We start from the raw sequence: 144,179 nt of genomic DNA on the forward strand, positions 1-144,179 counted from the left end.
TCAACTTTTTCTTTTCCTCACCCCATTTCCCTCTTTCTTGTGAAAAACCTGTTTCTTTCTATATCTATATTTGCTTCTCAGTGTTGTTATGTCCATTTGTTTTAAATTCTAATTATAAGTAAAATCATTCAAGAATTGTCATTCAATTTCTGAGATATTTCACTTAGCCTATTACCTTCTTGGTCTACCCATTTGCTGCAAATGACAAGAACTTATTCTTTTTAGAGCTGAGTAATAACCCATTGTATTTTATGTGTGTGTGTGCATATATATATATTTATAAAATGCCTATATATAGTGTGTGTGTATATATATACATAAATATAGATAAATCTGTAATTAAGCTGTGTAGATATATATAGTATAAACACACATCTTCTTTATTCATCATCTATTGATGTGCAATTAATTTGCTTCTATATCCTGTCTATTGTGAATAATGCTGCAATGAATATATGGTTGAATATATCTTTTCTAATTAGTGTTTTTATTTTCTTGGAATAAGTATCCAGTTATGGAAATGTTGGATAATATTTCATTTTTAATTTTTAGATAAAGCTCCATGTTGTCTTCCACAGTGGCAGCACATATATACATTCACTCCAGCAGTGCATCAGGGTCGTTTTTCTTACATCCTCACCAATAGTTAAGTTTGTTTTCTTTTTGATAATAGTCGTTCTGACAGGAGTGACATAAAATCTCACTGTGTTATGGACTTGCATTTTTCTGATGTTTAGTGATGTTGATGGGGTTCATATGCTTGTTGGTTACATTTACCCCACTGTAAATTCATGTTTTGTAATGGGCTAAGTGACCATAACTGTCTGATTTCATTTTCAGGCTTTCTATGTTTTTCATTATTCTGTTTGTTCTGTGCCACTACCATATTCTTTTCATTACTGTTTCTTGTATTATAGTTTAAAATCAGGGACAGTGATACATCCTCTTTGTTCTTTGTCAAAGTTGTTAGTGTTTTTAGTTTGTTTTCCTTTCTTTCTTATTTTTTTAGTGATTTCAACTCTTTTGTGTTTACATGTAAATCTTAGAATTATTTTTCGTAAGTGTCTGAAAATGCCCTTGCTAGTTTGATAGGCACTGATTTTAACTGATGTATTTTCTTGGCTTGTTCTGTCATTTAAACAATATTTTTTCCTAATCTATGAACACAGTATATCCTTTCATGTGTTTGCATTATCTTCAATTTCTTTTGTAAATACATTATAGTTTCCTGAGTACAGGTATTTTACCTCCTTGGTTGGATACATTTCTTGATTTTTTTTTGTAATGCAACTGTAAATGAGACAGTTCCCCCAATTTCTCTATCTGTTAGCTTCTTGTTAGTGTGTAGAAATGCAAGATTTCTGTATGTTAATTTTACATTCTGAAATTTTACCAAATGCATTGATAAACCCCAGTAGTTTTGTGGTGTCTTCTTTAGGATTTCTGTTTAAAGTATTTCATCTAAAAACAGATTCTTTTACTGCTTTTCTGAAATAGCTATATTGTATTTACTTTTATTTTGGAAAGCTATGTGTAGAATTTCCAATACTATACTGAATAACAGTGGTAAGAGTGAGCATTCTTGTCTTCTTCCTGCTCTTATTGGAGATGCTTTCAGTTTTTAATCAGTGAGTGTCATATTAACTGAGTTCTTGTCATATATGACCTTGACTGTGTTGAGGTATGTTTCCTCATGCCCACTTTGAGGAGAAATATAAGCATAAATAGATGCTGAATTTGTCAATATATTTTATGACTCTTTTGAGGTGACCATATAGTATTTATTTTTCAATTTGTTAGTTGGGTGTATCATATTGATTAATTTGTGGGTAATGTATCACTTTTGCATCCCTGGAATAAAAGAGACTTAAACATACTGTATAATCCTCTTAATCTATTGTTTGCTTTGCTAACATTTTAGTGATGATTTTTGCATCTATACTTATCAGTAGTATTTAACCTGTACTTTTATTAGGTATTTGTTCCAGTTTTAGTAGTAGTGTGATACAGTAATTTGGGGTAGGAAGCCTTCCTTCCTCTGCAAATTTTTGGAATTCTCTGAGAAGAATAGGTGATAGCTCTTCTCTAAATGTTTGGAAGAAGTCACCTGAGAAGCTGTCTAGTCTTGGAATTTTGTTTCTTTGGAGATTCTGTATAATTACTTATTCAATTTCATTAGTGAAAATCTGTTAATATTTTCTATTTCTCATTCCATCCTGGAATTTTGGTCTTTCTAATAAATTGTCCATTTCTTCAAGGGATTCCATTTTTATGTCATATAATTTGTTGTATCATCTTATGATGCTTTGTGTTACTTTGATATAAGCTGTAACTTCTCATTTATTTTGGATCTTTTTTATCTGTACTCTCTTTTTTGCTCATGAGTCTTGTTAAATTTTATCAGTTATATTTATCTTTCAAAAGCCATTATGTAGTTTGTTTAGATGTTTCTATTTTTAATCTTTATTTTATTTATTTATGTTTCTACCTTTCTGCTGTCTTTCCTTCTACTAACAAGTTCATTTATTATTTTGCTACATCGTTGTTTGTAAGATTATGTTATAAGAGAGAGATGTTTCTTATTTGTATAAGTGGGATTATTTTGCTATAAGCATCCCTATTAATACTGCTTTTGCTATACCCCATGGACTTTGTTTTTGTTGTCATATTTCTTTATGTATTTTATCTTTGATTTATGCAGCAATCCATTTGTTGTTTTATATTGTATGATTTATCCTCCACATTTTACAATTTTTCTCAGGTTTTTCCTTTTAGTAAACTTCAGTTCTCATAGAAGCCGTATGTTTCTTCACAAAGCAAGGAGAAAAATAATAAAATTTATACAAAATTCTGAATGACCAAAATTTTCTAGTTATCTTTGAAAAATGAACAAAATTGTGTGTATTATCCTCCCTGACTTTAGAACTTACTACAAAGCTACAGTAATCAAAACATCAAAATATATCACTAAAGAGTCACATAGATCAATGGAACAAAATAAATAGTCCTAAAATAAACCCACACACATATGATCAATTATTCTACAATGAAGGATGCAAGAGTATACAATAGAAAAAGGCAGTCTCTTCAACAATTAGTTCTGGGAAAAATGGACAGTACATGTAAAATGAAGATATAAGAGCACTTTCTTCCATAGTATACAAAATAAGAGAGAAATTGATTAATTTCCTAAAGGTAAAACCTGAAAGTTTAAAATTTCTGACCAAGAACAGGAGCAGAACTGCCTTTGAGATAAATCATAGCAATATTTATTTTTGATCTATTTCCTAAGTAAAAAAAAAAGAGGAAAACTAACCTTAACAGTTTTTAATTTTACTGAGGAAATAATAGGTGTATTATGTGATACAGGGATTCCACTTCTTGTATAAGTGTGAAGTGCAAAATCTTTTGCAGAGCAAAGGAAACCTTCAGCAAGACTTATGACAATACACAGAATTGAAGGAAGAATTTCAGACAATGAAACCAACAAGGTGTTAATATCCATCTTGTATATATAGCACATTAGAGTAAATATTTAAAAACAAAGACCTCACTTAAAAACAGTTGAAGGATCTTCATGGAAACTTTTCAAAAACAGACATGTGTATGATTTTCATGCACATAAAAAGAAACATAACGTTGCTATTCATTAGGAAAACATAAATAAAAACCAGAATGAAATATAATCTCACAGCAACCAAAATTGCTATTAAAAAAAGTCTTCAAATGACAAACATTAATAAGAATGTTGATAAAAGGGAACCCAGGTACACTGTTGGTGGAAATATAAATTGATGCATCCACTATTATAAAAGAGTGGACTGTGTGAAGAAAACTAGAAATAGAAGCGTTATATTTTACAGCAATTCCATTTTTTGATATAATTCCGAATAAAATGAAAATATAAACATTAAAGGATATATTACCCCCAAATGTTCTTAACATTATCATTTATAATAGCCAAGGAGAGAAGCACAACTCAACTGCCCATCAACAGATGATTGGCTGAAGTAGATGTGAGATATAGATAACATAATAAATACTTAGCAATTGTCATATCAAAAAATAAAATTCTGCTATTTGAAACAATGTGACTGGACCCAGAATGTGTTGCACATAGGAAAATAAGTCATACAGAGAAAAACTCTCTACATTACCACTTACATGAGGAAACTAAAGATATAAGAGAAATAATCATAAAAAAACCAGAAACAGAATCACATATATATGTGTAGTGTACCAAGTAGTGGTTTCCATTGGGGACAGGGAAGAAGGATCAGGAAGACAGAAATATGCAAGCTACTAGTTATTTATTAGTGAAGCAACAGGGCTATATTTACCACACAGAGAAATATTTTAATAATTTAAAAGATTTTAAAGAGACTATAGGCATATATTATACTAAAATGTGCATGCATGTGGGAAAAACATTGAAGAAAAGAACCCAGGAAAAACAAAATATTTTGTAGTACTCTGATATAAAGGGAAGTGATTTATTCACTTTCTTTACTGTTTTATAATGTCCTTATTAGAATTTAAGCTTTTAAATGAAAAATTACAGACTTTGAATAAAGTGACATAAGTTTAAACTATTTCTGTCTCTCTCTTTAAATCTACAGTCAGTGAAATGATCACATCTCAACAAAAATTACTACAACACAAAACAATACTCCAGAACATATATGTACATCTGAAGTTTGGTGGGCTAAAACACATAAATTAGGCTGAAATGAGGGAAGAGCAGAGTTGGTGACTGCCACCAAGGTCCACTTACTAGGGTATCTGAGCCCACAGTTTCAGAGTAACATGTAGAAACAGGGTCTCAGTGGTTCACACAGATTCAGCCTCCAACTGCACCAGTATTCATGGTCAAAGTTAACTTGGAGGGAGCCGCAATGCAGACAGAATTTCCATCCTTTAGACACTCAGACATTCATGATACTCTCCTTAATCCCCATTCACAGTGGTAGAGACAATGTACCTTGCAACATTGGACATGGCAAAGGCAATTGCCTGATTCCAACTACCCACCTGTTTTATACCATTCCTCAATGTGTGCACTGAATCTTAAGGGATATAAGATAAAAGGAAGGGTTCACAGGCCCAGTGACAACAGTGGCATTAACTACCAGAGTTTTCTAAGAAGTGACAATGTAAGCAATCTTTTATCCAGACAATTGCGACTTGAATGTGCCATTTTGAAATATTATCAGAGGTAGCTCAGGTAAGTAAAACCAAAAATTGTGTAATATTACAAACTACCAAAAACAAAAGCAAGGACTCCAAATTCCAATCTGATTTTGCTGTCAGCAGAGCAATAATTCACCAGGATCATGACCAATCACAGTAACATTATAGGGCATGCACACACACAGATACAAACACACAGACACCGACACAGACACAGACACACTCGCACAGGCACATACACACACACACGCTCACGCACACACCGAATGTCAACCCTGCAGGGAACAAACTTAAAGTCATGGAATATTGACATGTAACTAATACAGAATCCAAAGAGCTGTCATAAAGAAACTCAATATAAAAAACAAAACTCAGAAAGCAGTTTAGTGAGATCAGGAATAAAATAAATCTTGATAAGGTATACATTACCTAAGAGACTGAATCTATAAAACAAATAAACATTATTGGAAGACCAGATGAACTTAATAAATGAGATGAACAATGCAACAGAAAGCACTGTAAGAAGACTGTCTTTGTGGAAGAGAGATTAGCAAACTCACCAATACAATATCAGGAATGATAGGAGAGGGCAAAGATACAAGATAGTAAAAAGTGAGGAAATTCTACAATAGCCATCAGACTTCTTCAGAAACTGCACATTAGAGTGAAATTCTGGAGGGAGAAGAAAGTTAGAAGGCAGCTGATGGTTTATTTAAAGAAGTAATAGTTGATTACTTCCCGAACCTGGGTAAGGAACTGATATACAAGTCCGTGAGCCAACAAAACACCAACAACTTTAAGACAAAGACACCTCCTTCAAGATACGTCATATGACAATTGGCAAGTCAATGACAGAGTAAAATTTAAAAGGCAGCCAAAGAAAGTTATGATAATCTACAAAGAAGCCCCCATTAGGCTATCAGCATATTGCTGAGAAGAAAACAGATGCCAAGGGTAATTAAAATGACATTTTCAAACTACTGAAATAAGAAATCTCTCACCCAAGAATACTCTACTTTACACAGTTATCACTTAGATATAAAGTGAAAATAAAGACTTTACCAGAAAAACTAACCTGAGTGAGATGTAAAAAACAAAACCGAGGCACCTTAAAAGAGGTGCAGAAAAGAGGTATTCTAAGAAAAATAAAATGGCAAATATACGCAAAACATTGAGCAAAATACTAAGCAGAGACCACCAGGAATTTGAAACTGTTTATTTGGGTATGTTTTTAAATGCTACTCTTCTATATGAATTAAAGAGAGAAATATAGGAAATCAGTTGCAATAAATATAGATACATCTATCTGATAACATGTTCACAAAAGAAATAGAAAAAATTTGAGTCAGTAATAATAAAAGGAAAAGAGTAAAAAAAAAATTAAAGGAAGTTGCTATCAGCAGAGAAAGGTCTAAATTATACAAGCGATGTTTTATTTTTAATTAAAGTAGATTTGATGAACTATAATATGTAGATTCAGATGTACAACATAGTGATTCCAACCACTTTGTTGATTGTATTTCATTATAATTTATTACAATAATTGTAACATACAATGATTATAAGTTATTGTGTGTAATTCCCTGATCTATACAGATCATCTTTGTTGATTATCTCCTTTACGTATACTAATTTTTGTCTGTCAGTGTCCTACCATTTAATTGTCTATCCCTTCCACTTTGGTAAACACAAATGTTTTCCCGTATTTTTCAGTCTGCTTCAGTCTTGCCTATCTAAACTTTATATCTCTCTACCATGTCTCTATCAATCAATCAATCTATCTATCTATCAATCTATCTATCTATCTATCTATCTATCTATCTATCTATCTATCATCTATCTATGTATCTATATATCTATCTATTTGTCTGTCTGTCTACCTATCTATCTATCATGTATCTATGTATCTTTCCTTCTATGTATCTATTTATCACTCATCTATCAATAGATAGCTATAGATAGATGTACACAGATATTTGTTATTCTTTAGATTCCACTTATAGATAATATTATATATTTTTGTATTTGTCTAAGTTACTTCACTAAGAACAATATTTACTAGGTCCATTCATGATGCTGAAATAGCAATGTGTTATACTTTTTCATGGCTGAGAAATATTCCATTGCATATTTATAGAAACATCATATCTTCGTAAGTCCATAGTCTACTGTGGACTCTTGGAATGCTTCCCTGTCTTTCATATTATAAACAATGCTGTTGTGAACATTGGTTCTTCTCAATTTAGGGTTTTTTCCCCAGATTTTTCCTAGGAGAGTTATTACTGCTTCATTTGGTAATTCTGTTTTAGGATTTAAACAAATCTGAATACTCTTTTCCATAGAAGTTGTACCAATTTACATTCCTACCAAGAGTATACAAGAGATTTGTTTCCTCAACATCATCTCCAATACTTTCTATTTGTAGAACTTTTGATAATAGCCATGTGGCCAGTGTGAAGTGATACCTCATTGTGGTTTTGAACTGAAATTAACTAAAAATTAGTAATGATCATTTTTATCACTTGCATGTTACTCATCTGCATATTTCCATTGGAAAAATATTAACTCAGATACTCTGCTCATTTTTTGATTGGGTTTTTGTTTTTCATGTTGAGTTGTGTAACCTAAATCCATGTTACATATATTAACCTACATCTATTAACCCCTGGTCACTTGCATTGTTTGCAAATATGTTTTTCAATTACACAGGCAGTGTTTTCATTTCATTCAAAGTGTTGTTAGCTGTGCAGAAGTTTTCAAGTTTATTTAGGTCCCACTTGCTTATTTTTGCTTTTATTTCTTTTGCCTTAGGAGACTGATATAATAAAATATTCCTATGATATATATCCAATAGGGTATCACTATATCCCTTTCTAGCAGTGTTATAGTATCATGTCTTACATTTAGGTCCTTAATACACTTGGAGTTTATTTTTGTATATGATGTCAGGGAATGCTCTCATTTCACTGTTTTACATGTAGATATCCAGCTTTCTCAACAACATCCATTGACGACACTGTCTTTTCTCCATTGTGTACTCTTGCCTTTTTTATCATTGATTCATTGTTCATAGGTGTGTGGAATTATTTCTAGGCTGTCTATCTGATTTTATTGATTATATCTCTGTGCAAATGCCATGCTGTATTTATCACTGTAGCTTTGTTGTATAGTAAGGAATCTGGGAATTTTATACCTCCAGATTTGTTGTTTTTTCTCAAGATCATTTGGACAATTTTTAATGGTTTCATGTAAAACTTAGAGTTATTTATTTTCTGGTACTGTGGGAAATACTACATCTTTGTAACAGGAATTTCACTAAATATGTAGTTTTCTATGTGTAGTACGGCAATGTTAACAATGTTAACGCCTTCAATCCAAGAGCACAAGACATCTTTCTAATTTTTTGAATCATTTTTAATTTCTTTGTCAATGTTTTTTAATTTTCAGTGTGTAGATCTTTCATATATATGGTTACATTTATTCCAAGGTATTCGGGGGGAAGGGATTTTAAATAATATTGTTTTCAACGTCCATTTTAGGGTATCTCATGATTAATGTGTAGAAATGCAAGAGACTACTTTACATTAATCTTGCACCCTGCTCCGTTGTTGAAATTATTTATTGTTCATATTAATCTGTGTGGAGCCCTTAGGACTCTATGTAGATTGTTATGTCGTCAGTACTGGTGACAATTTTGCCTCTTTCTCTCCATTTTGCATTTCTTTTACTTCTTTTTCTTTCCTTTTCCTTTCTTCTTTTACTATGGAACAGAAGTTCTGAGAGTAGGAATCCTTGTCATGTTCCCGAATTTACCCAGAAGTCTTTCTGCTTTTCCCCAAAGTATTATAAATTTTTATAAATGGCCTTTAGTATGTTGAGAGATGTTCCCATTGTATTCTGTTTCATGAGAGTTCTGATCATTAATGTATGTTGAATTTTGTGTAATGCTTTTTCTGTGTGTATTGATATGGTCCTGTTAATTTAGTCCTTCCATTATTAAAAATGTGTCTTGCTGATTGACTTGTGTATGTTGAGCCATCCCTGTGACTCTGGAAGGAATCAAATTGATCATCGTGTATAATCCTTTCTATGAATTGCTGGATTAATTTGTTGATGTATTTTGGATTTTTAATGTATATTCATCAAGGATATTGGCTTTACATTTTCTTTTTCTTTTTTTGGTAGTGTCTTTGACAGGTTATGTTATCATGGTATTGGTGGCCTCATAGAATAACTTTGGGAATGTTCCTTCTTCCTACATTTTTTGAAATAGATGAGAGGAAAGAGTTTTTAGTGAAGACATCCAGGCATTTTGTTCAAGTGGTGTTTTTAACATTATAGATTATATTAAACTTATACTGATTGCTCATTTCAAGTTTTCAGTTTGCTCTTTATTCAGTGTTGACAGGCTGTACATTTCAAGAAATTTGTCCATTTATTTAAGGTCGTTCAGTTTTTGTCACATAACTGCTCTGAGTGCTTTCAATATCTTTGTTTGCATTTCTGTGCTATCAGATATTATTTCTTCTGTTTCATTTCTTATTTTGCATGGTTCCACTCTGTATTTCTTGATAAGCCTGGCTAAATGATTATCAATTTGTTAATATTTTTAAGAAACAAAAGCTGTTGATTTTATGAATTTTAATTTATATGTTAATTTTTATTTTATTTATTTTCAACCTAATCATTAAAGATTTCTCATTCTACTCACTTTGGGTTTTGTTTGTTCATATGTCTAGTTATTTTTGGTGGCATGTTTGTCCTTTGTGTGAGGGTTTCCTTTTTCCTAGTAGAAGGCCAGAATTGTTCTAAACTTCCCTCTTAGATTTGCGTTTGCTGCATCCCATACATTTTTTGAAGCTGTGTTTTCATTGTAATTTGTCTCCAGGTATGATTTTATTACTTCTTTGATTTAATCATTGACCTTATTTTATGTTATATTTTAAAGGATGTGGTTTAATCTCATGTTTGTGCTTTTCCTGTTCTTCTTTCTACAGTTGATGCATAGTTTCATAATATTGTGTATGGAAAAATACATGCTGTAATATATATTTGCTTAAAATTCCTAAGGCTCATTTCATGACATAATATGTGGTTAATTCCTAAGATAACATCCTGTGCACACTTGAGAAATTATGTGTTCCCCTTTTCTGATGCAGTGTACAATATCTCAGGTTCAAATGATATAATTTGCCAATAAGACCTCTGTTTCCTTACAGATACTCTTTCTGGATGATATGTCTATCAGAATAGTGAGGTGTTAAACTCATCTACTATTATTATTTTATAATGAATTAATTCCTTCATGTCTACTAATATATCTTTTTATACTTAGGATCTACATTGTTGGGTTCATATATAATTCAATGAGTGTAAAGCTCTATTTTTATATTGATCTCTTCTTCTGTATATAATCTCATATTTATCTTTCATTGTGGCCCTTATTTTAAAACGTATTTTGTATGAGTTGAGCATTGCAATCTGCACTTTCTTGTCATTTCCATGGAATATCTTTTCCATCTTTTTACTGGTTGCTTTTATTTTCCACCATAAAGTGAGACTTTTTGTGGGGGAATGCAAGATGGTGGAGCCAAAGGATCCTCGTAGCTAACCCTTTCCCACAAATGCACCAAGACTCATCCAGAGACCCACTCGGCTAACCAGAGAACCTGCAAGACTCTGATACAACATTGTCCTCTTCAAAAGATAAAGATGCAAAAAATATGGTAGGAGAAAATGAAGAAAGAAAGAAGAAAAGGCAAAACAGATTGGGACAAGTCCCACAGTGAGGGAGCAGCAAAGAAGGACTGGCGCTCATTCACTGGGTCTCCCCTCTCCAACAGATAGGTCGGTATGATGGAGGGGGAGCCTCCAAGGATTAGACCTCTACAGACTATAAGTTGACTGACAGTACTAAGTTAAACAGGCACAGAGAATCCTTGTGACACCCACCCCAATATGAATCTAGGCAGCTGGTGGCAGGGCCATGCTGCCCGAGCTGGGTGGAAAATGGGGATGGCTGTTCTGGGGCACCCTGGGTGAATGGACGGGACTGTGTGCCATTCCTTTGGGTGCACAGGGCAGGACATCTTGGGCCCTCCATTTAGCAACAGGGCAGACGTTCCCTGGGAGGGGAAGGGTACATTCCCCATCTCTGAAAATCCACAAAAGTTTCTAGGGCAAGAGAGCTTGGGCTCAGACAAAGCCACCATGCTCTCTGGTGTTTTGTACCCAGGCAGCAGTGAGAGCAAAACCTGCATTCACTCCTAAGGACTTAGACTCAAGTGCCAGATGGGGACTTGTCTACAGCCTGAGGCAGATAAGATCATTCCGTCCTATTTCCTCAGAGAACTTGCTCCACCAGGACAAACAAGGAGATGGGTTTTGGCCCAGATCAGTGACTGGGCATAGTGCGGTATAGAGACCGGCACCCTCAGGGTGCTATTGGCCCCCCACCTTTTGGGATGGAATGCAGCCCCTGACCATGTGGCTGGGAGATGGTGTGGTGTCCAATCCTGCCTTGTCATTCTGAAACATCTGACTGAGGCATTAGTCAGGTCAGTGACAAGCCAGTACTTAATAAAGAGAGCTTCACTGGAACAAGTGTTGGGAGAAGGAGTGATCTGCTTGCCGACAGGCCCTGGGAGCAGCACAGATAAGGGCTCCAATGGAGGGCCTCTGGAAAAAGCAAGCTGAGCTTCCAAAACAGGATGAATTCAGAAATACTTCACTTTAAAATTACACAGTCTCCAGGAGGACACTGACCACCCCCTAGTTTTAATCTGATTTTATCTTTTCCATTTTCTATTACTCTCTTAATTTTTACTTCTTAAGCAAATATTTATACCCCCATTTAAATCCCATTTCAATTTTTAAAAATATTTTTATTATTATTATTTTTCTAAATTCTGCTTCAACTTGCTCTTCTATTATGTATTATAGAATGTCTTCAAACATTTATTTCCCCTTCTTTAAAATTCTTTGTCTCCTTCACTCTTTTTTCTCTTTTTTAGTTGTATTAATAATTAGGCATTAGGTAGATAAACTCATTTAGTACCACAGTAGGTAACTGATACTCCATAAATCACAGTCCCAGAGAGGTAGGAACAAGATGAAAAAGCAGAGAAACCATTCCCAATAAAAAGAACAGGAGAAATCCCCTGAAAGAATGATCAGAGAAATAGATATCGATAGCCTTCTAGATCAAGATTTCAAAAGAGGATTGATCAAATTACTGAAGGAAATAAAAGATAGTGTTTAGAGATATAAAATGTGATAAAAATGAAATGGAAGCTATAAAGAAGATCCGAGTAGAATAGGTAAAACCGTTGAATGAGATGAGAAATGATCTAAAGGTGTCCCAAACCTGGCTACGTAACGCAGAGGAATGAATTAGTGACCTAGAAGACAGGACAATAGAAAGCACCCAATCAGAAGAGTTACAAGAGAAACAACGAGAGACAAAAGAAAAAAGCATAAGAGACATATGAGATAACAGAAAGCATTCCAAATTTTGCAGGATAGAATTCCCAGAAGGGGAGGAATGATCAAAGGCGATTGCAAAGGTTTTTGTAGAAATCATGACTGAGAACTTCCCAAACTTAAAGAAGGAATCAGATATCCAAGTACAGGAAGCTCAGAGTGTCCCAAACAGGAAGAACTCAAATAAACCCACACCTAGACATAATTAAGACGACCAGAGTCAAGGATAAAGAAATGATCCTAAAGGCAGCAAGAGATTAGCAAAGAGTGAGTTACAAGGGAATTACAATAGGCTCACAGCTGATTTCACAACACAAATACTAAAGGCCAGAAGGGAGTGGAAAGATATATTCAAAGTCCTGAATGAAAAAATGATATAAACTAGGATACTTTAACCAGCTAGGCTATCCTGTATGGTAGAAGGGTACATAAAGAATTTCACAGACAAAAAAATCTACAAGAGTCTAGCAAAACTAGACCCATGCTAAAAGTAATATTGAAAGATCTACTCTAAAAAGTAAAGCAGCAGGATGCTACAAATATGTGAAACTCATAGCTGGAAAGGTGAAAACTCATGAACTACAAGTAAAATAAATACAAAATTTTAAACAACACATACAAATCATTGAGAGTGAGAAAGGTAGGCAGGAAAATAGAGAAAAAATTTTTTTGGTCTTTCCTTTTAAAATATTTTGTTCTCAGTAGGATGGTTTTGAGATCATATTATTATCAGTTTAATAAAATCAGTTATAGTAATGGTCTAATAGACTTATATAAAAGGGTAAAAACAAGGCAAAAATTTATCCCTGGAGTCACTGAAACTAAATAAATTTCATGATAATACAAAGGAAAATGACCAAACCAAAATAGGAAGATGAAATGAACAAAGTGGAAATACAAAATCAGCAGCAAAGATAAGGTCAAAATGACAATAAACACAAACATATCATCGATTATTTTAAATTTTAATGGACTAAATGCTCCTGTCAAAGTCATTGAGTGATAGGCTGGATAATAAAACAAGAATCTTCAATATGCTGAATACAAGAGACCCACTTCAGAGAGAAGGAAACACATAGATTGAGAGTGACAGGATGGAAATGGTTATTCCATACAAATGGAAAAGCCAGAAAAGCAGGTGTTGCAGTACTGACTTCAGAGAAAACAGTCTTTAAAGCAAAGGCCATAAAGAATGATAAAGAAGGACATTTTATAATGATTGAAGGAGTGATACAAGATGAGGATAGCACACTCATTAATACATATGCACCAAATAGAGGACTACCAAAGTACATAAAATAATTACTAACAGATATAAGGAGGATAGTGATGGGAAACTAATAATTGTTGGAGATTTCAACACTGCATTTAAATCACTGGACTTATCATCGATACAGAAAATAAATTAGGCAATAGAGAATTTAAATAATACAATAGAAATATTACACTTGGTGGATATATTCACAGCATTGCACCCCCCACAAAATAGTATATATATTCCTTTCAAGTGCACATGGGACATTTTCCAGGATTCATGATATACTTGGGTATAAAAGAAACCTCAGCAATTTTAAGAAGACAGAAATTACCTCAAGCATATTTACTGACCACAATGCCATGAAGCTAGAAATCAACAACAGAGAAACAAAGGAGAACAAAATGAAAACATGGAGATTAAACAAAATGTTATAAAAAAACAAATGGGTCAAAGAAGAAATCAAACCTGAAATGAAAAAGTACTTTGAGACAAAAGAATATTAAAGAAAAACCACACTAAACTTATGGGACACAGCAAAAGCAGTATTGAGAAGGGAGTTAATAGTGATACAGGCCTTCCTTAAATAAGAAGAAAAATCACAAATAAACAATTTAACCCATCAGGAGAATGAACTAGAAAAAGAAGGACAAAAAACCCCAAAAGGCGTCAGAAGGAAGGAAATCATAAATATTGGGGAGGAAATGGATAAAATAGAGTTTAAAAAGACCATAGGAAACATTCAACCAATCCAAAGGCTGGTTTTTCAAAAAAGCAAGTAAAATCGACAAACCTCTGGCCAAACTCAAAAAGAAGAATACAGAGACAGCACAAATTAGCAAAATAATGTAGGAGAATTGAGAAATTACAACTAATAAAATAGAAATACAGAATATCATATGAGAATATTATGAAATTTATGTGGAAACAAACTGGATAACCTAGAGTAGATGGACAAGTTTCTGGAAACATACTGTCCACCAAGACTGAATTAAGAAGAAACTGACCCCTTGAACAAACAGATCATGAGAAATGAAATCAAAATAGCAATATAAAACCTCCCTACAAATAACAGTCTAGGACCGGACGGCTTCACTGTGGATTTCTACCAAACATGCAGAGAAGAACTCATACCAGTCCTTCTCAAACTCTTCCAGAAGATTGAAAAGGGAGGAATACTCCCAAAGTCATTCTTTGGATCCACAATCACCCTGATACCACAACCAGGAAAAGACACTACCAAACAAGAGAATTAGAAGCCAATATCACTGATGAACACAGATGCCATAATTCTCACCTAAATATTAGCAAATAGAATCCAACAACATAGAAAAAAGATTATACATCATGACCAAGTGGGGATCATGCCAGGGACAAAGGGGTAGTTCAACATATGCAAATCAATCAATGTAATGCAGCACATCAACAAGAGAAAGGAACAAAACCCCATGATCATCTCAATAGATGCAGGAAAAGCATTTGATAAAATTCAACACACACTTACAATAGATAGTCTCACCAAAGTGGGAATAGAGGCAACATATCTCAGCATCATGAATGCTATAGATTACAAACCTACAGCCAGCATAGTACTCAATGGTGAGAAAGTTAAAATCTTCCCAATAAAATCTGGGACAAGGCAAGGATGCACACTATCACCACTCCTACTCAACATAGACTTGGAAGTCCTAGCCACAGCAATCAAACAAGAGAAAGAAGTAAAAGGAATGCAAATTGGAAAGGAAGAGGTAAAAATCTCATGACATGCAGATAATGTTACTATATATAGAAAACCCTACAAGATCCAGACAAACACACCCACAGCTGAACAAAGAATTCATCAATGCAGCAGGTTACAAGATTAAGGTTCAAAAATCAGTGGCATTTTTTACACTAAAGATTCAGATAATACTATAGAGCTAAAGTCAACATGACAGCACTGTATTGGTAGGAAAAGATACATATATTCCAATGGAACAGAATAGAGAGCCCAGAAATGAACCCACAAACTTTTGGACAATTAATCTTCAACAAAGGAGGCAAGGAAATACAATGGAATAGAGACAGGCCCTTCAGGATCTGGTGTTGGGAAAACTGTACAGCAGCATGTAAATCAAAGAAGCTAGAACACTCCTAATGAAGCTAGAACACCATACACAAAAATAAACTCAGAATGGATCAAAGACTTATACATAAGAGAAGATACAATAAACCTCTTAGAGGAAAATATAGGCAAAACAGTATCTGACATATGTCTCGTAAATTTTCTCGTAGAAAAAATAAAAGCAAGAATAAACAAATGAGACCTAATGAAACTTAAAGCTTCTGCACAGTAAAGAAACCGGAACTAAAACAAAAAGACAACCTACGGAATGGGAAAAAAATTTGAATATCAAACCGACGAAGGCTTGATCTCCAGAGTATATAAGCAGCTCATCCAACTGAATAAGAAAAAATAAGCTACACAATGCAAAAATGGGCAGAAGACCTAAACAAGCAATTCTCCAAGGAAGACATACAAATGATCAAAAGGCACATCAGAAAGTACTCAATATCACTGATTATCAGAGAAATGCAAATCAAAACTGCAATGAGGTATCAACTCACACCAGACAGAAAGGCCATCATCCAAAAATCCACAAATGACAAATGCTAGAGAGGCTGTGGAGAAAAGGGAACCGTCCTTCACTGCTGGGGGCAATGCAGTTTGGTGCAGCCACTGTGGAAAACAGGATGGAGATTCCTCAAAAGTCTTGGAATAGACGTACCATATGACCGAGGAATCCCGCTCCTGACCATAAATCATGAAGGAACCCTACTTTAGGATGACACCTGCACCCCAATTTTCATAGCCAGCACTATTTACAATAGCCAAGACATGGAAACACCCTAAATGGCCATCGAAAGTTAACTGGATAAAGAAGAGTTCATATATTTTTACAATGGAGTACTGGTCAGCCATATAAACCAACAACATAATGCCATTTTCAGCAACATGGATGCTCCTGGAGAAAATCAGTCTAAGTGAAGTAAGCCAGAAAGAGAAAGAAAAATACCATATGAGATTGCTCATACATTGAATCCAAAACAAAACAAAACAAAACAAGAAAACTCAAATACAAAACAGAAATAGACACACAGACATAGAATAAAAAGTTTTGGTGGCCAAGGTGGCGGGGGGTGGGAATAGATAGACTGGGAGTTCTATGTTGTAGAATAGATAAACAGGATTGAATTATATAGCACAGGGAAATATATAAAAGATCTTACGGCCACCCACAGAGGAAAAAAAATGGGACAATAAATGTATATATGTTCATTGCAACTGCAAAATTTTGCTGTATGCTGGAATTGGAGACAACTTTGTAAAATGACTGTAAATCAATAAAAAAAACTTAAAAACAGAAAAAAACATGATCCTAAATACTACAGGTGTAAATATAAAATAGAGAGAAAATAAAACTATGCAAAAGAGCAGTAAAATCAAAGATTTTTTATTTTTTTTTAAGACAAGCAAAATCAAAAAACCTCTAGCCAGGTGCATCATAAAGAAAAGAGAGATGCTCCAAAGAAATAAAGGAATAAATAAAAGAAAAGAAATAACAACTATTCCCACAGGTATACAAAAAAGGGATAATTTGTCAACACTTACATGCCAATAAACTGGACAACTTAGAAGAAATAGACAAGTGTCTAGAAAGAGACAGAGATAAGGAGAAACAAGTAATTTGAACAAACTGTTTACTAGAAGAAAGATAGAATCTGCATTTTAAAAAATCGTTAAATAGAAGTGCAGATTTAAGAAACTCCCATGGAGAACTGTACAAAAATACAAAGCAGAACTTATACTCTTCAAACTATTCAAAAATATTGAAGATGTGGGAAACTACAAAATTCTATGTAACTTTCATCACCCTGATAGCAAAGTCAGCAAACAAAGTAGAGGCAAAGGGAACTTCAAGCCAGTAAATTTGATAGATTTAGAAGCAAAAATTCTACAAAATATTATTAGCAAACTATATTCAGCAATACCTAAAATGAATCATACACCATGGTCAACTTGGATTCATTGCAGGGTCACAAGAGATTTTCAACATACACAAATCAATCTGTTTGATACATCACATTAACAAAAGGAAAAGAGAAAATGACGTGGTCATCCCAATAAATCCATAAAAAGTATTTCACAAAATTCAACATTTGTTCATTAAAACAGTAATAACAGCAACAACAACAAAAACAGCAACAACAGAAACCTCTTACATGAGTAGGATTCAGGAAATATATCTCAACATAACTAAAGTCATTAATTACAATCCCACAGACAACATAATATGCCAGAATGAAAAACTGAAAGCCAAATTGAGGAATAAGACAAGGTTGCCCAATCTCACCAATTCTATTAAACACAGTATGGGAAGTCCTAGCAACAGCAGTCGGACCAGAAAAAAATTTATTCAAGTTGGAATGAATGAAGTAAAACTGTTATTATTTTAGATGACATGATAATCTATATAGAGATCCCTAAAGATTCTCCAAACCAAAACAACTAAATCTAATAAAGAGATTTAGCAAAGTTGCATGATTCATGATTAATATACAAAAACTGTCACATTTCTTTACACTAACAATGAAATATTCCAATTTTAAAAAATCCATATGAAATCAGATCATAAAATGAAAACTCTATGGAAAATCCAAGATAATAAAATCTATAGGGCACTGATAAAAAATTTGAAGATGATGCAAAGAAATTGAAAGAAATCTCAAAGTCTTAGATTAGAGGAATTAATAATGTTAACATATACACACTACAGTATGTCTACAGATATAATGTAATTCAGATCGAACTACATGATATTTTCCACAGAAATAAAAACAGTCCTATGATTTGTATGGAACTGCAAAAGAAACAGAACTGCCAAGGAAAGAATGAGGAAAAAGAACAAATTTGGAGGCATAACCCATAACCCTCCCAGATCTCAGACTATATTACAAAAATACAGTAATCAAAACAGCACAATACTGGATAACAAACAAACATCTATATCAATGGAACAGAACACAGAGGCAGAAATATAACATCACACCTATGGTCAACTAAACTATGACAAAGGAAACAAAAATAAACAATGCCTTAAAGACAGTCTTCAGCAAGTGATGTTGGGAAAGCTAGACAGCTACATGTAAATCAAAGAAATAAGAACACTCCATCACACTGTATAAAGATAAACTCAAAATGTTTTAAATATATGAATCTAATATATAACAGAATAAAACTCCTGGAAACTAACATAGGCAAAACAAGACAAAAATCGTAGCAAAATTTTCTCATGTCACAATCCCAAGCTGAAAACAATAAAGGCAAACTAAACAAATAGGTCCTAATTAAACTTAAAAGCTTCTACACAGCAAAATAAATAGAATGAAAGTTGAAGTTCCAAATGGCAGAAAACATTAGGAAACAATGCAATCAAAAATTGGCTAATTTCTAAAATACTCAAATCGTTCATTCAACTCCATTTCAAAAATCTACAAACATCTCAGCCAGAAATTGAGCAGAAGACAATTCCCTAAAAAAGACACACAGATGACAAACAGGAACATAAAAATGTGCACACATTGCTAATCATTATACAAAGGCAAGACAAAAATAAAATAATGTTATACATCACTCTAGTGAGAAGGGCTGTCATTCAAATATCTACAAATAATAAAGACTGGGGAGGTTGTGGAGAAAAGGAACTCTCCAATGCTGCTGGTGGGAATGAAAATTTGTGCAACCACTTTGGAAACAGTATGGAAGTTCCTTTAAATAATAAAAATAGACCTATCCTATGACCTAGCAATCTCACTCCTGGACATATAAAATATAAACCTGAAAACAAAGAATCCTAGGGTAAAACATAAGAAGTACGCTTGACTTAATTTGATTCTTTATATGTCTCCTCTGGCAAGGGAAGCAGAAGCAAAACTAACAAAATATGATTAGATCACTCTAAACAGATTTACACTGAAGAAGAAATGATCAATGAAGTGAAAAGTCAACCAACACAATGGGAGAATATATTTTCAAGTGATATTTTCCAATCAAGTGTTAATATCCAAAATATATGGCAAACTCTTACCCCAAACAAAAACGAACAGACCAAAGAATCCAAATAAAAGAAAATGTCCATAAGGAACTGAATAGATAGATCTGAATCAATTATCTGTAGAAAACATACAGTTGGCTAAATGACACATGAAAATATGTTCAGAGTTATAAATTATTAGGAAAGTCATAAACCAAAAATGAGACAAGACCTCACAATTGTCAGAAAGCTCTCAACAAAAAGAAAATATATATATGTTGGTGAGATTGTGGAGAAAAAGGAACACCATGCACACTGTTGATAGGAATGCAAAATATTGATTCCATTGCATATATACATCAAATTTTCATCATCCATTTTTCTGTCAAGGGATGTCGAGTTTGTAGGCCCCTGTCTGAATGCTCTAGGGAATAAGCCCATGGGCTGAACTGATAAATAAGCTGTGAGGAATTCACATATCCAGGCTGGATAAGAAATGGCCTACTCAATGTATCCAGTATGGATGACTGGATAGCCAATGCTGGGTAAGATCCTCAGAGGAGGACAACCTAAGTCAGCCAAAGCCGGCTGGATAAGAGGTGGCCTACTTAATGAAGTTCCATGATGAACTTTAAAACAATCCTTGATCATTTAACATCCTGCGCTTACTGCAGGAGCATGGGGACATAAATAGCTTAAGATTATTATCATTGTTATAACTTAGATGATATGTGAGTCATTGTGCAAGTCCTATATAAACCCTTCTTCTAAGAATCAATAAACAGAGAACTGCTTCGCTTCTCTCCACACAGTGTTTGTGTGTAAATGATATCGTGCCAGTGACAGGATTAATTTAATTTGTTGGGAGTATCATAAAAGGATGTTGCATTGTATACAATACACTTTCTGCACCTTTTGAGACGATTGTGAGTTTTATTTCTCATTCTATTAGTGTGGCATGTCACCTTTATTGATTTGAATATTTTGAAGTATTGTTAAACCAAGGGATAAATCCCTTTACTTATGTATGTGTATGATACATTAAATGTGTTGTTGAATTCATTTTGCTTGTTTTTTGTTGAGAATTTTGGCACATATATTCATCAGGGATAATATTGTATATATTACATCTAATGTCCTTTCTAGCATTTTAGTGCAAATAAACCTCACATCATAAAACATGTTTGGAATCTTTCACACCCTTCAAATTCTGGGATGATTTGGGGAAGAATTGGTGAAAATTTGATTTCAAATATATGACAGAATTCACCAGTAAATTAGTCTTGTAAATTTTTTCTGGTTTGGGAAGTTGGGATTAATGATTTACTCAAACACTCTTTTGCTCTATTTTACTTTCTAATTTCTTCTTGATTCAGGATTGGAAGACATATGTTTCTGGGAATTTGTCTTTTGTTCTAAGTCATTCAAATCGTTGACTAGTGGTAATTTCTTTTGATGCTTTGCATCTCTACAACATCAGTGGTAATATCTTCTCTTTAATTTCTAATTTTATTTGAGTCTTTATTTTCTTAGCCAACCTAAAATTTGTCCAGTTTATGTTGAAAAGAAACAGACTTAGGTATTTTCTTTTTTATCTTTTCAATTGTTTCTGTTGTTATTTGTCTTACTTCCATTCATTCAATTTTCTTCTTTATTCTTTCTGTTGTTTCCTAGATTCTTGAGTTGTGAAGTTAAGTATTGTGTATCTTTGTATATCATTTATTATTATATATTTTTATTTATTTATTATTTATTTATTTATTTACATATTTTTTCATTTATTTATCATTGAATTACTGCCATTTACAATGTGTCAATCTGTGGTGTATAACACAGTGTCCCATACATGCATATAATTGAGTGCCTATTAAACATTACCTCACGATATTTAAATTATTGCCCTGTGTCTTACAGGAGAAATTTTGAAAAAAATCTATTTTTATATATAGTGGATAACATTTTTAAATCTACAGCTCCCAAATATATCCTCTCACAGCCCCTTTCCACAGTAATCATAAAATTGTTTAGTAGATCTGCGAGTGTGTTTCAGTTTTGTAGATGAAATCATAGTGTTCTCACCCAAATATTTTCTAAGGTTCCACATATGTCATGTCTTGTATTATTTTTCTTTCTCTTTCTGTCTAACTTCAATTAGGATGACACTTTTTGGGAACATCCATTTTGCTGGAAAAGTCATTGTTTTATCATTTTTCATTGCAGAATATTATTCCATTGTATAAATATGACATAATTTCTGAATACTGTCATCTGTTTTTGGGAATTATGTTGCTTCCATGTCGTGGCTGTTGTTTATAGCACTGTGAAGAACATTGCGGTGCACGTATCTTTTTGAATTAGGGTTCCCTTTGATATATACCCAGAAGTGGAATTGCTGGATCGTATCTTAAGTCTATTTTCATTCTTTTGAGGAATCCCCATCCTGGTTTCCACAATGACTGCACCAAACTACATTCCTTCCAAAAGTCTAGGAGGGTTCACTTTCTCCACAGCTACCCCAGCATTTAAAGTTTGTGGACTTTTGAATGATGGCCATTGTGACTATTGTGAGGTGATACTTCATTATAGTTTTGAATAACCCTTCTCTGATTATGATAGTGAGCAATTTTCTTTTTCATATTTGTATGTGGCGTTTGTGTGTCTCTATTGGAGAATGGCTTGTTTAGGGCTTCTGCCCATTTTCAGATTGGGTTTCTTGTTTTTATTTTTTTATTACTATTAGGATGTATGAAGTCTTTATATTTTAGAAATTAAGACTTTGTCAGTTGCATCAATTCTAAATATTTTCTTTAATCCTGTTGTTTGTCATTTTGCATTTTTTATGGTTCCCTTTGCTGTGCAAAAGCTTATAAGTTTAATTAGGTCCCATTTATTAATTTTGCTCTTACATCAATTACATAGGTAGGTTCTTCTAGGAGATCATTGCTGAGATTTATCTCAGAGTGTATTGCCTATGTTTTCTTCTAGGAGTTTAACTGTGTCTTGCCTTTCATTTAAGTCTTCAAGCCATTTTGATTTTATTCTTGTGTATGGAGTGGTGGAGTGTTCTAACTCCATTGCTCTGCATGCTGCTATCCAGTTTTCCCAACACCAGTTGGTGAAGGGATCGTCATTCTTTGTCATTTTCCTTTCTACTCTGTCAAAGATTAATTGAACATTGGCCTGTAGATTTCTTCCTAGGCCCTCTATTCTGTTCCATTGGTCCATATGCCTATTTCTGTACCAATGTCATGTCATTTTGATTATTATAACTCTGCAATACTCTATGGAGACCTGGTGGTTAATTCTTCCAGCCTCTTTCTTTTTCTTTAATATTGCTTTGGAAATTATGGATCTTTTATGACTCTATGTAAATCTTAGCATCATTTGTTTCAGTCCTTAAAAGAAATGTTTTGCATAATTTGATAGGAAATCACATTAAGTCTGTGGACTGCCTTGGGCATTGTGACCATTTTAACCATAATGTTTATTCCATTACAAGACCATTGGGTATCTTTTCAATACTTCAAATGTTTTTTGATTTCTTCAATCAGTCTTTTCTAGTTCTCCATGTATAATTCATTCACCTCTCTGGTCATATTTATTCTTAAGCATTTTATTATTTTCAGTGCAGTTATTAAAGCGGTTGTTTCTACACTTTGTTTTCCTGTTGATTCAATGGTAGTGTAAAGAAATCAAATTGGTATTTGACCTTATTCTGGGTACATTGCCCTGTTCCTTTTTTAGCCTTAGTAATTTTTTGTGAAGCTTTTATATTTTTCTATATATAGTGTCGTGTGTGCATATTGTGAAAATTTACCTCTTCTTTTCCAGTCTGAACATTTAATTTCTTTTTCTTGCCTGATCGTTGTGGCTAGGAATTCCAAGACTATATTGAATTGAAATTGTGAGAATGGGCAACCTTGTCTTGTCTCAGGATTTTGTGGGAAGGTTTCAGTTTTTCACAATTGAGTATTTTGCTGGCTATATATTTGTCATAATTAGCTTTTATTATGTTGAGATATGGTCCCTCTATTCCCACTGTGATAAGAACTTTTATTGCAAATAGGTGTTAAATTTTATCAAATGCTTTCTCTGCATCTACTGAGATGCTCATGTGGTTTTTTGTCCTCTCTGTTGTTGATATGGTGTATCACAATTGATTGATTGATTTACGTATGATAAACCATCATTTTTTTACTGGGATGAACCTAAGTTGACTACGGTGTATAATCTTTTTTTACATGCTGTTGGATTCAGTATGTAATAATTTCTTAAGGACATTTACATTTATGTTTATCAATGATATTTGCCTATAGATTTCTCTTGGGGCAGTCTCTTTGTCTGGTTTGGGTATCAGATTGAAGTTGGCCTTACAGTGTGAGTTTGGGAATACTCTCTCTATATCAATCTTTTGGAAGAGTTTGAGGAGGACTGATATGTATTATTCTTTGTATGTTTGTTCCAATTCCGAAGTGAAGCTATTTGGGTCTGAAATTGTTTGCAGAGATTTTTTATTTTATTGATAATTTTTTTTGATTTCTGGTGATCGGACTGTTCAAATGGTTAATTTCTTCTTGATGCAATATAGGTGGGCTGAATATTTCCAAAAACTTCTCCATTATTTGCTGGTTATCCAGTTTGTTTCCATACATTTGCTCATGGTATTCACTTATGATATTATGCAAATTTGTTGTACATGTTTTAGTTTCTCCATTTTCATTTATTATGTTAATTGCGTTCTCTCTCTTTTTTTGTTGGTGGGTCTGTCCAGAGTTTTGTCAATTTTGTTTGCTATTTCAAAAAAGAGTTTGATTGATTTTTTCTATTTTCTAATCTGTATTTCAATTTTTCTTCCTTGATCTTTCTTATTTCCCACTTTGTGCTGACCTTTGGCTTTGTTTAATCTTCTTTTCATGATTAGTTTACATAGAACGTAAGATTATTTATTTGTAATTGCTGTTCTACATTGAAGAGGGCATTGTCACTTTCAACTTCCATCTTAAGCCAGCTTTAACTGTATTCCATAGACTTTGTGTAGTGTTTTGTCATAATTGTCAAGATATTTTTTAATTACTTCTTTTACTTCATCACCTCCCCCCCTTGGAAAAGAATCACATTTTTTAATGTACATGTTTTCATATTTTCTCACAATTTTTCGGTGATAGAATTCTAGTTTCATGGTATTATACTCAGAAAAGTTGCCTAAAATAATTTTTTTCTTCTTAAATTTGTTGAGGCTTCTTCTTTGCCTGAGTCAATCCTAGAAAATGTACCATCTGCACTGGAAAAGAATGTATATACTGTTTTGGGAAGTACTACTTCTACATTCATAACCTGGGCTGGGATGGTTTGGTTTGAGGCACAGGATGCACAACAGCTCTGTGGTTGTCTTCGTGCATCCGGGCCATAAGGATGAGAGGACAAGGAAGAGTGGTCAAAGTCCACAGCATGAGAAGTTGAAGCATTCCTCTCAGCATTATCTCCCAAAAGCAGATGCTACATTTTGGATGGCACAGAAATGGTACGTCACCAAGGACACCAAGGTCGGTCTGCGGGATCATTCCAGCAGGCACTGATGTATGACATCCATAGGTATGTTTCCACTGGTGTTTCTGTAGACAGACAAGTTCTGGGAAGAACTAGTTTCATTGGGACATTCCCATGAAACTAGAGAGCACAAGCAAACTCTCAGTTTGCTGTTTTGGTAACACTCCAAAATGAAATAGAGCTGAATGCAGAGCTGAGAACCTTTAGAAGCTTTATTTCCACAAGAGGAAGAGTCCTGTGCACTTTCAGAATTGAGAGATCAGCATAATAATTGTGCGGTTATGCTAATCGAAATAGTATGGGGGGTTAATCACAAACAAAGGAAACAACAGCAATTGGAAATATGCCAGACAACACACACAGGAACAGGACATTGCATCAATGTCTAGGAGAAATTGTCCTCACAGAAATAGCATGGAATTGCATAGAGCCAAGAGTCTAAAATTTTCACTTAACAAAACCCTAGAAGTCTGCATTAGATACCTGAAATTACCTGACCAGCAGAGATGAAGAAGTACAGTAAAAGAAACAGGAAGTACCATTTTCAGTTCCAAAGAGACTGAAGGCCCAAAAGATAAGCTTTCAAACAACTAGACTGCAAAACGCTACCAGAGCAAGTATTGAAAACGGAGGTGAGGGAAACACTGAAGAACAACAGGGTCTCAGAATCACAAAAGGCAGAACACCAGAAAAGGGGAAGAGAAAGTCTCAAGACGAGCCAAACACTATCAGAAAACTCAGTGGATGAGATAATATCAGGGCAAAAATTCAGTCCTAAGCAGACTAGATAATGCAGAGGGATGCGTGAATGACTGTGAAGACAGGGGAACAGAAATCCCTCGGTCACAAGCACACATAGAAAAGCAAGTGCAAACCAATGAACACATTGCTGTCGAATCCTGGGTAAGAAAAGGCATGAAAGACAAGGAGTCATAAGAGTCCCAGAAGGAAAAGCAAGAGATAAAGAGAAAAAAATATCTGAAAAGATATCTGAAAAAAAAATTTGACTGAAAATTGCTTAAAGCCAAGAAAGAATCATCTATTCAAATTCAGGAAGTACACAGCGTCCAAAGGTGGTGGAATACCAATAGAACTACCAGCGGCGGTATGATTCAAATCAACAGAGTTCACGAGAACCGCAGTGATTAAAATTGCACCTGGAGGAAAACAACATAGTCACCAGAGTACATCCAGAGGGGTTTCAGCTGATATATCGGCAGCAATATTGTAGGACAGGGATGAGTGACAGGACATAGACCATATCCTGAATGGCAAAATTTTGCCATCTCTGGTAGCCTATGCCACATGACCCCCATTTCTAATAATGGCAGAGATAGAGAATTCCACAGACCGGCAAATCTTAAAAGAATTCAGCAGTTCAAAACTTTTCCTAAAAGAAAGGTTGAGAATATTCCCCTGAATAGAAAAGCAGCAAGATGAAATGGAAAAGAAGCAAACCATTATTGGAAATGCAAGAAGAGCTTGAGTGGCAAAGAAGAAACAAGAAGGCAAGGAGGACATCAAAACCCGAATGATGGGAGAGGGAAGTAGGAAATCGTAGGTGAGTGGAAGCACTTTCTTATGTGAATCAGCTTATATGACTCTCTCTTTGAAGTGAACGGAGAGATGAATGGCATGACATTTTTGCTAAACAAACGAGAAGCAGGCCAACAAAGAATCAAACAGACAAACAAGTAACAAAAGGGTATGGTTGACTGACATATAACAAGGGAACCAGGATTATTCACAAGAAAATACTGAAGGTGATGTGAAGGATCATTTAGCAAGCATCAACCCAGTATCGTGGCTTGCATATATTCAACACACTTGTTTTGTAAATCATAGGGGTGCATTTCTATTCATAAATATTGATTCATAAGAGCATATTGTGACCTAAACCAAATGCCGATTTGGTATCAGATGGATTCCTAGTCCGTGATATAGACTTGCAAGTCTTCCAACAGGATGAATGAATGCCATATTCTACCCTACATAGAGAAGAAATGGCATAAGCCTATAACAAAGACAAGTAGCTCTGCAAAAGTGTACCAAGAGCAAAAGGGATAGACATTAAATGCACATTGTTGTTGGCTTCATTTCTTGGAGTTTCAGCCCCAATGAAACCAATGGATACATATACTGAGATTGCGGGGGTTTCAGCAGAAATCAACCAACGTATATGTATCCCGGATGTACGGGAATTACAGGAACATAAGATTCTTTATTGGGTCTCTGTGTACTGTGAAGTGTAAGAGAGTTAAAACACGTGTGGAACCATCAACTGAAAATGGACACACTTCCCTCCTTTGGTACTGTGCATACAAATCTGAACAAAAGGATACAGGGGAGAACAAAGTCCCATGGGACGCTAGTGGGTAGAATCACATTTGCCTTAGGAACCTCTCGTCGGGTGCAGCCCCTCCCCCAACACTGACAAGATGCAGCAGCCATTGGGGATGGCAGTTAGCGGTTGGATTCCAGGTGGAATGTTGGTGTGTACCGCGAGGCTTGTTGTGGCTGGTGGATCCTAGGTAACCGGGCAGAGTTCTGTGGGTGGATCAGTGTGATGGAGGGGCTGCCGCCCTCTGTGGAGCTTGGCTTAGGTCTTTGGTCCGGGAAGCTGTGTCAGTTCGAGATACTGCTGCTGCCCAAAGACCTGAGTTCACGGGTCAGATTCCAGAACCTGAAAGGGCAGACAGTGGAAGATATGCCTGTCATCAGCTTACTGGTGAGGCTCCGAGGTACTGTCAGACTTGCCCAGTCCTGGTGAAGTCGACTTTATGGGAGACACGAAGAGAAGCTGGCCGAAAAGCTGGCTGCACGGATTGAGGAGAGATGCGAACACACTGATGAGAGATGTGCTACAGTGGAGAATACTGGCCTGCAGACAGCTGTAGAGGATACCAGGCTCGAAAGACATTCATGAGACATATTGAACCTCGCTGATCCTGGCAGAAACCTATGGAGTGCCAACGTGGACTTGAGGAAGTTCCTCGATTCTCTGCTCGAAGAACGGGTCCAAGATCCCTGACGTCTAAAAGAGAAGAGATGGCCGAGATGATCAAAACGCTCCTGTTCTTGGAAGAGGTCGTGAGAATCCACACGTCCCAAGGGGCATTTCCAAGCCCTTCAGACCAAAATGCACCAAGCCCAGGTAAGCCTTTTCCCAGGTTGGGGCCTAGCTATCAAGCACTTGCTCTTCCCTCCCCTCTACTCAGGCATCCATTTGAAGGATCAGTACCTGAGCTGCAATGAAGCTAGTACGAGAATGGCAAGCCCCTCCTAGAACCAGAGTTCCTCCAGCTTCACACTCTGTGAACAACAGTGATCTCCTTAAAGGTCAAATAGTCTCGACTGAAATATATAGGGATTGAATACTTACCTCCAACAAAGAAACGATGGCCTTCCACTAGATTCCGCAAATGCTGGGTTTATGTCTTCTCTGGGGTGAATGGAGTGTGGTAAGTGAGGGGAATCTTTGACTGAACTTGAATATGTATTAGGCCTCCGTTTTTCAAGACAGTCTAGGTAAATATTAGAATCAGATAGTGAACTGAACTGTAAAACTCGCCAATGACATTAAAGACACAGCTATGTGGACAGTCTTTCACTTGAGTCAAGCCCCCGGGGGCACTATATCATGGGGTGCAGACTTGGTTGCGTTCAATTGCTTTACCCAACATGATCGGATGATTAAGGTTTCTCATCACTGATAGGAGAACACCTGGTTCTCAATAGCCTAGCATAGCTGCAGCAGGGTTCGCTGAGCTATAATGCCTCTAGGTGCTTTTGGATTCAAACCTAAATGTATTTATTTGGTTTGTTTTCTCTTGTATTTTCCTAGAGAGGGATGTTACCCCTTGAAATGCCAACACTGGCCAGTAGGTGTCATTGGGAGTAAAGGGCACCACATGCACTAGTGAATCCAAGGTTGGGGGTTATTTCATGTTTCCAATAGGTATTTCATGGTTCCTGTTGGTTTCGGAGGCTTCAACAAGAAAGAGTTGACATGACCCCTTTAACAGTTTGGACCGCTAGTTTGCATTCTATCTGTCTAGGTTTTCCTTAGTGCTGACAAAATGTTACCCAAATTGACAAGTCTGGCTTCTAGGTCGATTTAGTATGTTTCAAAAGCTAACTTCATTTTCGTATAACTCCCTAAACATGTAAACCGATTCTATTAAACTTGTTAAAGCCTGCAAATGAGATGTCAACACAATGTCAAAACTGGAGCCTTCGGACAATCCCTCCCACCATGGCTGTATAGAAACAAAGAGCAAAACAAAAATCACATTTCTGTGAAATGAATCTGGAAAGTGTTGATTCATCGATGCCCAGTTGGCAGAGAAGCAGTGCGACCTGCGCTCACTCGCTCCCATGTACACAGCAATGGAAATATCCACTCAACCAGCCCTTGGCACAGGACACTTGCCGAAGAGAGGTCTGTTACTTCCAAAGACAGGATGAGGCCTCAGAACACCTGGAAGCAGGAGAAGGCAAAGCAGGGAATGGAAACCAGTGCAGGGTCTGACCCCTGGTGATGGAGCAGCAAAGGTGAATCTCTCTTAAACTTGGACGCACACTCTCAAGCGGACAGGAGACATGAGATTGAAGGTGATGTGCTGAGTGTTAGAAGAGTGCACAGCAGACGCTTGGCTGGCAGAACTCAAAGAAACCAGCACAAAATATCCCCAAAGTTCATTCTGAGACCAAGATCCGAGCTGCCAAATTTGAGGTAGCAGAGGCAGCGGTCAGTGAGGAATAGGGCTATGGATGATGGCACACGATGGTTCTCAGGGATCTAGAGTGGGTTGTGGGATGTGGTGGGTCTATCAAGAGAGCAAACCCACCAGTGACACCAATGAGAAAGCAACTACACTGGCGTGCGCGGTTGAGATTATCTATATGTCCCATGGCTACACACAGTGAATCTGCAGGACCAGGGACCAATTGGGCATTTTGCCAATAGAGCACGTGTGGGGCTGAATCATAGATATCATGCATCGGGTCTGAGGGATCCAGGGGGCCTTCACTTTGAAATCAGAATGAAAAGCCTTAGGATCTGCTACATTCATAACCTGCTCTAGGATTATGGTTTGATTCGAGGCACAGGGTGCGCAACAGCTCTCTGGTTGCCTTCGTGCACCCGTGCCACAAGGACGAGAGGACAAGAAAGAGAGGTCCAAGTCCACAGCGTGAGAAGTGGAAGCATTTCCTTCAGCATTATCTCCCAAAAGCCGATGCTACATTTTGGATGGCACCGGCACGGTACGGCACCAAGGACACCAAGGTCAGTCTGCGGGATCTTTCCAGCAGGCCCTGATGTGTGACATCCATAGATCTGCTTCCACTGGTGTTTCTGTAGACAGAGAAGCTCTGGGAAGGACTGGTTTCACTGGGACATTCCCGTGGCACTACAAAGCACAAACGCACTCTCAGTTGGATGTTTTGGAAACACTCCAAAATGACACAGAGCAGAATGCAGAGCTGAGAACTATAGAAGCTTCATTTCCACAAGAGGAAGTGTCCTGTGCACTTTCAGAATTGTGAGATAAGCGTAATCAAAAGGAGTTTATGCTAATCGAAATAGTATGGGGTGTTCATCAAAACAAAGGCAACACCAGCAATTGGAGGGGTACCAGGCAACACACACAGGAACAGGACTTGGCATCAATGTCTAGGAGAAATTGTCCTCACAGTAATCCCATGGAATTACGCAGAGCCAAGAGTCTAAAGTTTTCACTTAACAAAGCCCTACAAGTCTACATTAGATACCTGATATTACCTGACCAGTGGAGATGAAGAAGTACAGTAAAAGAAGCAGGAAGTTCCATTTTCAGTTCCAAAGAGATTGAATGCCCAAAAGATAAGCTTTCAAACAACAAGACTGCAAAAGTCTATCCAGAGCAATTATTGAAAATGGAGGTGAGGGAATCCCTGAAAAACAACAGTGTCTCAGAATCACAAAAGGCAGAATACCAGAAAAGGGGAAGAGAAAGCCTTAAGACGAGCCAAATAATATCAGAAAACTCAATGGATGGGATAATATCAAGGCTAAAATTCAGTCCTAAGCAGACTACATAATGCAGAGGGACGCGTGAATGACTGTGAAGACAGGGGGACAGAAATCCCTCGTCAGAAACAGACATAGGAAAGCAAGTGCAAACCAATGAACACATTGCTGTTGAATCCTGGGGTAAGACAAGGCATGAAAGACTAGGATTCGTAAGAGTCCCAGATGGAAAAGCAAGAGAGAAAGAAACACAAAATTTCTGAAAAGTGATCTGTCGAAAAATCAGACTGAAACTTGCTGAAAGCCAAGAGAGAATCATCTATGCGAATTCAGGAAGTACACAGCATCCAAAGGAGGTGGAATCCCAATAGACCTACCAGCAGCTGAAGGAGTCAAATCAACAAAGTTCATGAGCATCCCAGTGATTTAAAATGCGCCTGGAGGAAAACAACATAGTCCCAAGAGAACCTCCAGAGGGGTTTCAGCTATCTCGGCAGCCATATTGCAGGAGAGGGAGGAGTGCCAGGACATAGACCATATCCTGAATGGCCAAATGCTGCCATCTAGGGTAGCCTAGGCCACATGACCGCCATTACTAATAACGGCAGAGCTAGAGAATTCCACAGACCGGCCAATCTTAAAAGAATTCAGCAGTTCGAAACTTATCCTAAAAGAAAGGTTGAGAATCCTCCCCTGAATTGAAAGGCAGCAAGATGAAATGGAAAGAAGAAAACCAGTATTGGATATGCAAGAAGAGCATGAGTGGCAAAAAGAAACACGAAGAAGGCAAGGAGGACATCAAAACCCTAAAGATGGGAGAGGGAAGCAGGAAGTCCAAGGTGATTGGAAGCACTATCTTAAGTGAATCAGCTTATATGACTCTCTGTTGGAAGCGAACGGAGAGATGCATGGCCTGACGTGATTGAAAACAAACGAGAAGCAGACCAACAAAGAATCAAACCAACAAACAAGCACCCAAAGGGTACGGTTGGCTGACAGATACCAAGGGAACCCATGATTAATCGAAAGAAAATACTCAAGGTGATGTCAAGGATCATTCAGCCCGCATCGGCCCAGTATCGCGGCTTGCATGTACTCAGCACACTTGTATTCGGAAATCAGAGGCGTGCATTTATTCGTAAATATTGATTCGTAAGAGCATATCGTGACCTACCCAAATGCCGATTTGGAGCCAAATGGATTCCTAGTCCTTGATATAGAATTCCAAGTTTTCCAACAGGATGAATGAATGCCATATAGTACCCTACGTCGAGAAGAAATGGCATAAGCCTATCACAAAGACAAGTGGCTCTGCAAAAGTGTACTAAGTGCAAAAGAGACAGACAGTAAAGTGCACATTGGGGTTGGTTTCATTTCTAGGAATTTCAGCCCCCATGAAACCAATGGATCCATGTCCTGAGAGTGCGGGGGTTTCAGCAGAAATCAAACGACGGATATGTATTCCGGGTGTCCGGATATTACAGGAACATAAGTTTGCTTTAGTGGGTCTCTGTGTACTGTGAAGGGTTAGAAAGTTTAAAGACGTGTGAAATAAATCAACTGAAAATGGACACACTTCCCTCCATTGGTACTGTGCATAGAGATCTGAACAAAAGGGAAGAGGGAAGAACAAAGGCCCATGGGACGCTAGTGGGTAGAATCACATTTACCTTAGGAACCTCTCGTCGGGTGCAGACCCTCCCCCAAGACTGACAAGATGCAGCAGCCATTGGGGATGGCAGTTAGCGGTTGGATTCCAGGTGGAATGTTGGTGTGTTCCGCGAGGCTTGTTGTGGCTGGTGGATCCTAGGTAACCGGACAGAGTTCTGTGGGTGGATCAGTTTGATGGAGGGGCTGCCGCCCTCTGTGGAGCTTGGCTTAGGTCTTTGGTCCGGGAAGCTGTGTCAGTTCGAGATACTGCTGCTGCCCAAAGACCTGAGTTCACGGGTCAGTTTCCAGAACCTGAAAGGGCAGACAGTGGAAGATATGCCTGTCATCAGCATACTGGTGTGGCTCCGAGGTACTTTCTGGCTTGCCCAGTCTTGGTGAAGTCGATTTTAGGGGAGACACGAAGAGAAGCTGGCCGAAAAGCTGGCTGCACGGATTGAGGAGAGATGCGAACACACTGATGAGAGATGCTGTGCTACAGTGGAGAATACTGCCCTGGAGACAGCTGTAGAGGATACCAGGCTCCAAAGGCTTTCATGAGACATATTGAAGCTCGCTGATACTGGCAGAAACATACGGAGTGCCAACGTGGACTTGAGGAAGTTCCTCAATTCTCTGCTCCAAGAACGGGTCCAAGATCCCTGACGTCTAAAAGAGAAGAGATGGCAGAGGTGATCGAAACGCTGAAGTTCTTGGGAGAGGCCTTGAGAATCCACACATCCCAAGGGGCATTTCCAAGCCATTCATACCAAAGTGCAGCAAGCCCAGGTAAGCCTTTTCCCAGGTTTGGGCCTAGCTATCAAGCACTTGCTCTTCCCTCCCCTCCACTCAGGCATCCATTTTGAAGGATCACTACCTGAGCTGCTATGAAGCCAGCAAGAGAAGAGCAAGCCCCTCCTACAATAAGAGTTCCTCCAGCTTCACACGCTGTGAACATCAGTGAACACCTAATAGGTCAAATAGTCTCGACTGCAATAGATAGGAATTGAATACTTTGCTCACACAAAGAAACGATAGCCTTCTGCTACATTCAGCAAATGCTGGGTTTATGCCTTCTCTGGGGTGAATGGAGTGTGGTAAGGGAGGGGAATCTTTGACTGAACTTGAATATGTATTAGGCCTCCATTTTTCAAGATATTATAGGTAAATATAAAAAGTCAGATAGGGAACTGAACTGTAAAAGTCGCCAATGACATTAAAGATACAGATTATGAGGACCGTCTTTCAGTTGACTCAAGCCCCCGGGAGCTCTATAGCATGGGAGTTGCAGACTTGGTTGCGTTAAATTGCTTTACCCAACATGATTGGATGATTAAGCGTTCTCATCACTGATAGAAGAACACCTGGCTCTCAGTAGACAAGCATGGCTGCAGCAGGGTTCTCATAGCTACAATGCTTCTAGGTGATTTTGCATTCAAACCTAAATGTATATATTTGGTTTGTTTTCTCTTGTATTTTCCAAGAGAGGGATGTTACCCCTTGAAATGCCATCATTGGCCAGTAGGTGTCATTGGGAGTAAAGGGCACCACATGCACAAGTGAATCCAAGGTTGGGGGTTATTTCAAGTTTCCAATAGATATTTCATGGTTCCTGTTGGTTTCGGAGGCTTCAAAAGGAAAGAGTTGACATGAACCCTTTAGCAGTTTGGACTGCTACTTTGCATTCTATCTGTCTATGTTTTCCTTACAGCTGACAAAATGTTATCGAAATTGACAATTCTGGTTTCTAGGTCCATTTAGTACGTTTCAAAACTAACCTCATTTACGTATAACTCCCAAAACATGTAAATCAATTCTATTAAACTTTTTAAAGACTGCAAATGAGATATCAACACAATGTCAAAACTGTAGTGTTCGGACAATCCCTCCCACCACGGCTGTATAGAAACAAAGAGCTAAGCAAAAATCACATTTCTGTGAAGTGTATCTGGAAAGTGTTGATTCATCGATGCCCAGTTGGCAGAGAAGCAGTGCAACCTGCGCTCACACGCTCCCATGTACAAAGCAATGGAAACATCCACTCACACAGCCCTTGGCACAGGACACTTGCCGAAGAGAGGTCTGCTACTTCCAAGGACAGGATGAGGCCTCAGAACCCCTGGAAACAGGAGAAGGCAAAGCAGGGAATGGAAACCAGTGCAGGGTCTGACCCCTGGTGATGGAGCAGCAAAGGTGAAACTCTATTTAACTTGGACGCACACTCTCAAGCGGACAGGAGACATGGGATTGAAGGTGATGCGCTGAGTGTTAGAAGAGTGCACAGAAGATGCTTGGCTGACAGAACTCCAAGAAACCAGCACAAAATATCCCCACAGTTGATTCTGAGACCAAGATCTGAGCTGCCAAATTTGAGGTAGCAGAGGCAGCGGTCAGTGAGGGATAGGGCTACGGATGATGGCACACGCTGAGTCTCAGGGATCTGGAGTGCGTTGTGGGATGTGGTGAGTCCTATCAAGAGAGCAAACCGACCCGTGACCCCAATGAGAAAGCAACCACACTGGCGCGCGCGGTTGAGATTACCGATATGTCCCATGGCCACACCCAGTGCATCTGCAGGACCAGAGACCAATTGGACATTTTGCCAATAGAGCACGTGTGGGGCTGAATCAGAGATATCGTGCATCGGGTCTCAGGGATCCAGGGGGCCTTGGGTTTGAAATCAGAATGAAAAGTCTTAGGAACTTCTTCATTCATAACCTGGGCTAGGATTATGGATTTGTTTCAGGCACAGGATGCACAACAACTCTGTGGTTGCCTCCGTGCACCCATGCCACAAGGATGAGAGGACAAGGAAGAGTGGTCCAAGTCCACCGCGTGAGAAGATGAAGTATTTCCTCCAGCATTATCTCCCAAAAGCAGATGCTACGTTTTGAATGGCACAGGCACGGTACTGCACCGAGGACACCAAGATCAGTCTGCGGGATCTTTCCAGCAGGCCCTGAAGTGTGACATCCATACATATGATTCCACAGGTGTTTCTGTAGACAGCGAAGTTCTGGGAAGAACTGGTTTCATTGGGACATTCCCGTGGCATAATAAAGCACAAGCGCACTCTCAGTTTGCTGTTTTGGAAACACTCCAAAATGACATAGAGCAGAATGCAGAGCTGAGAGCCTTTAGAAGCTTCATTTCCACCAGAGGATGTGTCCTGTGAACATTCAGATTTGTGAGATAAGCGTAATGAAAATGAGGTTATGCTAATCGAAAGAGTATGGGGTGTTCATCACAACAAAGGCAACACAAGCAATTGGAGAAATACCAGACAACACACTCAGGAAAAGGACATGGCATCAATGTCTAGCAGAAATTGTCCTCGCAGAAATCCCATGGAATTGCGTAGAGCCAAGAGTCTAAAATTTCTCTTAACAAAACCCAAGAAGTCTACATTAGATACCTGAAATTACCTGACCAGTAGAGATGAAGAAGTACAGTAAAAGAAAAAGGAAGTACCATTTTCAATTCCAATGAGGTTGAAGGCCCAAAAGATAAGCTTTCAAACAACTAGACTGCAAAACGATATACAGAGATTGTACTGAAAATGGAGGTGAGGGAAACACTGAAGAACAACAGTGTCTCAGAATCACAAAAGGCAGAATACCAGAAAAGGGGAAGAGAAAGCCTTAAGACGAGCCAAATAATATCAGAAAACTCAGTGAATGAGATAATATCAGGGCTATAATTCAGTCCTAAGCAGACTAGATAATGCGGAGGGACGCGTGAATGACTGTGAAGACAGGGGAACAGAAATGCCTCGGTCAGAAGCAGACATAGGAAAGCAAGTGCAAACCAATGAAAACATTGCTGTTGAATCCTGGGTAAGACAAGGCATGAAAGACAAGGAGTCATAAGAGTCCCAGAAGGAAAAGCAAGAGATAAAGAAACAAAAAATGTCTGAAAAGTTATCTGTAGAAAAATCAGACTGAAGCAAGCTGAAAGCTAAGAAAGAATCATCTATGCGAACTCAGCAAGTACACAGCGTCCAAAGGAGGTGGAATCCCAATAGACCTACCAGCAGCTGTAGGATTCAAATCAACAAAGTTCATGAGCAACTCAGTGATTTAAAACGCGCCTGGAAAAAATCACCATAGTCACAAGAGAACCTCCAGAGGGGTTTCAGCTGATATCTCGGGCAGCAATATTGCAGGACAGGGAGGAGTGCCAGGACATAGACCATAACCTGAATGGCAAAATGCTGCCATCTCGGGTAGCCTAGGCCACATGACCGCCATTTCTAATAACGGCAGAGCAAGAGATTTCCACAGACCGGCAAATCTTCAAAGAATTCAGCAGTTCGAAACTTATCCTGCAAGAAAGGATGAGAATTCTCCCCTGAATAGAAATGCAGCAAGATGAAATGGAAAGAAGAAAACCAGTATTGGAAATGCAAGAAGAGCATGAGTGGCAAAGAAGAAACTAGAAGAAGGCAAGGAGGACATCCAAACCCTAAAGATGGGAGAGGGAAGCAGGAAATCCTAGGTGATTGGAAGCACTCTCTTAAGTGAATCAGCTTATGTGACTCTCTGTTGGAAGCGAACGGAGAGATGCATGGCCTGACGTGTTTGCCAAACAAACGAGAAGCAGACCAACAAAGAATCAAACAAACAAAAAAGCACCAAAAGGGTACGTTTGGCTGACATATAACAAGGGAACCATGATTATTCAAAAGAAAATACCCAAGGTGATGTCAAGGATGTTTCAGCACACATTGAGCCAGTTTCGCGGCTTCAATGTACTCAGCACACTTGTATTCGGAAATCAGAGGCGTGCATTTATATTCGTAAATATTGATTGATATGAGCAAATCGTGACCTACCCCAAATGCCGATTTGGAGCCAAATGGATTCCTAGTCCGTGATATAGACTTGCAAGTCTTCCAACAGGATGAATGAATGCCATATTCTACCCTACGTCGAGAAGAAATGGCATAAGCCTATCACAAAGACAAGTAGCTCTGCAAAAGTGTACTAAGAGCAAAAGAGACAGACAGTAAAGTGCACATTGGGGTTGGATTCATTCCTAGGAATTTCAGCCCCCATGAAACCAATGGATCCATGTCCTGAGAGTGCGGGGTCTTCAGCAGAAATCGACCGACGGATATGTATTCCGGGTGTCCGGATATTACAGGAACATAAGTTTCCTTTAGTGGGTCTCTGTGTACTGTGAACGGTTAGAAAGTTTAAAGACGTGTGAAATAAATCAACTGAAAATGGACACACTTCCCTCCTTTGGTACTGTGCATACAGATCTGAAGAGAAGGAGAGAGGGAAGAACAAAGGCCCATGGGACGCTAGTGGGTAGAATCACATTTACCTTAGGAACCGCTCGTCGGATGCAGCCCCTCCCCCAACACTGACAAGATGCAGCAGCCATTGGGGATGGCAGTTAGCGGTTGGATTCCAGGTGGAATGTTGGTGTGTACCGCGAGGCTTGTTGTGGCTGGTGGATCCTAGGTAACCGGGCAGAGTTCTGTGGGTGGATCAGTGTGATGGAGGGGCTGCCGCCCTCTGTGGAGCTTGGCTTAGCTCTTTGTTCCGGGAAGCTGTGTCAGTTCGAGATACTGCTGCTGCCCAAAGACCTGAGTTCACGGGTCAGTTTCCAGAACCTGAAAGGGCAGACAGTGGAAGATCTGCCTGTCATCAGCTTACTGGTGAGGCTCCGAGGTCCTTTCAGGCTTGCCCAGTCCTGTTGAAGTCGACTTTATGGGAGACACGAAGAGAAGCTGGCCGAAAAGCTGGCTGCACGGATTGAGGAGAGATGCGAACACACTGATGAGAGATGTTGTGCTACAGTGGAGAATACTGGCCTGGAGACAGCTGTAGAGGATACCAGGCTCCAAAGGCTTTCATGAGACATATTGAAGCTCGCTGATACTGGCAGAAACATACGGAGTGCCAACGTGGACTTGAGGAAGTTCCTCAAATCTCTGCTCCAAGAACGGGTCCAAGATCCCTGACGTCTAAAAGAGAAGAGATGGCAGAGGTGATCGAAACGCTGAAGTTCTTGGAAGAGGCCTTGAGAATCCACACATCCCAAGGGGCATTTCCAAGCCATTCATACCAAAGTGCAGCAAGCCCAGGTAAGCCTTTTCCCAGGTTTGGGCCTAGCTATCAAGCACTTGCTCTTCCCTCCCCTCCACTCAGGCATCCATTTTGAAGGATCACTACCTGAGCTGCTATGAAGCCAGCACGAGAAGAGCAAGCCCTTCCTACAATAAGAGTTCCTCCAGCTTCACACTCTGTGAACATCAGTGAACACCTTAAAGGTCAAATAGTCTCGACTGCAATAGATAGGAATTGAATACTTTGCTCACACAAAGAAACGATAGCCTTCTGCTAGATTCAGCAAATGCTGGGTTTATGCCTTCTCTGGGGTGAATGGATTGTGGTAAGTGAGGGGAATCTATGACTGAACTTGAATATGTATTAGGCCTCCAATTTTCAAGACATTATAGGTAAATATTAAAATTCAGATAGGGAACTGAAGTGTAAAAGTCGCAAATGACATTAAAGATACAGATTATGAGGAACGTCTTTCAGTTGAGTCAAGCCCCCGGGAGCTATATAGCATGGGGGTTGCAGACTTGGTTGCGTTAAATTGCTTTACCCAACATGATCAGATGATTAAGCGTTCTCATCACTGATAGAAGAACACCTGGCTCTCAGTAGACTAGCATGGCTGCAGCAGGGTTCTCATAGCTACAATGCTTCTAGGTGATTTTGCATTCAAACCTAAATGTATATATTTGGTTTGTTTTCTCTTGTATTTTCCGAGAGAGGGATGTTACCCCTTGAAATGCCATCATTGGCCAGTAGGTGTCATTGGGAGTAAAGGGCACCACATGCACAAGTGAATCCAAGGTTGGGGGTTATTTCATGTTTCCAATAGGTATTTCATGGTTCCTGTTGGTTTCGGAGGCTTCAAAAGGAAAGAGTTGACATGACACCTTTAGCAGTTTGGACTGCTACTTTGCATTCTATCTGTCTATGTTTTCCTTACAGCTGACAAAATGTTACCGAAATTGACAATTCTGGTTTCTAGGTCCATTTAGTACGTTTCAAAACTAACTTCATTTACGTATAACTCCCAAAACATGTAAATCAATTCTATTAAACTTTTTAAAGACTGCAAATGAGATATCAACACAATGTCAAAACTGTAGTGTTCGGACAATCCCTCCCACCACGGCTGTATAGAAACAAAGAGCTAAGCAAAAATCACATTTCTGTGAAGTGTATCTGGAAAGTGTTGATTCATCGATGCCCAGTTGGCAGAGAAGCAGTGCAACCTGCGCTCACACGCTCCCATGTACAAAGCAATGGAAACATCCACTCACACAGCCCTTGGCACAGGACACTTGCCGAAGAGAGGTCTGCTACTTCCAAGGACAGGATGAGGCCTCAGAACCCCTGGAAACAGGAGAAGGCAAAGCAGGGAATGGAAACCAGTGCAGGGTCTGACCCCTGGTGATGGAGCAGCAAAGGTGAAACTCTCTTTAACATGGACGCACACTCTCAAGCGGACAGGAGACATGGGATTGAAGGTGATGCGCTGAGTTTTAGAAGAGTGCACAGCAGATTCTTGGCTGACAGAACTCCAAGAAACCAGCGCAAAATATCCCCACAGTTGATTCTGAGACCGAGATCTGATCTGCCAAATTTGAGGTAGCAGAGGCAGCGGTCAGTGAGGGATAGGGCTAAGGATGATGGCACACGCTGAGTCTCAGGGATCTGGAGTGCGTTGTGGGATGTGGTGGGTCCTATCAAGAGAGCAAACCGACCCGTGAACCCAATGAGAAAGCAACCACACTGGCGCGCGCGGTTGAGATTACCGATATGTCCCATGGCCACACCCAATGCATCTGCAGGACCAGAGACCAATTGGACACTATGCCAATAGGGCACGTGTGGGGCTGAATCAGAGATATTGTGCATCGGGTCTGAGGGATTCAGGGGGCCTTGGGTTTGATATCAGAATGAAAAGCCTTAGGATCTTCTTCATTCATAACCTGGGCTAGGATTATGGATTTGTTTGAGGCACAGGATGCACAACAACTCTGTGGTTGCCTCCGTGCACCCGTGCCACAAGGATGAGAGGACAAGGAAGAGTGGTCCAAGTCCACCGCGTGAGAAGATGAAGTATTTCCTCCAGCATTATCTCCCAAAAGCAGATGCTACGTTTTGAATGGCACAGGCACGGTACTGCACCGAGGACACCAAGATCAGTCTGCGGGATCTTTCCAGCAGGCCCTGAAGTGTGACATCCATACATAAGATTCCACAGGTGTTTCTGTAGACAGCGAAGTTCTGGGAAGAACTGGTTTCATTGGGACATTCCCGTGGCATTATAAAGCACAAGCGCACTCTCAGTTTGCTGTTTTGGAATCACTCCAAAATGACATAGAGCAGAATGCAGAGCTGAGAGCTTTTAGAAGCTTCATTTCCACCAGAGGATGTGCCCTGTGAACATTCAGATTTGTGAGATAAGCGTAATGAAAATGAGGTTATGCTAATCAAAATAGTATGGGGTGTTCATCACAACAAAGGCAACACAAGCAATTGGAGAAATACCAGACAACACACTCAGGAACAGGACATGGAATCAATGTCTAGCAGAAATTGTCCTCGCAGAAATCCCATGGAATTGCGTAGAGACAAGAGTCTAAAATTTCTCTTAACAAAACCCTAGAAGTCTACATTAGATACCTGAAATTACCTGACCAGTAGAGATGAAGAAGTACAGTAAAAGAAACAGGAAGTACCATTATCAATTCCAATGAGGTTGAAGGCCCAAAAGATAAGCTTTCAAACAACTAGACTGCAAAACGCTATCCAGAGCTAGTACTGAAAACGGAGGTGAGGGAAACACTGAAGAACAAGAGTGTCTCAGAATCACAAAAGGCAGAATACCAGAAAAGGGGAAGAGAAAGCCTTAAGACGAGCCAAATAATATCAGAAAACTCAGTGGTTGAGATAATATCAGGGCTAAAATTCAGTCCTAAGCAGACTAGATAATGCGGAGGGACGCGTGAATGATTGTGAAGACAGGGGAACAGAAATCCCTCGGTCAGAAGCAGACATAGGAAAGCAAGTGCAAACCAATGAAAACACTGCGGTTGAATCCTGGGTAAGACAAGGCATGAAAGACTAGGATTCGAAAGAGTCCCAGATGGAAAAGCAAGAGATAAAGGAACAAAAAATGTCTGAAAAGTTATCTGTAGAAAAATCAGACTGAAACTAGCTGAAAGCTAAGAAAGAATCATCTATGCGAATTCAGGAAGTACACAGCGTCCAAAGGAGGTGGAATCCCAATAGACCTACCAGCAGCTGTAGGATTCAAATCAACAAAGTTCATGAGCATCCCAGTGATTTAAAACGCGACTGGAATAAATCTCCATAGTCACAAGAGAACCGCCAGAGGGGTTTCAGCTGATATCTCGGGCAGCAATATTGCAGGACAGGGAGGAGTGCCAGGACATAGACCATAACCTGAATGGCAAAATGCTGCCATCTCGGGTAGCCTAGGCCACATGACCGCCATTTCTAATAACGGCAGAGCAAGAGATTTCCACAGACCGGCAAATCTTCAAAGAATTCAGCAGTTCGAAACTTATCCTGCAAGAAAGGATGAGAATTCTCCCCTGAATAGAAATGCAGCAAGATGAAATGGAAAGAAGAAAACCAGTATTGGAAATGCAAGAAGAGCATGAGTGGCAAAGAAGAAACTAGAAGAAGGCAAGGAGGACATCCAAACCCTAAAGATGGGAGAGGGAAGCAGGAAATCCTAGGTGATTGGAAGCACTATCTTAAGTGAATCAGCTTATGTGACTCTCTGTTGGAAGCGAACGGAGAGATGCATGGCCTGACGTGTTTGCAAAACAAACGAGAAGCAGACCAACAAAGAATCAAACAAACAAAAAAGCACCAAAAGGGTACGTTTGGCTGACATATAACAAGGGAACCATGATTATTCAAAAGAAAATACCCAAGGTGATGTCAAGGATGTTTCAGCACCCATTGAGCCAGTTTCGCGGCTTCAATGTACTCAGCACACTTGTATTCGGAAATCAGAGGCGTGCATTTATATTCGTAAATATTGATTGATATGAGCAAATCGTGACCTACCCCAAATGCCGATTTGGAATCAAATGGATTCCTAGTCCGTGATATAGAATTGCAAGTCTTCCAAAAGGATGAATGAATGCCATATTCTAGCCTACGTCGAGAAGAAATGGCATAAGCCTATCACAAAGACAAGTAGCTCTGCAAAAGTGTACTAAGAGCAAAAGAGACAGACAGTAAAGTGCACATTGGGGTTGGATTCATTCCTAGGAATTTCAGCCCCCATGAAACCAATGGATCCATGTCCTGAGAGTGCGGGGTCTTCAGCAGAAATCGACCGACGGATATGTATTCCGGGTGTCCGGATATTACAGGAACATAAGTTTCCTTTAGTGGGTCTCTGTGTACTGTGAACGGTTAGAAAGTTTAAAGACGTGTGAAATAAATCAACTGAAAATGGACACACTTCCCTCCTTTGGTACTGTGCATACAGATCTGAAGAGAAGGAGAGAGGGAAGAACAAAGGCCCATGGGACGCTAGTGGGTAGAATCACATTTACCTTAGGAACCGCTCGTCGGATGCAGCCCCTCCCCCAACACTGACAAGATGCAGCAGCCATTGGGGATGGCAGTTAGCGGTTGGATTCCAGGTGGAATGTTGGTGTGTACCGCGAGGCTTGTTGTGGCTGGTGGATCCTAGGTAACCGGGCAGAGTTCTGTGGGTGGATCAGTGTGATGGAGGGGCTGCCGCCCTCTGTGGAGCTTGGCTTAGCTCTTTGTTCCGGGAAGCTGTGTCAGTTCGAGATACTGCTTCTGCCCAAAGGCCTGATTTCACGGGTCAGTTTCCAGAACCTGAAAGGGCAGACAGTGGAAGATCTGCCTGTCATCAGCTTACTGGTGAGGCTCCGAGGTCCTTTCAGGCTTGCCCAGTCCTGTTGAAGTCGACTTTATGGGAGACACGAAGAGAAGCTGGCCGAAAAGCTGGCTGCACGGATTGAGGAGAGATGCGAACACACTGATGAGAGATGTTGTGCTACAGTGGAGAATACTGACCTGGAGACAGCTGTAGAGGATACCAGGCTCCAAAGGCTTTCATGAGACATATTGAAGCTCGCTGATACTGGCAGAAACATACGGAGTGCCAACGTGGACTTGAGGAAGTTCCTCAAATCTCTGCTCCAAGAACGGGTCCAAGATCCCTGACGTCTAAAAGAGAAGAGATGGCAGAGGTGATCGAAACGCTGAAGTTCTTGGAAGAGGCCTTGAGAATCCACACATCCCAAGGGGCATATCCAAGCCATTCATACCAAAGTGCAGCAAGCCCAGGTAAGCCTTTTCCCAGGTTTGGGCCTAGCTATCAAGCACTTGCTCTTCCCTCCCCTCCACTCAGGCATCCATTTTGAAGGATCACTACCTGAGCTGCTATGAAGCCAGCACGAAAAGAGCAAGCCCCTCCTACAATAAGAGTTCCTCCAGCTTCACACTCAGTGAACATCAGTGAACACCTTAAAGGTCAAATAGTCTCGACTGCAATAGATAGGAATTGAGTAATTTGCTTACACAAAGAAACGATAGCCTTCTGCTAGATTCAGCAAATGCTGGGTTTATGCCTTCTCTGGGGTGAATGGAATGTGGTAAGTGAGGGGAATCTTTGACTGAACTTGAATATGTATTAGGCCTCCATTTTTCAAGACATTATAGGTAGATATTAAAAGTCAGATAGGGAACTGAAGTGTAAAAGTCGCAAATGACATTAAAGATACAGATTATGAGGAACGTCTTTCAGTTGAGTCAAGCCCCCGGGAGCTATATAGCATGGGGGTTGCAGACTTGGTTGCGTTAAATTGCTTTACCCAACATGATCAGATGATTAAGCGTTCTCATCACTGATAGAAGAACACCTGTCTCTCAGTAGACTAGCATGGCTGCAGCAGGGTTCTCATAGCTACAATGCTTCTAGGTGATTTTGCATTCAAACCTAAATGTATATATTTGGTTTGTTTTCTCTTGTATTTTCCAAGAGAGTGATGTTACCCCTTGAAATGCCATCATTGGCCAGTAGGTGTCATTGGGAGTAAAGGGCACCACATGCACAAGTGAATCCAAGGTTGGGGGTTATTTCATGTTTCCAATAGATATTTCATTGTTCCTGTTGTTTTCGGGGCTTCAACAGGAAAGAGTTGACATGACCCCTTTAACAATTTGGACTGCTACTTTGCATTCTATCTGTCTATGTTTTCCTTACAGCTGACAAAATGTTAGCTAAATTGACAATTCTGGTTTCTAGGTCGATTTAGTACGTTTCAAAACTAACTTCATTTTCGTATAACTCCCAAAACATGTAAATCAATTCTATTAAACTTTTTAAAGACTGCAAATGAGATATCAACACAATGTCAAAACTGTAATGTTCGGACAATCCCTCCCACCACGGCTGTATAGAAACAAAGAGCTAAGCAAAAATCACATTTCTGTGAAGTGTATCTGGAAAGTGTTGATTCATCGATGCCCAGTTGGCAGAGAAGCAGTGCAACCTGCGCTCACATGCTCCCATGTACAAAGCAATGGAAACATCCACTCACACAGCCCTTGGCACAGGACACTTGCCAAAGAGAGGTCTCTTACTTCCAAGGACAGTATGAGGCCTCAGAACCCCTGGAAGCAGGAGAAGGCAAAGCAGGGAATGGAAACCAGTGCAGGGTCTGACCCCTGGTGATGGAGCAGCAAAGGTGAAACTCTCTTTAACATGGACGCACACTCTCAAGCGGACAGGAGACATGGGATTGAAGGTGATGCGCTGAGTGTTAGAAGAGTGCACAGCAGATGCTTGGCTGACAGAACTCCAAGAAACCAGCGCAAAATATCCCCACAGTTGATTCTGAGACCGAGATCTGAGCTGCCAAATTTGAGGTAGCAGAGGCAGCGGTCAGTGAGGGATAGGGCTACGGATGATGGCACACGCTGATCTCAGGGATCTGGAGTGCGTTGTGGGATGTGGTGGGTCCTATCAAGACAGCAAACCAACCCGTGACCCCAATGAGAAACAACCACACTGGCGCACGCGGTTGAGATTACCGATATGTCCCATGGCCACACCCAGTGCATCTGCAGGACCAGAGACCAATTGGACATTTTGCCAATAGAGCACGTGTGGGGCTTAATCAGAGATATCGTGCATCGGGTCTGAGGGATCCAGGGGGCCTTGGGTTTGAAATCAGAATGAAAAGCCTTAGGATCTTCTTCATTCATAACCTGGGCTAGGATTATGGATTTGTTTGAGGCACAGGATGCACAACAACTCTGTGGTTGCCTCCGTGCACCCGTGCCACAAGGATGAGAGGACAAGGAAGAGTGGTCCAAGTCCACCGCGTGAGAAGATGAAGTATTTCCTCCAGCATTATCTCCCAAAAGCAGATGCTACGTTTTGAATGACACAGGCACGGTACTGCACCGGGGACTCCAAGATCAGTCTGCGGGATCTTTCCAGCAGGCCCTGAAGTGTGACATCCATACATATGTTTCCACAGGTGTTTCTGTAGACAGCGAAGTTCTGGGAAGTACTGGTTTCATTGGGACATTCCCGTGGCATTATAAAGCACAAGCGCACTCTCAGTTTGCTGTTTTGGAATCACTCCAAAATGACATAGAGCAGAATGCAGAGCTGAGAGCCTTTAGAAGCTTCATTTCCACCAGAGGATGTGCCCTGTGAACATTCAGATTTGTGAGATAAGCGTAATGAAAATGAGGTTATGCTAATCGAAATAGTATGGGGTGTTCATCACAACAAAGGCAACACAAGCAATTGGAGAAATACCAGACAACACACTCAGGAACAGGACATGGCATCAATGTCTAGCAGAAATTGTCCTCGCAGAAATCCCATGGAATTGCGTAGAGCCAAGAGTCTAAAATTTCTCTTAACAAAACCCTAGAAGTCTACATTAGATACCTGAAATTATCTGACCAGTAGAGATGAAGAAGTACAATAAAAGAAACAGGAAGTACCATTTTCAATTCCAATGAGGTTGAAGGCCCAAAAGATAAGCTTTCAAACAACTAGACTGCAAAACGCTATCCAGAGCAAGTATTGAAAATGGAGTTGAGGGAAACACTGAAGAACAACAGTGTCTCAGAATCACAAAAGGCAGAATACCAGAAAAGGGGAAGAGAAAGCCTTAAGACGAGCCAAATAATATCAGAAAACTCAGTGGATGAGATAATATCAGGGCTATAATTCAGTCCTAAGCAGACTAGATAATGCAGAGGGACACGTGAATGACTGTGAAGACAGGGGAACAGAAATGCCTCGGTCAGAAGCAGACATAGGAAAGCAAGTGCAAACCAATGAAAACATTGCTGTTGAATCCTGGGTAAGGCAAGGCATGAAAAACTTGGATTCGGACCAGTCCCAGATGGAAAATCAAGAGATAAAGAAACAAAAATTGTCTGAAAAATTATCTGTAGAAAAATCAGACTGAAACTAGCTGAAAGCCAAGATAGAATCATCTATGCAAATTCAGGAAGTATACAGCGTCCAAAGGAGTTTGAATCCCAATAGACCTACCAGCAGCTGTATGATTCAAATCAACGAAGTTCATGAGCATACAGGGATTTAAAATGCGCCTGGAGGAAAGCAACATAGTCACAAGAGAACCTCCAGAGGGGTTTCAGCTGATACATCGGCAGCAATATTGCAGGACAGGGAGGAGTGTCAGGACATAGACCATATCCTGAATGGTATTTGGGTATTTCAAGCTGATACCTAAATATGGCAACTCTATCTTTTAGTTAGATTTAGCATATTTCTAAAACTATCTTAATTTTTTACCTTTCCCATAGTATGCAATTCATTTCTGTTAACAATTTGAAAGTCTGCAATGGAGGTATGTACACATTGTCAGACTTGGATACTTCTAACAGATCCTTCCACCATTGATATAGAGAAAAATATCTAAACAAGGATTAAGTATCTGTGAGTTATGTCTAAATTGTGTTAATTTATCCATGCCAAACTGGCAGAGTACCAGTGCAATCTTCGCTCACTCTCTCCCATGTATACAGCAAGATAAGCATCCACTCTCACGGCCCTTGGCTCAGGATCCCTGCTGAATAATGGCCAAACATCTCTTACTTCAAAAGTCAGAAAGAATTCTCACATAACCTGGAAAGAGTAGAAGGCAAAGTAGAGAATGGAAATCAGTGCAGGACCTGAACTTGGGGGAAGGAGCAGTAAAGGGGAAACTGTGTTTTACTGGGATGCACACTCTAAGGTGGACAGGTCATTTAAGATGGAAGACGATGTGCTGAGGGTTAAAAGAGTGCCTAGTGGAGTTTGATTGACATAACTGAAAGCAATAATCACAAAATTTCTCTGCAATTGATTCCCAGACCAACACTCCATCTGCCAATTTTGAGCTAGGAGTGCCTGTGGAATCTGTGTGTTAGGGGTGTGGCTGATGTCACAAATTTATTCCCAGGGCTTTGGAGATTGTTTTGGGCTGTGGTTGGTACTATCTAGAGAAGAGATCTGCCTGGGTCCTCTCTTAATATTAAATCTGCTGGCATATGTGTTGTGGATTAGCTTAGTAACCCAGGGCCTTAGTCACAGCCTTTCACATCCACAGTATAATTGCTCATTTTCTCCATAAAGGAGAAATGGTCTCAATCAGAGCCATCTTTATCCGGTTTCTAGAATCCAGGGCAATTTAGTGTTGAAATAAGATTCTATAGCCAAAAGATCTGCAACTTTCATAGGCAGGATTGAAATTTCTTATTGTCCAAAGCAGAGGTTTTTGAAATGCTCCATGCTTGCCTTTGAGTTCCCATGCCTTATTGACAAGAGTTTTTGGAGCAGAGATCTGCTGAAAAATAGGGGAATTTGAAGCCTTTCCATCAACCTTGCCTACCACATGCTAATGCAACTATAGTTGTGGTGCTGACCCAGTACTACACTAAGGACCCGATTGTGGCACTGCAGGATTGTTTCAGCAGGTTCTAATGTGTGACATCATTAGATTTGTTTCCACTTTTGTTTTTGCTTGGAGAGAACCTGAGGGAACCCATTATAAAATTTTGACTTTTCCGTGGCAAGAGTAAGGACGAATGCACTTTCATGAGAGTGTATTGGAACAATTCCCTCTCCACATATCCAGCCTGCAGCCCAGAAACCATTTGGAAACCTCTATTCCAGCAAAAATTACTTGTCCCAGCACTGTCAGAGCTATGATAAACTTTTAACCAAAATGACACTCTGCTAACTTTACTAGAATAGGTTATATTCACCACAACAAAAACCACAGTAGCAATCATAGATATAACAGGCAACGGACACAGAAGGAATGCATGGCATCATTACATACCAAAAACAATCCTCACAGCATTAAAACTAAATGTGCACAGAAATGATTTCACTTACAAAAGCCATTCAAGTCTGTAATAGATAACTGATAATCCTTAACCCATAGCGATAGAGAGATATAATAAAGTTAAAAGAACTATTCCAAATTTTCAAAAGACAGGAGTCTCCTGAAAGAACATCCAATGTATTAGACCCCCAAAATTTACTAGAACATGACTTGAAAAGGGAGGACATAAAAACACTGAAGGAAATCTTGAGTCTATGAATACAAATGCAGGCTAGTATAAATGGAAAGAGAAACACTTTAGATGAGCCAAATATAATCAGAAAACTCAATGGTGAGAATAGCTAAGCTAAAGACAGTCCAAATCGGACTAGATAATGCACAGGAACAAATAAATGACTTAGAAAACAGGATAACTGCAATCACTCAGTCAGAACACGACATAGAAAAGCAGGTGAAAACCAATGCAAGCCATGCAACTGAAACCTGGGATAAGAGAAAACATACCAGTGTATGACTCATAGGGATCCCACATGGAAAAGAATAAAGACAAATGGTTTGAAAAGGTATTTGAAGAAATCAGACTGAAATTTTCTTAAACCAAATATAGAACCGGCTATCTCAACACAGCAAGCACAGAGCGTCCAAGCATAATGAACCCCAGTAGGCCTACAACAATATGTATTCTAATTTAAATGGCCAAAATTGATAATAAGGAAATGATTCTAAATGCACCAAAATAGAAACAAGTGCATTGCAAGAGAACTTTTTAATGTCTTCAGCTGATTTCTCAACAGATAGATTGGTATTTTTTTCTTCCCTCTTTCCTTTTGTGTTGATCTCTATTCCAAGAACTGATGAAAGGCAGATTCCTTCAGTCTAAACAAGATGAATGGGCAGAGATTCTAAAAGTGTTCAAGATCTTGGAAGAGGTCATCAGAATCAACACATCTCAAGGGGCTTTTTCAGACAATACAAGAGACCATGCACCAAGCCCTGTTTATCCTTTTCCCAGGAGTGGGCCAATGTATTAAGACTTGCTGTTCCTTCACACTCAACCAGCCATGCAGGTATACCCTCAGTCTGCTACTGCAGGAGAATTAGAGCCAGGTCCAATTTTACCAATACTGTAAGGAGAACCTGAGCCTGCTACTGCAGGATACACAGAACTGTGTCCCATTTCACCAATCTTTCAAGGAGACCCTAAGCCTACTCCTGCAGGAGACTCAGAGCCGAATCACATTCCACCAGCTGTGTAGGAAGACCATCATGCCTTCACTTGCAATGGATCCAGGAATGTGTCCAATTACACTAGCCTTGTACGGACACCTTGAGCCTGTTCCTGTAGGAGAAACAGATCTCTGTCATATTCCACCATCCCTCCAGGAAGATGCAGGGCCTCCTCCTGCAGGAGACTCAGGAATTGGTCCAATTTCACCAGTCCTGCAGGAAGACTCTGAGCCAATTCCTGCAGGAGACCCAGGACTGGGTCCCATTCCATCAATCATGCACTAAGACCTTGAAGTGGGTCCAATTCAACTAGCCTTGCTGGGTGACCCACAAGCCTGATCCTGCAGGAAAATTAGAGATATGTCATATTCCAGAAGCCCTGCAGGAAGACTGAAAGCCTGCTTCTGCAGGAGACCCAGGAATAGGTCCAAATACGCCAGCCTTGCTGGAAGAGCACAAACCTGATCCTGCAGGTGATACACAGTGAGGTACAATTCCAACAGCCCTGCAGGGATATCCTGAGGCCACTTCGGCAGGAAACACATGACTGGGTCACATTCCAATACCCCAGAAGGGAGACCATGAGCCTGCTACTCCAGGAAACCGAGAACTTCGTCCCATTCCACCAAACCTGCAGTCAAACACTAAGACTGCATCTGCAGAAAACACAGTGCGGGTCACGTAACACCACCCCTGTAGTGAGACTACAAACCTGCTTCTGGGGGGGACCAAGCCATTCACAGAGAACATGAGCCAGCTCCTGCAGAAGAACAAGAGTTGTGTGACATTCTACCAGCTCTGCAGGTAATCCATAGGCTTGTTCCTGCAGGAGACAGACATCCCAGTCCAATTCCATCAGCCTCTCCAGGGAGAACCCCAGCCTCCTCCTGCAGGAGAGACAGAACTAGATCCCATTCCACCAACCCTGCATGGAAACACTGAGCTTGCTCCTGCAGCATAACCACAGCCAAGTCATATTCCACAAACCCTGCAGGGAGACACTGAGCCTGCAATTGTATGAGACCCAGGACTGGGACCAATTCCAACAGCTCTCCAGGGAATTCCTCACCTGCTCCCATAGGAGACTAAAAGCCATCAGTTCTGGTGGGGTCCCTGAGCCTGCATCTGCAAAAGAACCACAGGGTGGAGTCACATTCCACCAGCCCTGCAAAGAGAACAGAACCTGCTACTGCAGGAGACACAGGACTAGGTCCCATTCCACCAACCTTGCAGGGATACCCTGAGCCTTGGACCAAGGAATGAGACAAATTCTGCTAACCTTCTAGGGAGACCATGAGCTTCTCCTGCAAGAGAACCAGAGATGGGTCATATTACAGTATTCTTCCAGGAAGACACAAGGCCTGCTCCTGCAGGAGATGCAAGAACAGGCCCAATTCCACCAGCCTGAAGGCAGAGTCCAAATCTGTTCTGGCAGGTGACTTAGAGAAGGGGCCCATTCCACCAGCCCTGCAGGGAGACTCTGAGCCTACTACTACAGGAGACCCAGGAATGGGTCCCACTAAACCAACCCTGAAGGGAGAAACAGAATCTACACTTGCAGGAACCACAGAGCCAGGACACATTTCATCAGCCCTGAAGTGACCCCTGAGCTGGGTCCAATTACACTATCCTTGCAAGGAGACTCTGTGCCTACTCCTGAAGCAGAACCAGTGATGGGTCATGTTCCAACAGCCCTGCAGGAAGACCTGGAGCTGCTTCTGCAGAAAACTCAGGACAGGGTCTGATTCCACCATCCCAGCAGTGAGAAAACTAGCCTGCTCCTGCAAGTGACCAAGGTCTGAGTCATATTCAACTAGCCATGCAGGAAGAACGTAAGCCTGCCGTTGCAGGAAACTCAGAACCATGTGCCATTCCAGCAACACTGCAAGGAGACTCTGAGCCTGCCCCTGCAGGAAACAGAAACCCAGTCACATTCCACAAGCACTACAGGGATACCAGAGCCTGCACATGCAGGAGACACAGGCCTGGGACCAATTCTACCAACCCTGTGGAAAGACCCTGAATCAGCTCTAGCATTAGACTAAGAGCCATGTCACATTCTAACAGCCCTACAGGTAATTTATCAGCCTGCAACCTACACCTTCAAAAGACCCAAGAATTGGACCAATTCCAATGGCACTGCAGGGAGACCACGAGCCATGTCCAATTCCACTAGCCCTGCAGGAAGGCCCCGAGCCTACTCCTGCAGGAGAACCTGAGATTGGTCATGTTGCATCATGAGACTGCTCCTCCAGGAGACCCAGGAATATGTCCCATCCACCAGCCCTGCAGGGAAACCCTGAGACTGTCCCTTCAGGAGAACCACAACTGGGTCACATTTCACTAGCAATGCAGGGAGACTTAGAGCCTACACCTTCAAGACACCCAAGAATTGGAACAATTCCAGCAGCACTGCAGGGACACCATTAGCCAGGTCCAATTCCACTAGCCCTGCATGTAGACCCCGAGCATGCTCCTGTAGGAGACCCAGCACTGGGTCTCATTCCACAAGGCTTGCAGGGAGAAACTCTGCCTGTTTCTGCAAGAGACCAACAGCTGAGTCACATTTCAGCCCTGAAGGGAGACCCCAGTCCTGCACCTGCAAAGGAACTAAGACTGGAACAAAATCGACTAGCCCTGTAGGGGGACCCTGAGCCTGCTTCTGAAAGAGAATCAGAGATGGGTCATATTCCAACAACCCAGCAGGGACAGTCCAAGCCTGCTCCTGCAGGAGATATAGAGCAGGGTGAAATTGAAAAACCTTGCAGGGACACCCTGAATCTGCTGCTGCAGGAGAAAAATGATGGGGTCTCATTCCACAAGCCTTACAAGGATACCCTGAGCCTGGTCTTGCATGAGATCCTGAGCTGGCTCCTGCAGGAGACCCAGGACTGGGTCCCATTCTAACAACCCTGCTGGGGAACACGAGCCTGCACCTGCAAAACACACAGAACCGTGTCACATCCCACCAGCTCTGCAGACTGTAAGACTAGCCCTACAGGAGACCTAGAGACAGGTTACATTACCAGTCCTGCAGGGAGACCCTGAGCCTGATCTTGTAGCTCCCCCTGCACCTACACACATACTTCTATGAGACCCAGAGCCAATTCAGGCATCACCACCCCTACGGGCTGAGATGTCTCTGCAACCACCAACACTGTCATCTAATTCTAAGAATCAACCCACTCCCAGACCCGAACTTTACTTCCCTTCTCCTGGCATCATTTTTGTTTGTTTTTTCTGTCATTTCCTTGTTTTCTTTCATGTCATTTAGAGTACCATCTATTTTTATGTTTTAAGTTTACCACAATAAAATTTAGATGTTTTTCCATTTTAAATTGTGCAATTCAGGAGCATTAAGTGCATTCACTATGCTGTGTAACCATCGTCACTGTCTAGTTTCAGACTGTTTCTTTCCTCAAAATAAAACCTCGTATCCAAAGCACACATTCTCTTTTCTCCCTCCCCCAACCCCTGACAAGCCCTAATCCTCTTTCTCTCTGTGTGTCTTTCCCTACACTGGATGTTCCCTATCAATGAAATCATACAAAAGGTGGCTGTTTGTGTCTGCTCTCATATTTTAATAAGGGATTGGTGTTTTTATTTTTACTTGAAGTAGCATTTTGGTTATTTGAAAGGGAAATCCAGGTGGATTAAAGATGAGATGTACAAAATGAATATTTTTAGTAACTATGTGCATAATCTCGAGATAGGCACTGCTATTCTATGTGTGAAAACAGAGCAAGGAGGGAGATGCTTAGCTCTTCCTGTGGCAAATCATAACCTAAAAAAATAAAAAAATAATAATAATCAAAATCCATGAAAGACAAACCACAACATGGAAAAATCATTTTTCATAACCTAAAGTCAGAGAAAGGTTTCACATCCCTGTGGTCCAAAAATATTTTGAAACACTGTGTTCTAAACAGAAACAGAACAAACACATGCAATTCCAACAAGAGGCAATGCAGGTGGCCAGTGTATATTAGAGATGCTCGACCTCTCAAGTGAGGATGCACGAAGATGTTCACACTTCAGAGACAGCATTGGTCAACATCACACTGGCAGGCCTTTAGCCTGGTGACAACCAGCTCTAGTGACAAAATGAGGAGGCAGAGGCCACAGTAGATCCCCTGGAGGGAAGAGTGAGCAGACTCTCCGCTCTGGGAGAACAGTATGCAGGATGCATCACAGTTCCACAAGTGTACCACTTTCCGAGCAGTGCTGATGCTTAGTGTTGATCATACTAAAATTCTTGCACAATTTTTCAAAGATGTCTTTTCAAGGATGTTCATCACAGTCCTGGTTAAACTACTAGGGAAATGGAAGCAACATTAATGTTCATGGAGAGGGGGTGGGATTCATCAGTTCTGGTTCACATGGAGGAATGAATGTTGTGCAGCTGGAAAAATGAGTGCTAGGTCTTTACCTGATGTCAAGGAAGCCCTCAGTTTGGATGCCTGTTAATCCATCATCTACATCCCAGATGCCATCTCTATGACCACATATGTGTCAAATCATCATAGATGTAAATGAATCTTGTGGTGTGTGAGACACAGAGGCAGAGAGAATGAGAGAGATAGAGACTGAGAGATGTTCACCAAACCATTAATGACGGTCACTTCTGGGAGTGGGATTTGCAAATCTCTGCACTTTTCCTTTAGGCAACATTTCAAGCGTTTATAATGTATCTCTATTGCTTTACTAATTCTAAGGTATTAAAAGCATATGTTACTTGAGATTCATTCATATTTCATCTATAGAATAAAGTTTATTATTTTTATTTTAAAATATCTGTTACAAGTACAATCAGCATTTATGAGAGTAAAATGATAAATTCTAAAGAATAAAGAATCAGATAAAGAACAAAATCTTTTGGTGATTCAGACACAGGCCAGCTAGTTGGCAGTAAATGGCAGGGTGGGACAGGTTTCTCCAGAAGGTTGTGTATGTTCTGAATCAGCATCCAATAGAGGCAAGGAAAAATTACAAGACATGTACGCTGAAAACTACAACAGCTTGTTAAGAGTAATTAAGAAAGACCTAGCCCTATTTTAAAATTTGAAGGAGCCAAAATGGCAGAGTAGACAGACTCACAGCTTGACCTCTCCCACTAATACACAAAGAATTACATCTACAAAAACATTGAATTGCACAGAAACCTCCTGAACTTTGGTAGAGTGTCTCTTATTTTGAAATACTGGAAGATTCTCACAAAATATGGTAAGGAATAAAAAGAGAAAAGAAAAATTCAGTGCAGGACTGATCCTGCAGGGAAAGAGTAGCATAGGAAGAAAGGCACCCTCACACTGGGACACAACCTCTCTAGCTGGGAGATCAGCTAGGAAAGAAGCAGAGCTTCCAAGGTTTGGAGGAGACAGTGGCAACTGCATGGCAGGCAGAACTGGGGAAAACTGACACAGAGGGTCCCTGTGATGACCAGCCCCAGACATGAGCTAGCAGGGATGAGCCAGAACTGGCTACTGGAGTCAGTGAAGAGCCCAGGCAGAGGGCTGGGTCACACTGCAGAGAGGCAGCCTCAGGAAACTAGAGGGCTGTGTGAGCTCTGGCTGTGTGTGTGTGTGTGTGGAACAGAACAGACTGAAACTCTCATAAAAAAGCACCAATGTTGGTATAATGGGGGAGGAATGAAACACAGCTGTGCCAAAGTCACTTTCTCCACTTGGCTCCATTGTTGGTGTGTTCTCATGAGAAGAGAAATGGTGCTTGGTGAGAGCCAACACTGCTGCACAAAGGCAGAGCTGAATGTTGACTCCATACCCTGTGCCATTGCAACTTCACAGGCGGGACTGAGATTTGTTTACAGCCCCAGGCAGAGAGGGTGGATTTGCTGTATCTGGTAAGTTTGTGGATCCACACCTCTGAGACTTACAGGCAGTAAGTGGAGTTCTGACTCAAGAAGGGTGGTCAGTGAGGGTATTTACAACAGGGTGGTGTATGGTTTCATATGTGGGTGCGGGATTGGGGTTTGAGCTGAACCTGTAGTGGACCACAAATTCTGTGTGTGACTGCACATTTGCTAAGGCAGGTCCAAGGGACTGACACTGCTGGATCTGCATGATGTTTCCTGGGGCTCAGAACCTGAGGGGCACCAGAGTAGGTGGCTGACATCCCCATAGCTAAGGCAGGGATAAAGCCAACATCAACAAATAGTACTTTGTAAGTTTGCATAACAAGTGACAGGCAACACCACAGAGAGAACTCCTCAGTGAACATCTTCTGCCTATTTTTCTTCACAACTGAAGTGCTCCAACCCTGCCTACTACATATCACAGCTCAGAAACGGGTCTAGAAGAAATACATAGAGCCAGAGAAATATAAGTAAAATAAAGAAGCCAAGGAACCACTTTCAATTAAAAGAACAAGAGAAATCCCCTGAAAGAACAATCAGTAAAATAGACTTTGATAGTCTACTAGACTTCAAAAAGGGAATGATCAACTCACTGAAAGAACTAAAAGAGACTATCAATAAAGACAGAGAACTTTAAAAAGAAAACTTTAACTATAAAGAAGAGCTAGTTAAAAATAGAAAATTCAACTACAGGCAATCAAAAGAAGACTAGATAATGCAGAGGAATGAATAAATGACTTAGGAGACAAGATAAAAGAAATAACCCAAAAAGAACAGCAGACAGAAAAGTCAATAAAAACCAATTAAAGCAAGATAATATAAAGTGTGCCAGCCTATGCATAATGGTGAGTCCCAGAAGGAGAAGAAAGAGAAAGGGGGATTGAAAAGATAGTTAAAGAAATCATGACTGAAAACTTTCCAAACCTTAAGAAGGAAAGAATTATCCAAGTATAGGAGGCACACAGGGTCCCAAACAAGGAGAATCCAAACAGACCTACACCAAGACATATTATAGTTAAAATGGTTAAAGTTAAATAAAATATTCTAAAGGCAGTGAGAGAAAAACAAAGTGTTTGTTACAACGGAGTCCCATAAGCTTTCAGCAGATTTCACTACCTAAAAACTTCTGGCCAGAAGGGAGTGGCAAGATATATTCAAAGTCCTGAATAAGAAAAGGCTGCAAACTAGGATATTCTATCTAGAAAGACTATCCTTTAGAACAGAAAGAAAGAATTTCACAGACAAGCAAAAACTAAAAGAATTCAGCAGTACTAAATCTATGCTAAAAAAAATTTTGAAAGTTCTAATGTAAATAAAAAATAAACAGGAAGCTATAGACATTAAGAAACCATAATTGGAAATGCGATAAATACAGTGAGTTGCAAGGGAAAACATGAGGATATAAATAAGTCAGTAAGTCAATAAAGAAAACAAGAAAGCAAACAAGAAAGAGAGAATAGCAAAATCATAAAAGGTGGAAGAGGAGAGCAAGAGAAATATATATTTTTTTCTCTTTTTTTTCTTTTTTCTCTTTGTCTTCTTTCTTTTTAGGATGCACTTGAGCCCACATGACTATCAACTAAAACCAAACAGATGAAATAAGGGGTTACCATACTTGAATGACAAGATAACCACAAATCAGAAGTATATAATAGAGTCATAAAACCCAAAAAGAAACCAAGCTAATAGAAAAGGAATTTATCAAATCACAAAAATAAAAATAATTAAAAGAAAGAAACAAATAAATACCAAAATCAACTGGAAAACAAATTTCAAAATGGCTATAAACCCACATCTATAAAATAACTACTATAAATGTCAATGGACTAAATGTTCCAATCAAAAGAAAAAGAGTGAAGGAGGAGGAAAGAAGGTGGAGTAAAAAAGATGCTCAGAGCTCACCCTCTCCCACAAATTCACCAAGAGTGACATCCACAGACACACCCACCACCCAGAACACCTGCTGAACTTTGACAGAATATTGGCTTCTTCAAAAGATAAAATTTTCCACAAATCTGGTGGGAGAACAGGAGAAAAGAAGAAAAAGGAAAATAGTTCTGGACCATTCCAATGGGGAGGGAGCTGCAAAGGAGGAATAGCATTAATACACTGGGTCTCCCCAACTCCAATGGCGAGTTCAGCAGGATGGAGATGGAACCTCAGAGGCTCAGATCTGTATAGAATAGACTTTGACTGACAGAATTAAGTTAATTGGGCATAAAGGGTCCCAACGATCCCCAGCCCTAGACGCGAACCAGCAGGAGTGGGATGGGACAGGCTGTCTGAGTTGAGCAGAGGACTAGGGCTGACTCTACAGAGGAAACCTTGGGGGACTGCAATGTTCTGTGTGCCATGGCTTGGAGAGTATACAGAACAGCCTGGGTCCCCCATAAAATACAAAAAAAAAAAAAGGCTAAAAACACTGCTGGTGTGCCCTGGGGGGAAGGGGAGCCATAGTCTTTGTGTCCGCAGACCCACAGTACCATTATTGGAGACTTCTTGGGAGAAGAGAGTCAAGGCTCAGCCATAGCCACCATATTTTCTGGTGCATGGTTCCCAGGTAGAGGAGGGGTCAAAACCCGCATCTTTACCTAGGGGCTCCACAACCTCATAGGTGGGACTGAGATTTGTTTACAGTCCCAAGAAGGGACCATTACACACCGATGCCTCTCTGAGTTGGCTCTTCTAAGACAAATGCACAAGAAGCAGTGTTCTGGAACAGAGCAGGGGTGAGGGCTAGTGCAGCTGTTTCCTCTGAGTCCACCTACAAAGCATGGACCTAATGCGGCAGGGGAGCTACCTGCCAACTACCTTGCACAAGTGTGGTCCTGGGACCAGGCATCTGGTGGGGGGTGCAGACCACCCATTTACAGATGCTGGGACACAGACCAGGGGCACGACTAGACGGCCTCTGGAACCAGCAAGTGGAGTTTTCACAGCAGGATATGGGCAGGAGTGTGACAACCACAGGACAAAAAGTAGCTCCTGCTCAATAGCCAGGGCAGATTCAGGCCACCAGAACACCAGCCACACCACCAACAAAGGGGATAACAGGCAAAAGTCGTAGAAGGAAGACTTGGCAACCACCCATAGTTAAAAATAACCTTATGACAAAATTATTAAGAGTGTATATTCTTGGAGAAAGGCCAAGATAGTGGAGTATAAGGATGCTTGTATCTTATCCTCTCCAATAAATTCACCAAGACTGACATTCACAGACACACCCATCCACTCAGGACATCTGCTGAACTTTGATAAAACATTGCCATCTTCAAAAGACAAAATGTGCCACCAATCTGGTAGGAGAAAATGAAAAAAGAAGGAAGAAAATGCAAAATGGCTTGGGGTTGGTCCTTTGAAGAGGGAGCAGCAAAGGAGGGATAGTGCTGGTTGACTGGGTCTCCCTCTTTCCAACGGAGAGGTCAGCAGGATGGACAGGGAACCTCTGAGGCTCAGATGTGTACAGAACCACCCTTGATTGACAGAATTAAGTTAAATGGGCACAAAGTGTGTCAACAACCCCCAAACCTAGAAGTGAATCAGGGATGGGAAGGGACAGGTTGCTGGATCCAGGCAGACTCTGGTTGACTGTACATAGGTAACCCTGGGGGACTGCAGTGTGCTGTGGACAACTGCTTGGATTGTATACAGATCAGAACAGCCTGGGCCTCCCATAAAATAAGAAAAAAAATAAAGCAAAGCAATATTGCTGGCTTGCCTGGGGGAAGGGGTGTTTCGTCCTTTGTTTCTGCTGACTCACGGCAACATAACTGGTGATTTCTCAGAATAAGAGAGATGAGGCTCAGCAATAGCCATCATACCCACCCAGGCAGACATGGGGTTGAAACCTGAATATGTACCTGGCAGTTCTGCAACCTCATAGGTGGGACTGAGACTTGTTTACATCCCCAGACATATAGGACGTTTCTGTCCTGGTGCCTCTACGAACTCACACCTCTAAGACAAATGAACAAGGAGCAACGTTCTGGCAAAGAGCAGGGACTAGGGCTGGTGTGGCCATTTGCCTCAAGCCCACCCACAGGGTGTGGAACAGATGTGGAGTGGGGAGTAGCACTGAATAGGGGAGCAACCAACCCAACTACTGTGGAGGACTGCTGCACCTGGACACGGCATTGGGAAGGGGCACAACCTGCCCACCTAACATGCAGGAGTGCAGCACCAAGATGCAGCACTGGGAGGAGATGTGACATGTCTACCTACAGGCACTGGGAGCAGCACAGACCAAGGGTGTGACCAGAGGGTCTCTGGAAACAACGAGCTGAGTTCATGAAGCAAGGCAAGGGCAGGAGCTGTGACAACCACAAAACAAAGAGGAGTCCCCATTCAATAGCCAGGGTAGGCTCTGGTTAACAGGTTAATGGCCACATCATTAATCAAAGGGATAACAGACAAAAGGCACAGAAGTCTTGGTAACCACACATATTTAAGAAGGACCTCTTGATAAAATTACTAAGGGCACACAATCTCCACGGGAACATACTCTTTTCTTATTCTGTTCCATTTTCTTTTACTTTTTAAATGTTACTTCTTAAATAATTTTTATATTTCTATTTTAATTCCTTTTAAATTTTCTTTTAAAATACTTTTATTATTATCTTTCAATTTGTTCAATTTCATTTTTATCCTTGTTTTGTTCTTCTGTTGTGATTATACTCTTTTCTCAAATATTTTTTCTTCCTTTAATATTTTAAAAATTCATCCCAACTCAATTGTTATCTTGTTTCAATATGTTCTTCTGTTATTGATTATACTGCTTTTAAAACTAATTTCTTTGTGCTTAGTTTTATTTCTGCATCCACTTTATATAAATAAATAAACTCTTGAAAGACCACAGTAGATAATTGATACCCCATAAGCCATAGTGCCAAAGAGATATAAGCAAGATAAAAAAGCAGAGCAACCTGTCTCAATTAAAAGAACAAGATAAACCCCCTGAAAGAACAATCAATGAAATAGACATTGATAGTCTACTAGATGATTTCAAAAAAGGAGTGATCAAAGTACTGAAGGAACTAAAAGAGATTGTGTATAGAGACAGAGAATATGTCAAAAAACGAAATTGAAACTCTAAAGAGGAGCCAGTGAAAATTGGAAAACTCATTTGCTGAGAGGAGAGTTGAGGTAAAGGCTGTAAAATGTAGCCTGGATAATTGAGAGGAATGAATATGTGACTTAGAAGACAGGACAACAAAACAGCTGAGAGACAACAAATAAAAACCAATGAAAGCAATATAAGGGACCTATGGAGTAACATAAAGCATGCCAACCTACTCATAATGGGGGTCCCAGAAGGAGAAGAAAGAACAAAGGAGATTGAAAAGATATTTGAAGAAACCATGACTGAAAACTTCCCAAACCTAAAGAAGGAATCAGATAACCAAACACAGGAAACAAAGAGCGTCCCAAACAAGGAGGACCCAAACAGACCCACACCAAGACATATTACAATCAGGATGACCAGGGTTGAGAATGGGAAATGATTCTAAAGGGAGAAAGAGAAAAACAAAGAATGAGATACAAGGGAACCCCCATAAGATTTTCAGCTGATTTCTCTACAAAAACAGTACAGGCCAGAAGGGAGAAGCAAGGTGTATTCAAAGTCCTGAATGAAAAAATGATGCAGCCTAGGATACTTTATCCAGCAAGGGTATCCTTTAGAATAGAAGGAGAGATAAAGAACTTCACAGAGAAACAAAAACTAAAAGAAGTTAGCAACACTAAACCTATGCTAAAGGAAATATTGAAAGACCTACTCTAAATAGAAAAGAAGCAGGATGCTACAAAAAGGAGAAAACCATAATTGGAAAGGTGATTGCTACAATGAATTACAACAGAATAAACATGAAATCATAAAAGAGGGCATCTAAATCATTAAGGGTGGGAGAGGCGAGCAAGAAAATATGCAGGTTTCTCTCTCTTTCTCTCTGTCTCTCTCTCTTTTTTGTTCTTGGTAGGATGGGTTTGAGCTTATATTATTATCTGTTTAAAACAAACAGATATAGTAATGGGTTAATATATGTACAAAGTAGGGTAGCCACAAGCCAAAAAGTTACAATAGAGTCACAAAACTAAAAAGACACCAAGATAATACAAAGGAAAATTATCAAACCACAAAAAGAAAAAGTAAGGAACAAAGAGGAAATACAAAATGAACTGCAAAACAAAGTTCAAATTGTGATAAACACATTTCTATTAATAATTACTATAAATGTCAACGGACTAAATGCTTTAATCAAAGGACATAGAGTGCAGAGTGGATAATAAAGCAAGTATCTACAATACGCTGTATACAAGTGACCCACGTTAGGGAGAAGGACACACATAGATTGAAAGTGAGAGGATTGAAAAAGATATTCCACACAAATGGAAATCACAAGAAAGCAGGAATATCAACAGTGATTTCAAATAAAATAGACTTTAAAACAAAGATTATAAAGAAAGATTAAGAAGGACATTTTATAATGATTAAAGGAGTCATAGATGAAGATATTACACTCATTAACATATATGAACACAACATAGGAGCACCTAAATACATAACAGATAAAGAGAAAATACTAAGAGATAAAAAGGGAAAATTTGATCGGAATACAATCACGGTAGAAGAATTTAACAATCCATTAATATCACTGGACAGATCTTCCATACATAAAATTAATAAGACAACATAGAAATTAAATGATACAATAGAACAATTTGTCTTGGGTAATATTTTCAGAACATTATATTTCCCTAAAATAGAACATACATTCTTCTCAAGTGCACATACCACATTTTCTAGGATAGATCATATACTTTGGCACAAAAGAAGCATTAACAATTTGAAGAAGATAGAAAATATTTGAAGCAACTTTTTCTGACCACAATACCATGAAACTAGAAATTAACTACAGAAAAATAAAGGAGAAATAAATGACAATATGGAGGTTAAACAAGATACTACTTTAAAAAAAAAAAGGTGGACGATGAAATCAAAGAAGCAATAAAAAACACATTGAGACAAATGATGATGAAAACACAACCACACAGAACCTATGGGATCCAGAAAAGGCAGTGCTTAGAGGGAAGTTTATAGCGAGAGAATCAGGTCTACCTCAAAAACGAGGAACAACTGCAATAAACAATCAAACTTACCACCTAAAAGAATTAGAAAAAGAAGAGCAAAAATAACAAAAGTAAGCAGAAGGAAGGAAATAATAAAGATCAGGGAGGAAATAAATAAAATAGAGATATAAGGAACATTTGAAAAAATCAAGCTAAGAGATGGTTTCTTGAAAGAGTAAACACAATTGACAATATTATGTTCTATGCTGGAAATTGACACAACAATGCAAACTGACTATAACTCAATAAAATAAAAATTAAAAAATAAATATATTAACAAAAGAAAAAAGAAAAGGTAGTTTCTACTCACCAGACTGGAGGAGAGGACTGCAACCCATGCTTGGTCACACCCCATGGGAAAGCCTGGGGTCAGGATCAGAGGAGCAGGGTGCTGTGGACATGATCTGTCACAGGGTTTCTGCAGGAGGGGAGTGTGAGGCATGTGAGCAGGCTGAGGACTGGCCATTTGAGTAAGTTCATGGGCTCTGGGGTGGAGGGGCTCCCCCAAGAGTCTGTACTTGACTCTGGGTGAGTTGGGCAGGTGGACAGTGGCTCAGTGTGAGCCCAAGTCCAGTGGAGGAGGTAGTGAGTTAGATCTAGAAGGACTCCTTCTGGGGTGGGAGGGCCCACAAGGGAGGCAGGAGGCCAAGTCCAGGTGACTGAGAACAGAGTGTGTCCTGCATAGGGCTGCAGGGCAGATGAAAGCTAGTCTACAGAAGGTGGAAACACGGTCCATACAAGGGCTCAGCTCAGATGTCACCTCCTCAGAGGAGCCTTCTCTGCCTGCACAGTCTAAGGGACAGCCTCCTCCACGCACATCTCCCCAGCAGACACCTGCTCCATTTCCTGCATAGCATTCAGGACCCGGGCCCCTGCTCCGTACCCAGTCATGGTTCCGCTGCCCTGAGGAAAAGCCCTCACAGGAGCCATAAAGCCCTGCATGACCTGGGCCCCACCTCTCTGTCTCCTCTGCCACCACTGTCTCCACCTGGCCCTCTTCTCCTCCACTCCTGCACTCCTGACTTCCCCGAGCCCTGTGTGCTCTCCAGAGCACATGTCCCTCCTAACATGCTGTGTGTGCTCACTGTGTCTAATCCACTGCATGCCTCCCACCCAGGTCAGTATCCAACACACAGTAGGGCTCAGTAAGTAGAGAATGAATGACTCTTACCATGACTGCTGGGAAGACTTTTGTCTGTGGCCTACAGTGATCACAAACCCGTCACACAATCTCTGAGGTCCTACTGTGTGTTGGGTGGGTTCCAGATACCGGGCACAGCAGGTAGTGAAGCAGTCAGGTCTCCATCCTCATGCAGCAGACAGCCTGGTGGGGGACACAGAGAAAATTAAGTAAAATATACACAATGTCCGGAGGTGATATGTTCCATGGAGAAAAATAGGGTCAGGGAGGACATTTGAGCAGATTCCTGGAGATGTTTAAGAAGCAGGCGGAGAGAGATCCCGGCTGAAAGAGCAGCCATCGCAAAGGCCCTAAGGGCAAAGTGGGATGTATGTGGAGGGTCTTAGTTATCCGTGTGAGTTCTTAGTCCTGCCTTGAGTATGTATGTTGCTTTTATTTGTAAACCTTGATTTCACCTTTATAGCAAATTAACCTGCATCATCAATCTGCATATTTTAGCCAACTCTGTTTCAGGTGTTGTGGGCACAATGGCAGGCTAACTACTTGGGTTGGTAAAGAAATACCAGCGTCTGAGAAGGGTTTAGGAAAGTTCAATAGGGACACTGCTATAGACAACATCAGGCCACACAGGCAAGAGGTGCCTACACGAGCGCCACGGTTGAGTGTGTGGGGTCTGTTATTGGGGGGGGTGCTGTGCACACAAGGAGGAGGGGGCTGCATGATCAATTCATGCACAGGTACCTGGTGGGTTGTGAGATCTGTCAGGGGCTTCTCTGAACAAAAGGCTTTACCACTTTAATAAGGGAAGGATGTGAGGCCTCTCTTCCTGGGGCAGTGAGGTTTCATAGGGTAAACACACAGCAAGAGAAGATGTTTTATAGCTTGTGGAAATGCAGGTGTGCAAAGGGTCCTGCAGTGGGGAGTGGGAGGTAAGGGGCCACTGGGCTCTAGGCACACAGAGAGCACAGGGGTGAGGGTGTATGACTCTGAAGAGTGCCTGCTGGCTTCACACCAGGGACTTTATGTGGAAAGAGGAGAATCTAGGTTGTCGGCACGTGTCTACTCAGTGACCTCCCTAAGCCTAGCTCTGTCAGGCACCAGGTGGCTGTGAAATGAACATGAAGGTCCCCACCCTGAGGACCCCAATGAATGAACATCTTGATATCCTCAAGCCCCTTCCCCTGCACCACCGCCCCACCTCATCTGGGTCTCAGGCTTTGACCCTGACATCAGTGGCATCTTCATTCCCTACATCCAGCTCCTCTGGACGTCTCTGTGATGAGCTGTTCCATGTCAGCAAGCCCCAAACTGAGCTCAGCCTTTACCCCATGATTGCTTCCTCCCTGTGAAGCCCCTCGTGAAGGAGCCACCACTAGCAGGATCCTACATCTCTGAGGCTCTGCCTTCCCCACCCCTCCGATGTCTCCCAGCCCATGATCCCCTCTGGAGGTCCCTATTATCCTCTCCCTCCCACTTCAGTCTTGGGCTGCACACCAAATCCCTCTTCACAATCTCCCACAAGACAGGTCCAGGTCCACTTGGGGACACTGAGGTGACACAGGCGGGTGTTGCTGGGAATTAAGAGCAGGATACTGTAGCAGAGGAGAGGAAAGGGCTCCCAATCCACCAGAACACACGCTAAAGTGGTGGCATCACACTGCAGCCACGCCCTCTGCTCCCCCAGGGTGCCCCGTGTTTCCTGCTTTGGCCTAGGGGACTCCCCCCCTCACTCTCTGTTAGAGGGGTGCCATTTCATTCATTCACACCCTCATTAACCATGTACATGGGTCCTGCTCAGTGCCAGGCCTCAGCTAGATGACAGCTCATCCTTGGGGACACAGCTCAGATCTCACCTCCTCCATGAAGCAGTTCTGGATTCCCACCCCCCTTGAAGCTCCCCTGGCCTCAGTTGGGACCACCAGGGCTGTGACCACACTCTGATTACATCCCAAGTCTGTGATCTCTGTGAAAGCCCTGGGCCCAATGTAGAAAGAGACTCAGAAAAATGGGGCCAAAAGGGGCTAAGAAAAATGTTACTAGTTCTCTATTACAGAGAAGGGCACTGAGCAGAGAGAGGGCAGTGTCCAACCAAAGCCACAGAGGAGGGTCTCAGTGAGCCCTCCCATGGCCCTGTTACTAGTTCTCTGTTACAGATGAGGACACTGAGCCACAGAGAGGGAGCAGAGCCCTGCTATAGCCTTGGCCCCACGGCCTGTGTCCTTTATGACTAGCTCCATGCTGCCAGTAGGGGTGTGGGCCTGGAATGGACGTTGAAAGCAGCCTGACCCCCAGGCCCCCTTCATACACAAAGTCAGTCTCAGGAAACACCCCTCAAGACCTACCCTATACCACTGGGATTGGGACCTGATTGCTGTTCCTGGAAGCTGGCTGGGCTTCTCTGTGAATTGCCCCAGGAGATGCTTGGGACAGCCACAGGGCCCCTGAGGCTTCCTGTCACCAGCTGAGCAGCTCTGGTCCCCTTGATTGTCCCTGGCCCAGGCCTGATTACACGAGGTTTTGGCCGGGTAGCCAGCTGTGGAGATGAGGAAATGGGGGCAACATGCAGGTATAGGCAGAGGTTCAGCTATTCACTCAACAATCATTGATTCAGGCTTTGCAGTGTGGCTGGTCTGGGCCCAGGCCTGGGTGTCCAGTAGTGAATACAGTCAACCCCTTGAGCCTTCTGGGAAAGCAGTCCTCAGAGAAACGGGCCCTCAGTGCACCCATCCTGCTCCCCATGAACAATCACACTGAGATGAGGCTGCGGCCATGGGTCCCAGTGGAGGATGAAGGGAGGAGGAAAACCCAGAGTGGGCACTGACCATGAGCCTGGACACTGGAACCAGATGACCTGGGCTCTGTAATCTGGGGTGGTCACCTCAGCTGTTCTCTCTCTGCCTCAGTTACTTCTGCAGAAATGGGTGATAATGCCTGTCCCTGGCCCACAGATTTTCATGAGGAGTCAGTGAGCTTCTCTAAGGCGTGTAGGACAGTGCTTGGCTATGGGTCAGGATCCTGCTCACCTCACAAGAGTCTGTCCCACTTTAAAGATGATAAAGCCAAAGCTAAGGGGGTTATGAGACCAGCCTGGGCTAGCCCCCTTCTCATGGTCTGCTGTCCAGGTCTCCTGCTTTTATATCATACCTCTGTCCCCATATCCACCCAGCAAAGTAGGTGCTGAGAATCTGAGCAAATCAGAGTATGAATGGAGGCACACTCTCTCCCCATCTTGGGCTCTTGGGGTGGTGGGCAGGTTGGGGATATCGGGCTCCTCCAGACTGTCCAGGAGGCCCAGCATGTCGGTCACCTCATTTCCACTCAACATGGAGAAGGTGTGTGGCCAAGGGCCAGAGGGCGCTGGAGTAACCCAGGGTGGGTGGATGCTAGGTAGGTGTGGGAGGCACAGAGTGGCCCCTGGAAGACAGTGTCTAGGCAGCCAAGGTGCGATGAATGAGGGTCCCCAAAAGGGGCAGAGGACAGAGTCCAACATGGACGCCACCCCCTGCTGGACCCTGATCTGGGGTGAGAATTGGGGCAAGCCAGGGCCCCGCTGGGACTCCTCATCCAGCAAAGAGGTGAGGAAAAGTTAAGGAGACCGTGCTCCCTGTGTGAGGGCGCTGCTTCCAGGATCCTGGAGGTTCCATAGACCCTTGTGAAGTGGCTGCTGTTTCCAGCCCCATGTGTGCAGAAGAACTGAGGCAGGGAGGACAGAGTGACTCAGGACAGAGCTAGGATTCATCCAGGAGTGTGTGCTGAGCCTCTTGCTAAGAGCAGCCTCTGGGCATCATGGACTCAGGAAGTGTCTTGTCGTCCCTCTTAAGGCTCCTGGCATGTTAGGCAGGGAAGGTCCCAGGGCCCATACCTGGGCCTCTCTGGGTAGTTCTGGCATGTGGAATCATAATGGTCCTGGGAAAGGAGAGAGAATGTGGGCTGGCCGTCAGGTCTGCATCAGACCCTAATGATGCGCCTAATGTTGTGTGACCTGGAAACTCCCTGACCTCTCTGTGCCTGGCTTTCCAGCCCTGACTCAGAGGACTGCTGTGATTGGCACACAGTAGGACCTCAATCAGAGGAAATAGCCAGCCCTTCCCCTGGAACCTCTCCTCTTACATTTCCAAAGCTAAGCCCATGTTCCACATATCACCAGAGCTAAAACTTGACAAACAGGGCAAGTGAAATCCAGCAACCCCTCCCTCCTGCCTGAGGCCCTTCCCCCCTCAGTGACAGTGGCTCAGAGCAGGTCTCTGCATCCCAGAAGTCTGAACTGAGCCTTGTGATCTGGAGGAGTCCCTGTTCCACACAACTTTTTTCCAGGTCCTTCCAACAAGACACAAGAGCACCTGGTCAGTGTCTTAGCTGCAAGGTCCTCCCTTTGCAAATTGCCCCATCACATCCGGGCTAGATGATGTGAGTTCCAGAGCACATGACCATCCAAATGATGACTTCAGGGAAACATCCCTGCCCACAGTGCACTCTTCAGAGCCCACCTTCTAAAATAAGGGGTAGTGACCCACGGTTGTGCACACTTTTGTCAGAACACAGCCCTCACCCACCCACCATTGGAAACACGTGAGAAGCAGAGATTCCCAAGTGCCTGGACCCCTGTCATCCAGAAAGCAGAGGGTAGGGTAACAGACAGAAGGGGAGAAAGTACTTTCAGACTATATATCTGATAAGGGGTTAACACCCAAAACATATAAAGAACTCTTACAATTCAACAGCAAAAAAAAAAAAAAAGCAATCTGATTTAAAAAGTGGGCAGAGGAACTGAATAGACATTTTTCCAAAGAAGGCACACAGGTGTCTAACAGGTACATGAAAAGGTGCTCAACATCACTCACCATCAGGGAAATGCAAATCAAAACCACAATGAGATACCCCGTCACACCTGTCAGGGTGGGTGTCATCAAAATACAAGATATAACAAGTGATGGTGGTGGTGTGAAGGAAAGGGAAACTGGTGCAATATTGGTGGGAATGTAAATTGGTGCTATCACTCGGGAAAAGAGTAAGAAGGCTCCCCCAAAATTTAAAATTAGAACTTCCATATGATCCAGCAAGTCCACTGCAGGAAATATATCCAAAGGAAATGAAATCACTATGTCAATGAGACAACTGCACCCTCATGTTCACTGTATCATTATTTACAATAACCAAGATATGTAAACAACCTAAGTGTCCATCAGCAGATGAATGGGTACAGAAAACGTGATGCATATATATGTATATATAATGGAATCTTATTCAGACATTAAAAAAGTGAAATACTGCCATTTGTGATAACTTGGGTGAACCTTCAGGGTATTATGCTAAGTGAAATAAATAAGACAGAAAGACAAATACCTATGATCTCATTTATATGTGGAATCTACAAAATAAACTGAAACACATAGAAACAGAGATCAGGTTGGTGGTTGCCAGAGGTGAGTCAGGGGGTGATTGAAATTCGGGAAGATAATCAAAATGTACAAACTTCCAGTTAGAAGATAAACAAGTCCTGGGGACATAATTTACTGCAAGGTGACTGCAGTTAACAGCACTGCGTTGTGCATTTGATAGTTAAGAGAGTACCTCTTAAAATTTCTCATCACAAGGAAAATAGTGTGTGACTATGGGTGATGACAGACGTCAAGTAAACTTAATGCAGTGATTATTTCACAATATGCACATGTAACAAGTCATTATGCTGCACACCTAAAGCCAACAAATTTATGTGAAAATTGTATCTCAGGAATACTTATGTCAGGAAGCGGGGGTGCGAGACTGGACTACCTACTGCAGGAGCTGCCTTTGCCCTCCAACAGCAGAGGGTGGTAGTTGTGACAGGGACTGTAGGTCCCTCAAAGCCTAGAATGTTTACTGTCTGGACCTTCACAGGGAGAGAGTGCAGACCCTGCCCTGGAAGACAGTGGTCATGGCAGCAACAACGGCCTGCCTGTGTGCAGGCTCAGCCCAGACAGCCCCTGTGCTCTGCTGTCACCGCATTTACTTCCTTCCACACCCTCAGAGGGACAGACTTCAAAGTTCTCATTTTACACGTGAGAAAACTGAGGCTCATTTGCTTTGAATTATTGACAAAGTGGTGGGGGAAGCTTTGGACTCCAGTGTTCTGATTTCAAAGCCACATCTCAGTCCTGATTTTTAGAAGGTGGAGGTCCAGGCACTGGGGACCCTCCACCTTCCTCACTTGTAGTCGTACTCCAGGGCTGCCACCCCCAAGGCGTCTCCCAGATGTGTTCATTAAATGAACACATTTAATCCGCTTACTCTGCACCAGCTGAGCCCTTGGCTGCCAGTCTGTTGTCACTGCCTGAAACCAGCTGAGGTTTTACAAGTGAACCATCACCCCCTGCCAGCCCACCTGCCCTGCCATGTGGGGCAGACCCCTCCTAGCCTGGACATTCTAAACCCTTAGCTCACACATTTGCACAACTGCATCAAAAGGGCCCTACTCCCTGTGTGGAGATATCGACAAGGGGAAGGGAGGGGAGTTTGGGGTGGCCGATTACTGTGAAGGTGACACATGACAGGAACATGTTCATGTCCATAATGGCACTCAATTTGAAGCTAAGAACATGGTCACAGCGAGGGGTAAAAGCTGAGAGGCTACAAGGCTGCCTAGAAAGGGGCTTGACTATTGAATTTTAAATGTGTAATTTAATTTAAAAACTAGCCCCATGGGTGATAAGAATTTTCCCCTAAGGCCAGAATTGGCCACCTGACCCCTGGGAACCCCTCAATTCCAGGATGTAATCATCTGAGCATGGAGGGGGCTTAAATTGGAGTGCTGTCCTCTCAGTCATGGTGCACATGCCCACGTGTGCACCCATGATCTGCAGTGCTCACACATCAAGGAGGTCCAGGTCATAAGAAAGGGATGACAGACTGTGAGGTCACACGTGTGCCCCTGCAGGGGTGAATGTTGTATAGAGAAGAGCCCCCCACTCTCACCTCCAGGAGGGGTGCTGGAGGGAGCAGGACTCCTGAGCCCCTAGGGTTAGCAAGCATCCTGGCTGAGGGTGGGGAGGCTGTCCACTCTGAAGTCATAGGTCAGATGGTAGATTGGGGTCCCACCCCCACATCTCACCAGTGAGACCGTCTAGTCTGTTTTCTCTGTAAACTGGAACCCAGTCACCCTCACCCTCAGAACTGGGGGCAGCCTGTGTAAATTACAACACAAAGCCCTGGGCTGTTTCAGGTGCCCGGGGGTGTCCAGCCCCCCTAGGCCCGGCAGGTGGGAGAGGAGAGGTGTGGGTTAGCAGGTGTGACAGCAGAGCTGAGACTTGGCTGAGTGCATGCACTCTAATATCCAGGAACTGGGAGCTACCAGTAGCAAATCTGTTCACTGAGGCCATGTGTACTCTCCCTTGTCATTTACAATCCCCTGTTTGAACAGAGACCTCTGGAGTCTATTAGCCACATTGTTGCCTGTCACCTCACTGTTGTAGTTCCAGGGTCTCCATTTAGCCAGCTTGAAGGAATAGTCAAACTTTTTCTTAAAACCAGTGACAGAAAACCAAAGTGGCTTAAAGAAGCAAACAGGGCAGGAGAGAATGACTTACCTAACTGAGACGTCCAAAGGGAGATAGCTTCAGGCAGGTCTGTACCTGGTGCTCAGTGACAACAACAGAAGTCATCCTTCCCCACCTCTGGGCTCTGCCACTGGTGACATCTTCACATGGCTCTGCCTTTATGAAAGCAAGATAGTCACCAACTGCCACAGTCTGACATCACCACCCCTCAACTCCCAACTGAAATAGAACTTCTCTGCTCCCAGGATTCCAGCAACTAGGCCTGACCTCCTTGGAGCCTGATTGGGCTGGTGCCCAGCCCTGAGCCAATCACAGTGGCCAGGGAGGATGGAAAATGCTGATTGGCCAGATCAAGGCCATGTGACCATCCTCTCCAGGAAACCTGTGAGCTGTTCATCTGTTTCCAGCTTGGGAGAGTGTGATGTCTCCCAGAGGATCCTGCTTCTAGCACAACCTGCTGGTGGCACAATGAGCTGGAATGAGCCTGTCTGCTTGGTGACAAGTGACAGGTCACTTAGTGGTTCCTTGCTCCAGGGAGGGAGGCATGTCCACACAGTATTGGGGCTTCAGAGCCAGAATGTAGTAGAAAAGCCTCCTGGTCTCCCAAAAGGTGGGAAAGTGAGCAGTGACACTAGAAAGGCACTCCTCTCTGTGGCCCTTGGCTTTCTCCTCGTTACAGTGGAGAGTGCAGTGCTGCCCCTGACAGCCCACTTCCCTGCTGGGAGGCCTTTGCAACAGGTGGAGAGTGCTTGGAAAAGCCCATTTATTCTGAGGAACTGTTATTGCTCCTGGTGGGATCATTATTTTCATGTCACTTGTGAGGTTGGCCCTGAGGGGTCCCTGATCTGGAGGCACAGACACCCACAGAAACTTGGCCCAGTATTGCTGTTCATTCAACAATGACTTGCCAAGCACCTACTGTGTGCCAGATTCCCAGGGTAGAGCAGTGATGTTGACAGCATAGGTCCCTGCCTCACCTCACCTCTGCATCCCAGGTGGGGTCACCAGAGTGGGAGTTCAGGAATAGAGGACGTGGCCGAAGCCTTGTGGGAACCCCTGGGTTTTTCTCTGTGCTGAGGGCACTAGCAGCACACCGATTGTGGGACTCAGTACCCGCAGGACCCAGCATTGATGGGTAAAGGAGAGGGGCATTTCTACAAGCCCATCCTCACTAACCCCAGGCTCTGGAGGGCAGCTCCAGTCTGCTCAAACCCAGGGGGCATCTTCCTCCATCCTGATCACCCTCTGGTATTACTCCCCGCTCAGATGCAATTTTCCCTGTGGCAGCTACACTCAGAATATGTGTTTGTTTCTCTCCCTTGTGGTTAAGTGGACTTCAGATGCATGATAGCGATGGAGTGGCTAAGCCTCTGGGCAGATTGCTGGGTGACCCGTGGAACTTGCTGCACATGGTGAGCTCCCTTCTGCCAACCAATGGGCCAGGCCCCACCACTGTTCTGTCTGTTCTACCTCACTTAATCTGCACAGACACTCTGTGCGGGACATCCTGTTATCCCCCATCTCTGCTGACCTTGGGTGGACAAAGCTTGGGTTTGAGAAAGTTGCCCAGGTCACATGGTTGACAAGTGGGGAGCTGGGGATTTGCACCCTGGTCCCAGGAGTCTGGATCATGGAAAGGCCTGGGTGGGGCAGCTTATTGCAAAGGGAAGTCCTGCCTATGAGAGCCTCCCATGAGAGCCCACCCAACAGCACATCTAGCAAAGTCAGCATTTCCTGGACCAGATGGACAGAACCTCAAAACTTCTTTGTAGATTGTTTCCATGTTCATTTGCAAGCACAGAAAGGCCGCAGGCCAGGGAAGGATAAGGCCAAGAGTGTTTTCATTGGGGAGAGTGAAGGACAAGTGTGAAGACACACAGCACTCCCAGCAGCCCTCTTGGCAGAGCCTGCCACTGGGTGAGCAGCTACCGTGACTACCTACCATAACCCTGTGAGGTTCATGCCTGTACAACTCTGCCTGTGAGAAGAGCAAAGTGAAGCTCAGAGAGGTGTGGGGACATTCCAAAAACAAACAGATAAGGTGGGATCATCACCACCATGCCATGCTGGGACAGACAGTCACCTGTCACACTGCTCATGCATGGCCTGCTGGGAGTAGTGAAGGCCTGATAGGAGCACAGGAACACTGGTGAAGGTGATGTTTCTACCTGGGACAGCTGGTACCGGGGACTCTAGCTGGTTCTTCATTGTGCCTGCTTTGAGTGTCAGCATGTTGCAGCCTCATGTAGGGGAAGGGCTGTCTCCTTTCCATACCGGTGCAAAAGGAAGAGCATGTACACACTGGCATCACCATAGACCATCGGCAGGATCAGGATCTGGAGCTCAGAGCAGAAACTGCCAACACCTCAGGAACTGGTGCAAGAGGAGGACCTGAGTGCCCCTGAAACATTTCTAGTTTTAAAAACATACTTCACTAGGGGGAAGTGATAAACAGTTGATCCCTTCAAAATATTCTGTTATCCAAGGAACAATAGCACCTCAGCATTGTAAGAGGATTAACTCAGTCGTCATCTATATATATCTATATCACTATAGGTTTGAGAAAACAGAGTGTTAGGAGTTACAAAAGGGTCTCAAGATCATGCAGGTCAGAACTGAGAACCATCCAAAGCATGTGCTGCATGATAGCCTCTCTAAGCTACCTGAGGCTTGGTCTGCTCCTGACACAGGGAAGATGGTTCTGAGAAAACCACACTCCTCAGGGGACCCCAGGGAGTTGACAGAGTTGAGTTTGGGTTCCTGGTCATCTTCTAAGTCTGAAATTTTGAGATTCTTCTGCACCTGTCCTTCCTCCAGAACAGAATCTGATTCAGGCGGGATTCCAAGGACTGAGGCATGTGCCAGGCAAGAGAGCAGGCATAGCTGAATGAGAGCATCACCAGTGCCATTAAAAAAGAGTCCAGGGCACTGAGATTTCCAGTGATTTAGCATCATGGCTGGGAGGGGTCATGTGTTCTACAGTAAGTTCCGAGTATCCTGCACCGCCCTCGAGGACCTGCAGGGGGCGCACGAAGCCAGCGTGTCTTAGGTGGCGGTGCGCATGCGCAGTTCGCGTCAGCAGCCAGCGTCTTCCCTGGGGGCGGAGCTTGTTTTCCTCAGGGCTGAGCGGGTGGCGCCAAGGAGGCTCCGGGACACCGCTGCCTGCGTGTCTGCGGGAGGATGCTCCCCGCTCTCTGTCTGAAGTTACGCCGGTTTCCCACAGCCTGAGCTCGCTTCCTGCTGGGGTGTGTGTGGACCTGACCGAGCTCGGGCCCCGGCCAGCAGGGCAGGAAGGGAGGGGTGCGCTGGCGGGGGCCCGAGCTCGGTCTTCGACTATTCTCCTAGCCCGCCGGGAGCGGGTGAGTGTTCGTGTCCATCGGGGCCGCTGGGGTGTCCGCGCCCCTGATCCTCACCGCCCGGGTCCCCCCTTCCTCCGTGTGAACGGAGATGTGTACACCAAGGGTCAGGAGCGGGGACGCGGGTGTAATGGGAAAGGGGCTGAGAAAGTACTGAGAGTTAAAGAGAAGTGTGTATTGTCTTTAAAGGAATGCAATCATTTAGTTTACACTTAAAATATGCTTCTCAGCTTATCTCATTTTCAAGTCAAAATACTGCCACGGTTGACATTTTCTCATAATACAGTGACAATCTTAAACATGTGTGAATATAAACTCATTGAAAAAATCTTGCAGTGTTCCATGGTGAGTTGTCTTGTTAAAAATAATATCCAGGCCATTACTAAATTATTACAAAAATATAAATTTTTTGGAGCACTTTTAGAAGTTCCACACACAGTGGTATTTTTAAAACACCAACCACTGCATAGTGCTTAAGATCATTTAAGATGAAATATATTAAAACCTAAAACTTTAGAATACTCAAAAAGCAGGATAATGGCTGCTTTTTCATTGCAAATACATTTTTTTCTTCATAAGTGCAAAATACGAAGGTATTCAGCTAAATTTTGTATATCTTTATTCAAAAGGTGAAATTAGAATATAATCTCCTTATTTTTTATTTTAAGGCTATTTCCCATAAAAATTGGTATTTTTATCTGTAGGACCTTAATTGTCTATTCATTTGTTTTTTTCTTTTGGTTTATTTTCTTTAACAGAGAGTGCATTCTTGTGTCTTGTTAGAGTTTTTAATTCTCCTAACTTATTCCAAGACTTTCTGACACTGATAGTAAATAATGGGAGAGGCCTTATAGTAACTGTGCATCTTTTCATGTAGTCAGGACTTTTTTTTTTTGGATAACTTTCTTTTTTACAATTTCCACTTGGTTCACAATATTACCCCATTATGACAACTCAATAAAAAATTGTAATCTGTTTACACCAAGACACTTATGTCAGCACAGTGCTTTTGCTGATATAATTTTACATTAGATTATAATATAATATTTGATTTGATTTACATATAGACTAATACCTGTTTTATATATTTACACACATACATGAATATCTGCTAAATGCCATTAATTTGCATGGGGTGGTAGCTGATAACATGTGATCTTTCTGACCATTGGCTATTCTTATGTGTGTCTAACGTACTTCTTAGAACAGATACTAGAACATCACATCTCTCATTATACAGTATTTTAAAGGTTATATTTTATTTTACTTATTTTTAAACATTTTTTATTGAGTAATAGTCATTTTACAATGTTATGACAAATTCCAGTGTAGAGCACAATTTTTCAGTTATACATGAACGTACATATATTCATTGTCACTTTTTTTTTGCTGTGAGTTGCCACAAGATCTTGCATATATTTAAGATTCCACACATGAGTGATCTCACATGGTATTCCTCTTTCTCTTTCTGTTCTGCTCCACCTAGAATAACATTCTTCAGGAGCATCCATATCTCTGCAAATGGCGTTATGTAGTCATTTTTTGTGGCTGAATAGTATCCCATCATATAAATATCCCACATCTTTATCCAGTCATCTGTTGATGGACATTTTAGGCTGTTTCCATGTCTTAGCTGTTGTAAATAGTTTAGAAAAATCAGCTGAAAACCTTATGGGTGTTCCCTTGTAACTCAGTCTTTGTTTTTCTCTTGCTACCTTTAGGATCATTTCTTTATCCTTGAATCTGGCTATCTTGATTAGGATATGCCTTGGAGTGGGTCTGTTTCGGTTCTTCCTGCTTGGGACCATCTGAGCCTCCTGTGCTTGGATATGATTCCTTCTTTAGGTTTGGGAAGTTCAGTCATGAATCCTTCCCATACCTTTTCAATCCGCTTTGTTCTTTTTCCCCTTCTGGAACTCCTATTATGCATACATTGGCACAGTTTATATTACCCCATAGGTCCCGTATATTGTTTTGTTTTTCATTTGTTTTTCTCTCAGCTGTTCTGATTGGGTGCTTTCTGTTGTCCTGTCTTCTAGGTCACTTATTTATTTTTCTGTATTTTCTTGTCTGCTTTGCACAGCCTTTAGGTCAGCTCTCATCTCAGCCAATGAGTTTACTAATCCTACCTAGTTCTTCTTTATAGTTTCTATTTCATTTTTGATACATTTTATATATCTAAACACTATTTCTTTAAGTTCCTTCAGTACTTTGATCACTCTTTTTTGAAATCTTGATCTAATAGACCATCAATGTCTATTTCCTTGATCATGCTTTCAGGGGATTTCTCTTGATCTTTTCATTGGGAGGGGTTTCTCTGCTTCTTCACATTGCTCATATCTCTCTGGCACCGTGGCTTAAGGAGTAGCAGTTACCTACTTATCCTGGAGATGGTGTGCCCTTAATGATTTTATCGAGAGGTCTTTGTGTCTTTGCCCTGCTTCATGAACTGAGCTTGCTGTTTCATAGGCCTTCTGTTGGCACCCTCATCTGTGCTGCTCTCAGTGGCTGTTGGCCAGCAGATTGTGCCCCCTCCTAACACTAGGTCAGGAGCTGAGCTCTTATCCAGTGGGTGGGCAGGTCACTCCCCCTCCTGATGCCACAGTCAGATGCTGTGCTTGGGGGGAAGTAGGTGGGCAGATCACACCCCATCCCAGCACTGTGGTCAGGTGCTGTGTTCCTGCCAGGAAGGTGGGTGGCTGCCCACCTGCCCTCTCCTGGTGCTGGTCGCTCCGCTGCTCTGTGCAGCTGCCTGCTCTGCCTCGGGTAGGTGGTCTGTAGGTGGGCTCAGGGAAGACCACGGAACAGCCCCGCCTACACTCTGTGCCAAATCTGAGTTCCTTGTTTCCGTTGGCAGCACAAGTTCTCTGAGGTGTCAGGATAGAAAAATCCTCTCTGCCTCGGGCCATAAACAAGTCTCCGTCCTACCTAAGAGGTTGTGGGGCCCCCACGTGCAGATTCAGGTCTCAGCCCCGCCCCCACCCGGGCACTAGGCACAGGAGGAGATGGTAGCTGTGGCTGAGCCCTGCCTCTCTTCTTGCGAGATGTGCCAGTAATGGCACAGGTCTGAGAGACAAAGGCTTCAGCACCCCTCACCCCAGGGCACATGCTTGTTTATAGTTTTGTTTACATTCTGGGTTAAAATTTACCTGACAATGAAATGTATAAATTAGGCTTTTGAGGTTCATCCTTGTATCAGTAGTTGATTCTTTTTTATTGTTGAATTGTATTCAATTGTTTGAATATACTATCATTTGTTTTATCCATTCTCCTACTGATAAATACTTAGGCTTTGGATATCTTTTTTTGCAAGCAAACTTTTTTTAAAAAATGCAAATATAATATACATGCTTAAATGTGAACATATCTTAAGTATACAGCTCAGTGATTTTTCACAAAGTAAACACATCTATGTAACCTTCATCCAGTCAAGAAACAGAACATTGCTGTTCCACTTTGGGTTTCTTCCAGATACTATGGCACCCCTTTGATGGATTCACCATCCTAAATTCAGCCACCATGGATTGGTTTTTTTTCCTTTGAAATTTTTAGTCCCGTACATTCCACTCAACATTACGTAAGATTCATCCACTAGTGTTTTCTGTAAACTAGTATATTTATTTTTATTGCTTTAAAGTATACAACTTGTATGCATGTGCCACCACTTATGGTTATGTATTTATTGTTTACAGGTGTTTGGGTCATTTTCTATTTGGGGCTATAACAAATAGTGATTATGAGAATTTTCTGGATTTCCTTTTGTGCTCAGATGTAGAAGCTTCTGAAGGGTACACAGGAAGTGTGTGTGTGTATGTATGTATATGTGTGTGTGTGTGTGTACATATATACACACACACATATACATATATAACTTTCATTCAAAAAGCCTACTTTCAAAGTATTTGTAAGAATTTATATTCCCACTGGCCATGTGTAAGAGTCCCCATTGCATGTTACCCTCACCAATGCTTCATATCACTTAACAACTAACTACTCTAGTGGATGTCTAATGGTGTTCCAAGTGTGGTTTTAGTACGTATTTTTATTATTACTAAAGAGCTCAGCCACTTTTCATAGCTTATTTGGATTTTTCTTTTTGTGTGTGAAGCACCTGTTCAATTTCTTTGCACATTTTAATATTGAGGTTTTGCCTTTTTCTCCACTGGTTTTTATTCTCTATATGCCCTAGATACAAGTCTTTTGTTGGATATAGACATAGCAAATATATTTTCCCACCATGTGGCTTTTCACTTTCTTAATGGTATCTCTTGATAAAAATAATTCTTAATTTTACTGAAGTCCAACTTAAAACTCTTCTTTTATGTTTAGTGCTGTGTCCTGTTTAAGAACTCTTTGCCACTTCAAAGTCATTAAAATATCTCCTACACTATTTTCTAGATGCTTTATTTTGGTGGGGGATTAGGTTATTTATTTTAATGGAGGTACTGGGAGTTGAACCCAAGACCTTATGCATGCTAAGCACACATTCCACCTGAGCTTTACCCTCCCCCAGATGCTTTGCTTTTTGTTTCAAATTTATTAGATTTATAATCTATCTAAAATTACTGTTCATGTATGGTACAGGGTTTAATTCAATACTGTTCCATTGGTCTATATGTCTAGCTTTAGGTAGTTATCACATAGACTTAATATTGTTTTATAATAAGTTCTTTAACATTGTTCTTTAATATCATCTTGGCTATTGTTGGCTCTTCAAGCTTCTCTATGTATTTAGAATCAGCTTGTCAAGTTCTACAAAAAAACAGTAACAACAATTAAGTTTTGGGGATTTTGATGTGCACATATAAATCTTTGAATCAGTTGAAGGGGAACTGACATCTTTAAAATGTTGAGCCCTCCAATCCATAAATTTGGATTACCTCCCCTATACTTATTTTTATCACTGCTGTTACAAATTATCACAAATTTTGCAGCTTAAAGCAACACAAACTTATTATTTTATGGTTCTGTAGGTCAAGTCAGGAACAGGTATCACTTGGCTAAAAATCAAGATGTCAGCAGGGCTGTATGCCCTTCTGTAAGTCAAAGGAAGAATATATTTCCTTGTCTTTTCCGGCTTCTAGTGTTCACCCACATTTCTTTACCCATGACCCTTCCTCTATCTTCAAAGCTAACAGCTTTACAGCTTTCTAATCCTTCTTCCAAAGTCATATCTTTCTGACCACATCTGGGAAAGATTTTCAATTTTTAAGGACTCCTGTTGTTAGACTAGGCCCATGTAGATAATCCAGGCTAATCTCCCTGTCTCAGAGTCCTTAACCTGATACATCTGCAAAATACCCTTTGCCATGTAAAATAACATATTCACAGATTTCAGGATTAGAACATGGATATAGGTAGGGGTCAGTGTGGTGCACTATTCTGTTTATCAAACTGTTTAACATTTGATGCTTTCTGACAAACGTATAAGATAGAAGATCCTGATCATGTTTAGAATGCTTCCTCTGCAAAATATTGGGCACTGAGTTTATTTGAAAGGACTGAAAATAATATTACCATAGGAATGGTTTCCTAATTCAACTGACATTTACTTACTTTATACTTAAATACTCAAAATGGTCAGCCAGGAGTGGGATCTTGGCAAATAAAATAAAAGTATAATTCAAGCTTTTATCACTGAATTTATTAGCTAATCCTATTTTAGAAACAGACAGAAAATAAAACAATTTAGAGTAAGTCTGCTTACTTATATATTAAGTGAAAATAAAGTTTTAAAAGCATGTCTGAATATGGGATAAAGTGAGCATCATAAAATGTAGTGTTAATATTTAGTAACTGGAAATCTCAAACTCCCAATTTATAAACAAGTTCATACTGTATAGCACAGGGAACTATATCCAATACTGTTTTGTAGTAACTTATGGTGAAAAAGAGTATGAAAATGAATATATGTATGTTCATGTATGACTGAAGCATTGTGCTGCACACCAGAAATTGACACAACATTGAAAACTGACTATATATATATATATATATTTTTGAAAGGACTGAAAGGACTATATATACCAAGAAAAAAATTAGATTGCTAACCAATAAAAAATCTGTCAGTAATATAATGCTAGAAACCCTGAGACACAAAAGAAAATTTCAGGCATACATCTGTTTATAGAGTCATAGAAAAAATAGTGCCTATGCAAGTCCCTGATAAGCATGAGAAAATAGGAAAGGCAATATAAAAGTTCAAAATGCTTTGCTATGTAAGAGCTGCAAGATGACTCAGACACAAACTTAAGTGGTCAAAATATCTATATAAATAATGATAACTTAAAGTAATTGAGGGCATCATTTTAAATGAGATAAAAATAGCTGCTCAATTTTCATATTACTAAGCAAATCATTTCTGTTTATAGTAGGTTTATATTATTTTTATATGTATTTATATTTTATAAAGACATATCAACTTAGATCCTGGCAGATAACTGACAGTGGACCAACTGATTGATATAAATGGGCATCACAGGCTTATCAGATTTCATATGATTTAAATATACATTAGTTATTAGCTGTCAGGAAGAGTTCAATTTTCATTTAATCTAACATAGCTGTGCCACAGGCAGGTTACTCTGTGTTCACAATGAAGGATCATGATAGATATGAAGATATCAAGCCTTATTGATCTTCATAGGGGTGCTTTTATAAGAAAAGGAGAATAAAATAAGAAAAATCTAAAATACTACTTTTTTTTATAGTGTTCTAACAGTTATATCTTCTATTTTTTAACTGAGTTATAGTCCATTTACAATGTTGTGTCAATTTCTGGTGTACAGCACAATTTTTCAGTCCTTTATGAATATACGTATATTTGTTTTCATATTTTTGCACCATGAGCTACTAAAAATTCTTGAATATATTTCCCTGTGCTATACAGTATAAGCTTGTTTATCTATTCTATATATACCTGTCAGTATTTACAAATCTTGAACTTCCAGTCTGTCCCTACTCACACCCCTCCCCCCTGTAAAATACTATTAAATCAACATATATTTTTGAAGAACTATGAAAAATGGGAAACTATAAGTTGTTTCTTTAAGTTGGAGCAAAGAGAACTAGTTTAACTGGGAAAATACTTAAAATCTGGCAAGTTTTATGATTTCATGTTCACCCCTGACAGCTTTTCTTTCCTCCTTTCTCCTTCAATCTTTATTGGACCTTCTAAAGAATTAAATTACAAAAAAGAAAAAAAGAAATAAAGAAAGAAAATTAAGAAACAGCTCTGCATGTAAAATAACCTCCGAACTGGAAAGATGGTATACTTTGTGAAAAATTTACAGCTGCCAACTTATGATCTATGTCTCTGTCCACACTGCCTTACTTGTTAGGGAGGGTCTTAAAGAAAAAGTAAAGAAAAATAGCAAATTATAATGGCTTTTACATTTTAAATTCTTTTCTATGTGTCTACAATCTGCTCTATCATGAGTTATTAAGATAAACTTTATCAGCTATACTCTACTTTCCTATCATGCACATTGTGACTCTGAGAAGCATGCACGCTCTAACTTACCATCTGCAGGTGGTGTACAGGTTAAAGCAGTTCTTTTGACAATATATGGTTTTGTAGTCTAGTTGTCTAACTACTACATAATGGAAAAGATGTAGAACTACTGGTACCACTGCCCTCGGTCTCTGTCATTTACCTTAAACATACCTGGAAAAGTAGATTCAAAAACTCATTGGCAAGAACATTTTTCACACTCCAGATCTGATATTCTTCTAGAGTTAAGATGGCCATTCTGAAAGAGAAACAATATTTAAGAATATCTTAAATCTTCATTTTCTTATATTATTTGAATTAAATTTGTTTTATTAAACTTTCAATGGTCATTTGTCTGAAAGAAAACTAATGATTTAATGTAGATGCTATGTATTCATCTGAAAGTAGGCCAGCAAGAATAAGTTCAAAAGTAACCAAACTCTGAAGTAGTCAGTCATAACGTGGGCAATTTATCACCAAAAATCTTCCTCCAGTAAGACCTGGGAAATAACTCACAGTATCTTCTGGTTCAAGGTGAAGTTTACTAACAGAACCCACAAAAGGTTCTGGGTAGAGAAAAAGGACTGTTTACTAACTTTGAAAGCATTTTTCCAAACTCTTTGGATTATGCCCTTTGACCTAACAATTTTCTAAGATCTTTAAAACATCTGGCAATATTATTAGACTGCTTAAGAGATTTAAAAGAACTAAATATATATAATAAATGAGTATCTATATTAACATTTCCTCAAAATAAAATGTAACATTACGTTCACAAGTTGAGTAAAGCAGTATTTTTTTTTTTTTTGGTGTCAAAGTGTACCAAAAATTACATTTATATACAGTAGACAATATTTCTTGGCAGGCAAAAATATAACCAAATGCTTCTTACTTCATGTTTTGAACAATCACCTTAACAATCCTAGATGAATAATAATGTTCTTAGCTTTTATTACTTAATTATATTTTATTATCTAATGATTTATTATTTAATGATATTTAATAATATTTATTATTAATGATATTCATGTATTCATTCAATATATATTACCATTTATTATGAGAAAAGATTTTAAAGCACTGTGATGGTAATTATTGGCTTTCATGATGCAACTTCCATTGAAGTATATTAACACCAACTTAATGTTACAAAATAATGGGTAATATTGTCACCGTCTAGTCACCAGTGAATATGGGTAACAGGTTTGTTTGAAAGGTACAAAATCTATTCTAAATTTTTACCATTTCATTACTATGATTACACGGAGATGGAGCAGCTAAATGATCTTTTTTTTTAATGTTCAAAAGTACAGCCATAAGAAGAAACTCGGTCGTATATAAAAATAGACAGCAATGATAACCTCCATACTTATCAAACACCCAGAAGAAAGGCGATGGAAATTGTATCTCTACAGAAGGTATTTCCTAATAGAAACTTTCCTGTGTTTCTGTTTTCATATATACCAAATAGAAATGGCTACCTTAGTTTTGGGCAGAAAAGTAAATGAAGACGGTTATCTGAATTGCCAAACAAAGATCAAGCCCTGAGAAATTAATTTCTATTATTTATTTCTATTGAGTGTCAGTTAATAAGACTATGATGATTTCTTCTGGATTTGTGATTGAAAAAAATGTTACTTATTTTTCTAAGCCTGTGTAAGGCCACTATGGTGTACATCCTACCATCTGCAACTTGGTACATGTCAACATTTGAATAGAAAGGGTCAAATTAACTCATATGTGTCTCACATATATGGATTATCTTCAGTTTCACAGGGATACATAGACATTAAGGCAAACATATAATATCTTTAATAAATGTTGTGAAACTAAAAAAATTCAAGGCTTTATTCTTTGTAAAGTACATGCTTGTTTCTGCTATTATACACTTATTCTGGCTGCTATTAAAGAACTTAGGACAGACCCTCACCAATATTATTGAAAAAAAATTTAAAAACTATATACACCACCCAGATTGAGATGAAAAATAATTTCCATCATCCCAGATATCCTATGGTCCTTCTCAGTTAAATCACCCATCTCCAAAATCACTATTGTAACACTTATTAACATTAGTTCTGTCTCTGTTCTAGAACTTCATATAAATTAAATTGTACAATGTGTTCTTTTATTCTGTGGCTTCTTTTGCTCAATATAAGTTTTGTCTTACCATAATGTATTAAACTGTAAGAAGTAAAGATTATAAACTACAGATGGCAAGGGCTGTCTCTACTTAATTTTTACAAAATGCCTAGCTTATAAAATATAATGTTTTTATGTAAATAACACTTAATGGAGTTGTTTAAAGGTCGAATGGGCTTTCCTTAGGGACAACTTGGAGTTATTGTAACCACAGGTCCAAATAAGCATTTAGCACGGATGATGCAGAAGAGATTCAAGTATGTATATGTAAGGTATTATACCAATTCAGAATATAATGTATTTTTAGAAAAGAATAAGTTAGTCTCTGCTAGACTCACCTTTGTGGTGTCATGTGCATTCTATGTGTCTTCTACAATGTTGGATAGATCCACAAGTAATTCCTTTAAAACCAGAAACCCAAATCAGTAGTTAGGAAAGAGAAGGTATCATTTTTATTAGACAGTAGCTGAAGTATAAAATATTTTTTCGGTCAAGTTTGCTTTTTTTTAATTCCAGAAATAGATTGCTTGTTTGCCTTAAAAATTTATGACAATTTTCCAGTGGTTTCATTTATTTTTTTACATAATACATTCAGTTTATTAAATTTTCTAAGGCAAATTCTCTTCCCAATTTTGCATCTTTGGCTATGAATATTTTGAGTAGCATAATATAGAACCTAGAAGTAGTAAGAAATCTTTTTCTCAACCTCTTTTAAAAAATTCTTCACTCTATGTTCCTGTTGGAAGTTTACATGCAAGAAGATGTATACAATCAGACTTTACCAGGGTATCATCGGTGCAGTTGTCCTTCCAGACCTCTGTGCAACCACGTGGCTCTCAGTTCAACCCTACAGAGAACTCCATCACCATCAACATCAAATACCTTGAAGCAAACTAAAGAAAAGAAACTCTTATGGAGGAAAATTACTTTTATATTCTGAAGTATAATACATTTTATTACAACCTGCCCTAGTGAAATTACTTAGTTCCTCAAACAACTACATTCTGGATTAAGTTCTTATTTGGAGGAGATTGTGTCATTAAAGTCCTTTGAACTTGTAGGAATTCCTGTACACTTCACAAGTCTCTCTCCTTATATCATTAGCCAGCTTAGAGAACTCTATCCTTCATCTAAATCTAAAGTTAAATTTCTTGAAAACTGAAAAAGAAGGGCCAAGTTACTATACAATATCTCACAGATTTTGAGAAGGTAATTCAAGCTTTTAAATTAATTTCTAATATTTATAACTGATCACTTCAGAGTTGATTCTTACAATGCTGAAAATATTCCATCTACATTAAGAATCAACAAAAAGCTGGTACAGTCAGCTCCCCGTATCCATTGCTTCTGCATTCACAGGTATAAACAATAGATCAAAAATATATATATATATATATATATATATATATAAATTTTCCCAGAAAGTTCTCAAAAGCAAAACTTGAATTTGCTATGCACTGACAACTATTCACATATCATTTACATTGTATTTACAAATAATTACATTGTATTAGGTACTAAAAGTAATCTAGAGATGATTTAAAGTATACAAGAGGATGTGCATAGATTATATGCAAATACTATGCCATTTTACATAAGGGCATGAGCATCCATGGACTTGGTATCTGAGGGGGTCTCAGAACCAATCCTCAGCAGATAATGAGAGATGACTGTATAAAGATTTTGCCTCTCCAATGTAATTAATGTGCACCCAATATTTTTGCCTAAGAACAATTTCAAATCTTCAATGAAGTTTATATACAACAAGCTAAAAATCCAAAATATCAGCACTTTGCTAATTAACATCAATATCAGCAAAATTGCTAGTTAGTCTAGTTGGTTAACTTCCATTAGTCCACTGGCAAAAAAATAAATTTAAAAAAAAAATTAAGACAACAATTAACCTCAATTGAGAAACAAAGACTTCAGCCTCTTTAATACCAGAACTTTGCTATCACAAAGCCAGGTTAGAGTAAAGATATACTATCAGGGAAGATAAAAGAAATCTAAATTTTTAAGATTAAATAGTTATCTACTTCACACACCCATGTAATAATTATGCTATTAAGTTAACTGAGTGCATCACAGTACAACATTACTAAAGAATATTGAACTATTAAGTATCATATACAAAATATGCAGTATTTGTGAAGCTGTATTTTAGAAAGATGCAGAGATAATGACCCTAGTGAATATGTAAGAATTAGGTTCCAATTAAATGTAAACTGCTGCATTTTCCTAAACAAATATGGTTAAGATTTAGGAATGTAATATGCTTATAAATTATGCCATAATATTTGATAGGTTTAAAAGATAAATTTAGTATTTAATAAACTTGTTTTATCATAAATTTAATTTTGCTAATAAAATATCAATACACACAGTGATAGAAAATAAGTTGGAATTCAAGTTAAGCAAGACAAATTTTCTATATAGACTACCAGAAAATATTTTCTATATGCTTAACATTTTCAAACACATCATGACTGATGTAGTTCATTTATCATGAATTGTACATTTATCTGGAAAATCAACCATTATTAATAACAAAGATCTTAAATTACTCCACAGTAAAAAAGAATAGATGATTGAACCTTTACACTGACCTCAGTAAAACCTCAGCAAGAGATTGCTATTTGCCAAAGGGATGAAAATTCAAGCCTTAATCAGATGATTTTTTACATGAATGGATGCTAATTTTTTTCTCTGTATAGCTTCCAAATTTTGTGATGTTTAACACACTTACATTTCTGTCTTTCAGCCAGAGGTCCTCTGCAACAAGCTGATAGCCCACAGGATATCTCCTTAATATCTATGTGGCTGTCATCATTTTCACCAAAACCATTAAATAAACCTGTAAAATAGGAACACAGACAGAATAAATCACAGCCAACAAACTTCCTGTTAATAATGACATGCCTATGAAAGGAGGCATGACTCGCATAAACTGATTTAGTTTTTAAAAGTTATCAGTAGTTTCCACTGTCTTAGGAAGTTTTTTTTTTCCCCCTGGCATAATTATAACCAAAATTTAAATTTCTAGAAGAAAATACTATCATTTAGTGTTTGGTTTTGTCTGCATACCTGTCTCTATCTTATATTAATTCCAAAAGTCAAAAGTGATTGTAGAATGTAAAAAATAAAAATGTATTTAAAAAATTTAACTGGAAAAATGTCAGAGACCACAATTATCCTAATTTGGAAAGACTAAGAAGAAAAAGGAAAAAAGAAGAAGAAAAGTTGAACTCTATCAAAGATATACTGTATTGTTATTAATGAGCTTCATACAGCTCCTTCATGAAGCAAGAAAACTAACACACTATATTATAAGAGACAGAAATTCTGTACTGCAGTCTTCATTGTACCACTTAATCTGTATAACTAAATATATTAAATTTCAGAAATAAAGGGCAATTTATAATCTAATCCTGTGGTTTTTAAACTTTTCATAAAAAATAAATGGAATCATTTTACTTTCAAATGAAATGATTTCTCAATCTCTAATTATAAAAAGGTAAAAACATAACTGCACTGCTGAAGTGGAAACCCTGTCTGTTCTAGTTTCCCTAACAAATAAATAAATATTTCTGAAACACACTAGAAATCTGAAGAATACAGACTATTTCAAGAATCTAATTATGTGCCCTCAAAGAGCAGAAAATTGAAGCTAGGAAGTAGTTAAATGACTTGCTAAAAGTAAGAAATTTTTTTTAAAAAGGTCTGAATCAGAAGAAGAACCCAAGCTTTCAGATTTCAAATACAGTTTTTGTGATTATCACCCACAACTGCTCCTTGTAAACATCATTTAATATATATAATATGTATATATATATATATATATATACATATATATATTTATATACAGTAGTGAAAAGTTTAGAGCTAAGTGGGGACCTTAGAGATGGTCTAGTGGTTTCTTAATTTTTTAAGGGTGGGGGAAGGATACAGCAGTAGAACCTTCTTCTATATAAAAGAAATACAATAGACACTCCTCAGCTGAGGAAGAGGTGGGGTCATGTGTGGAAGCTAGAGCTTTGCCTATTCAGTGTCCACCACCCTGACCCTGCACCAGATGCTGAGGCACCACACTGGAGCACACTTTCATAATGATTGTCTTGGTCAAACTGATTTTATATATGAGAATATTCAAGTGCAGAAAGTTAAACCGACTTACACAAGGCTCCAAATGTGGAACAAGGCTCACGTGTTTAGCAAAGAACATTTGAAGAAAATAGAAGGATTCCCACATTCACTCAGAGATGGACGAATTGGTGGTGAAGCCAATGGGCCAAATGTCTCTAAATCAAATCATCCAGTTTGGGATTGAGCCCTCAGCAACCAATAGCATTTCTCCAGATGAATGATGTCTGATTCTTCCACTGACAATCAAATCAAAGAAGATTATAAAATCTCACTCTTCTCTTCTGGACAATTAATTAGTTCATCCTGATAATGTAACTTCTAAATATACATTTTAATTTCCCAGTTAAACTGTTAAAAAACTACCTAAAACAAAAACTCTGAAAGACAAATATATTGTATCTAAAGTGGCATGAAAATTAAATTCAAATTAACGTAAAAGAGGCTTTAGAATGGGAAAAAATTTGCAATTTCCCATTAAGCAGACTGTTTAATTCCAACATGTAAAATAATAAACTAAGATACTTATTTTTTGCTTCCCACACTTTTATCTGTATACCCTTTGGTGATTTTAATCCCTATCTTGGATTTGAAAATTCTTGATCATAGTCTCTCCAGGCTACACAGGTAACACACTAATAGCAGAAAATATGTTTGATTTATCCTGTCACTATGGTAACCACTTACACATTTAATACTTATTAAATAAATGTACAAAAGGGATAGACCTAAGCTTCTCCTTCTTGGCCCTAAAATTCTTATTACCCCTCCTATAAAGGCAGGAGCCTCCTCTGTAGGACAGAGAGTAAATGTATCTCCTGAAAAGGATTCCCCAACAAGGGCTGTCTTTTCAGCGTGCTTTTAGATGTTTTTATGGGACATTTCAATAAAAGGATCAAGGACCTAAGCTTCCCAGTATGGTGGGAGTTGTGATGGGCATGGGAGGATGCTCACTTGGGAGGATGAGATGTTAAAGACACTAACAGTGAAAAGGACAGGGCAAGATGAAGGGCGATTTGGAAACAGGACCACAGAGATGTGACATCTACTTCCCACTGTCATCTAAGTGATACCTACTTGAAAGAAATATTTCTACAGTTAAATTCTTTAATGGGGGGTTATTTAAATGAAGCACACATATAATCAATGAGTAGATCACATAATTTTTAGAGATTCAGAGTGCAGTAGCATTTTCAGGGTACTTTTTACATCAATAACTAGTATTTATAAATTCCTGTGTGCTAAATAAGTATGTGGAATTATTTCTATTTTGCTTTTAGACTTACTACAGCTTAACGTATTCACTGCACTGATACAGAGTAATTTTTCTAACGAATAAAAATGATAATTTAATTTCACCATCACCAGATTTATGAACATTTAGGCCTATGTGTCAGGTCCCATTTCTTACCAGCTTTTTCACCAACACCTTACATTGAGGTTATATTGCATTACCCAGAGGTCAGGAAATGTTCTTTCACACATCCACATCTTTATTAGGTCCTGTGTCCTCTGAGGAGAAACATTCTCCCCACTTTCACATCCTTCCATTTTACAGCCTAACCACTAATCCTTCTCTAAACACCTTCTAATGCTTTCCAACCTCACCAGCTACTCCAGGATTTTAACTTCTCTCTTCTGCAACTGTCCTCCACTGTATATAGTATCCAATATTCAAGTGAAGTATGAGTCCTCATTTACAGGTCTGTGGCCTCTCTAGATTACAAAGTATTTGGATTCAGTAACCTTGTCCTTTTATCACTGTTGCTGCTAGAGTTCCTTTCATAGGACCTGATACATAGTAACCACACAATAAATACTTCCTGAATGAATGAATGAATAGCCAAGGCAATCTTCACAGCCAAGGCTTCCCCAACCCAGCTCAGTATTCTTTCTGTTATATCAAAGAGACATTGCCCCATGAAACAATAGACCCTGCACATTTTAACAAATGTATACACTTATTAGGAACTATTATTAGAACAGAGACTAGCACTACTGTTCTCATAGTTATGTCACATAAGTAGTGTATTAAAGCTCGTTCTGATTTCTTGTTTATACAAATCAGCTATGTCTGTCACCAGTTTAAATATTAGTAATTTAGAAAACAAAAGTTATTGATTTATCTACTCATCAGAAATCATTACGACAGATCTATTTACATACCTCTATTGTCAGTTTATATACCAACTGGAAAAGAAGGGGTGTACAGTCAACTCTGAGAGTATAATTGCCTGCAAAATAGATAAGAGAGAATTTTAATACCTCCAAATGGACTACAAACCTGTATTTAATTCTAACTTTATTTTCTAATTATAAACAATATATAACAGATTTCAAATTGAAGGCATCATTCCTGGAGAATTAAAAATAGGGTGGACCTTACAGATAATCATATTCAGTGAAGTATGTCAGACAGAGAAAGGCAAATATCACATTCTATCACTTATATGTGGAATGTAAACAAACAAAAAAAGATACAAATGAACTTATTTACAAACCAGAAATAGACTCATGACATAGAAAAGAAACTATGGTTACCCAAGGGGAAAGGGGGAAGGAAAGAGATATGTTAGGAGTTCAGGATTAACAGATATACACTATTATATATGAAACAGATAACCAACAAGGACCTACTGTATAGTATAGGGAATTATATTCAGTATCTTATAATAACCTATAATGGAAAAGAATCTAAAAACAATATATATGTCTTTGTATATGTATATGTATATGTATATGTATATGTATATGTATATGTATATGTATATAACTGAGTAACTTTGCTGTACATCTGAAACTAATATTACAAATCAAATGTACTTCAGTAAAAAGAAATGAATAAAATTTTAGAATAGATAGATTGGTAGGGACATAAATAGACAGACAGGCAGACAGTCTGGCTAAAACTAAAACACAAGGTGGAAATAACTCTTCAGGAGCCAGAGAGGCTGCAGCACACACTCAGGATAGGAGACTGCAGAGGCGGACTCTGCTGCTAAGGCTGCAGCTCCTGCAGTAACAGTAAGGGTCATTGCTCATTATGGCAGCAGTACCTAGGGGTCTTTGGCAAAGGAAGTGGTAAGGCCATAATGTTCATGTTTTTATTCATTCATTCAATTCAATATCAAGACTTTAGACTAGAGCATGTCAGTAACTAACATGTGTCCTGTGATACTTACCTAGAAATAACCATAATACGATGAAAGCCTAAAGATGCACATGCCACATGTCAGGGTCAAAAGGAAGTCTGTAGTGGGTGCTTATTTCAGAGTTGTTCCAATACATACAGGAACTATTCCTGTATGAAATATCTTAGCCCAACTTTTAAAAATAGCTCCACAGGAAGAATGTCAAAAGTACTAAAGTTTTAAGTAGTAATCCAAGATAGGCAAATGGTAAATATACTAAAGAAATTAGGATCAATAGCTTAGTTATGAATCATATTGATTCATTTAATCATAATAATGTTCTCTCTGGTAAAATGGAGAAATGGAAGTATTATTGAGGCATCTCATAGAAAGAGGATAATCCTAGTTTATGAGTTGGAGTTGATAGACTTAAATACTGGTATACTATTTAATGACAATCTGAAATAAAATTTACCTTCTGTGTATGAGTCTGCATTGATATATGCAACCTCTCTCTCCTGGAGTGTTTTCACATTCTCCTGTAGTTGAAGCAAAGCAGTCACTTAACTCACAGCGTTTACAATTGTGGAAATACAAGCAAAACAAATTAATTCAGTAAAAGAGTGGTTTGCAGATACCATTATAAATCAAACACCTATGCTTTTGACCATAATTTTAAGAAAATGCTATTAACTGGTTGATAATATTAATGCAATTAAAACAAGAAAGAAAAATATTAGTGATGCTGTAGCCACTGTTCATAGCAACAGCAGGGAGACCCAGAGGAAAACTGCCCCTGATCCCCTGCACCATAATATGAAGGGGGAAGGCTTGGAGATGCTCAGCCTCACCCTGGATCTACTGGAAGAGGACTGCTCAAAGTAAGGCCTGGAAATCTGTATTTTTAAAAGGTGTCCCTGGCAATCCTTACAGACATTAAAGTATGAGATCCCTTGATGTTGGAGATCCAAGTAACTTTACCATATTAAAAGTGAGGAAGTTGGAAATTTGATTTATCAAGAATTTTTTGAAAGAGAAGATATTGATGAAAAAGAAAAATATAGGAGGGGAGGATAGAGAAAAAACTAGAGGGAGAGAAGAGTGGCTATTAGGACAAAGGCAAGACATTTCTCACACATACATGCACACACGCACACACATTCTAGAAAAATACAGCAGAAGAAGACTAATGCCATCACACAACATGGGAATATGCAGAGAGAACTCTTTTCTTCTCTCTGTTTCTCTCTCTCTCTCTAGCTTGCTACCTTATAAAAGCAGTTACAGTAAAAACATTTAAAGCTGTGAGTGGTCATCCCACAAATGAGAATTCTCACCTCTGCACTTGACCACATGGGATAGATAACAGCTGATTCTGCTGCAGAGTTTCAATTATGACAGAGCTACAGTAGAAATAAAAAAGATTCCTTAACTATATGTAAAGGTAAATGTGCTGCCGAATATGATCAAGAAGCTAGTAGAAAATGGGAAACAATATTCAAATTGTCTTTTAACTCACATGAATTTAAATTAATGCAAGGCATATTATCTTGTATCTTGGATTTATTTTATCTGTATTTTAAGTTGCTTAAATTATAAAAAGACACATGTATTTCTATATACATGTATTCACAAGAAATTACATATTTCTAAAAGTAAATGACCTTAATGAATAAGATCTGATTCATCTAAATAAGTGTATTATGAAATGCATGTTCATAACACCAACATAATAATAAGACTTTGCCATATAAATGGAATCAAATGTGATACAAGTAACTGTGATTTTATTCCCATACTTATTTGATTCATATTATTACTTTAAAGTATGCAGAAATGAGTCAGAAGGAAAGCATTTTAAAAACCATTCACAATAATAAGAAAGATATGACATTCTTTAAATCAATTCTATAAAGTTTGGACTCATAAATGATGAACAAAACAGAGGATAGTCACAGGAAAGTGCTTTTTGGTGCACCTGCCTTTAAAAAAATACACAAGCCTACCTTGAACATGTAAGAACTTAGAGTTACTGGACAGAGAGCCTAAGGGAAGAAGATGAAAGAAGGGGGTCTATGAGAGACACTTTAAAATAAAGCATTAAGAGCCAGTGACAAATGAAAATTAATCATAATTGAATTAAAAATAAATCCTTGAAATTTTAGAGTAATTCAATTTACAAAATCATTGTATTACACTTCCCAACCAGGCACTTTTGTAAATGGTAAAATATACCTATGGTTACAATTTAGTGTGGAATCTATAAAGGAGAGACTATAATCAGAGTATAGTCATCTAAAAAGAGCATGTTGTTTTCCTGGATAGAAGAAATCCAAGGAAACTGTAAAAACTTGAAAATTAATGCCAAGGATCTAAATCAGATTTTCAATAGGCTAATTCACTTGTCAGAAGCAGCTTCCTAGGTTTGACTATTTTCTGAGCTTACAGATTTTACTTACTTATCACAAAACAAATATAAATAGAAACTAAAATATTTTAAAAATAATGAAAAAATTGGTTTGTGCTTAGGAATTAAGAGGTTGTTCTGTTTTGCCAAACTGATGTAAAAGCAAAAACAAACTCTATTTCTTAAATTTTCTTGTTTTTATCTAAATTAAAACAGTATCAGGTAATGGAACACATCTGTGATTACCCTGAGATACATGTTGACCAAGAAGATATGTTTACTGTCTTAGTTACCTCAGCCCATTTGTGGAATCCAGAAGTCCAAATTTTTCTGCATTCCAGCTGGCAAAAATGGCAGTTCTTCTCAGTCTCCAGCTTGTAATCATTGTTAACATACATGGTTAGGTACATCTGCCTAAAAACAAAGGAAAATTCACTGAAGTCACTTTCTGTCATCACTTGCCATGGAAACATTATTTACCTCTACTAATCAGTATTCCAAAATTCTGGACAACTTCTTATAAATCAGCAGTTCCACTGGTTAGGTCAATACCTCCAAATACGCAGAAGTCCTGATGATCTCCCAGAATAACACATCTGTCTGGAACGGAAAGCATTCAAAAGTATGACAACTTAGAATGTATTATAAAGAGCAGTAATTTATGTTTTTAAATTAAACTTCCTCCTGCTTGAGTTTCCTCCATAGAAAACCATCAAGGTAGTGTCTCCTTTTAGAATTTACCTTTTTTCCCCCACATTTAATTATATCACATCAACCAGGAAATAAATATTAAGAGTTGATTAAGATTTACCTTCTTACTCCTGTAATCTTTGTAAAAACAAAATGTTTTAAGACATTTTAAAAAATTCACCAACTCACCAAGTTTCACAGATCCTCAGGTAGTTCTGATTACATCGTAAATGCTTGTGACTTTCTTGATGTTATGAACATGCATTTTAACCTTCCTAGAATTTCACAAAGGGAACAAATTACTTCACATAGAGCATTATGTCTAACAGGTTCCTTCCAATGTTTTATTATAAGTCTCAGAAGTACAGAAAACTGTTTAATAGGATGATAAATTCCCATATGCCCACCACCTAAATTCAATCATTGTTAATACTGTTGAACTATTTGCAAGCAAGTTGCGCAAATCATGACAGTTGTCTCCTATGTATTAAAGGAATGCACCTTACGGTGAAATCAAATAAAAAAATCAGTATTTTATATTTTTCCTCCCTCATAGCTCTATTGTTGGTATTTATTTAAACTCCAAAATTATTACTCAACATGAAAAAGAATCTTGTTCTTAGCAATTTTTTTTTTAAAAAAATGTGTATTTGTCCATTTAGAGCTCAAATCAATTAAGGGATATAAGCCCCAGGTGCTTTTTTTTGATATTTTGACCAGGGAAAATTTCTGTTTCTGACTTTTCTCTTAAACTGTTACTGAAGCTACATGTTCTGTTTTCCTTGTGTCTGTATGTATCTGTTTATAAATCACATTTTTCATTGTGTACCTCTAGAGGGTATTAATACATGAGATAATAAAGTCTCCTATGTTAAAAGAACTCTGTTCTAATTGAGTTAAATAAACACTTTTTTAAAATTCTTATAAAATAAAACTGAACTTCTAATACCTTAAGAGTTCTGAAATTTTAAAACAAGCTTCTTACAGAACTTATAAAATACTTGCAGAATCCAAATTCACATTGCTAAGGCAAATCATTAATCAACAAGGCTCATTCAACCATTTTAGTTTAATAAAAAACAGCTATCTCCTCTCTGATTCATCAGTGTGAAGTTTCCCTTTCCCTCTACATTTCAAGCCAGTCAAACTAAAGTTCTGATCATGCCATGCTCTTTCCCAGCCCTGCACAAGCTGTCCTCTGCAGCTGGCGTTTACTGCCTGTCTTGATTCCGTGGAAATCTTACTGTTTGTGTAAAATTAAGCTCAATGAGCACATGTTCTGTGGTCATGCCTCCTTAATACCAGGGCTGTCTGGGGTTAGTAACAGTAACGACTATGATGGTAAGCGCACGGGGCCATGTAGCAGTTACGCGTTCACCACTGTGACCACCTAACCCACCCCCACAGAATTGACCGGTGAACTTCGCTCCTTTCCCCCTTCTCTCCTACTCCTTCCCTTAAGTTAACCTAGTATTTTGCATGTACAGTGTTTTGACATTTATCTGAAACACTGCTTTAAACCGTCAGTTGAAAAGGGAAGACAAAATGTTACACCTGGCCCGGAGGAGGAGAGGGGTGGGGAGTGGCTCAGAGGAAGCCAGACGGGACGCGCGGCCTCGGATCACAACACAGCCCTGTTCCTTCCCGAGTTTCGCAGCCGGGAAAGCAGAGGCGTGGGGCCCGGACAGCATCGGGGCCTTCGTGGGAGGCCGAGGGAGGGACGGAGACCCGCGCAGGGTTGGGGAGGGGCCCGCAGGGACTCACCGTCTGTGCAGCAGCTCCTGACCCACAGCTGGGCGGGCGACGGTGGCGGTTGAGGCGGCGGTGCCGGCTGACGGGGCCGAGGCGGCGGCGGCTGCGGTGTCGGCTAAAGGGGCTGAGGCGGCGGCGGCGGCTGCGGTACCGGCTGAGGCGGCATCGGCGGCGGTACCGGCTGACGGGGCCGAGGCGGCGGCAGCTGCGTTGCTGGCTGAGGGGGCTGGGCGGGCGGCGGTGGCGATAGAGGCGGCATCAGCGGCGGTACCGGCTGAAGGGGCTGAGGCGGCATCGGCGGCGGGTACCGGCTGAGGCGGCTGTTCCGGCTGAGGGGGCTGGGTGGTCGCCGGCTGCGATGCCGGCTGAGGGGGCTGAAGCGGCGGCGGCTGCGGTGCCGGCTGAAGGGGCCGAGGCGGCGGCGGCTGCGATGCTGGCTGAGAGGGCTGGGCGGGTGGCGGTGGCGGTTGAGGCTGCGATGCCGGCTGAAGGGGCTGAGGCGGCATCGGCGGCGGTACCGGCTGAGGCAGCTGTTCCGGCTGAGGGGGCTGGGGGGTCGCCGGCTTCGGTGCCGGCTGAGGGGGCTGGGCGGGCGGCGGTGGCGGTTGAGGCTGCGGTGCCTGCTGAAGGGGCTGAGTCGGCGGCGGCGGCGGCGGCTGGAAGGACTTGAGGGACTCGAAGGCCTTCGCCAGCTTTACCAGGGTCACCATGGCGGCCTCCCGCCACGCGGGGTCAGCCCCCGGAGTCGCCGGGCCGACCGGCGGCTCCGGTCAGCAGCGGTGGCAGTGAACGGAGCTCGGGGCCGCCAGCAGTTGCGGACCCCAAGCGCGCGGCCATCTTGGAACCGTCCCGACAGTCCCCGCGGCCCTGCGTCCTGCCACGCTCCGCCGGTGGGGCGGGGCCGGGCCGCGGGATTGACAGCCAGAGGCAGCGGCCTCCGCCAATGGCTGCCTCGCTCGCCCCTTGGGCTCAAAGAGCCGCCACGGCTCTTGGAGTCACTGCATTCTTCCCGGCGAGGGGCGGGGGGGTACTGCACGGAGATCGGAAGGGCGGTTCGGGGGCGGGGTTGCAGGGCACGGCGAGGAGGGTGGGGAGGGCGGATGACTTGTGATTGAGGGTCTCTCTCGGCGAGGGGCGTCCCCGGATGACGCATAGCATGAGGCAGGGAGGCCGGGCAGTGGGCTGGGAGCCCGAGACCCCCGCGGGGCGCTAGCCCACCCCGCGGCGCGGGCGGAGGGCCGGCTCGTGGGACAGCCTGCTATAATATGTTGACTGTTACATATTTGGCCTTACCCTTGTTAGTAGCCTCAAATCACTCCTTGTTCACCTTCAGGATCATTACCATAGATATACTTCTGACAATCCTCGTACTTAACTATGTTCCCTCATGCTACAGGGGCATACACATGCTATTCTCACTGTTAGAAATAATCTTTTACACGTCAATCCCTACTCCCCTCAAGAGATTTGCCTATCTAATTCCAATCACTCTCAGTGCTCAGCTAATTTGTGAATTCATAAAGCCCATTACATTAACATGATTCCTTAACACCATGTAATTCTCCTTTATCACAATTATTAAAGTATACTTTATAATAACATAAAAACTCTTCCATGCATAAAAGTTGATATTCAACAATTAAGTTCACTGTATAAAGTTGTAAGTACATATACTGTATATTATGAAAAATGTTAAGGAATTACATACTATAGTTAAATTCATTCATATTTTTAATAGAAATATGGAAATATTTATTCCAAGTTGGATCATCACTATATGTGTGTGTGTATATATGTATATATCTTTCATCCTTCATTCACATTATAAATTCTGATAAAATATTGCCAACAATTAACTTTTATACCAAGGAAGGAAAGAAGGAAAGAGGAAGGAAGGAAGGAAAGAAGGAAATGGAGGGGTTTTAGAACTCTTGAGATTGAGATATATTAGATAAAAACTCAGATCTGTACATTTGTATATGATAATTATTTTCCTGAAATTATATAAAAACGCATAAAGAAAACTGAAAGCTAAATATAAAATTATTTACAACCCAAATTTGAGGTTAATTTATATCTTCAATTGATATGCATTTTTTTAAATTTAATACTACACTGTTCCATTGCTATAATCAAATTCATAAACAGAAAACTATATATGATATATAATCCTCTCACCATTTATAACACCTCTGAAAGCATTTTTGAAGTAGAATATTTTATATTTAAAGTTTTTGTCATTAGAAAGGCTTTGAATATTTTAACACTATTAGATTTAATTTACTTCATCGTATTATTTTTTCCAATACATGAGAAATAATATCTTATATGGTTTTGATTCATTCTTTAAGTAGTTTGTTAATATTGTGTAATAAGTGAATTCATGGAATATTGTTATAGAGTTAGACATTTTTATTTGAAGATGTCATCTTTTGTAGTATAATAATAAGGCCATTATTGTAGGAATGGGAAGGAGTTAGACATTGCTTTAGTAAAATCATCACTCTAACGGGCATATTGGCAATAGCAGCATGTGGTTAAGATCATGTCAAATTTTTGTAAATCTTTAACAAATTCCGAAATCACTCTGGTTGCTTGCAAATTTATAAAACACAATTACTTAGTGGAAGAATAAGGCTATAGTCAGTGCATGACAAAGGAATGCTGCTTAATAAATAAATGAGAAGAATTAAGTTTAATTCAAGGAAAGCAGCATTCTTAAAATATTTTGAATTGATTCGAGAAACAGAGATTTTATGATTATTTAGCAGAGTTTATATAGACATTTGTGTGTGTGTGTGTGTGTGTGTGTGTGTATCCTTCATCTCTGTATCAATTCAAATAAGATTTTGCCAAAAAAAAAATTTTAGAGCCAAAAATACCAATCAAAAAGAAAGAAAAGAAGAGGGAAGGAAAGCAGGAAGGCAACTTAACATCAAAAAATTTCATCATTATTTAGAGTAAAGATCTATATCAACTAAACATTTGTATTGTGAACTCCACATTCCACTAAAACTTATGCCATTTACCTACAAATATAAGCTTTTATTTGCTTCTACAATAAATAATACATAAATTTAATGAAACTGCAGCTCAAAAGACGGAAATAGCATTAGAAATTCAGTCATCCAGTGCAGTAGCTAAAGCATGGGTATGACCTGACTCTAAGCAATCAGAGAACAACCAAGAAAATATGCCAAACTGTTGGATATCCAGATTTGTTCCCAGGGCAGGGAAATAGGCTTAGCAAGATAAGTAAAAGAATATACCATGTTTAAAGTTTAATTATAATGCAAAATAGATATATATCTATATCTATTTCAAAATGTTAAATTTAAAAGTGGACCAGAAAAAAAAATTAAACAAAATTACTTCTATAGATAAAACAAAGAATAGCCTTGTCTTCTTCTATTAAAGACTGACTAGCCAAAAAATATTATGGAAATAGCTATAAAGCTTTGAGAGAAAATATTATAATTCTATAATTGTGTTACCACGAATGTTGTTATGTTTGTAGTTAAGCCAAAATAATACCAAGACATTCAAAGAATCAGAAGGAATGGTAACTATATATTTATACTAAAAAATAAATATAAATACTAAGAAAAGGATACATTTTTTAAAATTTAAGAAGTACGATATGATTATATAAATGCTATGTTAAAGGGTATTGAATCTACAGGTAGACAAAATAAGGATCACGTCTATTTTGAAAATATTTCAAAATAAATGCCAATAAATAAAAGTAATTCTTAAAATGATACTTCTGTCTAACTTGTTTGATTTTGTAAATGCATGTTACTTTATATCAATTTGCATTATTGATTATTATATGGTTAATAACACAGATACAATTAAAAGAAAATTATAAAAAAGTTGAGATAGCAAAAATAACTTTCTTTTCTAATATTTACAAATAAAAGATTAAACAGTGAATTTTTATCAATTATAAGTCTTTATATTTTCAGTAAAATATAAAATTATAATGGAGAAAAAAGTAAGCAAAAAATGATTTCAAATAAAAATGTTAAGGGGAATAATCGTTTATAACATTTGCCATCTACCTCTGCTTGGTACTATAACCAATCACAAGCCACTGTAGCCGCTGACCTTCAACACTCCCTAAAAGTTCATAGTGGAGATCAGGAATGGAGCACTTTGTGCTGTGGGAAAACTGACAAAATAGAGCTTCAGATAGATGTTTTCAGGAGAAGATTTTATAAGCCCCAATTCTTGCATCTCCTTATATCTAGAAGAGCACTAATTTCATTAATGGTGACGTCTGCTCCTCATAACTGGCAAAAGAACTCAATGTGTGTTTGATTGCACGTACTCCTCTTCACTAAAATTACATATATAATATTGAGTTTCCCCCTGCCTCTTCAGAAAAGGTCCTCAGAGCCATCTGAGGTGCTGTCTCCTAGATTATAGTCCTCATTTTGCCCCAAATAAAACTTAATCCACAACTCTCATGTTATACAATTTTATTTTAGTAAACAGTATGTATATTAAAATAGTTCAAAACATTGATGTCACAATTGGTGAAAAGATACCTCTGCCTATATAATTTCAAATTGAAATAAAAAAAAATCCTGGGCCACCATGATAATGAATCTGTGTAAGGAGAGACATTTTCAGCATGATGAAAGGAAGATAAATCACTCTAAGCTTAAAACTATGCATCTGGACAAATTAGCAGTTGTGAGAGTAATAACCAAATATATTTCTAGAAATAAAAAGGATGAAAAAAAATTTACACCCAGACATCTTCAGAGAGAGAATTTCTGGAGGATGTACTTCATCCCAGTCTGCTTGATGATCCATGAACTGGTCCAACACAGAGGGGAAGGAGAGACCATTGAAAGAAGCAGAGCCCTGCAGCTTAGTGGGCAGCAGGTTTTATCAGCAAGATAACTTACTTATGAGACTTGTCTTGAGCAGCCACAAGAGTCTCCCTGCAACCCCACCAGAATCTTAAAAGTTTTATATATAAGCCTTAAAATAATGTCCGATGGTCTCGGCAACAAGCACATTACTGTCACAAGGCTGAGTACTTGGTGGGGCTTCTGCAGGGAAGGCAAGAAAAACACATTCCAGTAGTCATGTCCTCTTGATGATCCCTTCAAGACTTATCCCTATCAGGTATAAGTAGTGGGGAAAAAGAAGAAAAGGAAAACAGAGTTAATGACTTCTTGGATATGTAAAACATTTTAAAATTTCTGTGCAAAATTTATGATTAAAATAATGAGTATATTTTTAATGATACCATTCTGGAAGTCTCTATATCAAAGATTAAATTTAGTTAATTATGGGCTTGTGAGTAATATTTTTTCTGTTTCTAAATTTCATAATCTATATTATTCACTAAAAATTTTTAAGAATTTAATTTCAAAGTTAAAATCATTTCAATTGTATAAATATAGAGATATTAGAATGGTTATTTTAATAGAAAAATGCCAGTGTGAAGCATTAAAAAAAAGTAACAACATCAGTAAAGCTGAGTAATTGTATTTCTTATGGTTTTCACAAATAAAAAGTTCTTTGTTATTAATAATTATATTTACAGTCTTTTAAAACCATAAGGGATTCTCAATATAGAATGTCTAATGTTCGTAGAGCAAAATTGTGTGCATAATTTAATTCTAGGACAAAAACATACATATATATAATATACACACACATAACTAATACCCAGGAATTACATACAAAAAAGAATGTTTAATTCTTTATTTGTTACATTACAGTAAGATTTGATTATAGTTTTATTTGCATTTCTAAATTATGAAACATTTAATACATACAGGTTATGATTATAAAATATATATCCATTACTCTACCACCCAAACTGAGAAGTAAAACATGACATTTCCAATATATTTACCCTTGCTTTTTTATGTTGCTTAAAACTAAAACTGATATAACTACATTTTATAGTAATAGGTATTTCTTTCTGGTGTTTCTTTTTCTATATTTTTATTTTCAATTATTTTTGCAGCATGTTTAAGTGTTCCTCTTGCAAATATCCTAGAGATTTCCCCCAAATATCTGAGAATTTATGCATTTTAATGTCTTTTAATAGGAAAATTGACTCAATTAAGGCTTATCCATATGTATTATTGACTCATTTATTTATGACTTTATTTTGTTTTCCACATATAACTTTGTTCATTAATTTCCTTTTTTTTGAGTGACTTTCTTTTGTTTTTCCTTCAGATGTGTTTTTCAGGCATTAAATACCTCATTCGTTAAACCACTGAAGATAATTTCATTTATTTCATACTTGTATAATATTTTGGCTATTTCTAGAATTTAAAATTCAGGATGACTTTTCTATAAAACATAAATTTCAAGAAGCTGTCTTCTTTAATCCAGTTTTGCCAATATTATATAAAAAACAACCTGTTTATTGTTTTTTTCTGATAGTTATTATTGTATCCTACACAAGGATAGTTAAATTTTTTCTAATTATATATTTTTTATATATTTTCTACTTTATATCAAGAAAATAGTCATGTTAACTGTTTTTTATATTATAAGTACATTATGGTATTTCGCTCCATCTTTGGAAATTAGTTTCTGCTATTTAAAGGATTATCTAGTCCATATTTTGACTTTGTTCACTTTACTTTTTGATATAGCACCAAAGGCATGATCAACAAAAGGAATAATTTCTAAGCTGGACTTTTAAAAAAATTACAATTGGTTTTCTTTGCAAAAGGCATTGTCAAAAGAATGATAAGACGCCACAGATTGGGAGGATGTATTTGCAAAAGATATATCTGATAAAAGGCTATTAGCCAAAATATACAAAGAATTCTAAAAAGCTGAACAATAGAACATTAAACAACCTGATTTAAAAAATCAGCAAATTACCTGAGCAGATACCTCACCAAAAAAGGTAACAGATAGCAAGCAAATATATGAAAATACGTTCAGCATTATATGCCATTAGGAAACTACAAATTAAAACAAGAAGATACTACTACATACCTATTAGACTAACCAAATCTAGAACACTGACAACACCAAACATCCTGCCAAGATGTAGAGCAACAGGAACTCTTACTTATTGCTGATGGAAATACAAAATGATTAAAACAGTTTGGAAGGCAGTTTGGCAGTTTCTTACAAAACTAAATGTGCTCTTACCATAAAATCCTTCAAGTCTACTCTTTGCAGTTTACTAAAGGACCTGAAAACTATGTCCACATAAGAACCTACACAAGGATATTTACATCAGGTTTGTTTGTAATTATCAAAACATGGAAGCAACAAAAATATCCTTCAGTAGGAGAATGGATAAACCATAGTACAATCAGACAATGGATTATTATTTAGTGCTGAAAAGAAATGAGCTATTAAGCCATAAAAAGATAATATAGATCCTTAAATGTATAATGATAAGTGAAAGAAGCCAATCTACAAAGGCTATGTATTATATGATTCCAACCTCATGATATTCTGGAAAAAACAATACTATGGAGATAATAAAAAGATGAAAAGTTGCTAAGTGTTATTAGAAAGGGAAGATTGATTAGGTAAAGCACAGATGATTTTTAGGGCAGTGAAACAATTGTGTGTGGTAATGTAATAGTGGGTAAATACCACTGTACACTTGTCCAGACACAGAGTATTCAACACCAAGAGTGAGTCCAAAGGTAATTATGAGTGATTATAATGTGCCAGTGTAGATAAGTATATATTTATATATGCTGCTGGGTCCTATAGATCCCAGGACATGGGCTTTCTCTGGGAAGAATGATTGTTGCATCAGGGTCTTGGTCCTCTCATATATGTAGATATAGGGTAGACTGATAAAAAAAGAATGTCTGGATAATGAGAAACTCAAAATTAAAGTGAGAAGATTTACAATAATAAAAACCAACTAATCCCTTGAAGATTTCTAGATTAATTAGACAAAAAATGTACAGAGAGTATTTTCTTATAGAGTTTCCAACCTTTGTCTAAGAATTTGTACACCTCACAGAATATATATTTTTAAACGTACATATAAAAATGACAAAAAATAACTATATAGTAAGTCAGAAAGGAAGTGTCCACAAATTTCATGATGCTAAAGTTGTACTATTTTCATAAAAATAAGTAAGATAAAATTTAAACAACAAAAATGGCTAATTGTCTGGCTAACTGAAATTTATGAACCTTCTTTTTGACGTTAACTAATACATATACTTTATTATTAAAGCCCTTAATGTGCTTTTATTTTTATCCTATTTACCTCTCTTTCTTCACTATGGAGTATCCTGATATTTTAAAATGCATTCTCCTGCTTTTCTTTATAATTTCTTGAACACACTTATATATCAATAAAATGATATCATTTAGTTTAAGTTGCCATTTATATTTATTAAATGTTATTTTTTTAATTTCCCCTGAAACATTCTCTTTACTACAATTTTTATATTTAGAATTATTAATTTTTATAAAACTGAAATTTTTAGAATGCAACTTAAAAATTATTCCATTAATCCATTTTCCAAAAAGTGAATATTTGAGTTATTTACAATGTTTGATTACTATAAGCAATGATGTTATGAACATACTTGTATATTTATCTTGGTGCACACTGAACACAGGCAGAAGGTTGAAGGTAACTTAGGAAAGAAATTGCTAGAGTTCGTGTGTTGACACCTTTAATTTATAAGGATATTATAATTTTCTGAATTTAACGTAATAGAGGAGAACAAATCTGACTCTATATTCGATCTGTTCCTTTAGCTTTGACCACTGTGCCCTGTTTCCGAGGCTTAGTCTTGTTAGCTTTGCACTCACATAAACATAACCAGCTGTAGAATAGAGAATAACATTTGTTTGTTGGAGGTTTACAGGGACACCATGAACTGACCCACATGGACAGCTGCAAGAATGAAGAATTTCTACAGCAAGATGTTTGCAACAACCAACCATACACCCACCCTAGTTATTTGTTTGTTTGTTGTTGTTGTTTGTTTTTGTTTTTGTTTTGTATAAAAGAAGCCTGTATTGTGACTGGATCTGGATGGTTCTCCAAGACATTAGTCGGCCATCCTCTAGGTCTGCCAGCTTTCCAAATAAAGTCGCTATTCCTTGTCCCAACACCACATCTCTTGTACTTAAAGTTTAAAGTTTAAACTTAAAGTTTCACGTTTGTGTAAGTGTTTTTCTATCTTTTCTGCTAAGTGTTACTGTCTAATATTTATGGCTGGAATTTACACTCACCTAAATTTCTTCAAGAATAACTTGAGTATCATTGGCTGTGTCTTTTTCCATGTAAATTTTAGAGTAAGTTTGTTGAGTACCATTCAAACCTCTGCCAGCATTTAATCATAGAGATTAAATCTGTGAATCACTTTGGTAAGATTTTATATGGTTAAAATATAGGCTTTCCATATTCATGAAGAAGCTGTATTTCTCCAGTTACTTTTGTATCTTTAATGCATTTCCACACAGTCATTTTTTTTTCTGATGGCACGCAAGACTTTTATTTGGTGAATTTATTTTCTTCATATTTTCTGTGGTTAAAATTGTATCTGTTTATTGCATTTCAAACATTTTGCTTCTAGGCATAGAAATACACCTGATATTTAGTCTCTGTAAACAACCCTTTTTATACCTATCTATTTTTTAATATAAACAGTTTGGATTATTTCTTTCAGATTCTAGTAAATAATACATTTGATTCTGTTTCTTACTAAGTTCTTAAGTACCTCCCTTACAATGATGAATGGAAGAGGTCATAGAGGATATTCTTAACTTGTTTCTAATTTTGAAGTTAATGTTTTTACTTTTTTGTATTGATCACAATAGTTTACTTTGGGTGTTTTTTTTCAGATATTCTTTGTCAGAATAAAGAAGTTCTTTAATTTCTTGTTTTCTAAGAGCTTTTTATCAGGACTAGTATTGGACTTTAATCACGCACTTTCTCTGCATCTTCTGAAATGATCAATTGCTTTTCCCCTTGTAGTTTTGTAATCTATTACTGTGCCATACTACATTAATTTATTGTATACAGGCAAACTAATTTGCATTGTTGGAATAATCCCATTTATTTTTACAGGTCAATTTTGCCTACAGATTCATATTTTTCTACTGTATTTACCTATTTTTGTTCTGTTATTTTGTGTGATAGTAAAGATGAGACAGTTTACGCTTTAAGAATTAAATATGCAATGCTGAATCTCACTTTTTTCATAAGGGGTACATGAGCTCAAACTATTTAAATTGTGAGTTATGAACAAGTCACATTTAGTCACCCTGTGATGAAAGAGTCATGGTGAAAAAACGCCCACTATAAAACTATGTAAAGTCAACGCTAGGTCCTTGCTTCACCTAATCCACATAACTGGATATTTACATTTGCTTTTCTCACATGAGGGTACATCCTTCCTTTAATTTTATATTTATATAAAATGTGCTGGAAGGAGCATATTCTTGTCAGAGATTCTATAGTTACTAATAATTTAATCTAATTTTAAAAGGGTCCATGTCAAAATGTACCAAATAACTGCTTCCAGAGATTTGAGGTGTGACTATAATCACTGAAAATACACAGTTAATTTATGCCAAATGACTTTCTATTATTAATGTACATATGTACATGAAAAGGTTGTTTTAGTAAATTTAGTACATTATACAAGAACTAACAATACAAAGGTCCCTAAACATTTAATTTTTCATTTGTAATATATTTATGTATGATAATTGTTTTAATCACGTAATACTATTTATTGCTCATACATGATATACCAACATCATGAAAGATATAGCACTAAGAACTAGAGGTGTATAATATAAAATAAGAGTGTGCTTTATTTTAAGGAGTTAACAATTACATATTAATGGCTTTAAGTCTAGCATATATTTCTTTCTCTTAGTGGCCTTGAATTTTTATATTTACGTTGCATATTTGTCATTTTTTGAGCCAACTCAGATGAAACACAAACACAACTCTAAAAAATTATCTAAACACACTGACACAACTTTTTTTTAAACCAAGAAGTGACTCCATCACTGTCTTCCATGTTTATGTAAACTGGTTAACTACACAGGGAGCTTACAGGGCTTTCTGAGGAGAATAATTTGCCTATACTTTGATGATCACTTAAGAAATTGTCATGGATACATTTGGTAGAATACAATCATTCATATTATTACATTTATACCATTGATGTTTTCACTGTTTCTGCCTTTGATGCTTGGTTCTTAAATAATAGTTAAATAATGATGAAGCCTCTGTTTCCTTAAAACAGAGAACACATATTTATACTCCTGTAAATATTTTTAAATACAAGATATAAAAACAAAAACATATCTGTTATTGCAATCACTATAAAATACAGATTCATTTGTGTCTGTCAGCTATGGGTCTGCAACAAAACATCCCAAAACTTAGAGGCTTATAAAGATATATATTCCTATGCACTGACTAATTGTTCAGCTGGGGTTCTACCTCAAACTGCTGACCCACTGGGCCAGCTCTGCTGAGACCTCTGATGCCCTCACTTTTGTTTAGTTCCAGGACATGGGTTCAGTTCAGGTCTAATCTTAAGTGCCTTTGATTTGTTTGAGACCAATCAGCCTACTCAGCATGTCTCCATTGTAGAGGTAGAGTACAAGAGAGAAAGCCCAGTGCATAAACACATTTCAAGCCTTGGCTTGCATCACATCATATCTGCTGATAGCCTACGGGCCAAAGCAAGTTACAAGTTCAAGCCCAAAAGTAGGAGAAGATAAATACTCCACATGTGGAAATATAATGCCAAAGGATATTCTAATACACACCATAACCTTCTGTGACCTCCACTCAAAAGTTCCCCACTGAAAATTAGATGATTAATTATAATGGTTAGTAATTTTAAAAAAGATCTTTTTTAGAAAAAGGTCTCTATATTAACGCTTTCAATATCACTGACATTTAACACACTGCTGGTCACGTATTAGGCACTCTCTAAATGTTTACTGGCTAGCAGGCTGGTGACCTGGTGTCAGACACATAGACATGTTATCAATAAAATAATGTCCAACTAAAAGAAAGTTACATTATTGTACTAAGAACTGGATTGTCTTGCCCACGCAGTTTTTAAAAAATATGCATATAAAATATAATATACACTATAATTCACTCAATTCACAATAAGAAACACAACAATGAAGGTAATATTCCCACTGGATATTCCCCATTGACATTCTCTGATGTATTAACTCTCCTGGAAGGAGTTGCATTAATTATTAAATATTTAATTAGATTTTCACTAATGGTGTAAACACAACATGAAAATTCACTTTGATTTGCATTGTCATTTAGAATCATTAATCAACTGAGAGGTATGAACAATCATGGCAGAAGACTGAAACTTCAGCTTTGAGGGGTTTTTAAAATATGCTTGGCATCATTAGATGAACATATAGTCTCGATTACAGAATGTGAATTTCCATTAAATTACCCCATATGAGTCAATGCCCAGAGGACCATTTTTGATCAGGGTAGAATAACTCATTTTCTAGGACCTTAGGATGGAAAATTTCATATTTTAATGAAAAGTCACATCATGAATACTCTTTGTTCCTTCACTGTAAAAGCCAGGAACTGTTACTCCCCTTCAGTGAGTATAACAGTTGCTTGAAAAAATAAACAGACTTTGGATTTAAAAACTAGAAAATTTCTTTGTTTTTGTTTGTTTGTTTGTTTTTGTTTTTGTGATTTATATTCCACATATGAGCGATCTCATATGGTATTTTTCTTTCTCTTTCTGGCTTACTTCACGTAGAATGACATTCTCCAGGAGCATCCATTTTGCTGCAAATGGCATTATGTTGTCGATTATATGGCTGAATAGAATTCCATTGTATAAATATACCACTTCTTCTTTATCCAGTCATCTGTTGATGGACATTTAGTCTGTTTCCATGTTTTGGCTATTGTAAATACTGCTGCTATGAACATTGGCGTGCAGGTGTCATCCTGAAGTAGATTTCCTTCTGGATACAAGCCCAGGAGTGGGATTCCTGGGTCATATGGTAAGTCTGTTCCTAGTCTTTTGAGGAATCTCCACACTGTTTTCCATAGTGGCTGCACCAAACAGAAAAGAAATAGACTCACAGACAGAGAATACAGACTTGTGGTTACCAGGGGGGTGGAGGGTAGGAAGGGATAGACTGGGATTTTAAAATTGTAGAATAGATAAACAAGATTACACTGTATAGCACAGGGAAATATACACAAAATGTTATGATAACTCACAGAGAAAATAATGTGACAATGAGTGTGTATATGTCCATGAATGACTGAAAAATTGTGCTGAACACTGAAATTTGACACAACATTGTAAAATGATTATAAATCAATAAAAAAATGTTAAAAAAATAAAAAATAAATTAAAAAACTATAAAAATTCTGTAATTTTTACTTATTTTGCCAGTGTTTTTCTTTATAATTATTAGTAGTAAAAATCACAAGTCACTTGGGATCTATGTCCTCCCCTTTTTTTTTAGTATCGGCTAAATGAGCTAACCCTGCCAATAACACATTATCTTTGCCCACAACAGGCATGCGTGTGTGTGCCCCCACATGCACAACACAATATATCTACACGTCCTCCTTACTACTATTTATTGTAGTATAAAATCTCCTAGTTTAGGACCAAAGTCATTGTTTTGAACTCTATGTCTCTGATGAAAACACAGAAATGAATTCTTCACTGTCTCCCCTATGAAACAGTCATTGTCAAATACTTGCACTGCTCTGTAACTACTGACTACATGTCTTTCACTATCTTAATAAGACCACATACTCCCAACATCAGGCACTGTGGTTTGAACCTCAGTCTATATACCATGTACATAACAAGGCCTAGCCCAGATTTGTTTAAAATCTGTTTTCTGCAATAGGGCCATAGGTTTGATTGGGATAGTCTCTTGCAAAGTCTCTTTTGATTTTTGCTTAAAGTGAATTTCTAATTCCTCAGTTGTTTTAGTTATGATTAGGTTTGCAAACCCAAATGAATTTGGAACACACCATAATCAACATTTGTATGACTGAATCATAGAAATATGTGCACAATTGGTAAAATATATACCACAGTGGTTGGTGTAAGTAGTCAGTTGTATTACAAAAAACAATAATAATATAAAACAGGCACATGAAATGTTCAGTAAATTATGCAAAAATTTTATTTATGATCTATATAATTTTTCTTACTTTATCTGGGTAATTTTCTATTTTTATCTATCAAATGATAGTATTAAGAAAGATAATTTTGAAAGTCCTCTTCATTTCCAAGAAAAATATAGTAGAACTTTAAAAATCTATATATTAATGGCATTTGCATTTATTTATACACAGTTCCTATGTGTTTCTGGCTAAAAGTAGAAATTACTGGCTTAAATGTGTGTTGGTTTCCACTGTTCATTAGCTAAAATTGAAGTAAATAATTATTAAAAATAATAACTATTAAAAACTCAAGGCTCTGAATTTTCTTCCAACTAATTTTATCAGAGCAGCAGTTATATAAGATACAAATCTATATTTATAATTTTCTTGGTAGTACATGAACTTCAGAATTCCATGTAATAGAATTTGTAAGCTATCCACCTCTTTGTATGTGTCATGAACATTAAATTATTTATATATTATCTTAGAAGTCACAAGTAAGGATTTAGTTAACAGATGATTATTGAATTTTTTAATGTAAATTTTGTGTACTGCATTGTAAAAATTTGAAATCTACAATCATAGACTATAGAACAAGCAGATATACACAAGTTAAGCCCACACTGTTTCAAGAGGCTTCTATTTTTTAAATTTATTAAATATTTATTTTCACAGATTGATGTGTTTAGGCAAATCATTTTAAAATATGTTGTCACAGGTACTTTGGAAACAACAATAATTTTTATCATTATCCTAATTTTCAGTGTATATTCACATGTGATTCCAACAACTATGACACTGAGTTTCTGAAGCAAAATCAAACATTTTAGAAATAAAGAAATTAAAGTACAGGAAAATTAATTGACTTGCAGCAATTTTTTGCACTGTCATCTTGGCTAAGCTAGAATAGTTTACAAGAATCCCCTATCCTGTATGATACTTTGTTAACTGGCCCAAATAAGAAATTCTTTTTACAAATTTTGGAAGGGGAAAATAAAGCAGCTCATCTGAAATCTGTTATTTTAGAGGTACGAGTAACAAACAAAGAGATACATGTGGATTCTAGCTAGTTCTTGCTGTCTTTGGCTCCACACCCATATCATCTTCCCAAATGAAAATCTTACTGGCCAAGAGCCACTGAGACCCAACAGATAAATGGAGACAGCAGCTTTCCATAATCTTTTCCACCAGGTCTCCTTTGCAGACCCACTTGGGCAGCCCAAACTGCTTGATTTCAAAGAGTTGGTTATTGTCTTTTCTCTGATCCTCCAATTCTCCCTTTTAGAAATTTATGGCCCCAGCAATACACACAATTTGGGGAAGTGCTATCACATATCTAACCCTTTTTTACATAATACTCATATTTGTCTTCATTTTCAGATTGAATCTGACAGACATAACTTTGATGAGATCACACTGCTATTAAATGTCATTATTGAAAATCAAATATTTCTTACTATTTCTCAATCTTGAAAGAAAGAATATTTCCAAAAAAAAAAAAAAGAGGAGTTGTTAGGGTATCTATTTACTAAATATGAAGTTGGGAGCAAGGAATAAGAGGTAAAGAATTAGCTATAAATTACTCAATTTATCCCAGAGTTTCTTCCAAAAGCCATAGATTGGTTATTCAACAATGCAAACAAAGGCTAGATGATTCAATTTCAGATTACCCTTAGAGGTCTGAAAAAAAACTTTTAAACAAGATTCAGGTATGACATGTGAGTCATCCTCTAACCACCAAAATGACCCTTTACTTAACTCTGCCTTTTTAGAAGGCATAGATGAAGAATTGGCTATTCCAAATAAAAGACATGTTAAGTTGGTCTGCATCATATACAAATGCCCTTGTCACACTGGCTGATCCACTTTCCAAAACCATTAGGAGGAAAGAAAGGAATACATCTAGAAAAATTATGGACCACCAATTGTGCTAATTAAGTAATCAAGGTGAGTCAATAATTAACAAACCCCCGCCTAATCTATGACTGACAAAGACATCTAACATTTGATTTTACTGTTAAAAAAATAAACCAACAAACAAAACCAGGCTATTATATAAAGGACTGCAGAAAAATGAAGGAAGATTTCAGACCAGAAACCCAAATTAAACAAAAACAGGGCTGCTCTGAGGAAACACCTGGAGTCTTTCCCCATCTCTCTTTCACTCTGGGGGACATAGAAATAAAGGTACGGGGAGAACCAGATAAGGCTCTAATAAACACAGGAGCCACCTTTTCAGTTTTAAACCGTACCAAAATCAAAGGCTCCCTCCCTCGGAGTAATACTTCAGTGCAAATGGTGGCAGTTTCTAATGTGCCGATTAAAGTTTTTAAGTCATTACCTTTAGAATTTTACTTAGGAGAATTTAAAGGAAGATGCTCCTTTTTTCACCAAAAGGAAGAGATTTATTAGACATTTCCTACTACCTAGGCCTACCCCTGGGAAAAAGATGAACAGAGCTTGGTGTTTGGTCTCCTGAACGGTTTGAAAATAAACCTTGGTGATTCCCATGACCTCTTCCAGGAACTTGAGTACCTTTTGCACCTCTGCCATCTCTTGTTGTTTAGACTGCAGGAACCTCCATTTCTTCAGTTTTTGGGCTGGAGAACTGAGTTCCTTCCTCAAACTCAGGTTGACCCTCATCATTTTTCTGTAAGGATCATCGAGGACTTCTGTGCTGCAAAGAATGCCATAAAGAAATTGAAAACACAACCCACAGAATGGGATAACACATTTGTAAATCACATATATCGTAAGAAATTTGCATCCAGAATATAAAAAAAAACTAATTTAAAAATTAAGAAAATAAATTACTAATTTAAATTAGACCAAAAAAATTAAAATGGATAAAATATCTGAATAGTCATCTCTCCAAAGAAGTTATGCTAAAGTTTGATAATCACATGAAAAGATGGTCAATATCATTAGCCATCAGGAAAATGCCAGTCAAAATCATAATAAGATATTATTTCAGACTCACTAGGATGGCTCTAAAGTTTACAAAGGTAATAGAAATTGCTAGCAAAAAAATCAGAGGGAGAAATGTGGAGAAATTAGCACCCTCAGACATTTTTGATGGGAATATATAACGGTAAACCATTTTGGAAAACAAAGATTGGTAGCCTCTTACACAGTTAAACACACACTAAACATTTAAGCCATCAGTTCAACTTTTAAATACATAAGCAAGAGAATCAAAACCATATATCCCCACAAAAACTTGTACATGACTGTTTGATGCAAAGTTATTCATAACAGCTAAATGGGGGAAGACACCCAAATGGTCATGGATAAATAAAATGGTGTATATCTATACAATGGTATTTTATTCAGCCATGCGAAGAATTGAGCACTATAACATAGATGAATTTTAAAAACATTCTCTTAAGAGAAAAAAGACAGTCACAAAAGACAGGCACGTTATATATTTCCACTCACATAAAATATCCAAAACAGACAAAGTATAGAGACAGAAAGTAGATAGTGGTTGTCTGGAGTTGGAGAGCTTAGTGGGATTGCAGAGTGTCTATAAGTGAGTACAGGGTTTCCTCGTGGGGTGCCAAAAATGTCCTAAAATAGAATGTAACTATGGTTGAAATATTCTGTAGCTGAATTAAAATCGTTAAAGTGTACATTTTAAATAAGTGCACTTTTTATGTGTTATGTGACTTAACGTCTTAATGATGGTATTGTATTATACAATTGTGAGCCTGTATACTTTTTAGCATCTTTCTATAAATTCTGCATTGGCAGCAAGAGCATCAAAATCTAAAAACTACTGACAAATATGGCAGTAAGGTAGAGAAGCCCCAGTCATTGCTGACTCCTGGAATTAAATGGCATCATCATATCTCTGTCCTGTCCTTGCTTCCTCTGGATCTGCCCATTACCCAGGCTTCACATCCTCTCTTTCCCTTCTCAACCCCTAGGTCCTGTCTTTTCCCTGTAATTGAAGAAATTTCAGGCTGAAAAACATGATGGCTTCAGTATCTCAATATTCTCAGGAAAATTCATGAATTTAACTTTTTTTGGACTAATTGAGGCTGCGTGATTTGCCTCTCACTCTGAACCAGTCACTGTTGGGAAGAAGAATGGAGAAAAGTGTTGATCCAACTAGGCCTATTTAACGTGCCCACTGTCCCTGAAATTGTCACTCTGACTCGGGGAATGAATACGTAGATGGCTTCAGCCCATCAGCTGCAATTCCCCTCAGGTCACGTGGCTAAGAATGGAGGAAGTATGGTTCCCAAGAGGAAAGCTGAAGTGTGGTTTGTGGTAGAAAATAGAACCACCAAAGTTAAGTGGGAATTAGACAAACAGAAAAATGGAGAAGTGAAGTTTATTCAGTAATCTGTTTGATGGACACCCTGGTCAGGTATGTTAATTAGCTTCTGTTTTATCTTGGGAAATATTTTCTGTAAATAGCTGCAAAATAGCTGGAAATTTCAGATTTGTATTTCAGAAAATTGATTTTGGCTTCAGTGAGAGGTTTATTTCTTTTTAAATGCTAGATCTCCAGCTCCCTGTATACCTTCTCAAAGCACTCCACCAGAACAACTCTTTAAAATCTCCATAATTTTACAGTAATTTATAAATCTCTGATAATGGAGGCTGAGTTCAGGTGAAAGATCAAAAAGAAGCCACATCAGGGAGGAAAAGTGTAAGCCAGTAAGTCAGAAGCCATCTGTGCTTTCAAACATGCTGTATTAAAGTAGAGAATTTTTTCCTCCACTCACTAAGATCATTTTATTAATTATTTATCCACTACATTCCCAATATCATACAAGGTGCTGTGATGATGCAAAGATGATTATTCCTGCCTTTAGAGAGTTAATAGTATAGTTAGAGGCAAGAAAGACTACTACCCTTTAGTCTATGAAAACTACCTATGTGTTCCATGAAGTCAGAGATCCGAACTTGTAACATTCAGGTACATTTCCAGGTATATATCAGGCATTCAGCAATTACATGATAAACACTTGTGTGAAAAGATGATACAAATTCTGCAAGGACAGTTGAGAGATGATCATTTCTGGCTGTGGATGTAATAGCATCAAGGAATTGGTAGCATTTACCAGGGTCTTGAAAGATAGGTTAATATCATTCAGCAAGAGAAGGAGGCAGATGAAAGACGCACGAGAGACTTCCAGGAAAGAGTGCTGAAGAGCGCAGAACCAAAGACAAGGTGGCAGGAAAAGAAAAGAAGAATAAACTGATAATTAAATTGTCTAGATTTGGATAGATACAAAGTAGTGAAGAAAGGGCTAGAGAAGTCAAATTGTAGGGGTTTTGTTTGTTTGTTTTTTTGTTTTTTTGGTGGGATGAGAGGGTTAAAATTTGTTCCCTGGCTAAAGAATTTGAAGCCCTTGAAGGGAGAGAAGCATAAATGGAATAAAACAGTGTGTTTCTTGATTTGCTTTGTGCTAGTGGGACAGAGGGGGCAGGAGATTGGAGATTGCCATTGGGAATAGAAAACAGAAGCCACAATCTTAGCTGGCCAAAAAGAATCACAGCCTACAGGAATTGCATCATGTTTTTATTAAACTATAGTGTAGGCTTTTGTCCTAACAAAATAAATAATAATTGTTATTTTCCTAAAAATGCCTTATGGAAACATCTTCCTATGCTGTTAAATTCTGTAATAAGTAATGACCAAATATTAGTTTTTTTAAGTTAATGATTGAGAGCTGTTTTCCAAGATTTTAATGACACTATATCACTACATTATCATTTGACAAAACACATTTCTAAAGAGGAAAATATTATTACCTTTTTTTTCCCTGAAAGGATAATTTGAAGCCTTCTCTGTACCTTTATTTATATTTTATGTTTGCTATTTATCTTGTCAACTAAAAACTGGCCGTTCTCATCTGCCTCTGCAAGGATTGGAGCCACTGTGGCACCTGCCATCCACCTCTGCTTGGATTAGGTGGTGAGCCACTGCAGCTGCTCAAACCACCCTGAAAGGATTTTGGGGTGGAGAGAACAGGAGTGAGGTGCTCTGTGCTCTGGAAGAACTGGCAGAACAGGCCTTCAGATAGTTAGCTATTTTCAGGAGAAGATTTTATGAGCCCAAATTCTTACATTTTCTATCTTGAAAAACAATAAATTCATCTACGTTGACAACTGCTCCTTGTGACTAGCAGCAGGCCTCTGCCTAAGTGTGTGATTGACTACACGTACCCCCTTCACTGAAATCATTTATAATACTGAGTTTTCCCCCTGCCTGTTTGGAGCAGGTCCTCAGAGCTCTCTGGGATGCTGTCTCCCAGGCTATAGTCCTCATTTTGCCCCAAATAAAACTTAACCCACAACTCTCATGTTGTGCGATTTTATTTCAATCAACAATCTTATTAAATACCTTAACAAAATTTTCAATACAGTAGAACAATAATTGTAAAACGACCACTGTTCAATTTAAATAACTAAAAGAGCTGTTGTCACTTACACTAATTGTAAGTGTCACCATTTTTAAAGGAACATTTTAATCATCATAATTGTGTTAGCAGTGTTGATATTTATTGCCTGAAGTGCTGAAGTTGGAGACAAGTAGCCATGACTTTAGGGGTCTAGTCTAGTGCTAATAAGGACAAAAATATCTGACAGCTGATTACTTTAAAAAGTCAGGGACTTGCTTATTATGTACTGAATGCAGCACCATGCCACAGATATATTTCAAATTAAACATTTAATTTTCCTTATTTTTAGTCTTCCTCTTGGCTTGTAAATTAATACAAAAATGATAATATTTTCTCTTCTTTTTAAAAATAATATCTAATCCAAAATGTGTTTGGACCACATCACAACAGTGTATGGGTTTGGTACTCACAGGGGATGCTCTGCATCACCGATGCCATAGCAACCATTCACTTATACAACTGGAGATATCTTCTGTTTCCAACAAGGGAAAATATTTGTCCAGGAATAATTAGAAATGACTAATTTTGTTAGGTAAGCAAGTAGCCTAAGAGTACTCTAAAGTCATTAAACAAGTCAAAAAGCTTTATGCAAGATGCCTTTTTCAAAACGGTTGCCTAGCCTCAGGTGGTGTTTCTTAAGGAGAAGAATAGCATAACTTCCCTCAGAATAGTCAGAGTGGTATCTGCTAAGAATGGGAATATTTAAACTGAATTTCAGATCTTCACATTCGGTATCTATGAGAATCTGCATTTTAGAAAGCTCTTTAATTTCCTAAAACCAAACTTTTAAAATCACTTCACAAATGCCAGGTACTGCCATTGTTAAAAAACAAAACAAAACAAAAAACAAAAAAAACTACTTTAAAAATATTTTCTTAAGCTACTTTGTTTAGGAGAGCCCATTCAGGTGATCTTTCTGTAAGAATATATGAAACTAAGGTATAAGAGCTTAATTTCCCCTTTTAAAAATAAAGGAAGAGACTTCTCTGTGCAGCTTTCTCTGAGAGAATTTACTTGAGAATGTATCCTTGGAAGCACTTCCTCCTCTCTTTGAAATGTGTGTAAATCCTTTTGGAAACTAGTCCTTTTGTCAGCTTCAGGACCTAGGAATAGCTTCCTTAAAGACCAACTTTTTGAAATGCAAACATTAAGGAACTTAGCCCCCCTTTTTCCCAGTGAGGAAGCCGACTTCCCTAGGCACTTGGTTCCAATTTGCAAAGCAGCTTCCTGTCATACAAGGTTATGAGACTTGCCTTTCTTGGGCATAAATCTAACAAGCTAACACAGACAGTCACTGATTACTAGGTAAAGCCAGGGTGAAATATGTGTGACAAAAAGTGCCCGTCAAGTCCTCTTAAGGACTAGTTCTTTCATTGCTTTGTTTGCTTGTTTTCTTTTGTTTGTTCTTTTATCTTGGAAACATGGGTTGTATCTGCTTGGCTGTTATGGGGAGGAGGTTCCTTTGTGCCTTTGCAATTTCCTGGTAGATTTCCTGTGGTGCGTATCACATTTTGATTTCATGCTTCTTCGATAATAAAAGTATTCTCTCTCTCTGCTACCTCTGTAGAAAGAATATCTAGATTGGGAGAAGATTTTGTTTTTAAATATGTTTTCCCAATACTTGAAAAGCCTATGCCTTCCCAAGTGAGCTGGTAACATGGATACATGAAACACGGTAGTGTAAAGGCACATCAATGGTAGTAACAAGGGCAAACTAGAGTATGCATATCACTATTAGTGGCACGATAATTCAATTTTTAAGCACTAGCCAATATAAATAAAACTTCAGGTCATGGACTCCCATTTTGCAGCCCTGTTTTATTAATTACCTGTGTTCTTGGGAAAAAAAAAGTATTGTTAAAAACAACAAAGGAGGCTCAAAATGGAGTCACTTGTGGTAAGCCCCATGTCACCAAACTGAGACTTAATTACGGTGTCAGGTCTCCCAGAAATGGAATCTTAAAACAGTCCATCTGGAATCATCTGATCAGCATTAGATACATAATCAAGCTGGCCGACTCCTGCCATCTATTGCAAAGGAGAGGAACTTTGCAATAACCAACCTGCTTTTTTGCCTAGGAAAACCGCCTTTTTCTGTTCCCTTCTGCATATGAAATCTCATTTTTTTACCACTCTTTGGAGTTCCTTTATATCTGATTTCATTTGGATGCTGCTCAATTCAAATTGATGTCTGTTCAAATACACACTTACATTTTGACCATATGGCTCAGTTTATCATTTAACAGTTGCGGTGTCAGAAGAGGGAACTGAAGGAGACCCCCCAACCAAGGCCTCCAGTAACACTGACCAACCAGACATGAGTACCTTTTGAGCCCCTTGAGTTGGCTGCTTTCTTGCTGCCCCAGGGGGTTCTTTGTAAGTCCCTCTCAGATCCAAACTCCACAGCTTCCATATTTTGAGCTTTTAGAGCTCATTTGAGAATCTCTCTCTCCTGACTAGGTCTGGAAACCAGCCATAGTAGAATTGAGTTTGGCTCAAAACACTGAACTGGGTCCAGTGCAGGCCTTGGGTGAATAAAATTTTGTTTTAGGCTGAACAAGCAAGTTAACTTTACCAAAGATAACTTCGAATGACTGTGGCCACAGGGGAGAACAGTTAATTTAGATAAGTTATCCATCCATGAGGTGCCCTAGAGGAGAAGAGTTCTCAGCCACAGTCCTCATAAAGGGTAAAGCGAAGAACAAATTTCCTCCTCTGCAGTTTCTAGTTACCAGGATGAGACCCGCTGGGCCACTCCACTTGCTCCAGGGCCTACAGATGAGATCATGGGGAAATTGGCAGAAGCCAGCGAAGGGTGAGAATTCTTCCCAAAGTCAGCTCTCCCAGATCTCTGTCTATGGCTCCTGGTCAAGAGATGGAGTTAAAAATGTCATGTTGTGCCTTTCCAAATTCAGATTGGCTGGCAAAGGACATTTGTAAGAATTAGATCTTTGAATTGTGACTTGTGAATTTTGCTTTCACGTACCCACTGATTGTCAGTCCTTTCCCTCGACGTGGATGGTTTTGACTTCTTGTTTGTCTTATTTTGTGTCCTGGAAACTTGGCTTGATGATCATAAGGTGAAGGGTCCCCAAAATATGGCTGGATAGAAACATGAGTGGCTTTTCATTTGCAGCCAAAGTCATACTGAAATGTTTCCAGCTCTCAGAGGAATTGTTTAAGTCTTTTGTTCTTTTGGTTATCTTTGGGAATGGCTCTAATTTCTTTTTTAATTGAAGTAAAGTCAGTTTGCAATGTTGTGTTAATTTCTAGTGTACAGCATAGTAATTCAGTTATACATATATATATATATATATATTCCTTTTATGTTATTTTTCATTATAGGCTATTACAAGATATTGAATATAGTTCCCTGTGCTATATAATAGCACCTTGTGTTTATCTATTTGTACATAGGAATTAGTGTCTGGGCTCAGTGGTGGATTACATGCTGGCTGAGCACAAATCCCCAATGCCTCCATTAAGGAGAAACAGAGAGTACAAAATAAACACGTTATATTTTATAAACAAACAAACAAACACAATGGATCTGGAGGGGACAGCATCATTTGCACCATCTTTGGGGATGCCTCTTGCTTCCAAAGGTGATTTAATACTGCCAGGAATATTTACCGTTTTTCCCTGTTGAAACTTGACAAAATATTTGGAAGGGTTTTTTTTTTTTTTTTAAAGTAGCTTTAAGGTCAGAAGATGGCAGGGTTGGGAGCTGATAGAGTAAATAGAAACATTTTGTAAGGCCTTATCCCCTAACCTGAAATAAAACTACGAAGTAAAAAAAAAAATACTGAACCCTTTGTGGAAGAATTTACTAAAACATTTCAAAGACACACAGCTCTAAATACAAAGCATAACAATTTTTTTTAATTTCTATCTAATTTGAAGATCTTTCACATGATATAAAGAAGCAAATTGAAGATGGTATATTTGGTTAGGTAGGAAAATCTCTGAATATCATTCAGTTTGCAACCCAATTTCTTGATGTATTAAAAGTTTGTACTTGTTATATAAATCTAGTCAGAAATTGTACTAGAAACATAATTTGGATCCAACTGGTCTTTGATAACCAGTGAGTTTTGCATTATGTTTCATGTCTTATGGTTGAAATTTTTAAATGAAAGCTATATGATCTTTGTTTGCATCTGCCTGTATGTCTAAATATATTATAAATGTATGTCATAAATGTGTGATTGTTTTCTACCTCTTGATGACATTGCCAGAATTAATTTGTAAAGAGTTCTATGGAATTGGCTTAAATGAAAATACAGGTTTATATAAATCAAACATACTCTCAGAAGTATAGAAACTAACACAAAAGTCTTCAAGTTCATGTGATCTAAGATAATCTTTGGTAAGTAAAAGCTAGTTTACTTTTGTTGGTTTAATTCAAAGAAGCATGCCTTTAAAGTTATCAGCATTAATTATAACACTTTTCTTATATCTAGGTTTATTAGAATTCAAATAAGGTCGTGTTATCTCTTTTATAGAATTTGTCAGCAAGAAAGATACTGTAAGATAATAAACTAATGTCTCATGAAATGTTGAGTATCTAAACATAATTCTAAATAACAAGTAAATCAAAAATTTGTAAGATAAAAGATTATAAATAAACATTTTTGAGGTATAACTGATTTATAATATTAAATTGATGTGCTGAAGTATTAACTGCCAGTGTATTAAACAGTGATTTAATATTTTCCAGATTATACTCCATTTAAAGTTATTACATAATAATGACTGTATTTCCCTGTGCTGTACAACATATCCTTGTTGCTTATTTATTTTACACACAGTATTTTGTGACTCCTAATCCCATACCCTTTCCCCTTTCCTATCCTCTTTGGTAACTACTAGTTAGTTCTCTATATCTGTGAATCTGTTTCTCTTTTGTTATATATATTCATTTGTTTTATTTTTTAGGTTTCACATGTAAGTGATAAAATAAACCATTTCTTTTTCTCTATCTGACTTATTATACTAAGTGTAATATGTTCTGGGTCCAACTGGATCGTTGCAAATGGCAGAATTTCTTAAGACTGAGTAATATTTCATTGTGTTTACATATGTATATATATAATGAGATATAGATAGATAGACAGACAGACATAAACACAATAACTTCTTATCCAGTCATCTGTTGATCAACACTTAGTTTGCTTCCATATCTTGGCTAATGTAAATACTTCTGTTGTGAACATTGGGGTGCATACTCTTATCAAATTAGCATTTTAATTTTCTTTGGATATATACCTAGGAGTAGAATTGCTGGGTCATATGGTAGTTCTCTTTTTTACTTTTTGAGGAACAAAATACTGTTTTCCACAGTGGCTACACCAATTCACAATCTCTCCAACCATATACTAGGGTTCTCTTTTCTCCACATTCTCTCCAGTGTATATTGTTTGTAGACTTTCAATGATACCAGCTGATGAGTGTGAGATGGTATCCAATTGTGGTTTTGATTTGTATTCCTCGGATAATTAGTGATGCTGAGTATTTTTTATATGCTGGTTGACCATCTATATGTTTTCTTTGAAAAAATGTCTTTTCAGGAACTCAACACATTTTTTAATTTGCTTATTTATTATTATTATTATTATTGAGTTGCACGTGCTGTTTACATATTTTGGATATTAACCTTTTATCTGTCATGTCATTTGCAAGCATTTTCTCCCAATAAGTAAATATTCATTTCATTTAGTCAATAGCTTCTTTTGTTGCACCAAAGGTTTTAGTTTAATTAGGTCCTGTTTGTTTAATTTTGCTTTTATTTATTTTGCCTTAAGAGAAATACTGCTATAATTTATGTCAAAGAGTGCTCTGCCTATTTTTTCTTCTAGAAGTTTTATGGTTTCTAGTCTTACATTTAGGTCTTTAATCTATTTTTAGCTTACCATTGTATGACCTGAGGAAATGTTATAATCTCATTCTTTTACATGTAGCCCTTCAATTTTTCCACCACCACTTATTAAAGAGATTATCTTTTCTCCATTGTATAGTCTTCCTTCCCTTGTCATAGATTAATTGACCGTAAGTGCCTGGATTTATTTCTTAGCTTGCAATCTGTTCCATTGATCTGTGTCCCTTTATGTGCCAGTACAATTCTGTTTTCATTACTGTAGCTTGTAGTATAGTCTAAAATTAGGGAGTGTGATCAATCCAGGTTTGTTCTTTTTTCTCAAGACACTTTGGTAATTTGGGGTCTATTGTGGTTTTCATATAAATTTTAGGATTTTTTTTTCTACTTCTGTGGAAAATGGCATGGGTAATTTGATGGGATTTTATTAAATCTACAGATTCCTTTGGTTAGTGTGGTTAATTCTAACAATATTAATTCTTCCAATACAAGAATATAGAATATCTTTCTATTTCTTTGTATCACTTTCAAATTCCTTCATCAATGTTTTATAGTTTTCAAAATATAAATCATTTACCTCCCTGGTTAAGTTTATTCTTGTGTTTTTTTTTTTCTTTTTGATGTGATTTTAACTGGGATAATTTTTTGCTTTTTTTTCTGATAGTTCATAATTTCTCTATACTTGTATCCTACAAACTTGCTGGATTCACTTATTAGTTCTAACAGTTTTGCATGGAGAATTTATGGTTTTTCATATCTGGTATCACGTCATCTGCATATAGTGACAGCTTTACTTCTTCTCTTCCAATTTGAATGCCTTTTATTTCTTTTTCTTGTCTGATTGCTGTGGCTAAGACTTCCTATACTATGTTAAATAGAAGTGACAGAACTGGACATCCTTGTCTTTTTCCTTATTTCAGAAAAACGTCTTGCAGCTTTTCACCATTATGATGTTAGCTGTGAGTTTATTATAAATGATCTTTAAAATGCTGGGATATTTCCATTTATAAAGACTTTGATTAGAGTATTTATAATGAATAGATACTGAATTTTGTCAAATGCTTTTCTCTGTGTTTAGTAAGATGTTCATGTGATTATTATCCCTCCTGCTGTTAAAGTGGTGTATCACATTCATTGGTTTGTGAATGTTGAAATATCTCTGTGACACTGGAATTAATCCAACTTATTTATAGTTTATTATTCTTTTTATGTATTGTTGGATTCAATTTGCTAGTATTTATTGATAATTATTTCATGATATTAATCAGAGACATTGGCTTGTAATTCCTTCCCTCCTTCCTTCCTTCCCTTCTTCTTTCCTTCCTTCCTTCCCTTCTTCTTTCCTTCCTTCCTTCCCTCATTTCTTTCTTCCTTCCTTTCTTTCTTTCTTTCTTTCTTTCTTTCTTTCTTTCTTTCTTTCTTTCTTTCTTTCTTTCTTTCTTTCTTTCTTTCTTTCTTTCTTTCTTTCTTTCTTTCTTTCTTTCTTTCTTTCTTTCTTTCTTATTTTTAGGTAGTGTTTTTGTCTGGTTTTGGTAATACATTAATGGTGGCCCTGTAGAATGAATTGAAAAGTTGTATGTTTCTTGGAATTTATCCATTTCTTCTATGTTGTCCAATTTGTTGGCATTTAACTGTCCAGTAGTATTCTTTTATGTTTTTTGTATATCTCTGTGGTATCAGTTATTATGTGTTCTCATTAATTTCTTAAGTTATCTTTCCAACATTTTGTTGTTAGTATATAGAAATGGAACAGATTTCTGTATATTAATTTTGTATCCTAAAATTTACCTAATTCACTGATGAATTCTAGTATTCTTCTGGTGGCACATTTAGGATTTTCTAGGTATAGTGTTAATGTCAACTGCAAACAGTGAGAGTTTTATTTCTTCCATTCCAATTTGTATTTCATTTATTTCCTTTTGTTCTCTGATTGCTGTGGCTCAATTTCCAAAACTAGGTTGAATAAAAGTGGCTAGACTAGGCACACTTGTCTTGTTCCTATTCTTAGAGGAAAAGCTTTTTTGGCTTTTCACCTTGAGTATGATGTAAGCTGTGGGTTTGTCATATATGGCCTTTATTATGCTGAGGTATGTCTCCACGATGCCCACATTCTAGGGAGTTTTTAATATAAATGAAAGTTAAATTTTGTTGATTTTGTTCTGCATCTATTGAGATTACCATATGATTTTTATTCTTCAATTTTTTAATGTGGTGTATCACACTGACTAATTTGTAACATTTGTATCCCTCTGATAAAACCCACTTGATCATGGTGTATGATCCTTTTAATGTATTGTTGGAGTCTATATGTTTGCATTTTGTTGAAGATTTTTGCATCTATGTTCATCAGTAATAATGGCCTGTCATTCTCTTTTTTCGTGTGTGATACTTGTCTGGTTTTGGTATCAGGGTAATAGTGGCCTGACAGAATGAGTTTGGAAGTGTCCTTCTTCTGCAACTTTTGGGAATAGTTTCAGAAGGATAGGCACTAAGTCTTCTTCAAATGTTTAGTAGCATTTACCTGTGAAGCCATCTGGTCCTGGACTTTTATTTGTTGGGTGTTTTTTCTTTTTAATTACCAACTCAGTTTCATTACTGGTAACTGGTTTATTCATATTTTCTATCTTTTCCTGGTTTAGTCTTTTGAGATCACACCTTTGTAAGAATTTGTCCATTTCTTCTAGGTTGCCCATCTTATTGCACTGTAGTTGCTTGTATGGTCTCTTAGGATCTTTATTTAAATTTCTGTGACTTCTGTTGTAACTTCTTGATTTGGGTCATCCCACTTTTTTTTCCTTGATGAGTCTGGCTAAAGTTTTATCAATTTTGTTTACCTTTTCAAAAAGCCAACTTCTGATTTTATTGATCTCTTCTGTTTTGTTTTGTTTTAAGTCTTTTATTAATTTATATCTGCTCTGATCTTTGTCATTTGTTTCCTTCTACTAACTTTGGGTTTTGTTTGTTCTTCTTTCTTTAGTTGCATTAGGTGTAAGGGTAGATTGCTTGTTTGAAATTTTTCCTGTTTCCTGAGGCAGACTTGTATTGCTATAAACATTGCTCTTAGAACTGCTTTTGCTGCACCCCATAGATTTTGCCTCTTTGTGTTTTGTTTTTATTTGTCTCTAGGCATTTATTTTTTATTTCCAGGCATTTTTTATTTCCATTTTGATTTCTTCAGTGATCCACTGGTTGTTTGGTAACATATTGTCTAGTCTTTACGTGTTTTGTTTTTTGCAGTTTTTTCCTTGTAGTTGATTTCTAGTCTCATAGTGTTATCATTGAAAAAGATGCTTGATGTGATTTCAATTTTCTTAAATTTGCCAAGGCTTATTTTATGCCCTAGCATGTGATCTATCTTGAAGAATGTTCCATGTGCACTTGAAAAGAATGTGTATTCTACTGCTTTTAAGTGAAATGCTCTATAAATATCAAATAAGTCCATTTTGTTTAATGTGTTATTTAAGACCTATATATCCTTATCATTTTTCTTCTGGGTGATCTTTAAATTGATGTAAGTAGGATGTTAATGTCCCCTGTTCTTGTTGTTTTACTGTCAGTTTTACCCTTTATGTCGGTTAGTATTTGCCATATATACTGAGATATTGGAGGGGGGGTTGAGATAAATTTTAGCTATATGAAAGGGCCACTGGCTACCTAATTGAAAATATACAGTATGCAGTTAGAAAATAGTAAATGTATAATGGAGATGCACGTATATAAGCAAAGCAGTCCCTACATTAAGGGTTGAGTGGGTAAGAGTTTACGGGAGAGGTGAATCTGAGGACACTGTGGTATGAGATGCTGACAACAAATTAGGGACCTTTAAAGTCATTAATAATGAGGTCCTAAATGTAATCCTGCTGATAAGGTATTAAGACATACGGGTAGTCAATGGGATCAAGAAAAGTCAATGATTACAGAGGATCATTGATAGAAATATTGAAATTATCAAGACAATGTTTGACAGTAAGTATTAGAGCTAATCCTTAAATTCAATTTAGGAAATGGCTATGGGTCTTACTGACAAGTGAGGAAACAGCAATGTTTAGAAAAGGAAACCCTAATGAATATAGATTTCTGTTGATGAGGTACAGAAGTTCACAGATAAATGGCCATTTTTAGGCTGCGTTTCCACACAGCTCTAGCAGTAGTGAGATTAGCGAGGTTGTGACAACACACGTGTATTTTAAAATGTTAACTATAGGAGTACATGTGTTTTCCCTTCTATCTAGATTATAATCCTTGGAAGACGCTCTTCATTACATGTCCCTTTCTGCACATACTTGTTCTGAATCTGAACTTTCTTCAACACTTGAAAACTGTACCTAAACCAAGAATTAGTTTAGCCTGAAGTGCCAGTTTGAACACGTACATATATACATATAAACACACATGTACACAGGTGGACAAATGTATTGAGAACAATAAAATATTAGATACAGGAAGCAATGAAGGAGTTGTCTATGTAGCTCCCTTATTTTACATATAACTCAACAAACTCACAGAGAGCCTAAGTTAAATATATATTTATTGTATTTAAATAGATTAATATAATAAATGAAGCCATTAATATAGCACATGGTATAAAAGAAGTGCTCAGTATTGCCTTGAGTTAGTAGTTTAATTATGATTACAGATTACATTCACAGTCCCTTGTACATAAAAATACGTGGGAAAATACATGTGAGAAGAGCCCTTAACTGCCAAATACCTATTCAAATATTTCTATATAATTGTATATTTCCGATAACACTTTTAAGCAGTAAGAAAAAATTTAAACAGTTTCAAAAACGCATATTTATGAAAATAAGTTTCGACCTTCTAAGCTAGCATTTGCTTTATTTCACACATAAATAATGTGAGTATATTATATACACTACAAAACTGAGTAAATATCAAGAAATAATATCACCATTATTATTATTATAGTCTTTGTGAGTATGATTATTCATATGGCAGTTTGGGAATAACATGCCTTTGAATAATTTCTGTTTTATTTATGATAGCGTGTTCTCAATGCAAACTCATGCTCAAAAGAAGCAGCTTCCTTAAGATCCTACAGGATGTAAGTACGAAGATGTGGTTCTCAGGGAAGTGACAGTTTATGAGGAAGTTTCCCTACCCCTAAGAGATTCTTCTTTAATACCTGACAAATTAATAATTGATTTTATGAATGAATATTATAACCTGGATATTCAATTGTATTATGAATATTCATGTTATAAAAACATTTAAAGGTTTCAAATAAATTCTTTGGGATTCTGAGATAGACTTAAGTAATTTTATATGGGCATTGACTTTATGGGTGGGTATCTCTAGATGACATCACATACCTTAAATCCAGTGCCTATTAGTCAACACGATGGACGGCTTAGGGGTCTGTTCCACCTATTTCGTGCCACACCACTTAAGGACAGGACACGTCATGAAAGATAGCTTGGCTACGCTTTCCAAAGTCAGTTGATAAAAATTAGCACACTTAGGAAATCATCTGTTGTACGCTGCTGGCCTTGATCTTGATATATATATATAAGATGCCACATTTGGCAGAGCATCAGTTTGAGTACCAGCTGGTGTAAGGGAAGTCTTGCACAGTTAGACACAACTGTCAGTGGCTACATTTGGCTTTCTTGCTTAGATAACAATGAAGTTAGGAGCCAACTTTTCATCAGGAAAGGCAAGTGGATTATGCTATTTGCAGTTAATGCAACACACCGATGATTAAAACGTAAGTCCTTAACACATGTAGCATAGTCATAAAACATACAAGTTTATCATTTTCTATTATATTGAAAAAGAATGGTAATGTCTGATATGGTCTAGCGCAAGGTAAGACTATTGAGAATGTATGGTATAATATGGAGTGCTGGGAGCTAGGTAATTCTAATATATTACAATTATTATGGTGATTACATTGCCTAATTCCAATTATTTCCATTTTTCTTAGAAAGAATCAAGTATAGGCAATAGATGAAATTTTACTAAGTGCACTGAATGCAGAAGTTGGCAGAAGAGAAAAATGAACTCATTAGCCAGTGTTAGGAAGTGTTATTATTCCTCTTAATAAAACAAAACAAAGCAATCTCATCCACTTCCATAGACGTAACTACCGTTGAAAGCCCTTGAAGAACTCTTTTGATGCTTCTGCATTGCAATTTTGCAGATTCAGCTGAGAGTGGGGACTATTAGCCTAATAAGTATCATTAATTCTGCTTTAGCAGAGTCTTCCACATCTGTCCATCTTTACTGTTTAACTGCAGCCACACTGGTTCACATATCAATCTTCTTCCTGCACAAATATAAAAACATCATTATTCTGACTCTGCTCTAACTGAATGATATGTCCTTGGAGCTGCCAGGTTGATCTTACAAAAATATTACCATCATCAAAGAAATAAGGAAATATATTCCTTCGTGGTAAAAGTTTAACAAGTAAACTTCGTGGCAAAATGGAATTGTATCTTCCTCATCACAGCCTACACGCAAATCTTTTTTCATGAAAAAAAGCTAATAATTCCCTTTTATGGTTACAAACTATAAAATTATTAAGTAAAGGAACTAATTACTTTTAATACAATTCAGTGGTAATTAAGAGGAAAACACTCCTACTGGGGACGAAGTTGCATTGAAAACTTTGCCCTAAGCTACTCCCATCTCAACTCTGCTAGATTTCCCCAGATTGCTAGCTGAGTAGAAGCTGCCACCACACTTAATAATCCAATTCACCTGTGAACAAATATCTTCTCCTTAGGTTACCGAGAACAAGTTGGATGATTAAAAATAAACTTCTCTAGAAAATTTAAAAATAAATAAGAATAAATTAAATTGCCTATGGAAATCAGAATATTTATCCAAATTAAATAAGATAGGAGCTTCCTGGGCTCAAAGACTTTTTTCTTTAACAATGTCTCATCTGTTTTGAATTCTAGACCCAGGTCTGCAAATAATATGGGGCAGCTGTGGGTTGGCTGTCTTCCTGAGATCAGCCCCTTCAGACCCCACTTTCTAGACTTCTCTGTATGTGTGGACTCCTAAGTTATCATGAGTTGCTTCAGGTTTCCTGGCCCTGTCAGTCTACCCAGATGCAGGGTCTCCTGAGGAGAAACACAGTTTTTACGATTTGCCCTTATCACCTGTGCCCAGTCATCCATAGCAGAAGTAGCTCTGATTTCTGGCTCCTTCTTCCATCCACACCCTTTGATGGGCAACACTGCAATTCTATGCAATTAGAGGAGACAGGAATCAGGAAGGTGTCGGTTTCTTTCCCAGGGATGCTGGTGGAAGAACATGAAACAGTACATGGTTTCAATATAATGGGGTTTTCCTCACTATGGCTGACTTGGCTGCTGCTGTTGCCAAGTGCCTGATCAAAACCAGAGGACCCCCTGACTGATCCCGGAGCCTCACCACGCAGACACCTGGCAGCCAGTTGATTCTATCAGACCTCTCCCTTTGTGGAGGAGGTAGCAGTTTATCCTCATTGGGACATGTGTTCTGCACCTGGATGGTCCTTACCTGAATTGCTTCTGCTAGCCTTGACGTCTGTGCACTCACACAACGCCAGCGTGGTCACCGGCTACCACCTGGAACATAGCTTCTGGCCAAGGAAAAAGTGTTTAATAGTATAAATGATTGAAAAACTACAACCATCAAAAGAGAGGGCCATGGAAATCTTAAGCTTCTCAGAATTATAAGTCGGAGTTACCTAACTCAATAAAGAACTCTGCAAGGCGAGATGCTGGTTGAGGACAGACAGTGTGTGGGATGAGTAACGGAAGGCATTTATGAATTGTGGTCTATGACAATTTTACAGACATCGTGTGATAACAAGTGAACAGAGTTTTGTTACTATATATAATGCATACTTACATATTATATATATTTCATACATAATTTTTATTCCCCTTCTTATTTCATATTTCACATAAAGATTGCTGTTGCCAAACACCTAAGGTAAGTTATCTTTTAGTTTATTGACTATTCGGGTGGGATGGTGATGGAACTAAAGGAGGAATTAACATCACCCAGAGACAGATTATGGTAATAGTTGGGACTTCAGGTCTTCCCATGTAGCATGGTATTCAGAGGCTGATCAGCCAAGAAGTGGACCGTGCTATTAAGTTATTGTCTCTCAGCCCCAAATCTACCCTTCCATACTTAGCTTTATGATGCAAGGTTTGGAAATCTGCAAACTGCCTATCTCCTTTGCCAACTGAATCCTCCCCCCCTTTTTTAAAGTTCTACCAACAGGAGGTGGTAGAGGCAGATAGGGAGGTAGGAATTCACTGCTGGTCTGTCCCAGTAACAACACTTTGCCCTAGTAAGAGCATGTCAGCTTCCCCCAGTGTCCAGCTTCTTTCCACTTAGTGTCTGGCTCATTGTGTCCACTGAAAGATACCACGGCTGCCAAACCATGCCCCATCCTCAGAATTCTAAGCCCCAAATTCAAACGCCCCTCCCCACTTTGAATTTCTACAGCCTCTTTATTTAGATAGTCATAGGGATGGTAGTTTCTCCCTGCAGTTGTTATTTCTGGAATGCATTTGTTTTTATCTTTGAATTATTTTAGCATCCTCACTTGTTCACTCTGCTATCCAACACCCATGAAGCCAGCTCCCTCTGATAAACTCTCTGACACCTAGTGCTGCATCTGTATTTTGGATTGAACCCTGATCAATACAGTTTCCTGGATTTAAAACTGAAATAGTTCCTTATCTCCTAAAGTCCAAAGCTCTCTCATGTGGTCTGTAAGGTGCTCTAAATGCTTGCTCTCCTCACTCAGCTTCTGCCACTTCCTCCCATTACCCATGTCATTTCAGTCACACTGAGTTACTTGCAGTTCTCAGAATATTTTTTCTGGCTCCTTTACCCATGACATTTCCCCCGCTGACCCTGGGCATCATATACACACTCTCACTGGAATCATCTTTCACATTTACCACTCTGTCTCACTTTATACACTCTTTTGGTCTTTCAGGACTCAAGTCTCTTCCACTTTTGACTCTCCAAAGGACCACATTTTGGACAGAGTCATACAGCCCAAACATGTCAGCACATCCCACACATCACTTTCCCCAAGCTCACATTAGATGCCTTCTGCTTGTTGCTACTTTAACAGAACACAGACATGAACTCAGTTTGTCTCTTCCAATAGCACAGCACTAATCCTCAGTAGGAATCCAATAAATAGTTGTTAAATAACTTAGGATTAACATTTGCACACTTCCATATATAAAATAAGTAGCCAACAAGGGCCTACTGTAGAGCACATGGAACTCTACTTAGTATCTTGTAGTGACCTATAATGGGGAAGAATCTGAAAAAGGATAGATGTATATTAGTAGAACTGAATCATTTTGCTGTACACCTGAAACCCACACTTTGTAAATCAACTCTAATTCAAGTAAGAAAGCAAGTAGGTTTAATGAGGGCTGCATATTGTAAGGTCTAAAATAGCTTGGTTATAACTTGGGAAAGTTACTTAGTTTATGTTGGCCACAGTCTTTATACTCAGGCAATGAAAACTAAAGATAAGATACCATGATTGTCATGAGATTTAAACCAACCAACATATGTAAGCTAAAGAGCATGGTGGCTTGCTTATACTCTAAGGGCGCTACCTTTTTAAAGAGTAAGATGGCTTTTCTGAGGTCTTTCACAGGGATAGTTTATTAATGATTGAGTAAAAAATAGAACACAGACCTCAGCTATGGAATATAAATAAAATTAGATGTTATATGTAGCATCAGCTCATAATTTATGTTGGATAAATAACTATCATCATGAGCTGCCTTACATTTCTAAATTTGCTGTAGAATATGACGTTACTTTAAGAAACACAGGATTGAGGAGTGGAGATAGAAACAGAGAGTGGTGAGAAGCATATAATAGGTTCACATGTCCTTGGGGAGAGAGAAGAAAAACTTAAAGTTTTCTAGTTGGTACAATATTTCAGGAAGCCTTGCTTTACAAATGCATAATGACAAACTCAGTACCTTTAAAATCAAATGCAATTCCTGTTTCAAGGAGCTTACAAGTAGTAAAAAATAAAAGGAAACAAATATACACACACATACATATGTCCATACACACATACAAATAGGGCGTATAACTGAGAATTCCAAAAGGGATTGTCTCTGTTTTAGATCTAGTGTTTCTGAAAGAAATTTCTATTTATGATTTTTTTCTCTGAATAGATAGCTTTGAAACTTAGATCCAAAAGATGAAGAGCTTCAACATACTCTCTGACTGCACAGCTATAATAGTGAATCTTGCTGCATAAATTGTCACTAATGTTCTTTCTCACTTGGAAATCCATGTATGACTGAGAATAGATTACGACTGTGTAGTCAAATAATTGATGTATCAAGGATTGTTATGTGACTCATTCATAATTAAAAACACATAGTGTATTATTTTTCCCAACTAGTTTAAACATATTCTATCTTCCTACAGCTATAAAGTAGTTGCAGCAGGAGATTTATCCCTTTTTTATGAATGATCCTTGGCCATTCCATTGTAAATTTCACAGAAAGTCTTCCGGGGTGTCAGCAGAATGTAACTGACTGAGAGGGGCCGTCAGTCCCTGGCACCTCCTCATACAGTGATGTGTAGGATTTTGTTCAGTTGAAGTTTGTCAGAAAATTCTACTTTGGAGAGTAGTTAGTGTTATTTTCAGGGTCTTGTGTTATGATGAACCAGACGTTCTCATTAGTGCAAACTGTAAGTCCATTTAGCAAAACTCCCGATTCAGTGATAAAAACAGTGGTAAACTAGGGCCACCTGGGTGAATGACTGAATATTCTGGGATAGTAACTGAATCCTTAGTTACATCTGGCGGACTCTTAGGAATATGGGCTATACGGGACTGCCTCCCACTGATGTAGGCTTTTCTTGGAACACTTTTCCTTAGGCCAGGAGTGATGAAATTTAACCATTGGGAATGATCACACTGACTTCCCTTGACTAACATCCTAAATTTTCAAATTTTTTTCATAACTTCCCCATCAGGAAAGGAACTATTTCTTAATAAAATCAATCAATCAACTTCCTCTCCAAAAGCTTCATTCTGAGCGACATAAATTGTGGTAAATTTTTTTTAAATGTATAATTGTGAAAAATGTGCAATGTAGCCAGAGCAGTTGCTGATTTCACAACATTGTGGCCTGCCAGCCACACAGACTAACAAATCTTTTGCTGCCTCTGTGTGAGCTATTAGAACAAAGTTCCATCAAATAACACAAGGTCAAAGTAAGCCAGAAAGAGAAAGAAAATAGCGTATGATATCACTTATATGTGGAATCTAAAAAAGAAAAACAGAAGGACACAAATGAAGTTATTTACAAAACAGAGATAGACTCACAGACATAGAAAACAAACTTATGGGGGGAAGGATGTGGGGAGGGTTAAATTGGAAGTTCAGGAATTGCAGGTATAACTACTATATATAAACTAGGTAAACAACAAAGACCTAATGTATAACACAGAGAACTACATTTAATATCTTGTAGTGACCTCTAATAAGAAAGAATATGAAAAGAAATGTATATGTGTGTGTGTGTGAATCACTATGTTGTACACCAGAAATTAACACAGCATCGTAAGTCGACTATACTTCAATTTAAGAAATAAATAAATAAATAAATAAATTAATTAATTAACATGAAGTCATGTTGTAAGAATGTTTTGTAGGTAAATGGAATAGAATAATAATAAAACATTACTACATTTTGTGATCATCAGTTCCTGATCCAGCCAATTAATATTTACCATATTTAATCTTCACAAAAATCTTTCATGTTGCTATTTTAGCTTTATTCACAAATTAAAAACTATATTTGAGAATAAAAAGTAAGTTAAATTACATAACCACATTCAGCCAACTATATCTGCGGTATATTTTATTATGTTCATCCATATTTGGTGTTTCTCTTTGAGGTGTTCCTCTGTGATGGACAATTACACATCCCACTTATAAAACTCAGGTATAGCCATATGACTTGCTTTGGCCAATGAAATGTAATCAGAATTAATGTATGCAACTTCTGAGCAGAAGTTTAAGAGCTATGGTGTGGTTTATCATTTGCAGCCATGAACAACAGCAATGTTAAAAATAGAGCCTGTTCCATCAGTCAGTGCTAAAATGATATGGAATAGAATTGTATCCACCTCAATGTAGACATGTAATATATACTATAAATAAACCTTCATTGTTAGCCACTGACATATTGGGGTCATTTGTTACTATAGCATAAACTTTCCTGGCTGACACAGAACCAAAGCCAGACATGCATGGCATGCTTTCAACTCATGTTAATCAGAAGGCCCAAGCTTGTACTGCTGGGCTTGTTCTTAAAAGAAAGTAACCTCTTAGCATTGGAGTTATTCATCAATGTTTTCTTCTTGACCATACACCCTACATTTGTACGTTCAGATCTCATAATTCATTCACTTAGTAACCTGTCTTCCATGCTTGGATTTCTATTGTTTCTTGTCTTAGTGCCTTCATTTATTTATTTCAATGAACAAATGAACAACAAATAGAAAGTTACTCTTAATTTTCTTTCTCTTTTATCTAATAATCTTAACAATGCTCAAGACCTGGCTTATGACTTCCTTGTTCTAGAAAATATTTCATAATTAATTGTATATTTACAATGAATCAGCACAGTGAAAACAATCAAATCTGTTTCAGTATCTAGACTTAGTTACCGTGGTCTCATTAATTCACAGGGCTCTTATGTCACTAATATGTTTTAATTGCATTTTGCCTCTTTATCCATGAGTGAGACAAACTTACATGCAATGATACCACAGTTTGTTCTCCACACACAGGGTATAACACAAGCCCTTACAGATGTTTCAAAGGAAGTCATGTTATAAGAAATATTGTTCAACAACATCTCTGCTATTTTCTAAAATACCCAGAGTTACTAACTTCCTCCCATCATGTTGTGATGATCTTGTCATTTTGTTACTGGGCAAGGCTGTGTGAAGTTTCAGACTGAAAGCAGCTCAGGGGCTTCATTCAAGGACTGGACAACTTGGTCCTCTTCACTGGTCTAAGTGTGCAGGCTTTTCCCTTGTGGGGAGCATTTTCACTTAAAAATAAATAATTAGAACATTGAGAAATTAAAGTAGCAGCAGCAAAAGTTGTTGGCTCATAGCCCCAAAGGCCAAATAGAAAATCACAATATTTTGAAAGAAAATTCTGACAGTTTTACTATCAGCTTAATTAATATTTTTCTTTCTTTTGCTTTTTGTATTATTTGAGGATGTGTTTTTTTTTAAAATAGTAAAATTGTGTTAGGGAAAATACTAACAATGGAATTCCTTGATAGGGTAAATATATCTGCCTTTTAAAAAAAGAATTCTTGAAATGTTCTAGCTCTCATATTGAAGAGCGAGGTAAGAAGATCTGCATAAACTGTAAGTTTAAAAAATGCATCTCAATTATAGGGTAAACTGATAGGAAAATGGTCATTTCAAATAAAAATGACTCAAAGTCCTTTTTTATTGTTATTTTAAAATTGAGGTATAGTCACTTTACAATGTTGTGTCAATTTCTGGTTTACAGCACAATGCTTCAGTCATACATGAACATACATATATTCATTTCATATTCTTTTTCACCATAAGCTACTACAAGATATTGAATAGTTTCCCTGTGCTATACAGTACAAACTTGTTTATCTATTTTATATATATATATATATATATATATATATATATCAGTCAGTATCTCCAAATTTCAAACTCCCAGTTTATCCCTTCCCACCCCACTTCTCCCTGGCAACCACAAGTCTGTATTCTATGTCTGCAAGTCTGTTTCTGTTTTATATATAAGTTCATTTGTCTTTTTTTAGATTCCACATATGAGTGATATCATATGAAACAACCTAAATGTCCATCAACAGATGACTGGATAAAGAAGTTGTGGTATACAGTGGAATACTACTCAGCCATAAAAAATGATAAAAATGCCATTTGCAGCAACATGGGTGGTCCCGGAGATTGTCATTCTAAGTAAAGTAGTCAGAAAGAGAAAGAAAAATACCATATCAAAATCCTTTAAATCAATGCTTACACAACAATTTTGTTCTCATGTATCTCATAATAATTGTTTGGGGTTGCCCTTTTCTTTCTAGGATTTAAGTGACCCAAGTACACACGCATGCAGAGACAAAAGGTGTACTGCAACTCATTAATAGTGCCAATCAGATAATAATTTTAGTATTAGTTTTATTCTATAACAAATTCCCAAATCCATTGCTTGTTTTATGTTGATAATAATAATATAACCTCAGATAAACTTAAAATTCCCAAGTAGTTCTTGCTGAGAAACTTGTGAAAGGACCTAACAGATTCTTAAGGTTTAATTAATTTCTTTTCTACCCAATTGAATTATTTATGTGGTCTTATTATTTTCTTACTCTCTGGTTAGTTGTCACAACAACATACTGAATATAAACTTTCAGATATGGAAAATTAGCTCCAGTTGAACCAAACTTCCTGCAGAAAACAACCATAAAATCTAGAGAAAAATATTGTACACTTGAAAGTTGCTAAGATTAAGTTCTCATCACAAGAAAAAAATGGTAGTTATATGTGGTGTTGGCCAAATTTATTGTAGTAATCATCTTGCAGTGTATACATATATCAAATCATTATGTTTTATGCCTAAAACTAATGCAATGATCTATGTCAATTATATCTCAATTTCTAAGAAACTGAAAAAATACTGGAAAAAAAAATCTAAGGCCACAGGAGGGTATTGAATGCAGATAGAAAATGAAGGGAAGCTGGCATTTGAAAGAAAGATAGAAAGCAAGAAAGAAAGAAAGAGAGGAAGGAAGGAATAATTGAATTCACACCTTTTACAGCTTTTAGCCTGAGGGCTTGTTCAGTGCCATGAGGACCAGCTAAAATTTCAGTAGAATCCTTTAGTATTTTTGAAGAACCACAGACTACGTTTTAGGACAACCACTGTTCCTGGAATTTTAAGGGTAACATATAGAAAGGATACCACTGCAGAGGAACACCCCAAATTCCATGTAGAAAAATTTCCCTGTATGCTGAACTCTGAGTGTGCAGTTCAGACTTATAAGCAGACCAGCTAAGTCCAAAAGAACTAATACAGTATTTAAGCTGCCACCCATCCCAGGGGTACCAAAATTTGCAATTTTAGTTCAACCCCATTAAGTGCTTGTTTAAAAAATAATAACACTCTTTGGAGAAACATAAGCAAATCAAGAGTTTTCTAGAACATGAAATTCACTATTTCCAAGATAAAATTCTAAATTGTTCAAAAGATGAACAAATGAGAAAACATAGTTTCTCAAGAGAAAAGACAAATAAGAGACAGAAACTTTGAGGTAGCCTAGATATTTGAATTAGCAAAATTTTAAAACAATGATCATTTGATTCTCAAGGACATCAAGGAAAGTATGCTATAATGCACAGAAATATCTCAGATGGGAAACAGAAACAATAAAAGTGAACTAAGTTCTAGATTTGCTAAATTATTATCTAAAATGACAAAAAAAAAAACCCATACAGGATATACTTAACAATAGAATAGAGACGACAGATAAATATTTAGTAAACTTGAAGGTGGATCAAAAGAAATTATCCAATCTCATGTACAGAGGGAAAAAATAAGATGGATTTAACTTAGGTACTTGTGGGAACCATACAAAAAAGTATAGCATACATGTAATTGAATTTCCAAAAGTGGATTAGAAAGAGATTAAGTCAGAAAATTTTTTTGAAGAAATAAATTCTAAAATTTCCCATATTTAATGAAAACATCAATTTATAGGTCCATGAAGTGCAGTGAAAATGAGGGACTATTAATATAAATGGAGCCACATACATAGGCACATCACAGTTAAACTGTGGATAGCTAAAGATAAAGAGAAAATCTTAAAAGCAGCCTGAGAAAAATGTGTTGCCTACAGAATGGCAATTGAATGACTACAGATTTGTCATTCATAACCATGAAGGCCTGAGGACAGTGGAACAATGTCTTCAAAGTGGAGGAGGAAAAAAATACTGTCAACTCAGAATCCTATGTTCGTAAAAAACATTTCTCAACAATAAAGCAAAAACAAGACTTTTTAGATAAATAAAATAAAGATCTTCTCTACAAGAAATGATCAAGGTGGTTCTTCAGGCTGAAAGGAAATACAGTCAGAGGGAAAATGGATCCGCAGAAAGGAATGAAGATCTTTGAAAATAAAAAATACACGGGCAAATCTAAAAGGTTTATTTTTATCCTTCACTTTCTTTTAATACATATAATGTTCACAGAAAAAAATTATAACATTTTATTTTGGATTTTAAGGCAGCTGTAGAGGTAATATATATAAAATGACAACTAAAAAGGATAGTGGGGTGATAAACTTATAGGTTGCAAAGTTTACTTGAAATGGTAAACTATTAACTCCAAGTAATTGCAAGTAATTGTAATTCCTTAGTAACTACTAACACGTCATGTCAAGAAATACATCAAGAAGGCCAATGGATAAATGAAAACAAAATTATCTCATTCATACCAACACCCTCCCCACCAGTTAATTGAAATAACAGGAAAGGAGGAAAAAAAAAAAGGTGGGGGAAAACACTGGATAGAAACAAAACAAATAATAAAATAAAATTCAACCGTATCAATAATTACATCAAACTTTAACAGATGTTAATGGACTATAATAGTTCTAATTAAATGGCAGAAACTATAAGAATGGATAAAAAGATAACTTCCAAACTGTATGATATTAATAAGAGAGGTATGTTAAATATAAAGGCATAGATATATTGAATGTAAATTGAAAAAGGACATATTGTGAAAAACAATAAGCATAGCTAGGCTTTAATGACTGTATTAACATCAGATACAGCAGAATTCTAAGTAGAGGGTATTATCAAAGATAAAGTCAGACATATCTAATTAAAAATAGGGTCAATTTCTCAGGAAAACATATCACTTTGCCTCTAACAGTCACACCCTAACATACATATCCTCCAGCTCAGGCCGTATGTGAGCCTTCTGATGTTTCATTTCCAAATAGGTAAGGCATATCACTCAATATAAATTCATATAGTTACGCTGGTATGCAACATTCCATGGCATTCAGGTACTTGTATACTAGAAGAAAAAAATTCTCAAAATAGATCAGAGATTTTGTGCTTTCAAATATCTCGCAGTGGTAGGCAAACATCCTTTCCGTTAGTCCCCATTACCCCATCAACCCAGAGATACAAAATACCTTAATTTTTATAGCAAAGTTTTATAACAAAGGTGATTTTAATGAACAACTTTTGCAAGATTTGTACAAAGAAACCATAGGAAATAAAGATGGACCTCCTGAGATTGGTAGAATCTTTCACACAGATGCATTTAATTGCTGAGATTGTGCGCCTGAGAAAATCACGATGTTTGTTTTGCAGTTCATATTGTCACTTACTGTTGCAAAGTCTCCATGCTGTACTTAAATTCAGATACTGCAGAAAATAATGAGGAAACCTATTTGCTCTCTTTCAGAGGAAACTATTCAGATACAGAAATAAATACACAGTTGTTATTAGGGAGGTCAAAATTGTATGAAATTCCATACACTTTTCTCAGAGCTTTATTTTCTGAGCAAAGAACAAAAGGGAGAAAATAGAATGAAGGTTGAAGACATTCAGATGTGCTACATTTTCTGTAAGGTCTAGAACTTTCTATAAAGTCTAGAACTTTCTATAAGGTCTAGAACTTTGTTCACTCTACGTAGTGCCCAAGAACGCCTGGGGTCAAAGCTCTTCTCCACAGGAAGCTTTTAGATTTTGCTGCTGCTGGGTTTCTCTCTCAGACAACCTATTTCAGAATTGTTGCAAGAAGAGCATTGGACATTGATAATTTAGATAAGTATTCTAGGTGATTCTAACTTGATGCCAGGGTTTAGAACAATTGCTCTAGGAATTTTATGAGAAGACTCTCATTTTATTTGATCGTAGATGTATGAATTGAAGTAACTTTGGATTCAGTTTTACACCTTCTGTAATATTAATATCACAGCTTTTTTTTTTATCACCATCACAAGTAGCAGACACTGCCATGCTTTTGATGGGATTTCCAACGCCTTTAAATGTCACTCTACATATAGGTAAAGTAGGTGAAGGTTGAGGTAGGCACTGCCAACATTACTTAGTTTCTCTGCTTTCCTTCTTGAGAAATAGGTGCTTGGGAGATTTCACAGTAGTCCTGATTTTCTCAAAAGAAATACCAGAGGCTAAGCTTAGAAGCCTTCAATACTGTTGCACCCAGAATCTTGCCCCGTATTAAACCTTTAGATTAATCAGCGAGAAGACATTCAGATTGCTTCCTGCCATCTGCTTGCTCTAGCCAAATTCTCCTTTCATACTCAGGTTGGTTATTTATCAACAGCCCACAAAAAGGAAGCTCTTGACTAATACACCGTTCCAGTTCATCGTTCCTCCAAATAAATAAATGCAAATGCTGCAAACCTCTAAATAAATGATAAGCAAATATTTGCAACCTGAATCCAAATACTATAGTGGAACATGCAAGCCTCCAGTCTCCCTTTTTCTTGCCTCTAGGCAACTCAGTTATAATAGATCTTTCTAATCTGCAGAGTCTGTTGCTAAAACTGCTGAAATGAAGTCCCTGATGCTATGGAATGAACTTTGAGATAGTGTGATAACGTTTCAGCTTGTGTGGAAGGAACTGTTAAATCTAAATCCTATCTAAAATAAACCTTTTTAATTCACTCATCTAATGGGACTCTTAAGCTATTGCATTTCTTGACTGGGCAGTGGTAGAGTTGAGAGTTGTTAACAATTGACTTTTTCCTGGATTTATTGTGATTTGTGGAGCACAGAACAGAAAACGCTGACTAAAACTTAGCTGCATGCCGGCGGCCCATTAGACGCGTTGACTTTTTAATAACCTAAACAGATGTACACCCAGGGTGAATAGGATCTCATAAACACCGTTTTGGTAAAAATGCATACATTTTACGCATCTCTGAGTAAAGCCTCCCACGGTGATCCATTATACCGCTCAAAGGTTTAGCCTTTTGTCGGATATAAAAAAAAATGTTTTGCTTTCAAAATGAAGTGCGTTTCTTTTGTGTATGCTGTGGGAGCTGAACAGATTTCTGGATTATTTAAAAGCCATTTATGAGTTGGGATATTCAAATTTCAAAGCAGAGGCTCAGAAAATATAATTGTATCAATTACTTCATGTTATTTTGATTTTTTTCACAGGAGGAACTTTATCATTCAAGACATTTATTTTCCTTTTTGCTATTTCTTCAACACTGTGAATAAGGATGTAGACTCACTCTGAAGAAGTCATTGCAATTTTGTTTTCTTTCACTGTGAACACCCAAGCTTTGTTTTTAACACCCACATATCATCCTGTACAACAGCGCAGCTTGATACAGTATTCCCCTGAGAAAGGAAAATGGTGTCTGGAATTCTATTGCTCAAAATTTCCTGAGTTTAAAATATGTTTCTAATCTGGTAAAAGCCAAATGATTCAGCTTTGTTTAGTGATTATCTCCATTCCAATGGTTGTAAATCATTTGGCAAGATTTTTTTCCAATGTATAAAAGTGAATCTTGAGATGATTTATTTCCATGCTTTGTGTGATTGGAACAAAGCTTTCAGACATTTTATAATCACTGATATTTCTATAAATAGATCATTACAGTCTGCTGTTTTTATTAAAAGCGATGGCCTGTATTCTTTTGGGAATCTGTCCTCCTTTCATTAACAGAAAGAAATAATCTTATAGATGTAATCACCTGCATTTAATGAAATAACCATAAGTCACTGTGTGTGGAGCTTAATACTCTTCGTGGGAAGGAAGGTGGCTGTTGAGTAGATTGTATTTTCCATCTAATTCTCACTTTCAATTAAATATGCATCAGAAGCAGGGTCCATAATAGCAGAAAAAGACACCTTCAAACAGCTTATGGTTTCAAAGGAAAGATGTACAGAAGGAAAATGCTTACCTTGGCTGAATTGGACCATTTGCCTACTTTGAGGGTACACGTCTTCTTTCATCACA

At 38.3% G+C, this 144,179-nt stretch overlaps 1 protein-coding gene and 1 long non-coding RNA gene across 7 annotated transcripts; both read right to left on the reverse strand.

Moving 5' to 3' along the window:
- Positions 1 to 33,609: 33,609 nt before the first annotated feature.
- Positions 33,610 to 38,809, reverse strand: LOC140694072 (uncharacterized). Its single transcript, XR_012069824.1, has 3 exons — positions 38,540 to 38,809; positions 38,043 to 38,133; positions 33,610 to 33,877 (listed from the first exon to the last, which is right to left on the reverse strand). It is a non-coding gene; the product is annotated as an uncharacterized lncRNA (long non-coding RNA).
- Positions 38,810 to 43,918: 5,109 nt separating this feature from the next.
- Positions 43,919 to 98,509, reverse strand: LOC140694059 (uncharacterized). Of its 6 annotated transcripts, none has more exons than XR_012069800.1 (13): positions 97,672 to 98,509; positions 96,097 to 96,182; positions 95,511 to 95,631; positions 94,817 to 94,855; positions 94,148 to 94,213; positions 93,286 to 93,349; positions 91,846 to 91,913; positions 89,714 to 89,918; positions 88,286 to 88,393; positions 86,322 to 86,432; positions 85,878 to 85,940; positions 83,572 to 83,656; positions 74,718 to 74,950 (listed from the first exon to the last, which is right to left on the reverse strand). XR_012069800.1 is itself a non-coding variant. In XM_072957526.1 (3 exons), exons 1-2 carry the CDS (start codon positions 98,367 to 98,369, stop codon positions 96,113 to 96,115), a joined length of 768 nt encoding a protein of 255 aa, XP_072813627.1. In that variant the 5' UTR covers positions 98,370 to 98,509; the 3' UTR covers positions 95,698 to 95,817; positions 96,097 to 96,112. The 6 variants fall into 6 exon arrangements, 1 of the variants encoding a protein (XP_072813627.1); XR_012069799.1 differs by lacking the exon at positions 74,718 to 74,950 and adding an exon at positions 80,424 to 80,657; XR_012069802.1 differs by lacking the exons at positions 74,718 to 74,950; positions 83,572 to 83,656; positions 85,878 to 85,940; ... (8 more) ...; positions 96,097 to 96,182; positions 97,672 to 98,509 and adding exons at positions 43,919 to 44,139; positions 44,341 to 44,493; positions 48,312 to 48,448.
- Positions 98,510 to 144,179: the final 45,670 nt, after the last annotated feature.

The sequence above is a fragment of the Vicugna pacos genome, unplaced genomic scaffold, assembly GCF_048564905.1.
Source record: "Vicugna pacos unplaced genomic scaffold, VicPac4 scaffold_20, whole genome shotgun sequence".
In the NCBI taxonomy this organism is placed as follows: domain Eukaryota; kingdom Metazoa; phylum Chordata; class Mammalia; order Artiodactyla; family Camelidae; genus Vicugna; species Vicugna pacos.

Excerpts from the sequence above, each read along its gene's own strand:
- LOC140694059 (XM_072957526.1), bottom strand. The coding sequence starts at position 98,369 with ATGGTGACCCTGGTAAAGCTGGCGAAGGCCTTCGAGTCCCTCAAGTCC. Across the intron at positions 96,183-97,671 it reads CAGGAGCTGCTGCACAGACG|GAAGGTTAAAATGCATGTTC; the intron begins GTGAGTCCCTGC and ends GTGAAATTCTAG.